General features: G+C 42.8%; 3 protein-coding genes across 3 annotated transcripts; 1 reads left to right on the top strand and 2 right to left on the bottom strand.

The window, feature by feature from the left end:
- Positions 1-19,597: 19,597 nt before the first annotated feature.
- On the bottom strand, positions 19,598-22,198 carry LOC136361004 (cadherin EGF LAG seven-pass G-type receptor 1-like). Its single transcript, XM_066318607.1, has one exon. It carries the CDS (start codon positions 22,078-22,080, stop codon positions 19,840-19,842), a length of 2,241 nt encoding a protein of 746 aa, XP_066174704.1. The 5' UTR covers positions 22,081-22,198; the 3' UTR covers positions 19,598-19,839.
- A 25,273-nt stretch (positions 22,199-47,471) lies between these two features.
- LOC136361002 (histone H2B 5-like) lies at positions 47,472-52,216 on the bottom strand. Its single transcript, XM_066318606.1, has one exon. It carries the CDS (start codon positions 52,055-52,057, stop codon positions 51,677-51,679), a length of 381 nt encoding a protein of 126 aa, XP_066174703.1. The 5' UTR covers positions 52,058-52,216; the 3' UTR covers positions 47,472-51,676.
- Positions 52,217-67,410: 15,194 nt separating this feature from the next.
- Positions 67,411-139,281, top strand: GRAMD4 (GRAM domain containing 4). The gene is made up of 19 exons (XM_066318604.1): positions 67,411-67,526; positions 91,236-91,446; positions 99,673-99,793; positions 112,678-112,798; positions 120,249-120,310; positions 122,226-122,358; positions 122,844-122,869; positions 124,657-124,748; positions 126,282-126,373; positions 127,267-127,315; positions 128,153-128,224; positions 129,496-129,539; positions 129,637-129,746; positions 130,963-131,117; positions 134,813-134,960; positions 135,452-135,545; positions 136,600-136,684; positions 138,408-138,476; positions 139,036-139,281. The coding sequence occupies exons 1-19, from the start codon at positions 67,498-67,500 to the stop codon at positions 139,135-139,137; spliced, it is 1,815 nt and encodes a 604-aa protein (XP_066174701.1). The 5' UTR covers positions 67,411-67,497; the 3' UTR covers positions 139,138-139,281.
- Positions 139,282-143,846: the final 4,565 nt, after the last annotated feature.

Raw genomic sequence — 143,846 nt, 5'->3', positions numbered from 1 at the left:
ACCAAGTTTTGGGATTCAGGTAAAAACAGAGGTAGTCCTGTTGTCTGTCCAAGACAACAGTAAGTTGTCCAAGTTGACCAAGAGCTTTGCAGTAAGTTTCCATTAAAGCTGGTAAGACCCAAGTCACAGCACTGCCAGGTTCCCTCCTAGAGGCTTCTGGAGACACAGGTAACAATTTTAATATCCAAAATGCCAATGTATGGGAAGGTAGCTAGGCTGCAACTCTGGAGCACAGAAATAGCCCTGCTTGGTTTAAACAAAATAGGCTTCCTTTGTGAGCCCTGCCTGAGGTGGTCAGCCTCTAACAAAAGACCACTGACAGTCCTCTGGCACGATCTCAAGCAATTTGAACTTTCTGCAGCTTTTGCAGTAACACAGTTCACTTAAAGCTGTCACAGGCAGGAACTTTTCAGTAATCCTCATGTTAGCTCTTATGCTGGGTTAATAATTCCCTGCTCAATCATCTGTGACCAAGACACAACCAACACAATTCCGCTTAAGTCTAAAAGTGGAATCAAAAGCTTATATGGTAAATTTAAAAAAAACTAAATAATGCAAATGCTATATCATACTTGTGTGCAAGGCAAAGCAGAGTTGCTTGCATTTTTCATTTTATTATAGTGATTTATAATCCAAAGTGGAACGAAGATCAAGCCCCTATGACCCAACAGCAAACACTTTGCTTTTCATGTCCTTTGAACAATGATGCTTAGATTTTCTGCTTGTTATTTTGGTCCCTTTTTTTTAATCAGTAAACAGAGACAAATTTAAATCTAACAACTAAAAATAACATTCAATGTTGTTGCCAAGTGCAGAGGTCCCATTTTGGGTGAGGTTGCTCTCCAAAACACTGGTGACAGGGGCCCTGTGAAGACACTCTCCAACAGCACCATGAAGCTCCCAAAGCCCTGTACTCCATATGCCAAGGAGATAACATTCTCACTGCTTTAGTCTTCTACAGAAGCTTACAGAAATCTTCTTTCTTGAGCTGATTTTGACTGATAAAAAAACCCTCTGTGTGTTCTCATTTTAGCAGAAAGAGTTTTTGTTAAAAAAATGATAATCTGTCCACATGCACTCACCTTGGTCTTTCTGTCACAGAAGGCTAAGCAAGGGGGTCTAAGAAAGCAGACAGCCAACAACCTGCCCCACCTCAAAGCAAAATCCTGACCAGGTAGACAACGCCGTTAAAGGAAAAAAGAGGGATTTTCCCTCAGCGACTCAAAGGCAATTCACACAGCAATTAAAGTATCAAGTTCAGATGTGCTCACAGTTCATGTGGTTAGAAAAGCAAAAGTATCCAGATGCATAAATAAACAAATAAATAAACCGTGAGCGGGGTAAGATGTTTAGCTGGAGTCAAGCCCTTCCCCAGGGATGAGGGAGCCACAGTGGTCCCTGCTCCCATGGAGCTGCCAGCAGGGATCAGGGGTGAAGTGCACACCCTGGCTGAAGGTGTGCAGACACCCCCACATCATCGGGTATCTCCCACCCTCTCCAGAATCCCCTGGAGAAGGGCCCAAACATAAGCAAGAATTCAAATGGGGATGAACATCTTATTTCTGACCAGGTGCCCAGCCCAGGTCACAGCCACCCTGTGTCAGCTGCAGCACAAGGAGGAGAGCACACACTGCTCAGCACAGCTCTCCTGCCTGCTCTTCTGTTGACAATTTGCAGGCTAAAATGCTGCCAACAAACACAAATAGAAATGTAAAAATACATTCGCTGCACCTGGTTCTTTATTATTCTCTGAAATGCATGACTAAGCTTTGCTCTGACATGAGTGGGAAGGCAATATAGCCACTGTTTGTGTATTGAAATAGGCATTAAAAAAGCCCAGTATCCACAACCATCCAGCTAGAGTAACAAAAAGCTGTATGGGATGCCCTGCAGCTCTTCAAACAGCAGCCTCCACAAGCAGCTATCTGGGGACAACAATGTTTCTATATCAAAGTTTTGCAAAGAAGGTTTAAAAAATGATGTAAACACAGTAAAATTTTTGCAGAAAAATCACAAAGCTCAAAGCATCTGAGAATATTTCAGACAGTTATCAATTCTGCAATTTGCCTTTTCCCTGGAAATAGTTTGGCCATAAATGCACCCGTATGCATTGGGATCCTTTCATTTACATCCCTCTGGGCAAGTCAGGCTCATCTGGAGAAATCATCTTCACAGAATATTACAAGACTAGGAGCACTCATAGGATGGAAAGACAGATGGGTAAGATGAAGCAGGACAAGCCAATATAAAATCACAACAAGAAGGGAAACAAAAAATAAATAATCCCTGTCCCTCACAATTTAAAACCCAAAGATCTCCCGGAGAGATGATCAGGCAACATGTTTTAACAGGAAACAATTTCTGCAAGTGTGTGCATCTGAATGGTGGAGACTGTGATCAGGCACTGGGGAAAGCAGAAACTTCAGAGGGATTAGAGAAATTGAGAGATGGGGGGGCCATGGATTGTGGCACTGACTTGTCCCACAGTGAGTCAACACCACAACTGGGGGAAACCTGCAGCCCCAAAAGCCCTTAAACATCTGCCTGCTGCGAGCTGGAACAGTGCAAGGAGGGAAGGATCAGTCTGGACTTGTCCTGTTTCTCAAACACTTTCCTTAGTCTATGTTGCAAGGCAGAGCAGGAGTGGGGATATTAGCGTGGACATCCCTTTGGCCTCTTAGCATTTAGCAGGTCTGAGAGGTGATGCTTATGGCACAGAATAAAAGAGGGCACCACAGACATACATTCATACATGCACACCCAGTGCTGCCACACAACGCAGCACTGTTAGCCCTGGACCTGGTGCAATTTTTGTCAGGTGCAGCAGCACCTTGCTGAGCTGCCTCACTTGCAGGGACAGATCTGGCCAAATGGATGGACAAAGCAAAAAGAACCATTCCAGCCCAGCCAGCCTCTGCCACTTAACCTGCAGGACAGGGAAGCATACCTGTCTTGTTTAATGAGCCTCTGCAAACATTCACAGGGCAGATCTCTAAATTACTTAAACATGCAAAGCAGTGGTTAAAATCATCCAGACTCTCTTCTGCTGTCTGTATGGCAGTTGGGCTCACTGATCTCACACATCAATAAAAGGGCCACTGGGGTTGATTAGAGAATATATCTTAATTACCTATATGCCTGGAACTGACCAGTCAACCCAGCCAAGTCCCCATTCCAGTGGCCTCCTGGCTCTAAAATGAGCCATGCCAGGAGATCCCCTTACAGTGTTTACCTGCCTCTCCTCCAGCCTCGCTTCCCCTGAAACAAAAGGAAGCCAGTGTACTTTTTGACTAACAAACTCACTCAAAGAGGGTGTGCTGCATCTCACAGAAATTGTAACTCACAGAGCAGGATACACCCCAAAAAAATGTCTCCAGCAAGCAGCAGCTTTTCCCAGAGGCTTGTTTTGTGCATATTACATTCAAGAGCACGCTTTGATGAGAGTGCTGCTGTCTGCAGAGATCAATGTGAGGGAGCCCCGGGGCTCCTCCCGCCCACGGCTGCTCCCACGGCTGCTCCTGGCCACCACCCTGGCTCTGCACCCACGGGAGCTCTCATCTGCAGATCAAACAAGCTTCTCCTCCCAAAGCTTCACAGCTGGGTCTACCTTCCCCTTTTCAGGAGGGTTTTTTTCTCATGCAGGAGAAAAGCATCCTTGGCTGGATTTCTCCTGATCAACCCCAGGGCGAGGGACAGAGTGATCCTGGTGTCTATCTGGCCACCTTCTCCTGCCTCTACCTGGGTCCTCCAGCCCATGAAGACCAAGATTTTACACTACAAGAGAGGTGGAGATTCCAGCATGTGGTAAACATCTTTAACACACAAATGCCCAAGAGAAGAGTAAGAAGGAGAATGGTGTCAAATGGAAACACAGTTCAGGAGACAGCAAAGCAGTGCCTTTCCTCGTTGCAGTGCACAAACCTGGCTTCAGAGTAGTAGTTACCACACTTAAAACTAAAACACTGAATAATTGCAGGCTGCTTAGCCCAGCACTGCCTGTTGTGCAAAGACCTCTGTACAGGTTTCCACACAAATGAGTGATTTGAGCAATTTTGGTCAATTTTAATGACAGGGACAGCAAAAAGGGAACCCCAGGTGCAAGCACACAAGTTTGGTCCCAGCAGTTGTCCTGCAGTAATGTGGCTGTCCTTGTCCAGAGCCCCTGGGCAGTCAGGTGTCAGTCACACACAGACTTTTTCCTCTGACTGTGGCTGACAGGGACTTCATGGGCTTCTTCCAATGGCTCCAAAGAGCTGCAAACCAAAGGGAGATAATGATTTAACCACCAGGACAGCCCATTTCCCAACTCTGAGCATTTTTATACAAACCATTGCAGGAACCTGACTCTCATGAGTCACGCTGTTTAGTTTGACTCCTCTCCTCTGCTCCTCAAGGAACACAAGCCAGCACAGGCCAAATCCTACCCAGTTGATACTGGCTCATGGAATCAATGACAGGAAGCTGCTTCTCAGATTGCAGGGCCCCTGTGTGCAGCCAACAAACCTGTGAAGGAGCACATGCAGGTACATCCTGCATACACCACTTGTCTCCATCCATTGTTTTCCTGCTCACTCATAAATTTTCTAAACTCACTGATTTCCAGACCCATAGTTTGGAGGAAACAAAAGAGGGAGGAAAAAAAGAACCAGAGTGGACAAAACTCAAGGTAGCCTGAAATGCCAGCAGCCTCCCCAGAACCACCTCTCTCTAACTGGTGGGGCTGCATCATCCATCTTTTCAAAGATAGAGGCCTTTTTTTTTTTTTTTTGGAAGTAACCAGAGTTACCAGAACAATCCTCTGAAGCCAGCAAAGTTTCCTAAAGTGTGAGAGAGGCCAGAGACCAGCCCTTTTCTCTTCCCCCTCTTTGTTTGGACCAGGAATTTGCAATCCAAATCCCAGGCACAACAGAGCAGGCAATGAGCCTAGCTGCTGTAAAAAGCATCTTCGAGAGTTCAGGAGGCTGTGTGCCAAGGAGCTGCTGCAAGACAAGGTGAAATGAGTTAGAAAAAAACCTGTATGTATATTATACCATTAAGATAGCAAATAAAAAACCTGTCCTGCAGTGCAAAGGAATGTGATAGTTACTGAGTGCTCCCCTATAGCTGCAAAGAGTCCTTGAAATATTAACAGGGTTATCAGCATTCACTTATCAGTTACAGTAGTGCCTAGATAATTCAAAGGACTGAGCCAGAGCTCAGAAATATGTACACTTTCTCAATATAAAACTCTTATTATCAGAGAATTTGTTAACTTTTTAACTGAAATTTGTTAATCTTTTAAATTGACAAACTTAGAAAGGCAGCAATCTACAGGAAAAATATATTCAGTTGTTTATTTTTGCATCCATTTATTACTATTTTTTCACGTGCTCTGTGTGTTTTCAAGACAGGTGTTTTTAAAAAGTGTTTATTGAGGTTTTGATGTTAGTACAATGCAGCTGCATTTTGTATCACAGAATGTGTGGTATGTTCAAGCTGTAGAATTTGTAGGTGGCAGAAATCCACACAAATGAAAGCTGGGAGCTCTGTACCCACAGAAGAAAGTGGTGAGTGCTGACACTCTTGCCTACATGGATTAGGTGCTGAGTATTGCACTCAGAGCACTGGAACAAATCCTTCACTTGATAGGAGTCCATATGGTCACACAGGCCTGAGGGAGGCACAGTACGACATTTTCACAACTTAAAAGGATTTTCTAGAAACTTTCAACCTTCAAGAGGGACATAATGCAAGCATGAGCAAAATTATATAATATCTCCTTCAAGAAAAAGCAGCAGAGAAACCCCCAAGCCAAGGGCAGAGCCTAAACCCACCTATTACTACCTCCTCATCAACACCATCCCTATGTCTGTCCAGCCACGTGCTGAACTGCTCCAGCATAAGGCAACAGAAATCCTACTAAAAGAAATAAAAACAACAAGAAAAATTAGCATTGCTACGATTACAAATGCAAAGCCGCCCTAAGCTAAATGAAGGACTGACTACCACAGCTCCTCTCCACCTCTGCACTGGAACGGATCTCATGCTGCACTGAACTGTTTCTTCACACCAAGTAAGAACTTTTTTTTTTCTGGTGGTTTTTTTTTTTTTTTTTTTTTTTTTTTTTTTTTTTTTTTTTTATTGCTAGTTTGGCTTTTTGTCAACTCCCATCCTCCCCTGCATTATTTTCTACTCATTCAATGAATTCAGCTGCTCCTTCATGCTAAGTCAGAAGCTTGTTTTGTTGGGGTTTTTTATTGGCAGATTGGCTTTTTAGAAACTTGGTGCATGGAAACAGCCCAGCACAAGGTCATACAGGTGATGGGAAGCAAGGGGCTGTAACAGCCACAAGCAAGATTGGTTCATCTTTGCTGCAACTTTCATCCTGAGACATTTGTGAGTAACTTCCAGCCCCATTCATGAAGCTGTTGAACCACATTACCTTGTGGATTCTTTACCTTCTTTTGATACCAAGTTTAGGAGAAGATAGCAATGCTGCTACCAACACACAGCAAATTACAGGCAGTTCAAAGGGCTAATTGCTCTCAGAATTTATTAATATATATGTTTCATTTTTGCAGTAAAAAGAGAACAGGAAATAATTTTTCCACCAGCAAGTTCAATTTTCTATTTAAGGGAGGTTCTCAAGGAAACATGTTGTATATACATAATATTACTTTAAACTATGAAGCTTATCAATTTATCAAGCTTTATCTTAAACCCAGCTACAATTCATCAGACCTCTTCACAGAGAGGTTATCCCAGAAATTTGCTTCCCTGAAGGTTTTAAACTGCCTTCTAACATCCCACCTATATTTATTACTCTCACTTACACATTTTTTTCTTTAAACTGCCCTGCTCCTGTATTTCAGGGAGGTAGGTAGCAGTCACAGCCTTCTCTGGTTTTTATTTTGCAATAAGGAGGATGCAATCTTCTACCATACCTCCAGTAAAACAAATTCTCTGTTCCCCAATTTGTTCTCTTTACAATACACATTTTCTTGGCTAGGAACAATCAGAATTGGAGAGAGATGAGATATTTGCAGTGCCTTGTACAACAGCATGTAACACTTCACTTTATATAATAAACCCATCTCAGTTATTAAGCCCCTGTGGTGGAAGCCCCATGCACCACTGCCTTTTCTCCACTGGTCTGATGCTTCCATGTATCCAAACCAACTCAAATATACAGACAGTGGGCAGGCAAGAAAATTAAGTCACCTAAATAGTGTAATTTCAGAAAATGGAATGATTTTCCATCCCAGCATTCAGCAAGCACTTTAAATTGATGGAGGACCCATCTCCAAAGAGAGAGCAGTGTGACTCTGGCATATCACACCCAGGCACCAATATACTGATTTCTTCAGAGAAGCAGCAGCATTTCCTCCAAACAAGCAGCAACACATGATCCAACCAAAGGAAACACAAGAGGTGCTGAAATGCCATCACATGGAAGCTCAGCTGTTCCAAGAGATTTTGTGACTCATAAATTATCACAGAGAAAATTAAATGCTACGGAATACCTAAGAACATACAGAGAAGATAAATTAATCAAGATGTCTAATAAGGGACAGAAACAGTGTTGCTTTCTAAATGGTGGATTATTAACTATGGTGCTTTCCAAAAAGGATTATATTACCTTGAAGCTCTAATGGATCAGCTTCTCATTTGTTAGAGGACCAGCTCTCAGCTGCAAGTTCAATACCCCACCCCATGACCTGACCATCTCTGCAAGGTGCCTACACCCGTGGGCCCTGCCCACTGCATCATGAGGATGGAGCTGGGGCTCAACAGGGAAAATCCACCCCCAGGGCAGACCACCAGCTGACTGCCTGCTGACTGCCACAAGTGGGATGCAGGAAGGGATGACACAGCTCACAAAACTAGTCAGAGCCTTGGTTTTGATAATCAAGGCAGGACAAAAGGGGAAAGTATGGCAAAAAGAAAAAAAAAGCACTGGAAATGCAAATAGATGGCTGTGAAATCATCAGACTGAGCTCTCTGTTGAGCGCATGGACAGATTCAGTGACCCTCAGGGAATCTTACCTGCTGAATGAGCCAAGAATACGCCTTGCTGGGTATTAGGCAATGTCATGTAATATGACTACAGCAGTAAACACAAAGGCTCTACAGTGTGCAAAGAACAACACTGGGAATTTCACAACTGCTGAAATCTCAGCCTGATTTCTCTAAAATTCAGTTTCATCACAGGAACAAAATTTAATTAGGGTTTTCTTATCCTTAGTCACTTATATAAGCTCATCGAAATACCTGAAAGTGCACAATATCCAAATTTTATGCAGCACTAAGCCATCCTACATGACCAGCATGGCATTTGTAGAGCTTGAGTAAAGTTGTTTGCCCCATGGGATGCTTTCAGTCTGAGAAAGCTTTCAAACTGGCCATCAAAGCCGTCACTTTACTTTCCCTTTAGGCCTTGAAAAGAGCAATGGAATCTTTTAACAGCTACAGACTTATCAAAGAGACTCAGAGCAAAAACCCAGGGAGTCACTGACACTACCTCAGAGCGGGAGAAACCCTCCTGGAAGACTTGCCCCAGGGAAAAAAAAGGGATGGATACTTAACTGCCAGAAGTGGTGTGAAGAATTTTATCTGAGCATCTCAGCATCCCAGCTTCAGCCCAGTCCCATGCAGGGCTGGCTGAGACAAAGGAGTGAATCAGTCATCTCAGCTTAAGAAATCCCCACCACTTGGCAAAGGACATATTTTAAAAGCAGATCGTACAAAAGTTCGTAAAACTCAGTCATACAGAACAAGCATGTTCACTGCACAGAACAGAAAAGAAATCTTTGTCTCTCAGTTCTCACCTGAGTTTATTGCCATTAATCAGTCATGTCCATCAATGCTGTTAGTAGTAAATAGGAATTTCTTAGTTTAAAGCCTCTTAAAGTTGAATAAAGTCCCAGACACTGTTATTATCTTAGCCATAGAGTAGCTGAGGCACAAAGGCACAAGTCAATAAAGGCAACTGCACCTTTTCACAAGGGATAGGGAAAAAAAATGCAGTCAGCATCAACACCCAGACTGGGCCACACAGGTGCTGTTCCCACAGACTGCAAAGACAACAAGCACTGACACTCAGTGTGCAGCATGCCCTGCAGTCTGGAGCTGGACATGTCCCATGACTGCTGTGGAACTGTCACCACCTTATGCTGTGGCTCCCTGGGCTCTGCACAAGGAGGGGGGGCAAAGGATTGTGTCTGCAACACCTCTGGAAGCTGCTACCAGCAGCCATCACTGCTGAAGTCTCAACCCCAGAACTGCCAGTGGAAGTGCAAGGGCTGAACGGGCAATGCACTGATTCACCAGGAACATCTCAAGGGGCATCCCAGGAAGGATTGACTCTGCCCCTCTCCCTGCACCAACATACCCTCCTAAGTGACAGCACAGTGGTCAGAAGAGGGTGCAGAGTGGATGAGAAATCTGCCCTGTCTCCCCAAATGCAAGAGGGAAGGAAGTGACAAAGGGAGCTGGGCCCAGGACATCCCCAGCACTGCCATCTGTTATCCCACACGGCACTCACTCAGTGCATGCCTGCTGGTTATCCTCATTATTTACAGCAGGTGTTACAAAAGCAGCCCAACAAGGTCTCTGCTGTGCGTGGCACAGTTTGCAGCAAGCAAACTCCAGAGATGCTGCACAACGGAATAGGGCAAACAGATCCAGTGAGTGCAAAGGGAGAAAGGAGGAAAAAACCATGGAAGAAGGAAAGAGGAACACCAGCATGTATTGTGTAACAAGCTTTCAGCATCTACCAGGTCCCAGAATACACCCAGGATTCCCACTCTGCATAACCAGTGCAAACAACCAGTGCCTGCTGCCAGCAGCTTGGTCTAAGGACCCAGGTGTCAGACTGCCAAACTCAATGCAGAATAATGTCAGGTACCTTGGTAAGTAGGACTTAAAAGTTAATCTCTTTTACATTTTTAATCTGTCTTTAAAATCAAAAAAACCTCAGAGAAATTTACCCACATCACCCTAACTTGTACCAAATCCCTTTGCAAACACCCTGCAAAACCAACCAGAAGGCACCAGCAGGTTCATGAGCTTGAGAAACTGAAGCTAAGATGGGATTTAAACTAGCAGGCAATTACCTGCCAGATGGAGAGCTCATCATGCAGAGCACACATCACTAAATTACACAGGGTCAGTAAGAGGAGACCAGCATCAGAAATACACCCCGTGAGAAGGGAAACTGAGTCAGCCAAGGGGATAGTTCAGCCCAGTGGTTGCTGCCAAGGGACCTTTACCACATGTGTGGGGCAGCACTGGCTGTCTACAGCACCAGTGAGCACACTGCAGGAAAAGCCACCACAGCCAAGCTACAAGCAGCAACATGTTGATAATTACTAGCAGGTCTATCATCATGGCAAACTGCAGTGAGAAAGAGGATTAAACAGTAGGTGAAGATGGGTTGGACTCGGAATATTTAGAGCGTAATTTAAGTCTGAGCCCATGAATTCTTCTATAATCGACCCTTTAGCCAATGTAGGGGCTGCTCCACATAAAATCAGACTTCATTTACAAATAGTTAAAGCCTGCAGGCAACCAAATCATCTCTGATCAACAAGAAAGATCCAACTGTGGAAATTCCCAGGGTTCTTTTTATTTTATCTTTAATTTCCCAGGTAAGAAGAATTCAGCTCCCGGTTACAACCAGAAGTGACCTAGTGCTGACATGGCCTGAATGGCTCATGATCCCACTTTTGTAATAGCTTAAACAGTATCCAGCAGCTGAGAGTAAAAGCCAGACTGCCCACACTGCTGCTGCAGCAGAGATATCCATGCATATGAGCCAGAAAGCCTCTTCTGCAGTGAGTGAGTCTGATCCTATGGCTTATGGCACTTACCAAAGAGATGGGAAATGTGAGTCCCACAACAGCTTCTGAACCTTCTTCACCTCCTCTTTAACATACAGCACAGTGAGAGCTCTTAGATCAAGGGCTGGAGCCCAGCCCATCTCTGCCCTGCTGAGTGTCCTGATCGCTCTGCTGAGTGAAGTGCCCAAGCTGTAGTGGGAAGGTATTTCAAGTATTCCCACTTTATAGGACACTTAGCTGCCTAAAACAGAATAGGGCTGCAGGGAACAGGCACCTACAAGTGAAACGTTGTAGCATTTGCTGGTTAGATCCAAGTCCTCTTGCTAGACCTAAGGTGTGAAATGTGCCAAATGCCTCTCCCCAGTCATGCTGAGTGGTGCCCAAAGTGTCTGGAGGCTGCTAAAACAAGAAATGCAGTGGTGTGGGACAGCTATTACATGATTTAAACCACATGCACACAGCCAAATCAATTTTAAGACTAAAAATCACAGCTTGGATGTTCAATAATCCAGCACAAACACCACTGCAAGCACACAAATGAGAGGCTGAACCAGTTCCTGGAAAGTCCAAAAGTGCTATGACAGGAATTCAATGCAATAAGCTCAGTGACTTGCTAACACCAGTTTTGAATAGGATCGAGGAGTCTGATGTGTGGCTAGTGAAAGGAAAGGGCAAACCCAACCAATCCAGCAGACCTTTGTGCCCATGATGTGTGCTCTGGTGGCATGGCAGCTACAGAGATCCACCCTGAGTACATTAATTTCCAAACCTAACAGCCCCTTGGCATTTAACAGCAAAGACAGACTGCTAGGTGCTGGCCATCTCATCCTGGAAACTCAAATCTAATAACATAGTCCTTGCTTTGCCCATTTTGGTGGGCTCCAGAACCTTTTGCTTCTTCCTGAAACTGGGACAGACTCCGTGGCAGGCAGGAGATGCCATGTTGACAGCAGTTGTTAACAAGGGATTTTTCTTTTGCCTCCTTCAAAAAGCACTGAAATATTTTGACCACATGTGTCATTTTCAAAAGTGCTGGAGACCTGATGGAATGTAGCATCTATCACACGTCAGGCAATGGTGTTGAAAACAGATTACTTTCCTTTGTATGTGATAAACATAACATGTCTATGTTTATCATGTGGTCCCCTGAGGATTTATTACAGGTTTGCTTTTCCATTTATTTGCTTTTTTTTTGTGCTTGGCAAGGGTAAACACTGGAATAAATATGAAGGTGGTTCCAGCTTAGCAGCATTAACGACTTGTTGAAACAAAGTCCAACAGTTTTCCTTTCTCTCCAACAAATCCTACTTTTCTGTTCAAGGGCTCTTTTTCAAGTGCAAAGATCATCTTTCTGAAGTATTTTAAAATTTTCTTTCTTTGTTCAATGCCAAATCCCCGTAAAAGCATACTTTCCCCCTTCATTCACTCAAACCCTTGACAATATTTAAAGCATATCCTGACATTATTAAAGGCAAAACATTTTCCTCTTTGCAAATTACAGCCTCTCCCACCTTTTCTATCTAGTCTGCTAAGCCTGTTACTACAGGTAGTTTGCTGTAACAGAAATAAGTACAATCATTACTCTAAAAGAAAACAAACCCTTCCGTTTTGGCTCACACATTCAGGGTGGGTTCATCCCACTGAACTTTAGCCACCTAATAACAAGGCAATCAGCTCAAGTCAGTCATTTTGATGGTCCCTCTTTAATAACTGGGGCAAGATGGACATTTCCAGTCAAGAGCCCTCCTGCTTATCAACCAGTCATGGCTGCAACCTACATTTGAAGCATTTGAAGAGATATAGAGGAAGATCATGGTACCAGATAGAGATCTGATCATAGAAGCCAAGCTGTACCTTTGATAATGCTGTTTTCAATCCAACAAGATCGAAACAGCACATTGCAAGTCATTCTCAAGCAAAGTCTTAAGAATTAAAAGAAAGAAAAGAGGCATTAGGCAAATCTCAACAGATTTCAAAATTTTTGATAAAGATTACACCCGCCCCTTTTGTAAAATTGTATTACTTCTATATATAGCTCAGTGTTTTTCAACACTGGAAAAAGAGCTCCATTGGGGAGGAATAATAATACTGTCACTTGTCACAGAAATACTAAGTGGCAAAACTGAATTTAATTAAGTCTCAGATGTTCTTTGTTTCAAGTGGACAACCACTGTGAACAAATCTTTGAAGAACTGAACTCCTCATCAACTTGTTCTGTACTTTGATTTACGCAATCTTTCGTCCAACTAGTCTTAAAAAAAGAGCAGACAACAAAAAAGCTTATCATTCAGAAAACACAGTACCACCATGCTTGTTCCTTGAATGGCAAAGTAAATGTCCGAGTAGTTAGGAGTGCTATATTACCTAAAAACATCATAATTCCCACAGAAACCAGGACAGAAAAACTGTAACATGGAAGATTGCCAAACACTGTCATTAGATCTGATCTGAGCATCTTCAGCTCTTCTAACCCTCCTACATTTCCTAAATACTTTCCATAGATATTTTGGAAATGCAAGACAGTAGGCCAAAGGAAGCCAAAAGAGATAGTTGCCCAAACCCTGTAACTTAGGCAATACTGAGGTAAGCAGGTAAGTTGTGTTGTTATCTCAAGTACTCAAACATAGAGAGCTTGTCCTCATCAACTGACTCTCAAACCCCTGAGGGCTTACAAAAGAGAGGCTGAAGGAATGGAGAGCACAGATCTTGTGTCTTGACATTTGATCCTTTCCTTACTCATCCTCCATGCATGAGCATTACTGCTAGAGTTGCCTACACTGCTAAATATTGAAAAGGTACTTGCACACAGGTTTGAAGAGGTTTCTGCTTCACATTTAGTTGTTTCCTGCTCCAGCTTTCAGAGCAGTCACATTCCAAGGGTCTTCATATCAATCTCACCTGACCTGAAACTGCAAGTCAAACCTGTGCCCAACAACTGCTGTTCCCAACACAACCCGATGGATGTGAGCTCAGCTATGCCAACCCATGCAGCAGCTACACATCTGGCTGAACCAGAACCACCATCACAGGTGTGACATGCTCTCACATGCCCCTAGACCCATGAACACCCAGCCAGCCCAAAGACTGGAGACAACTTGTCAGCCACAGGAGCATCTGACAGACCTGCTGCACACTGAGGAGGAGGCAGATCACAAACCAGTCACTCCAAACCCTCCGTGAAGATGCTGGGAGATACCAGGATGCCAAGATGCTCTGATTGAGATGCTCTGACCAGACTGTTTGAAACGTGAGGATGTCTGGGTTCCTATCCAAGTGTTTGCTAAAGGTCTCTCAATCACTCTACAGAAGAGCAGTGAGCAGCTACTTACTGCACCTAATGTTCTACTTTAAAACCTCACATTATGTTCCTCAGTCATGGGATGTCTGAGAAAATTTATTTAGTTCCAAGACAGGAGTCCGCAATGGATGGGAGTTAGTTCCAAGGTATTAAGTGTATACACTGAAGGAAAATGGACCATTCAATGAGCAGGTGTAAAATGATAGGCTTTATCAGCAGCCAGACACTTCCTCAGGTAACGCTTGGGATGCTGGAGATAATGAAGTATAAAATCCCACCGCTTCACGTCACCTACTTTCCCCACCACTACCTCTACTGCAGCTTTACTATCATGCTAACATCGAAACTTAGGAAACTGTTCCTGTATTCTAAACAAAGAGTTCTTTTGCCGTTACTCAGACAACAATTCAATGTTTATTCTGTGTTGGGCAGTTTGCAGCAGGTTCCACAATCCCAGCCTATAACAATTCTGAAATGCCTGACCAGAAAAACAGAACAAGAGAGGATTCTTCTGAACTCATGAGTGCAGGGCAGAAGGAAGAATACTTCAGTGATGTCTGAGATGGAAGCAAATCACAAGAGTATACACCAAGGAAAGCAATTCTTTAATATACCCTGAGGCTTAAAAATTAATCAAAAAACATAAAACAATTACTAATCCAATTTTTAAAAATGCTTATCTCTATCTCTTCATTTGCAAATAATGTGAAAATTAGAGGGAAAAATTTATCAAGGTTATCCCACCACCATACTTCTCTACATTTAATTTCTTTCTCATTAGACTTATTATCAAGTGAAGCCTATTAAATCTCTCTCACTGTCATATCTCCATTCTCATTCTTCTTATACTTTCTCCTTGTTACCTTGGCTTCTCTCTTTCCCAGAAATTGCTGAGAAAAGTATTAACATTTTATTTATTGATGGAGAGAAGATACCTTTTATCTCAGTAAACAGTTCCTTTGTCAGTCAGACTTCCACTAAATATTTTCCCCTCATTGCCATAGATGTTTTCCTGTCTTTTGAAACAAAAATACACCACTCCTATAAAATCCAGGCATGAAGTGGAAGGAAGCCTGTAGTGAAGCAACAAGGCAACCACAGCTTTTTATCAGCTGGAACTCATCATACAGCTGAAAACAGTCACATTCCTGCAGGCTGGAAGGACACACATCAGTGCACCTTGCTGTAGCAGAAATTAGAACATGGAACATACATGGATGCAATAAAGGATACAGGTAACCACAGCAGATCCAGGAACTACCCTAATTTTAATTGATGGTCACTGTTCTTGATTTGCTATTTTAGGAAAATAAATGTAAAAGTTCAAAGTCAACACTATTAGCTATTATCAACCACCCTTCACTTCAATCCCGCCAAACACACCACCAAACAACTGGGGATACAATCCTGCAGCTTGTGGTGTCATGCCATCCTTCTAAATGGGTCCCTCATCACTGCCTCCTCCCCTCACTCCACAGTGGGATGCAGGAGGGAGGTGCAAGAGCCCAAGGTCCCTGGGACACCAGCATGCAAAACACCTGCAGCCACACAACAGCTCCAACACCTCTCCTGCTCCAAGGGAGAACTCTCCACCCTTCCATTTCCATCCTCCTAATTGTATAACTCACAGGATCCCTGTACCAGCTGCCTGTAGGATTGTTTCCCTGGAAGGGGGATCATGGAGAGCAGCTTGGGTGCTAAGTGGCCCTTGCTGTCCCTGGAAGCTTGTCCTTGTGGCAGCCAGAAGCAGCCATCCGGCCCCCAAAGCTCACAAGGTCCCACCTGCCCCGCTGCCCAAAGGTGGGGACACGAGGCTGGGCTGGGCCAGGTGTCCAGGACACATCCCGAGAGGTCACACCACGCTCACCCTCCTGCCCAGAGGCCTCCCTGTTCATACAAGGATACCTTCTAGCTAGAATTTCCTTTTTCCCTTTAATCTCAAATCTTGCCACCCACGAGTCATGCCCCAATACTTTGTATCTCGGGCACAGCTGTGGCCTCACCTTTCTCACAAGGGCTGCACCAAAGTATTGCACCATCAGCGTTTGTATGGAGAAGGCACAGACTTGGAGATTCAGGATCATTAGCAATAAAGACTTTTAAATGACAATAATAATGAAGCTGTGAGTAAAAATTCCCGAAGTTGATTGTAACACAACAAGCTGTATGTTAACCTCCATTTGCTGACAGTCAATAACCTCACTGAATGCCACTGCATATTTAAGGCTAAAGAAATGTAAAAGACAATACTTGAGCTTGCACAGTCCTCAAAAATGCTTGGGTGTCTATCCCTCACTGCCTGAGGTGCAACACCTTCCCAGAATTGTACACTGTATATTGCATAATATTTTACATTTATCCGGACCACTCAAAAGCCGTAGCATCCAGCCAGTTTGGGTTTTGTCTGCACTGCTGATTTAGGCTGGGTTCCCAGAGGAGTTTGCACACACAGCTATTGTATCCCACCGAGCTGTCGTTGATGATAAGTGGGACTACTTGTGGCAACACAGCCAAGCAGGTGCCAGCATTGTTTGCAATGTGATACCCAGGCAAACTTGTGTAACGTTTGTGCAAAGCTGATGCTCATAGCAGCCTTCCCCAAGAACTGCAATATAATGTTTAACAAGGAAATGCAATGTGACTTCAGCAATGTTTAACCCATTTTTTGACCAAATAAATCCCAATTTAACATTATCACAAATGTCATGTGGACAAAAAGTAATCGTACTTAACCATCGTGTCAATTTGAGCCGTGTATTTATTAGTGACACTAAGAAATCACAGATTGATCGACTCTTGACCACCTGTTGTAGAAGGTCAGAGTTCCTGCCCCTCCTGGAAAGTAGGGGCAAGGTTTCAGCAAAGTCCAGTTGTTAAAACAACACAATGTGCAGACATAGGAATATAAAGCCAAAGCCCTGCCTTTCTGTAGGAAAATCTTGAAGGTATACTAGAAAAAGGAGAACGTGCCTTTTTAAGGGACCCCTGGAGCACTTCTGGAACAGCTGCATGCAAAAGGGGGCTGGTTTGTTCACTCAGACGGCTCTGTGCAACAGGCACAGGGGCACCCAGAGAGATTCACATCAAAAGAGACAGACTTCAAAAGCTTCTTCCCAATCCAAAGCAAGATGCTAATACCCACACCACCCACACTCTTCCCTCCTCTGCCTGTGTTGGCTCCTGACTGGCTGTGGGGGCACAGCCCAGGGGTACCCCAGTGCCCAGGCAAGGGCAGAGCCAAGCACACCCTGAGCTTTTCCCAGCTGCTCACCACCCCACAGAGCTTCTGACACTGCTGACATGAAACTTCTGACAGCCTCGTGAAGCCTGTTAGCTCCATTCGCTTGGTCTTCACGATTCTTAAATGTTGTTTATTAGCAGGAGGCAAAAATTACCATGCTTATTTGAATAATCCCCAAGTCAAATGAAAGAGTGCTGCGTTTAGCCACGTATCATGTCTCAGAGTAACTCAGTGGAGCAGCAGGGCTCCTCACTAGCACACACTCACACATCTCTGCAGCACAACACATCGCTGGATAGAAATAAGATTTTTACAGCACCGCTGTTATTTCCGACTCATAGAGAGATCAAACTCCCCAAGTTCATACAGAGCTGCAGTCCTTCCCTGACCTAAGAGCAGCTGTGAGTAGCGGAGGACTTTGTGTCTGTCTGGGTTGAGAGGTTAATGGCTACTCCACAGACACGTTTTTTTCACTTAACTGGCAGGTCATCTTAGCAGATGATTTGCAGGTGTTACGCAACACTTAGAGATAACCCCGTGGAGTACTTCTGTCTGAGCTTCTTCTCTGTCTCTTTTCTTTTTTGAACTACATCAGATAAATCAGAGAAACCAGGCAGGTGAGACTTGCCTGGACTAATCACACGACGACAAACTGCCCTTCCAATTTCCACACAGTGAACTACTCCAAATAAATGTCAAATGTAGTTCAGTGCTTGTTAAAATTATCTTAAAATCCTAGCCATTAAACACTTGAACATTTCTAGTATCTCAAGACATGCAGCAGACAGCCCATTTTGATGAACATCACAGCACAGTTTCAAAGTTCACAGCTTCACGAAACACGAAAATGATGCTGCAATAATCAATCTCCTGCATAAGAAAACAGGTCTTGACTCCTACCTGAGACTTCACCTACTTAAACCGTGTAAATCATTACACCAAGAGAGGAATCGTTCGTGTCAACTATTTTTCAGCACTGAACACACTCTTCACCTAGTCTAACAACTTTTCCAAGCTTTGTGCTCCCAGATGAGTGCTTATCTTTTGCTACCAGATAAAGAGCCACTGGTTCAAACAGACAGTGACGATGCAATCATCTGCACCCTTAATCCAAATGTTTTTCTTTAGCCTACTGTCTGTTTTTCCTGCTAGTCCTCAAAGGACACAGAAACAACATTTGCCTTACCACCTAAGCTGCACCCCAGCACTCTGGAAGAACCAGGAGCAGCTTTTCAGGAGATACACTGCAGCAAAATCAGTCAGCTCAGTTAATGTCACTTTCATTTTTCTGAAGCAAAAAGAACCTCAAGCCTGCAAACACAAGGGAGAGTGTGGCTCACTTTTCCAACGCCTTGCTGCACACTGTGGCAACTTTTACAGCAAAACAATTGCTGCTGGGATTATGCCACAGTTTGATTATTATTTTTCTAATGATCTCCCCAAGTATGATTTTACATATCCAGTACTTTAAGCTTTTTTCTTTTTTACAAAAATAACACAGATCTTAGTTTAGTTTGCAGAGAGAGGCAGCAAGGAAAGTATCTGGCTAAACCTTTGAAAGTCAACAGAAATATGGGATCAGGTCCACAGTAAACTTTATAGAGTGGCACCTGCAGAGGAAATTACTCATTGCATGATTGATATCACAATTAGAGGCATAAAAAGTAATTCCATGATAAACAAGCAACTGACCAGAAAAAGAATAATATCCTAAGAGCATGTTTGTGCTCAAATAAAAGTACATATTGGACAACATTAAACAGTATTCACACACACACAGACAAAAGTTCTCCAATGAAGTTAACAGCACATTATCCCTCCCTCTCTCTCTTTCTCTCCCTCCCCATATTCAGGGGCTGCATCTGGCCAGTATCTGCCCTTAGTGCCACTAAAGCAACCCCAGTGCCATTAGCCACGTTCCACAGCCATCACACAGCCATAAGTGATTGCTTTCTGAGCTGCCATTTCCCACAGGAGCGCAGCTCAGCAGTGCAAACACCAGCAGAACATCCACCCGGGCCATGCCAGCTCTGGGCTGAGGTCGAAGGAGCTACCAGCCAAATCTCTGGGTACACAGAAGGGAGTAAACGTGCTTTGTTGCTGAAAAAGCAGAGATATCAAATCTCAACTTTTTTTTAGAGAAAAATAAAGACGGAGGGGAGACGGCATTACAGATACACGTGCATTCCCTACATCTTTGCAAGTTACATCATTTACTACCTTTATGGAACCACATCAGAAAAGCTCCAGCCAAGGTACCACCTCAGCTGAGGGAGTGTGCTCCCTTCCATGCACACTGATATTTATTTATCCTTGTGATCCACGTTTACTAAATAACTTCAAAGCACCACTTCAACCCACAGCACATAGGCTTGATACATTTTTGTGGTTCCTCTCCAAAAATTTCACAGATAAATTGCTGCTTCAGGAAACCAAGAGCTACACTCTAACCTGCAAGTGTGTTATTTCTGCCCATGACCTCATACTAATCTGACAAACAAAATCATGCACTCCAATGCTTGCTTACCTGAGACTGACACTCTCATAAAGGCTTCCAGGGGTCTGTTGTTGTCCAGATCACGACTCAGTTTGAGTTCCCCAGTGGCAGAGTCCAAAAGGAGCAAGTTTAACTCATTGCCTTGGACAAAAGTGTAGGCTAGGCTATCAGACACATCGGGATCATGAGCTGGGATCTTGCCAATCACGCCAGAGGGAAAGCTGTTGGACTTGTTGGTCACGTAGTTATTGAAGAGGATCTGGAAGTCCTGCAGCACGGGTGGATTGTCGTTCTGGTCCAGGAGGCGGATGTGCACAGTTGCTCGGCTCACAAGAGGGGCTGAAGTGGCCTGCACCACAATAACATACTCTGTCCGGCTCTCATAATCCAGGTCCATTAGGGCTGTGAGGTCTCCATTGAGCAAGTCTAGTTGGAAGACCTCAGGGATGTTCCCCTCTACGATCTGGTACATGATCTGTGCATTGGTCCCCTCGTCGGGATCAGCGGCACTGATCCGTGCCACAATAGAGCCCACGGGGCTGTTCTCCTCCACAAAGATATCAAATTCATCCTTCTCAAAGACAGGAGGGTTGTCATTAATGTCCAGCACAGTCACCTGGATGTCCACAGAGGCTTTCAGTGGTGGGCTGCCCCTGTCCACAGCAAAGGCCCGCAGGCTGTAGACAGCCACGTTCTCGCGGTCCAGCTTGCGCAGAGTGCGAATCACTCCAGAAGTGGGCTCGATGTAGAAGTCTCCATCTCCATCGTCACCACCTTGGAACGTGTAGAGGAGACGGCCATTGAGGCCCGAGTCACGGTCAGTGGCAGACAGCTGCAGGACACTGGTGGAGAGTGGCACGTCCTCAAACACCGAGCCCTGGTAGCGGTCGCGCAGGAAGCGGGGTGCATTGTCATTGGCGTCCAGGATGAGGATCTCAACGTACGTGGTGTCCGATTTCTGGGGGATACCATTGTCATGGGCCGTAATGGCCAATGTGTAGGAGGCCTGGTCCTCATAGTCCAGCTCCATCAGGGTGGTGATGGTGCCCGTATCAGGGTCAATGCGGAACTGGGGGATATTATCATCCAAAATATAAGTGATTCTTGCGTTCTCCCCCGTGTCTTCATCAGTGGCACTGATGGTGACAATAGAGGTGCCAATGGGCTTGTCCTCACTGACGCTCACAGTGTAATGGGAGCTCTGGAAGACCGGGCGGTGTGTGTTGGCATCTGTGACATTGATGAAGACCTGGACGGTGTCAAAGCGAGTGCCATCAGAGGCAGTGACCGTGAGCACATACTGCCTTTCTTGTTTGTAATCCAGGGGCAAGGCCAGTGTGATCAGCCCTCCTCCACTCTGACTGGTGATGGCAAAACGGTTCCTGGTGTTGCCACTGGTAATCTGGTAAGTCACAACACTGTTAACGTCCCTGTCCACTGCTGTCAGGGTCAGGACACTGCTGCCCACAGCTGCATCCTCGTTCAGTCTGAGGTGATACACCTTCTCTGTGAAGGTGGGGTTGTTGTCATTGACATCCAGAACAGTGATGGACACGCTGGCTGAGGAGGTCATGACCGGCACACCGTGGTCTCTGGCCTCCACCCCAAAGTGATAGTTTTCCACGGTCTCTCGGTCCAGCTCTGCAGCTACAGTGATCCACCCTGTGCTGTTGTTGATTTGAAAAGGGAACCCAGAGTCACCCGTTACAGGGGCACCTCCAGTGGACGGTGCCATCTCTATGAGTTTGTACTCCAGGCGGGCATTCTCTCCAGAGTCAGCATCCACCGCCTGGATGTGCAGCACCGAGTAGCCCAGAGGAACATTCTCCAGCACCGAGGCCTGGAAGGGAGTGCTCACAAAGATGGGGGCGTTGTCATTCACGTCTACAACCTGCACCGACACCATCCCACTGGAGTTGATCAAAGGAGGTCTGCCCCCATCCTGGGCTTTGATCCGGAGCGTGTACTCCCGGATAGTCTCGTAATCCAGAGGGTTGATGAGGTCGATGGCGCCAGAGAAAGAGTGAATGTAGAACTGGCCTTTCAGGTTGCCACTCACAATGCTGTAGTGCACCTGGGCGTTGCTGCCCCGGTCCCGATCTGTGGCCTGTACCTGCAATATCTGGCTGTTCACCGGGGCATCCTCTGGCACCTGGACCAAGTAGCGCTTCTCACTGAACTGAGGGTAGTTGTCATTCTCATCCTCTACAGTGATGTGCACCATAGCTGTGGCACTGCGTGGTCCTGGATCCTTGCCCTGGTCATTGGCTTCCACCACCAGGTGGTACTCAGAGACCTCCTCACGGTCCACCGAGGCTCGGGTCCTCACAACCCCGGAACGAGGGTCATCTCAAGACTCCATCGCCAGCTCCTGGCTCCAGCAGGCGGTAAAGCATGTTGGCATTGGCTGGGGCATCACCATCGGTGGCTCGGATCGTCAGCACCTCGTAGCCCACCTCCAGGTTCTCCCGGATGCTCTCCCGGTACTCGGGCTGCTCAAACACCGGCTCGTGGTCGTTGGTGTCACTCACAGTCACCGTCAGATAGGTGGTGGCCGAGCGGCGGCGCGGGGAACCGTGGTCGGAGGCGGTAACCTTCAGCACGTGGGTGTCCTTCGTCTCCCGGTCCAGGCTGCGGGCAGTGACCACGCTGCCCGTCTCGGCGTCGATGGCGAAGTAGTCGTTGGAGCGCTCGTCAAAGAGCGCCTCCATGGAGTACGCCAGCCGGCCGGCTTCACCTTCGTCAGGGTCCTGGGCCCGCAGCACGATGACCGCCGTGCCGGCCGGCTCGTTCTCGGGGATGGACACCTGGTAGCTGGGCAGCTGGAACTGCGGGGGGTTGTTGAGGCTCCGCGCCCGCCGCGCTCCTCGCCGCCCTCCTCCCTCCGTGCCCGGCGGCGGGGCGCAGCCGGCGGCGGCTCCGCGGGGCTCGGCTCGGTGCCGGGCGCGCCGGGGGCAGGGGCCGCCGCCGCGGGGCTCGGCGGGCGGAGCGCGGCGCGGCGCGGTCCCCGCAGCCCTCAGGCGCCCGGCGGGCGGCAGCGGCGGCGGCTCGGCGGCGGCGGCGGGGCGCCCCGCGGGCAGGTGGAGCGGCGGGGCGGCGCGGGGCGGCCGCGGGTCCCCGCCGCCTGCCGACGCCAGAGCGCAGAGCAGCGCGGCCCAGGACACGCAGGCGGCGGCGGACAGCAGCCGCGGCATCTCCGGAGCTCAGCGGGCAGCGGGGCCGGGCAGCGGGCTGCTGCACAATCCATCCACCCGCCGGGCCGCCCGCCCGCCCGCATCCATCAGCCGGCGGCCCGCCGCCCCCACCGCCCTCGCCTCCCGGGCACCGCCGGCCCCGAGCCCCGCGCCGCGTCCCGGTCCGCGGGCAGCGGGCTGGAGAGCTCCAACTTTTCCACCTTCAACTTTGAAGTGAGTTCAAAATGGCTCCTCTCCTCCTCCTCCTCCCGCCGCCGCTCCCCAGAGGACGATTAGCATAAACCTGCTGCTCCTCTCCTTCGCCAAAAAGAAGAAAAGAAAATCAAAAAACCGGGGTCTCCCCGCGGCGGCGGGGCCGGCCCACGGGCGGCGCGGTCCCGCGTGGCTGCGCGACACGGCGGAGCCGCCGCGCCTCGTCCGTCCCGTCCTGTCCCGTCCCGTCCCGCTGCAGCCTCCCGGCCGGGCTGGGCTGGGCTCGGCCGGGCTCCGCTGAGCTGCGCCGAGCGCGGCGGGCGCTGCCCGGGGCGGGGTTTCCTGCGGGCCCCGCCCGGCCCCTCCCGGGCGGCGGCGGCGGGGCCGGGCCCATCCAGCCCCCGGGGCTCCCGCTCCGCCGCCCTGCGCCCCTCGGCGGCCGGGGAGCTGCCGGGGCGCTGCCGGGGCGCTGCCGGGGCCGTGCGGGCTCGGGGCGGGTCCCGCTGCCCCACGCCGATGGAGCTCCGCGGGCCGCGGCTCTCGGCCGCTTCCCCACGCAGCAGCCACCTGTCGTCCCAGAGCCGCCGTCCGGAACCGAGTTAAACAGAAATTCATTTAAATCCATTTTATTAATTTCTCGTTGTGGAGTAGGGGGAAATGAAGTGGAAACTACTTTCCAGGGCAAAATGAGCATCGTGTGGGGGCCCGAGGGTGGTGCCGCCGATATCCCGGCGCAAGATCTGCTGCCGTGCTCACGCCTTGCTCTGAAACACGCGCAGCAGCCGGCAGGATCTGGAGCCTGGAGTTAAAGATTTCTTTGGGGCAGTGGCAAATTATGATAGACAGGACGCAAACTTCTGTGGGCAGAAGCAAAGCCCAGCCCCGCATGGAAGCGTTGCACTAGTGATCATAATGTCAACTCTACGAATTTATGCCTGTATATACTTTCTTGTCGCGCTACTTCTCCCTTCCCTTTGCAGACTCCGGAGCGGCGCGGCCGGGGCTCGGCCGCATCCCCGCGGCTGCAGTGGCCCCTGGTGGGGGCGGCGGGGCTCGCTCCGCCCGCCGCAAGGAGCGATGCTAACCCGCCGACAGCCCGCGTACAAGAGCTGTACGATGTACGATGTACGTGGTGAGGTGAACAACGAGCAGCCCGAGGTTGCCGAGTGGGATTTGGCAAAATTTGGTTATTTGTAGGAGCTGGGAGGCGACTTTCAGAGCGATCTGTCGCTGTCGGTTCAGGGTCTTCAGCAGCTATAGGGCGAGTACAAGCAAAACGGATTGTTTCAGTGGCTTTCATCTCCTGAAATGGATTATCGCAAGGGAAAGGAAGAAAGGAAGAAAGAGAGAAAGAAAGAAAGAAAGAAAGAAAGAAAGAAAGAAAGAAAGAAAGAAAGAAAGAAAGAAAGAAAGAAAGAAAGAAAGAAAGAAAGAAGAAAGAAAGAAAGAAAGAAAGAGAGAAAGAGAGAAAGAGAGAAAGAGAGAAAGAGAGAAAGAGAGAAAGAAAGAGAGAAAGAAAGAAAGAAAGAAAGAAAGAAAGAAAGAAAGAAAGAAAGAAAGAAAGAAAGAAAGAAAGAAAGAAAGAAAGAAAGAAAGAAAGAAAGAAAGAAAGAAAGAAAGAAAATTTAAAAAACCAACCAACTGGATAATTTTCAGTATGTGTGTCAGGAGGAAAAAGAGCTTCATAAGTTGAGGTTTTGGAAGATGTTTTGCTGATTCAGCTTTACTCAGAGATTTTTAAAAAATGGAATTTAGAAGCTTACTTGGTTTTGCATATCCTCTGATTAAAACGGATTACTTATGAAAAGAAAGTTAGAAAAATTAAACATAATCTTCCATTTGTTTATTGAGCTCGAGTGGATGTAGTGATCTGCTTTATACTCCAGAAACAAATCAACTCTCTTGGTAACTGGGTTAATCGATATTAACCTGGGATTTGCATAAGGAAGCTAGTCTAAGTCCATACTTTTCTTGCTTCACTCTACATTTTCTTGCTGCTATTCTTAATACCTACAGTTTGAAAAATAACCTCTTGTAATAAAATAATTTCTTTTTTTTTGACTCTTCAAAAATGACAACCAAGTACATGTTTCAAGATAAAATAGATTTCTAAGAAGAGACAGTTTAAGCTTTTTTCTTTTCTTTTTGTTGTAATAAGAGGAAACTGCGAGTTGAGAAGATACCATAATATCTTCTGTATAAACCAATTTTCTGTCTGATTACACAAAATCCTCCATCATTTCCCTATTTGTATGACCTGCCTTCTATTTCCAGTTAAATTCGTCTTGTTTCACTGTTTTCTAATTAAATGTATTATCCTTATTGTTCCTTGCATGCATTACACCATTTACCATATTCTTTTACCATTAAAATAGATCTCAATTCTTTTACCATTAAAATAGATTTCAAATCCAAAATGGTAAATACAGTTTTTACAACTGACTCATTGCTCCAGCAAAAAGAATAGGTTTGTTTAACACTCGGGCAACTCAAATGACTTTTCAGTGGTGAAATGACTCGTGTTCCCAGACCACTCTGTGTGGAAACAGGGGTCGCTGTTAGATCAGAGGTCAGGGCTGAGGGGATCTGTTTCTGCTGCTGCCTCTGTGGGTCCAGAAGAGCCAGAGAGGGCAACAGTGAAACAGAACTTTTGGTAAAGGTGACTCAAGGTGGGGAACAAAACCAGGATTACGTGTCTCACTTGTTTTAGCTGGCAAGTTTTAATGAAGACTAATCCTTCAAATAAAACCACATACTTTGTGCCTGATTTTGCAGATTTTCTCATATAAGCTGCTCTTTTCCTATAGAAGAAATCACCCTGACATCACTATGATGAGCGACGTCCATAAAAAATGCGAGCGGGTGGGGTTTTCCTTGACCCTTTGTTTCCTTAGTAGCAATTGATGACATATTCGTTTCACAGCTTAAAAAAAAATTTCTCTGTTTCAACTTGTCTAGGAGTGAAATATTTCAAGTTTCTTTCCAAGGTGAATGTAAAAGAAAACTGAGGATTAAAAAAAAACAGATTGAATTGTTAGCCAGCTTCATTCAGAACTTAGCTTGAACAAAAAAAAAAAGTAGTTAAACTGTAAGGGATTTTCCTAAAACATGAAGTTTACAGGGGAGACATCAAGAATCATTTCTTAATTGGGACTGTAGGCCAGAGCAAGGCTCGTGCAGGGTTGGAGTTGCCTGCATCTAGATACAATAGTATTTTTGAGGTTGGGAATAAAATGATTCAGTGTGAATCCATCCCTGTGGAAGAGGTGGTTTTATAGAAGGAGATGGAGCTTTTCTTATCTCAGGTCACCAGTACTTTGAGGAAAGACTTAAAAATTCACATTCAGTAATGCTGTGTTAAAATAGTTCACTTTTTTCTTTTTTTTAAAGAACAAGAGTAGTGAAAAGTTTTTTGTCATTGGATTTGTGAAGTATATTGCAAAGAAGCGATATGCAGTGTGTACCCCACCCCTCCAAACCAGGGGGTTTATCTTCTAAACTCTTGCTTGGGGGAAGAAGAAAATTTTTCCTCAAATTTAGGTATCCATGCAACACAACCTATATCTTGTACAAGATCTCTATATACATAGTGTTAACATAAATTGATATATGTATTACATTTTCATAGCTGCATTTATTTACTTCACAAATGCACCAACAGTCTATTTCTGCTAAAGTAGCACATTGAGAAAATAATCTAAGAAACCACAACAGGTAGTAATAAAACAGCCTTTAACCACAATTTATTCCACAACCTTACAATTTTCCAGCTGGAAAAGAAACTGGAAAGAAACTGGTGTTTTGTGTCATACATTAGAACTGCATAATATTAGATTTTGAAGGGGAATGTTATTTATTACCCATTATTTCAAATAAACTAACAGCATATTAGACTTGAAAAAAAACCCCACAAAACAAACCAAAACCAGATAACAAATAACTTGCTAGTTTTCAGACTACCTGTGATGGTTGCTGTTACATGCTACCCTCACGGTGGGGTGTCTTCATTGTCTGGGACTGCACATCAACAGAGAGCAATCTTCTGTGATCCCAGACAAAGCCTAATAAGAAATGGAAGGAGAAAACTAAGAGGAACTCCTCAGTTTTGAAGGTTTGTCCTGCCTGTGGCAGGAGGCAAGTGGGATCTCTGGTCTGTCACTGGCCCTGGGACAGCACACCTCTCTTACCTGCTCAAAGCTCCTCCAGGAGACTTCATCCTGCTACAGTGTGCAAACTAGTCTGAGCACAGGAGCTGACAGGATCATTGTAGTGAATTTAAGTTGCATAAACCCACGATTTTAGACTATTTCTCCAATCACTACCTAAAGAAAGAATGAGAAATTTCTGTGTGAACAGGCGTTTGGACTTCCAGTCCCCATCCTGTTGCATGTCCAGCCCAAGAACGGGCAAATGAGCAAAAGTAATTTATGTTCCCACATTGCATCTGAGTTTATATTCAGAATAAAAGAACTAGTTCAAGCTCCATATGGTGAAATTTGATCCTCCACCTATTGCAGGAACCCCACAGGTTTGGAAGAGTTCCAGAAAATACTTTTATTGCTAACATTCATTCTTCTTAAGCCAAGAATGGATTTCAAAATGTTGGGATCCTTATTGCAGGAATTATGTTCAAGGCTTCCTGGCTTTGCTTTTCAGAAAGAGTAGAAACAGTTTGGAGCTCTCTTGGCATTTGTGGTAGAGAATCATACTGTTGCCTCTTTTTAAATCCTCTGTGGATACAGCAGCAATTCGGTGTTGGAACTTGTTTATTTCTTTAGACTTCATACCATCCATTTATAATTTACCCTAAGGAGCTCAGCTCCACCCTACTCAAACACTGCCTGTGAGTTTCCTCACTCTAAATTGGTTTGAGTATTTTTTTCCCTCCTCACTCTAGCTAAAGGCTCCACTAGTTACAACATGCAAAACGACAAATAAACCAATGGAAAAGCAAATTTCGTGTTCAAAAATTGCACGGTGGCCAAGAACAAATGCAAGCTGAGTAAGGCTTGACTGTTATTTATGAAGGAAGTGATAAAGAGATTAATGCATCAGAAACATAGTTCTACATAATAACAAGTCTGTAACACAGACTGTAACAAACTAGTAAATAAAATGTGGGATTAATCAGCCTGTTGAAGTAAGCAGAGGAGAAAGCCCAAGTCTGCAAATTGATGTGTTTTTCTGTACTTTGCATATCTCTCCTATACATTAACCGAGGTACTGACTGCAAAACTGAGTGAAAAACTTGGAAATTACATTTTACTGTTTGTTCTGCAGGATTTGCCCTTTCTTTCTCACAGTGTCTCACCTTATAATGTACAAACAGATTAAAAAGTCAGCTCTTGTGACTTTGCCCAAGAGTTTGCTGAACGTTTGCTGTCAGCTCATCAAAATAAAGGTGCAGCAGGACAGATCTCCTTGCTTTGCCAGCTCCTGTTTTTTAATCAGGGGATTAGGGGGCTAATTAACAAGAGCAGAGTACAAAAGGGAAGTACGGTCTTGGTAGACATTCTAGCTTGACTGAGTGATGTGTTTGGAACTGAAGTCTACCAACACGTTACAAACACCCTGATGTGGTCACCAGGGAGCAGTTACTTGTGCTACAGGAACCATGAGGAGCAAGGAGATGACACAGGAGATGAGCAGAATAAGTAGTAGAGTTCAAGTGCTGGTAGAGATGCTCCTGGCTGTGGAGAAGTCTGCAGGACTGCACTGCCCATGGGGTGGGCATGCTCTGTGTCTACATGGGAATATGGGGACACTGTTCCTGTACCTCCATCAGTAGCTACACGTGGATATTTGTAATATGATGGTAGAACCCAGACTGCTCCAATTTCTCCCCTAGTATTTCTTTCTCTCTACTATTTACACACCCATTTCATATTGAAATACTGTTTTCTAGGGATTTTATTGCCTCTGAAATATTGTTTTCCTGGAGTGAACTAACATCTTCTTTACTTTTTATGGCTTGCATGGAGACAGGATTCAGCTTTTTCCTCCAATCTCTATTATTTTGTCTTTATCAGCACCAAGCATCATCTGCCATTATATTGCCTACTTGCTCAGCACCAAGATTCTTCTCCAGAAGCTGGTTTGATGTCATTAGATTAAACAGTACTGTTATTTTTTGTAACATCTACACAGCCAGCCACCTTTCTTGCTCTGCTCCTTCCTGGCAGTAGGACCTTGTAGCCTGTTTTTCATGAGCTTTGCCATGGGCTCATTGGACACAGCAACATTTGCAGAACAAAAGCATGGAGGAAAATTCTTTCAGCTACTTATCAAAGAGTATTCAAAGAGCTCCTGGTGGATGGGCAGGAAGGTGGAGTGAAAGCAAGGACATTGTGACTTTGGTCTAACCTGTTTATTTTCCAGAAGTTCAGTTACATGCAAAGACAAGGGATTTTGGCCTCTTAGGGGAGGAAACACACAGCTCTAATGAAACACTTCCCGGAAGGGAATTAGTTGGAAAAATAAAAATATTAACTGAAATGCTTAATGTGGGAATATGAGCACAACCGGTGGCTCAAATAACAGTGGGAGTTATGGCTTTGTGGCTATTCCAGCGAGAGAAGGTGAAGCTGGCATTTAACACCTCCCCTAATCACTGTAAAATTTGCATGTGAGATATTATGACTATTGTTGTGTCTCCCCTTTCTTAGTTTCATTTCATACCCAGAACTCAATGGAAAGACAGAGACTTGGTTTCTAGTACTGCACTGGAAGCATACTCTGCACCACCTCATTTCATCTTTTCCCAAGAGACTTAGGAATAGCAATTTTTTTCTCATAGATGCATTTCGTAACATTTTTTCTGAGTGTTTGTCAACATACCCGAGGCTTGGCAACTCCAAATGTTGAAAAGCAGGAAGTGTTGGGAAAAAACACTTTAAAAAGCCTCACTAATACTGTGATGTGTCTCAGTTTAGGCTCTCTCTGGCTCTGGGAAGGTGCACAGAGACATCATGTCCATCTGCAGGCATCCAGGGGCATCAGGCCCAGGTTGTGTGCATTGCACCGCTGCTGAGCTCCCAGACTGAGCTTTGCCTGTGCCAGCTCTCCTCCTTGGCCAGCCCATACCAGGCTGGGCTTTGCACAGCCCTTGGGACTGTGCACTGTGAGAAATTTGGAAGGGGACATTCCCCTGTGTGTGTTGGGAAAGGTAAAAGGGCTGTTCTCTAGGAGCAAGCCATGCCATACCAGTTGGCCTCAGTGATGAAAAATGGAAAAATGGCCCCTGCCCTGATTTATTTACCTTTTATTTATTTTTATTTACCTTTTATTTATTTATTTACCTTTTATTATTGTCTGAAAGACAGATTTCACGCCAAATGTATAAAACACTTTGTATTTCAAAATCTAGTATCTCAGCTGTTCTATTTTCTTCTGCTCTGCTAGCTGCTGAGCACCACAGTCCATTGTCCTGCCTCTCCAGCAGCTTTCACCAGGCTCACCACTTATTAACAGACTGTGTCTCTGGTTGCTGGGTTTCTCTGGAGATCACTCAGTGTTGTTTCATAAAGGAGAGGAAGAGCATTGCACTCTTAATGAATTTAGTTGTCATCACTTGTCAGCTTTGTGCTCTGAGGTCTCTCTTAGGTAGCGTAATTATCATTATTTTTATATATAGGTAATTATAATCTGGGAAGCAGTCCAAATTCTGCTTTTTAAGTAAAATTGGTGAAGCTTATTTGCAGTGACTGGAGCCCCTCAGCACACAGCAGCCTCACTGGCAGCACCACAGTGGCTGTGGGAGTATGTACCACGTGGAGACCCTCTTTCCTGCTCAGTTACAGCCAGGGGTCATTTCCTGTTCTATCTGGCATGCCCCAAAGCAGCCTTATCTTCAGATATTCTAGCCTGGACACTGTAGTCAGGAAAAAAGGTCAAAAGTCATCCCTGGTTACACAGGCTGGGGGAATGGGAAGCTCATTAGGCTGTCAGCCTTGTGCTCCAACTCCACCTCTGCTGCCAGGCTGATTTTCCCTGTACAGACAGACATGACTGTCACAGCCCTCAAAGAAACTAGAATCCCACAGGATGGTTTCCACAGAGCAGCTTTGGATTCAAACCCCACCATCAGTCGTGCCACAGCAATGGTTTCACAGGGCTCTGCAGAGCCAACACAGCACTGCTCCCACTCTGCCTGCTTCTCCTTAACAATTTAGGAGTTTAGGGGTTACAGTGGCAGTAGTGGGCTGATGGTTGGACTTGATGATCTAAAAGGTCTCTTCCAACCTTGATGATTCTATAATTCCTGACCTGACCTTCAGCTATAAATGCAATTTTGATGATTTTCATTGTTCTCAGGGGCACAAAACACATTTTCAGGTGAAAAAAATCCTCTGGGAATATCTCTAACCCTTCCTACTGGAGTGTGCAGCATCACCCTTAGCTGCTGCCTCGACAATTGGTTGTACCTTCTGCCATGTCATGTTCGAGAAATGCAGAGTGCCCTTGGGTTTTGCAGACTGGGTAAAACACTGGGACTCTTTGCTACTCATGCAGAGAGCATTGCTCTAACATTAGAAAGTGCTGATCTCCATTTCCACCCACAGTGGAGAGAATGAAATATTTTCTGAACTATGAGGAGGCTGAGAGACTTGGAAGTAAAAGTATTCCCACAGCTGCCACTGTCACTGATGAAAAGGGTTGTCAAAATTGGCTTATACTGAAAATTTTAACCAACAGAGCATGCTGTCAGCACAGACTGGGACAGAGGAGAGTACTGGGGTAGTCATGAGGCATGGGGCTGGAGTGCTGGGATGTTCTCATGGGTGGATATTGCTGGGTGCTAATGGGTTGCTTCTCGGGAAAGGGGATGAAGGGAAGCCTTTGGTCTTGTTTGGAAGAGGATATCCTCATATTATTTCCTTGCTTTCTCACCCAACTGCATGCTGTATAAAACCTGCAGATGCCAGAGAGGTGTGAATATTTGGGTTGCTGAAGGCATAATGCCCTGTATCTATGTTTTACTGTTCTACAGCCAAGATCGCCTCCTGTCCTAATCCATTATCTCCACCGATTTTATGGATTGAGGCAAGGCTCTCTTGGAAAGGCCTTGCCTTTCTCATGTACTGTAACTTTTGATCACATGGTTTGTTCAGCCTCAAGGCTGCATTTTTCTAAAATAGAGAAGCATTTAGCCTTCATAATCCATTGATAGGAACGTGGTGGCTATTAGAGTTCTTTCAATGAAACATCTCAGCTCAGGTGAGCTCTGCAGAGTTGTTCCCCTGGTTTGTGCAGTGGAGTGCAAAGCGAGCTGTGGGTGTCCTCCCAGGCTGCACTGGGCTAAGCATTCCCAGCAGGAGGATGTCAGGAGGATCCTGCCCCTCTGTCCAGGTGTGGTCTGCCCAGTGCTGAGCATACTGGAGACAGCCCAGGGCAGGGCCATGGAAACCATGAAAGTGCTGAAGCACTGCTCCTATGAGGAAAGGCTGAGTGAGCTGGGATGGTTCAGCCTGGAGGAGAGAAGGCTCAGGGGGATCTCATCAGGGTGTACAGATACCTGGAGGGTGCAGAGATGACAGAGCCAGCCTCTTCTCAGCAGTGCCCACTGACAGAGTCAGAGGCAATGGGCACAAAGTGGAACACAGGAGGTTCCCTCTGAACATCGAGGAAACACCTTCTTACTGCAAGGGTGACTGAGCACAGGCACAGGCTGCCCAGGGGTCTCCATCTCGTGGAGTCTCTGTCCTTGAAGATACACAGAGGCCATCTGACTATGGGCCTGGCCAACCAGCTGTAGATGACTTTTTTGACCAGAGGCTTGGACCAGGTACTTCCGGAGGTCCTTTCCAAATTCAGTCATTCTGTGGTTCAAAACAGGACAGCAAACAGTGGAAAAAAAAGCAGGTTAAAACAGGGCAAGAAAGATAGAGTGAGGTAAATTACTGAGGCAGAATGGAAGAGAGGAATGAAACTGCCAGGAGGGAGTATCAGTCAGTGTTCCCTTTCTTCTGGCCTCATCTGAAATCAGTGTCTTAGGACTTACTAAGATACAATGCTGCAGTAGAAATTGGTTGCAAAGTGGAAAATCACAATAATCTCACAGTTTGGCAGGCTTCCTACCTGGTACTGAAGTCCTCAAGATGGTTGTCATGGGTTGTAGTCAACCATCCCATCCTGTAACACCAGACTAGTGAAACCTGGGAATGCTGGAAGAGCTGCCCAGTATCAGCACTGTCGCTGCACTTCATCACCCAGGAACAGAGGCTGCTTTTGGATGTGCAGAGGCAATGGCAGGATGGTCCAAGAGACGTGGCTGCTCCTAATCAAGCATTTTTCTGTGTCTTTCCCTCTCCCTTGGAGTCTGAACCCTAGAAACTGCAACTGCCTGGTGCTCAGGCTTGCAGTAGTACAGTGGTCAATCAGAAGCAGACGGCACATCAAACACATGAAGTGCTGGGTGGACCTTCCTGGCAGCCCTTACTGGTGGTGTTCATCTACATTGTCCAATTATCCACTGACAATTTTGCTGATTGAGATATGCTGGGATGTGACAGTAACACTTTGGCATGATGTCTGCTGGAAGGTCTGAGCCCATTTACTTTGCTTGGGTTGTATCCCTCTGCATTACTGGAACTGGCAGTGTCATTGCAAGGGTTTATCTGGCGCTGCTGGCTTATCTCAAAGCCATACAGGCTGTTCTCTTCCTCTTGGTGCTGCCTGAGACTGGCTGTGCAGTGAAGACCATGCCCACAGGTGGGGTGGCCATGGCAGGGGGTACTCAGCACCTCTTGTGTGCATATCTGACCTGTCATCTGGCCTGTTATCTCTTTCTGGTGCAGCTAACAAGCAATTTGCAAGTTCCCATATGAAGCTATTTTGAGAATGTTGTGTTCCTTTAACACAACAGTCTATTCTGAGGGTGAAAGATGAATGCACCTGTAATAACAAAGGATTTGTCCCATGAGAATTGGTAAAGAAAATACGTAAACAATCCAAAAATACAGAGATTTGATGGACAAGTGGAATACCTTTCATTAACCAATAGAATAATTAACAAAAAAGCTACCAAAAAGTTGCTCACGGAGTTTGTAAAAACTGTATAAAAGACAGCATGCTGCCATAACAATGAGAGCCTTCTGATTTTACTGAAGTAAAATCTTCAGTGTGTAGTGGTTTGAAAGCAAAACGAGTGAGAGGCTCCAGGTCAGAAATACAATTTAATGAGAAGAAAAGGGAAAAAGATAAAACAAAATATATGCAATAATACAAAAGACTACTGACAGAGTCAGAATACAGCCTGATCAGGGTGATGGAAGCAGTCCAGGTGAGGTGGTTTTCCTGAAGCAGTGATCCCATAGAAAGGTCTGGTAGCTCTGGTCCTCTGGGAATCCAGTGGGTGAGGGCTACTTGTACTGTCCCAAATCCCAGCTTATATCCAGGTGAGAATGCTTGGCTCCTCCCCCTGGGCAGAGCATCTCACATCTAACAACCAAAAAAAATCAAGAATAAGCAGACCAAAGAGCTTCCTGGTTTGTTACCCTGTCTCTGGCAGTGAGGTCCTGCAGGCAGAGTAAAAGGAGATGACAAGAAAGTGCTGCTGTTTCACAGAAGAGTTTGCAGACTGCAACTATTTGTGGTCCAAAGACCTTCTGACCAGAAATAGCACCTTCATTTTTAATAGCAGCAAATGGATTTCTCTTCCAGGAATTTGGCTGATTCCTCTCTGAACTGTGCAAACCTCGGCAGCCTCCCACAAACTGCTGTGAAACTTCAGTGTTCATTGTGTGAGAAACCCTCCCCTTCCTTCCCTGTAGCATCTGCCACCTGCTTGGGGTTGCAAACACCCTCAGACAATGTTCTCTGCTCCCTTTCTTCAGCCTGCTCAAGACTTCATGCACACAGTTCCCACCCCCAGTTATTTATTTTCAGGGCTGATGGCTGCAGTTTTTTCTGTAACATATTATCACATTTATATTTGCCTTGAAATGGGGGCCCAGAACTGTGCATCTTGTTTTGATTTGCAATAACAGGTTCAGGTGTTATCTCTGCACATTGGAAGCTACAACGGGGTTTGCTACTGGGTTTGCCATAAACTACTGTGTCGTTTATCTGCAATTTCACCTGCCATTTTATTGTCCAGTTTCTGTGTATTCTGAAACCCTTCTCCAACTGCTGAAGTAACTTTTGTCCTTATTATTATTTTGGACGGCTGCATATAGTTGACTGACTTTACTCCATATCCCAGAAGGTCTATTATTCACCTTCATTTGCAGATTTTGTAGAAACTGGTTGCTCAGAGTAGCTGCAGCATATGTCAGTGTAGGACTCCAGCTGGGACTCCACTCCCTGTGAATAATGCTGGTGTATTCCTGGGTTTTGCCAATTGCTTGCTCACTCTCTCTTAATCCATGGCAGCTATTTCACACACTGCTGCTGAAGGATTTCCCCAGTGCCTTTGGAAAATCGAACTGACTTTATCTTTTGGGTTTTGCTTGTCTGTTAACAATAGTTTGTTGATGGTTTCAGAGGAATCTTACAGATATGTGAATCATGACTGATGCTAACTGTGACGTATGTACCTCATTTATTTACACATCCATACGACCAATCCTTGCCAGTATTTACTTGACCCAGCTGTGGAGTGGGGAAAAAAGATGAGTCCTCAGACAGTAAAAGCTTAGAGAGCTTTTCATGTTTATATATATTCTTACCCAAAAATACTGCCCACCTGCAACCAAAAGAATCATGCAATTCATCTTCCAGCCACCAGGTAGAGGCAAAAGCCATTGCAAAACAGCCACCCTGGTGAGAAAACGCCTACTTCCAAAATAGCAGCCTGACTGGCATCAAAAGAGAGCTTCTGACCAATCTGTCTTCGTGGTTCTTAAAATAGGTCCGGCCAAATTCATATATAAAAATTAATTTTGAATCTCATTAGCTCTGCAGTCACCTACTTAATTAGAAAGCCATTGCAGTCAATCGGTGTGAAGCACGCTCTAATTATCCCTTTCTACTCAATACATGAAAAATTCATCATGCTGGAGTTGCTATACCTTTTAATACAATGATAACAACATTTGAATACCTGTTTGGTCTCTCAAAGGATATCCAATGAAGCTCTTCAGAAGAAGGGGTTTTTTGGGAGTGTGGGGTTTTTGTTTGGTTGGTTGTTTTTTAGTAGGAAAATTTAATAATTTACCTATAAAATGTTTTCTAAATCACAGATTTTTAAGTCTGGCCTTATAAAAAGAATCATTAAAAAGGGGGCCAAATCTTGGCACCAATATTCAAAGGTTTTAAACCTTAGATGTCCACAACAGTGTATATATTATATTTATGATCTTTTCATGAGGTTTTATCGGTTTTACTTACATGGAGCAGAAACATTAGCAAATGCAAGTCAATGGAAAACTGAGGGTAAAGTTTACATAGATCATTTCTTCTCTGTACAGGAGCAGCATCAAAGGCATGAATGTACAGTACTGAACTTTCAAAGGCATGAATCTTTTTTGAACCTTATATACCACCTGTACTTATTATCATTCATATTGCAGCACCTCACTGAAGACCCTCATGTGGATCAGGACCCCATTATACCACAGACCACGCACATATAAGCTTGAATAAGAGCACTGATAATGAATGTCTGTCTTGGCAGAGCAAGTCTGTAGATATCCAACTGTCCCCCATAATTACAGCACAAAGAGCTGCTCATTCACCAGGAAAAAAAAAAAAAAAAGGCAAAGCAAACCAAAAACTCAAACCGCACACCTTGGAACCCAAAGGGTGTAAATGATGGGCTTGGTCCCACATCTGAAGGGTGCTGTGGATACCCTGGGATGAGGATGTGAGATGTGACAGTGCCAGGCAGGTGCTGCTGCAGGGGGTCCCAGCATGGCCACACAGGACCATCTCTGCCATCCCAGTGCACTGGGCAGCACAATGGAGGCACTCAGCAGGGTGACACTGCTGCTGAAAAGCAGCCTCTGGGTTTCTCTTCGTGCTATTTCCCTGCCACTGTAGATCCCTGAGAGCCTGGGATCTGGTCACCTCTCTGGACCACAGTGTTTCAGTCCCCAGCCCCAGGGCTTCAAGTGCATCTTGTTCCATCAGCTGGTGATCGTTCTGACCGTGCCTTGCAGGGTGACACCAGCCAGCCAGCCAGTCTGTCCTCTGTGAGGTGTTTGCACCAGTGATGCACCGAGTTGAAACTTTTCTGTACTCCAAAAGCTACACAACAAAACCAGAAAAGTTTTTTGTCTCATTCCTTAGTGGGAACAGATCAGAGAAGGGCAGGATGATCCAGCACTTACAAGCTTTAGCAAAAGAAGATACAGGCTGTATCTGTCTTTACAGATGAAGGAGAGGGGTGAACACATGATGATGAGGAGGAGGACAAGGAGGAGAAGAGCTGCTGGGGAGTAGGAGCCAATTTTGGGACAGCCTGGGAGGCAGAGGAGAGTGCTCAAGGTCCTTGACAGCTGAGGAGTGAGGTGAAGCAGTGGGAATCTGTGAGGCTGGTCCTGGCTTCCAGGGAATTTGAGCAATGACACTTGTGAGGGGTGAGGTCCTGGAGGAAAGATGGTAGAATAATAGCAGTGTACAGGAAAGGCAGCCTGGAGGGAAGACCTACATTTTTTAATTTTTTTTTTTTTCCTAGATTTTCTGAAACTTTGAAATCTAAGGTAAGAGATTAAAAGGATTGATAGTACATGCAAAATCCTTTACAGCCTTTACATAGAAATCATGGACCAATTTTAGAACTAAGTCTGGACCCAGCCATCTCTAAACTCCCCTCAAAGTAGGAGTTAGAAACAAGAGGATCCTTTCTGAACCTCAGGACTCAATAGGAGAGTCTCCCTGACAGTTTTGTCTTACTCTCTCCTCTAAGCAGCAAATAACCAAGTGTACCTTGCCATCGAATTTGTTAAATCACTGTTGCATTCACTTTCAAATGTTTTTAAATTTATGTTTTATATCAGTAAGAATATTGATGCTTCTTTGTTTCAAGTGAAGTGCCTCACTCCATCTGCAACAAGGTGTGCCCAAGTTCTTCACTGTACTTAAAAATAAAGGGCATGTTCTCACATTACAAGCCTGTGTTGCCTGCCCGTCCAAAAATCAGCATGGATTTTATTTCTGTGCCCACTTTGCTCTAAGAGCAGGTGGTGTTGAAGCTGTCAGAGGGATGGAGGAGGAAAGCTGTAAGGAGTTGGGCTCTCCTCCCTTGGTACACATATTAAAGAGAACAAATATTTGTCATTAACTTGTGACTCTTCCAGCCTGAGTATGAGGAAGATTTATACTACTCAAAGAACTGTGTCATTAACTGCTACTAATCCCCCAAACTTCCACTGTAGTAGGATCATGTTAGTTTTAGGGAGAGATGCAGCATGTCAGATTCTGTTCTCACAGGTACCTCATGGAGTAAGTTGCAAAGCATTTGATTTGATGTGATTTGACTTGCAAGAAGAATCGAAGGAACCCAGATCTCTGGGATCTAAACACAGCCTGCTCTGCTGCAGGAGCAAAGCACTGTGCTCTACTAGCTAGATCCTGGCTCCTTCAGCATCAGGAGAATGGACACAGGCTTCAAAAATCTGTCCCTAATCCCCCTGCTGCCTCTGTGTGGGTGTATAGATTTGTCTGCCTCAGGGCATCTCCAAATCAGGGTAGAGGAGGGAACCTGCAGTCCCACCTTCAAAATTATGGCAGTGGATGAAGCTAACACCCACTTCATGGAATCAAAATTCTGATGCAGAATATGCCCATGGGAGATATGAGCACCATGGGTTTGACCAGTGCTGTTAGGCAGAAGAAACACTGTGGGGGGGAGCAGGGATGGCTGAATACAATGCTTGGTCTCTCTGTGACAATGTTTAATCATTCTCCATAAACTTCAAGAACCTGTGCTCTCCTTTGCTTATGGGAGGCAGGGTAAGAGGAAGGATAATTTTCCTGTTTGGTTTCTAACTAGAAGATGAAAGGATCTGTGTAGGCCATGTAATGACCACTGGCAGTAGATATGAAGTTAGTCCCCGAGAAGCTGTTGGATGAATTTGCCCAGCTTTGTGCTGCTTGTGCAGCTCAGTGCAGGAAACACCCAGCCAGGTGGCTCAGTGACTTCCTTATGGTGACAGCCCTGTGCAGTAGGCAGGTAAAGCTGAAGCTCCTGAAGTCCAAGACTGTTCCCAAGCTCCTGCCTGCACCCACAATCTCCAAACAGCAGAGACACAACTTCTTCCAGGATAGACATGGGGATGGCAAAAAACTTCTGCAGCAGCTGCAGGCAGGATAGAAATGTGCAACCGATGTCAGGTGCCTGCAAAAGCTGTCTGCAAAACTCACACATTGTATTTCTTGGGTTTTTTCCCTGAAGATGGATTTATCTTGTGCTCTGTGGGATTCAGAAAGCAGCACAGAGTTTTCTCTTTCAGTGGAAAGGCTTCCTGTGGGGAAGGCAAGACAGCTGTGCCAGCTGAGCAAGTGAGTGAGAACAGATCTACAGGATAATCTTCTCAAGGGGCTCTCCACTTTCCCAAGAGGGCATGACCCCAGTCCCTGACATCCTGCTTTCAGATAAACCCTGCTGAGAGGTGTCTCAGGCAGAGTTTCTGCCCTACAATACACAAAGATGGTAAATGGAAGCCTGAAAGGGATACAGCTCTGGAAGGGCTTTTGGCTGTCCCTGTGAGTGTCAGGTCTGTGGAGAGGACAGCCTGAGCTGAATGAGCTTCATAGTGAGCTGAATCAGATGTTGTTCAGCATCTCTCAGCCCAGCAGCTTACCGTGGCAAACAGTTAATAGCTTACACACAACTGCTGGTGGGAAGGTCAGGAATGTCACATCCTGGAGGATACACAGCCATGACACTGCTGGGTGGACTCTTCATGGCTCTGTGTTCCCCCTCAGCCATGTCTCACTACTATAGCCTTGCCTAATTTCAGATATTTTTCTTCAAGGAAGGTTTTTAGGTTCCTTCCATTGTAAAATAAGAGAAGCGTGCACTCCTGGGGCACAGGTCACTTCCTCCTAGCGCATGTCAGTTGGCTCATGGAGTGGAAATTTCTCTTGACTCCTGTGATGAGAGATACCAGCACACCAGATACCTGTCATCCAGGCAGAGAGGAGTAAAGCAAAATGATGTTCCTTTATCCATGCTGGCTTTTGCAGCTGACAGCGTGTGTGGGGACTACAACTCCTCCCTCCACAGTACTGTAAAAACTTACCTCCTCCATGCATGATGAGCAATCCTTTGGGACCTTTTCAGCTGTAGATTGTGGTTGGGGGCCTTTGAAATGGAGATCCCCTTCATTTCTTCAAGTTCAAGCTACTTCTTGAGACAGGAGCTCAGAGGGAGAGGAGCTGGTACCGCTTTGCCTGTTAGGGAAGAGCTGGCCAAAGCCATGTGCAGTGAGGAGCAGCAGAAAAAGAGAGGAAAGATTGAGCACAGGGCTGGTGAGGGATGGACAGCAGAGCCAGGAGCAGGCCCCTGCCTGCAGTGCCCCTGGCAGCATCCCTTGGCCCTCCTCCTCCCTGTGCCCTGCCAGCCTTGTCCTGTGCCTGGGAGGAGTCTCTGCAAGAGAAGCTCTTTTCTTTGCTGTTGAGACTTGCTCTCCTTTTAATTATTTTAGCATTGCTAAAATAAAAATAAAATATTTGCAAAGAAACCTTTCAGGTTTATTTCAGCCCTGACACATGTTGGCTGAGTTTCAGTTAACTGATTTATACCAAATACTGCTCTGCCATACCCACAGCTTACATTTATCTGTGAGAATGAAAATAACTGTCAGCAGCAGGTTTAAGGCAGCTTATACAGGACCTGCTGTGTGTGTTGTGTGTGTGTGTTGCCTTTCAGGCTCAAGGCTTTGGACTGGACTGCTGGAGAGTGTGTTTGCTGTGGCCAAGGCCTCTTCCCCTCTGGCTGTCTCAGTGACTCAGCTCGTCAGTATGTCACAGGTGCCTTTCAGTTCAGGGCTCAAAACCCAGATGATATCACACTCATTCCTGCAAGAACAAGGTGGTGCCATCTTCAGCTGTGTGACTCAGCACCCTGGTGGAAGTGTCCTGGCTGGCTGACTCGAAGGAGAGAACTAAATCTTAGATGATGAAAAAGGACTTTTTCCTCCTCGCTAAAATTAATTTAAATTCTTAATGAAATCTCACTTGATTATAGCCTGAGAATCTAACTAGGATCTTTCACTGGAGCTTACTGAGCACAGGAACTGGGCCTCTAGCAAGACACACAGGATACAAAATGATTTGTTTTAGACTGTGCATGTCCACAGCTGAAATCTTGATGGTGAGGGCTCACTGACAAAGCCAGGGAGATATCAGCACAGGAGAAGAGCAGCCCTGCACAGTGAAATGCAACCTGACGTGCTGTGCCATGAAATCCCACAAGTGACCAGAGATGTCAGCTTAACCACATGTCTTCCAATAAATTTTTTATAGCACCCAGTCCAGTCTTATCCCTGGCTGACTCCAGGGGACAGAGAAGACTGTCTGATATGGCTGCTACCTCTTCTAGGTCATCATCTGACAAGTGCAGGAATGTGACATAACCACGAAATGGAGAGGACAACATTTTCAGTGCTGGGAACAGTTTCACTGTCAAGCTGCCTTCAAGAACAGGCAAAAGACCTTTTATAAAGGTTGGTAACAGCAACAACAGATGCTAATACTCCCACTAGTACTTGGATCATCAGACCCAGCTAATGCACCTGTTTTGAAACTAGAATGAGAAGCAGAGGTTGGATTTTCATCCATTGCAGATGTGTGAGAGATTGAAATAATAGTAATACTGTGTCTAATTTCTTCTAAGGAGTTCTCATCCTTGGCTGCCTCCTAAACTGATCTCTTGTCCAACGATACTAGAAAGCAAAAGTGCACTTAACAGGGAGCCTGGAAGAGATGGCACTCATTAGGGAATGGATTTCTGCTCCAAGTCACACACACTACCTCACTAATCATTCACATTAGAGAAACAGTTTCTAGGGCACTGATCTGTTTTCCTTTGGTTCAGAAATGCTTGCTTCTTCCTATGTGCATTTTACTTGATTTCTTTTTCCCAAAAAGCTGCCCTGCCCTCGGCAGTGGGGGTAGAAAGGTGTGCCCCAGGTTAGGAACAGGAGTAATTCACGTGTTGGGAAGCAGTTGGAAAAAGCAGCAGGGAAAAAAAAAAAACAAAAAAAAAACCCATGAATAATTTTATCAAAATTGTCAATTATAACTAAAACAAACAAACAAAAACAAAAGAAACAGAAAACCGAAACCGAAACAAAAAATAAAGGGGGAAAATTTGCAAAATCGGTCTGAAGTGACCATCCATTCACATGAGTAGGGCAGCCACGGCCCTGAGGCAACCCGGCCATCCTTTATCGCTGCATCCAGCTGCTTGGAGAGATACACAACTGCCCTTCTGTACGGGCCCAGCTCCTGTGCCAGTGTTCCCAGGGCAATTCCCTGTTTCTCAGAGAGAAAAGGAAGAATGGTTTACTCACAGGACTCTCTGTTCCACCTTTTCCTAGGGAAGCTCCTTGCCTGGAGCAGCAGGCACGGGCTGTTCCTGAGGATGTCGCAGGCCCTACAGCAGCCTCTCCCTGCGGTCCCTTTCTATCCACTGTAACCTCCCCATAAAGCACAGAGCTGCTTTTGCTTGCAAACTTGCATCTATTTAATCTTTTGTTATGAAAATCCTTCTTCCCATCTAGGCACTTCTACTCCCTGTTTACCCCCGGCGGAGGTTTTGGTGGCTGGGCTCGCCCCTCAGCTCCGAGCTCTGCGCCGCGGCGCCGGGGCTGGTCAGTGTCCTGCCCTGCGGCCACCAGGGACCACAGCAGGTGACACAGGTGACACCGGCCTCGGGGTGAGATATTCATTTCGAAGAATTAAGGACTTTATTTAAACTAGATATTGCTGACGTAGATTTCCCTTTGTTAACTAGACATTGTTGAGGTAAACTTCCCTTTTTTAAACATAAGCCGGATTTAAGGAACTGATAAATCAGGAGACCTGTCAACTTAATCAATAGACTCCAAGAACACAATGTGATCACAAATCAGATAGTCTTGAGAAAACAGGATTTTCAGGTGTCACCAACACTGAAAGGTTAAAAAGTCAAAGCGAGGAAGACCCATCTTACTTCATCATTTTGAGACCCCACCCCATAAGAAGGACCACCGACCCATTTCAAACAACAAACTACACACGCTTAATTGCTTTTGGCTAATTACCATACGAAGCAGGGAATGGGATGGACCAGAGTTGGGAATATGCATTTGTGCTTTGGGTATTGAGTACTCCTGTACATAAAAAGACCCTGTGATCAGCTGTGAATTGTGGTGTGTATTTGGGAGCTATCCCACACACTGCCCAGTGTCGTAATAAACACACACTTTCTAACTTCAGACTGTTAGAGAGTCTTTGTCCATCATAGTTGGATATCGGTATTAGATCAATATCCGTATTTTTTAACAAATCAGGGGAAGACGCTGCCTCTCAAAGAGAGGCGGTACATGCAACCCCGAGCTCTGTTTTTCCCCATTTAAGGACGCTTTAAATGCCGAAAAGAGCTGTTCAGGCGTTCTGTTCGGGGAATGGACACAATCAGGGGGTTGTAAGAACTTTTGTCCGCTTGTGTTTAAAAGCCGGGAAGAGGCGTGATGCGGAGAGGCGCTGGATGCCTGCTGCTGGGCTGTGAAGGCTTTGTGCTCCATGACCAGGGCTAAAAGGAGCCCGGGCTCTCTCCTGCGAAGCGGCCAGTGACTGCCGGCGGACCCCGCTGAGCTTTGTCAGCCGAGGCCGGCTGCAGCGTGAGGCGTCTCGGTCCTTTCACTACAAAACAAGCTGCGAAAGGCACTGGGGGATGAGTTCTGATTTTCGTCTTTTGCTCCGCTGTGGAGTTTTGCACTTACAGCTGCAGTTGTTTGTCTCTAACCCAGGGCAGCAGTGCCAGTATGGGTGACTTAGAGTGAGTCCATGTGGATGTAGCATTTGCAGGGTGTTTGTGGGAGGATCCTGCATCTCTGAAGTTAATACTCAGACGTGACTTTTTATTACCTCGATGGCAGGAGAAACTAGCTGTGAGATATACATTCATCCCCAAAATGTTACCTCTCAACAAAGCAACCAATTTCCTCTCGACACGCTCAGACAGCCCTTACTGCCATAAGCTTCCCACTTTGCTGTAACTGAGTCCTGCCTCGGAAAGCTCTGTGCCGGGGACACCGGCTGCTTGTGCCTGCTCTCCTGTCCCAAGTGAGTGTTTCAGAGGCACCCATGGTATTCATCAGAGTGTGTTGAGCCCATGGGGCAGATTAGGTCAGAAATATCTCCCGGTTTGTTTGAAAAGCTGTGCTGGACATTTTTCTGAGTCTTGGCAAATACGGATGTACTTTGTATGAAGAATGCTCTCCACACCTGAGCAGGAGGAGGTTTAATGGCCCATGAAGGGGAGCAGTGCCCAGAAGATGAGATGCTTTCCTGCCCTAAGGACTGATGTGCAGCCACAGTGTAACAAACTGAAGACAAATCCCTGTAGGAGGGTGACTTTGTCTCCTCACCGGCAGATGAAGTTATTTTAAAGCAGCACCCCCTGAGATGGCTGTATCCGAGCTGTCTGACCAGCAGGCAGGATATGTGTGTTCAACTCTGCCATTACTTTGAGCACGAGGGATGACACCCTCATGTCTGCATCACATTTCTTTTGCTGCTCTTGAACTGGTGACATGTGCTGGCTCTGGATGAGCCTTTTGTACCTTTTCTGGTAGCAACTACACTGTCCATCCCGCTCCACCCTTTGGAGTAACCAGGATTCACTCCCTGCCCTTCATTCCCCATCTCCCAAACAGCAGAACAGTGTGTGCTGGCACCTTGGGGAGCCCCTCAGCGAGTTCATCAGCATCTGTCACTCCTGCATCATTCACTTACAGCCTCCTGCCCTTGGTCCCTTCTTGTGCCTCCCACCCAGCCATTGCCATTCCTTTGTCATTCCTACCCATCTTCCTATTTCTATTACTATTGGAATATTCTTCTTTTATTAGAAGACAGTTAAATCTGTAAGAATTTTTTTCTGAATGAATTTCTGGAAGAGTTTTTGGTTGGGTGTTTTTTTTTTTTTTTTTTTTTTTTTTTTTTCCCAGGGGATGGAATTAGCATTATGGACATTAAAAGGCAGGAAATGGTGTATTTTTTACAGTGCTTCAAGGGAGAAAATGAGAAATGTTTTTGAGAACAGCTTTCCACTATAGGAGAAAGCAGAAGCTCCATTCCTCATTCTCACACCATCTGTGTTCATTAACCCTGACTATTTTAGAAACAAAACATCTCTTACATCTTTCATGTTAGCCAGGGTAACAGAATCCACATAACCATCAAAGCAAGTCCAGGATGTGGGAAATAAAGGCACGGAAAATTCTCAGAACCTCGCGCATGCAGAGAACACAGCCCCAAATACAGCAGAGAACAGGCTTGGAGCTGAGACCTTGGAAAAGGCCTCCAAATTTCGAGACCATAAGTAAGAACATGAGTTTGTAGTTTAACCAGAGAGAGACATATTAAGCTAAGTAGTGGAAAGTTTTAAAGTTTAAGATATAGAAGGAGTTATAAAGGTAATAAGAAGCTTTAAGGTGTAGGAAGTTGTTTGTGTGTCACTATATGATTGGAATGAAAAAGTCCACATTGCGGCAGGACGTGCAATAAAATTTTAATTAGCCATTGGTGTGGAAGTTAAAACAGTATGTGTGGCAGTACATTATTGGCTAAATAAACCTTTAAAAAATCCCTATAACCTGTGGTCTTGTGACCACTGACAATCACTGACCATGAACTCCTGGCTTATGTGGTAAACACGTTCTCACTCCTTGAGGCTGAGGCAATAAATCATGTTTTAAAGATGTCTTCCAGTGGTCCCATCTTTCTTAAAATCCCAACAGCAGGAGCCACATAGAAAAGTGAGGTAAAAAACCCTATCTTTTATACTTAGTTCTAAGCTCCTTAGGCCTAAGAAAATTGTCTGAAACTCTATAGTTCATGCGTGCATGGAGACAACCTGGACCAGCCCTTTGGTGCATCCAACTCAAAATTCTGTTTCCAGCAGAAATAGGCAAGAAATAGGCAAGAAATACTGTAGGAATAGGACAGACACATACAATTGCTTCATTTCTGTATTCTCTCAGCCTATAATATTTTTTAGCATAGTTTATAAGTGTTTATCAAGGCTTACAGAATTCTTCTCCCAGTAGTTTGTCCTTGAGACAATTCGAGCATCTTCAACAGACACTGGCAAAGGCTCTACAGGTGGACTACTCATTGCACGAAGGGCTGCTGCTTTCAATTCAAACATCCTCCTTTCATAATTTCTTTTGATGCTCCTGAGTTCTTCTACTTGGTTCTGCCAACAGCTATATTCATCTGGCACCTTAATACAGTTAATGGTCTTTGAATAACCAGTCAGCAATTATTAGATAATAACTGGATAATGAAAAAGTTATCTCCCAACATCCTGGAGAATCATGACCACAGGGTTATGCTCTACCTTTAATAACCTGGTTATTACCTTGCTGTCAGCTCTGTTCTGAAAGTGCACTGTAGGTGTGTCTCTGGAAAGGAGTATCAAAATGGAAATCAGTGTAAGATGCAAAAACTATTTCCTTAAAAATAAATACTTCAGATCAGCTAGTTATAAGTTGGAATTTTTTTTTCTCTAAATACTGATTTTCCCAATTATATTAAGCTTGTATTTCTTTAGAGACATTAGAAATATTTTTAGCTCTGATTTCTGTTATATGCCGTATCTGAAGTCTTGTTTCTCCAGCAGGCAGTGTCCAGCATGGCACATGCATTTCCCTCTCCAGTGAATGAATTATGATGCTGATGTCCAGCAGGTGTTTTACTGGAGTGTAAAACCAATCATTCTTTAAAGGGAAGATTGTTTTCTTTCTGGAGTTTTCAGATGCTACATCTCATTCCATGTTTGTTGCCTATAAACTTCTCAGAGTCCAAGAAAAGATGGTTGTATGGTGGAGCTTCTTCAGCACTTGTCACTTGCTCTAGTTCCTCTTCAATGTTTAGTCTCATTTTTTCCCTTTTTTTCTTTTTCTTTTTCTTCAGTATATATTAATAAAATCTATCTGTTTTTACTTTTAAGTTGTGCCTGGTTTGCCTTTTTCTCCCAAAGTCCTATCTTCCAGTGGATAAATAAAATTTGACAAATGTGAAACCATGACATAAATGGTGCATTAACCAAAAAAACCAGATTGAAACCACAACATTACCATTGACTTCCAACAGGCTGGAAGTCACAGTTTATTTAAACATTTAACAGAAAGCAGGTCATTAGCACTAAGGTCATAACCCAGCAGTAATACAATATGAATCATACTTGATGTAACACTTATTGTCAGAAAAACTCTTTGTACATAAGCCCACAAGATACCATGCATGGAGTAAGCATGAAAGATTGCTCCCCAGGTGGTGGTCCCAGGAAACTCTCCCAATTCTGTCAGTATGTGGTTTTTATCAGTTCCCATTCTTCCTTCCCCTGTAAACAATTTGATCTGGATGTAAACCGTCAGGAAATGCTACGATGGAACAAAAGCTCAGGGCTGTGCAGAGGCCATGCCAAACTACTCCAGGGGTGGCAGGACTTGGGGCTACCCATAGGGCTGCCTGTCACCAGAGTGAACAGGCCACACAACTCCACTGGGCAGGACTCTTTAGTGTCCCTTTGTGGGACACACAGTTGTGTCCAGGACAGGCACTTGTCCTCCACATTTGTTTTGGCTCATTTTCCCCATGTGGACTAAAAACCTGTCTGTCCTGAGCAAGCCTCCACTCAGTTCCTTTACAGGTTGAACTCTGCTGTGAAAGGCAGATGGACTTTAGGCCCTTCTAGGGAAGCAGGGTGGTAAATCAGAAGATCTACAGCTTGTTTTCTCTTTTAAATTGTATATGAAAACAAATAACTCAGTGCAGTGATATCCTTGGGGTTAATAAGAGGTTAATATCAAGGCTGTATTACCTTTTAAATCTTCTTTTCCAATCCTTCCTTTCAATCTTTAGTGGAATTCTTTTTTTTAAATTTGCCTGGCAAAACACAGGCATGGACCAGAGATGCTTCTGGGATTGCAGCAGGAATCAGGTAGGGACAGTGGGGCTTGGTGTATTATCTTCACTTTAAAAACATTTTCTCAATTCCAGAGCCAGAAATAAGGATGCTTTAAAAGCACAGATCCTGTAGTGCAGAATCCATCTTCTGCAGCAAACCTCCTTACCAGGAAACTGCGAAGTATGTCACACCTCAGATTACTTAGTGGACAATCAATCCTTGAACTTTTAGACCACCTTCTACTGCCTCCAATATTAAGCCCAAGCTCATCACATTCAAATTAATTCCCATTTAACTGCTGTGGATGGTGTCCTGTACATTAACTCCCCCAATGTTTTCTGTGTCAGTCCTAGCTAATACCAGCCTTGCCTTTCCTGAATCATCCCTTCCCTTTGCTGGCACAACTGGCTGTACAACAGTGACAGAACAGAGCAGCCACCAGAATAGGATTAAAACAAAGCCTGAAAGAAAGGAAAAAACTTAAAAAGGTTTGTTTAATATGGATCAGTTCCTCAATCCTATGCTTCAGATTGTCAGGAGTGAAGAAAAAATACAAATGGACAGTGAAGAGCAAATGATGCATAAAAGAACAACCTAAACTATAAATGCATAGACATGATCTCAGTCACTTGGCTTTAGACAATAAAAATATCTTCTTTAAGCCTTAAAGTATATTTGTAGCTTTAAATCACTGGTTCTCCTCTCTCTGAAACAATCTCCAAAAATGGAGAATGACAACAGTGGCAGAAGAAAATGGGATCAGTACTCTGAGTATGAGTATGGAATGAGCAGCTCTCATCTGAGTGCCCAGCCTCATTCCTGGCTCCCTGAGCTCCCCAGGAGACCCTGAAAGGCCAATATCTATTTTTTTTTCCTGATTTCTTGCAGCCAGTGGAGACCAAAGTGGGAATCTGCTCTGCTCAAAAGAGCAAGAGTCTAGAGGCTGTGCCAGGTAATCCTGGGAGATGTGTGTCCTGGCTCAAACACGCTGCTTGGACTGGAGTGAGTTCATTCCACTCTGAATTCCTGCCTGCAAGAGGACTCCCCAAGGGGATGAAGCTGCAGCTCACAGAGACAGAAGAACAAAGCTCCAGCAATGTCATCCAGCCCTTCACTCCCAAGAGTCCCCCGATGCATCATCCACTGCTTTGATTTCTTGTGGCAGAGGCATCAAGGATGGTGGCTCTGGGCCCTCTGCAGGTACATGTTAATCTTTGGTATCTGATTTTGACTATTTGATTGGAAACAAAAGGAAGTACTAAGCTGTCATGTGCAAAGTGTCCTGGCCAAGAGGCCCAGGTTACCAATGCTACTGATACTGAACACAGGTGCTGCTGCTGGGAGCTGCTCCTTGTGGGTGCAGACATCCTGGGAGCTGGGTTTTGTTCTTTCTGAGAGCGCTCAGCATGGATTCCTGCTGGCATTAGGCTATGTATGAAACCCAGCTGTGTGGTATTGCTGAGTAGAGCATGGGAGGAAAGCCCTTTTTCAAGTGTGGGGTGCTCACACCCAAAGCAGGGGTGTGGGAGCAGCCCATTATCAAACTGACCTTCACTCTTGCACAGAGACCACACGAGACCCCAGGCTGCTCTCAGGTTTCTGAGCAGGGCTATGCAGTCCTTCCCTCAGACCAACTGGAAAAACGACTGCAATGCGAATCTTCTGGAGCTGCAGAGTCCTGCAGCTCCAAATGCAACATAAATTTGTCAAAGGTTCCAATCAATCTCAAAGTGTAAAAAAACAGGACAGAGAATAATGCAGGGGAAAGATAGAAATGTACTGCATGGCTGCTATTTTGGGATATGAGTTTACCTTTTAATTAAAAATAAGATCTTGAAGCTTAGGAAGAATCTGCACTTAGTTCTGGATCCTATTTCTTTGCAGCTCCTTTTATTTACAGAATAAGTTGCAGAAAGCTGTTGTTATTTTAGACATGAATATTTTTTATTTGAGTGTTACTGCCTACCAGAGACTTTGATTTTTTTTTAATGTTGGCTAATTTTGTGTTTTGAGTAGGAAGCTTCAACTTCACACCAGTTCTACACAGGCCCTTCTGCTATCCACCAGTCTGGGCAAGATAAACCTGTAACCATGACATTCCTCCCCTTAACCTCTATGGCTTTATCACGATTTTATTATTGCTCACCTTACTGTGGACTTTGAAAAGATATGGGGAGTATCTGAAGTAGTTTAAAACTATTTAATCTTTTAAATATCTGGAATGCAGGCAAGTATCCCTCTATACCCACCCAGCTCCAATTTTGCTTTTGCTTTCTAACTGCTGAATGAATTAGGGAGAGCAGGGCCAGGCGAGCTGCCTGCACTGATCTCTGTGGAGAGCCAACTTCCTCCCACCCCTCAAAATGCACTAACCACCTCCACTCCCACACCAGATACCTTCCCAAATCCTCAGTCCCTGCCCAAAACATCTGTGCTGTTTGTTCTGCACCACCCCATTGCTCACAAGAGAGGGGACCTCCATGGGCACCACCCCAGCTTGCCCACACTTACGGTGGAAGGGAGCACCCAGGCAGCATCAAGGCAGGAAAAGTCTTTGAAAAGCAGCAGAATTAGCAATGTCTTGCATGCCAAAGCAAGTCCTAAGGCAGGCAAAGCAGCAGCCAGGAAAGATAAGAGACCCATTCCAAACATCCCACCTTGTCCATCCCTCCACCTCAGCACAAGGTGGGAGGCAGTGGGCAGCTCCAGTGCCAGCACCTCATCCTGCTCCATGGCTCATCCATCAGGAGCAAGGAGGAGGATTAGTGCTTGGCATCAACGTGGGCAACTGCCTGCCTGCCAGGCTTGCTCTTTAAAACAGGCTGTCAAGCACAGATAGCTGTTGAATCAATGTGTGCCTGGTAGTTGTTGATGCCACTTCTGCCAGCACAGGGTGGGCTGAGCCACTGCACACCAGGAGGGATTCAGGCTTTGAGAGAGAGGATGCAGCGCTGACTCTTCATACCCATATCAGATGACTGTGAGAAAGCAAACAGGAAGACTTCAGTGATGGTGTCTCTGTGCTGCCGCTGCCAGTCCGCCCTCCCGGTGCCAAACACGAATGTTTGCCAAGCACAGAGGAGACTGGATATACTATGGTTGGTCAGTTCTTTGAATGAGATGTGAAAGCAGGGGCCTCCACCACCAGCCTTGACAAATCCTTTCCACATCCTGAACAGACTGTGAAAATCAGCTGACATCCAGATCGCTGTCTCCTCTTCCTTTGGGCAGCTTCTCATGCCCCTCCCCAGGCTGCAAACTGCTGTGGATAATAGCTGTGACCATTCATCCAGACCATGGCTGCCTACCTGTGCTTGCGTGGAGGGCCCGGGGCTCGACGGTCCCGCTGCAGAGGGGACAATGTCCGGCTATTTGGAGCTGGTGTACTTGGTGACAGCCTTGGTGCCCTCGGACACGGCGTGCTTGGCCAGCTCTCCCGGGAGCAGCAGGCGCACGGCCGTCTGGATCTCCCGGGACGTGATGGTGGAACGCTTGTTGTAATGGGCCAGGCGGGAGGCTTCCCCAGCAATGCGCTCAAAGATGTCATTGACGAAGGAGTTCATGATGCCCATGGCCTTGGAGGAGATGCCAGTGTCAGGATGGACCTGCTTCAGCACCTTGTAGACATAGATGGAGTAGCTCTCTTTCCTGCTTTTGTGACGCTTTTTGTCACCCTTCTTCTGGGTTTTTGTCACGGCTTTCTTGGAGCCCTTCTTGGGGGCTGAGGTTGACTTCGCTGGCTCTGGCATCCTCAGAGCTCTTTTGCTGCGTCTCAGAGCTGCTTGGAGAGAACATAAAAAAAAAATATAATTATTTTTTGACCTTCTACAGAATAATTGTACTGCAAGATGAGTCTGAATTTCTCTCGTTTGTGTATTGCTTTTTCTGTTTAAATACCTGCAACATCAGCCTTGTCAACACCTCTGAACACAAACCTAATTGGTGTCTATTTAGTAAATATGAGATGGAGCCTGAACACCTTTCTGAGAAAAACACTGCAGTTCCAAAGAAAACACTAACTCCATCAGATCTTGCTGGAATGGGCCCAAGACTGCTGCAAGGTATCACTGCAGCCACCTCTACATGAGACTCGTCAAAATTATTTTATGTGGTTTACAATCTCCAATAAACCCTTTTTTATTTGCATGTAGAAAGAAGTTTATTTTGAGGGTGCTTGTACTTCTGTGGCTATTGTCTGACACCATGTTTTCCAGTGAAATACAAAGAATAACATAGTTTTAAGCTAGCTAGTTGAACTACAGGAATGTATCAGTATTCACATTTGCTATAAAAAAAAAACCAGACAGTAGAAAAGCTTTGAGGAGGTGGCAGGAATCACCTGGCTGGGAAACAGAAATGTGGATAGGAGTGAAAAAGCAAAATGCTTTTGGGCTACATGTTGATGGAAAAAAATGTTTCCTGCTATTTGATGCTTTTTGCTTTCGAAAGCAAGCCTTTGCTGGACAGTTTACGCCAAAGACGCCTGATCTTCCCTCTGAGTTTTTCTTCATTAGGTCAAAACATGCAGAGCCATGACCTGCAGCTGACTGCTTGTTGGGGGTTAGATTTATTTCTTTCTTACTTACAGAATTTTTTTCCCATAAGTCGCCAGGAAACTAACTACTGGGTACTTATTGGTGCAAAAGGGAAAGGTACTTAAGGAAAAAATGAAAGTGGCCAGAGGAGAGGAGTGTAGCACCTGGCTACATTTCTTTTTTCCTTGGGTGTTTCTCTCCGAGAAGGAAGATACCCTGAGTTTTGGGGGCAGGTAAAGGATGGGGCTGGGGGCAGCTGCGCTCTGTCCCTCTCAGCATTGAAGGAGCATGGTCAAGCTGCTGCTCACTGCAGGGAGAATTCACTATCATCCCTGGAGCCCAGTCCTAGGGATTGACTACCACCTGCTCATGCATTCAGGAATTCTGAGCTGGCTTTTTCCTGCCCTGCAGGAGCTGCTGTCCCACCCTGCCGCTTTGGCACTGTTCTGGGTCTTTTTGGTACACTGTAGCCCCAGCACCTCCTGCCCTGCTGGGACATCCCGTTCCAGCTACCACCACGGAGCTTCTGGTACATCTCATCCACCAGCCTGGCATTCCTGCTCCTTCCAGCTTGGTGCTCCTCAGAGTCCTGCGGGGGCACTGGGATTGGACTGTCCCAGGGTTTTCTGAAGCCAAGCCTCTCCTCCATCCCTTCCCATCTCAGCCAAGAAGGCTGTCACGAGGTTCCTGGTTTTTTGTTGTTAATGCTGTAGTTGTTTTATTTGCCTTGTTATACATACTAGTAAAGAACTGCTATTCCTATCCCCATACCTTTGCCTGAGAGCTCCTTAATTTCACAATTATAATAACTTGGAGGGAGAGAGTTTACATTTGCCATTCCAAGGGAGGCTCCAACTTTCCCTGGCAGACACTTGTCTTTCAAAATAAGACACCGCTCTCATCCATTAGTGCAGTAACAAAAAACCAGTATGTAAACCCATAAAAAAACTGTGTGCCTCCCCTACACTACACATTTGCATGTGTTTTACTTCATGGGCCAAGGGGAATAACTGTGTTGCAACCTGGTATATGGTTTTGTGTTTCAGAGAACACTTTGAATGCTCCCTTGAAAGACAAGGAGCTCCTCCAGGTTTTGCTGGAGGATAAGCTTAGAGCATCACCCCAGGGCTTGGGTTATGCTGCTCTGCATCTCCTTTGAAGATGACCTGGGAATTACAGTCTGCTGGCCAAGAGAGACTAGTAGAGAAAAAAGTGCTTCAGGGCTGACGACACATGGGAAAATGGATAGAAGTAAACAGAAGAGAGAAAGCTGGGATGTAACATATGGTCTGCACACTCTGAGTATCAGAGAAGGACCTAAACAGTGCCTGTGCCAAGGCAGTGGCTGCATGCTCAGCCCTGCCTCTCCTCCTTGGGAAATAGCGAGTGAGATGTCTGAGCTTTCCATCTGCAATCAGAGGCAGATGCAGCAGCACTGCTGCAATCAAGCAATACAAAGTTCCCGGTCGCTCCCTGTGGGAGGAGACATCTTTGATCCTGAGGCTGGATTTATGTACCCTCCTACACCAGCTCCTGCTTCCAAATCCTGTGGGAAACCTCCATGGCTCCAGATCAGGATACGTGATGCTGCGTCCTGCCTGGAGAGAGGACCAGGCCACTCTGTCTGCTCTGCCTGACCAGGCACCAGGGCTGGGCTCTGGGACCCACACAGCCTGGCAGCCCCTGGGCAAGGGGCAACACTGGGCACTGCAACCAGCTGCAAGGGCAGGTTGGCAGTGCTCGGGATGCTGTGGAGTGGGGAGGAAAGGTCACTGCAACACCCTCCTCCAAAACACCCTCCTGTCTAGAAGACGAAGAAGTCAGCACCAGTGTCCTTAGAGCTGGGTTCCTGCTACAGAAAAGCAGTTTCTTCTCCAAAGATATGATTTTTATGTGCTATGTTTTTGACTCTGCCTCCTCATGTCCTTTCTTAACTCCTTCTGGCATTCTTCCCAGTGGAGGCATTTGGAAGGGCAAGTGCTGGACTGCCTCAAAAGTTCTGGGCACCTTTCAAAACTGACACCTGCCTCCTTAAACACCACATTTTCTTTCTCTGATGAAATCACAAATTTTCTTCATTTTTTTCTCTATTTGGGAAGCATTATTGGGAAAAGAAATCCTCTACTGCTGTTTGTAGACATGAAAACATGTCTTTTCAATGGAAAATTATTTTTCTATTATGAAGAAATAACTGTGCACTTGCTCCCTGTTCTTTTGATCTCATTTCCTGCCTGAAAAACACCATAACTGAAAAACACAAATGAGTATTTCTTGAGGTTTCTGAAAAGTATTTGTCTCTAAAATATGTATTAATTCTTAAGTGCACTTCTACTGCAGCTTTTAAAAAATGAATAGAGAGCCCAACAGGCACCAGAGTGATTTCACAGGGCTCCAGAACAGGTCACATCTACAGGACATCTCTGTCCATTTGATCAGCTAATACCCTTGGGTAGCACAGCCTGTATCTCCCTCCTCCTCCATGTACAAAGGGGGAAACAGTGATGTTGAAGTTCAGAAATTGGCAAAAAAGCTTGTGCTTCTCTCCACCCATTTCTTTGCAGCTGACTGTTTAACAGGTAAATAACACCTTCTTTCAAAGCAGGTTCTGTTCTTTGTGGTTTATTCTGGCAGTGCCTAGCACACAGAGCCTGAATGCATTTACCAGGTGCTAAACAAATAATGTTAATAACGGTCAAAAGTATCACCAATCCTTCTGTCAACAGTGCAACACAACCCACAGCAGGTGCTGCTCTGGTATAAAGACAGAAATAGTGGGATTATTCCCAAAGTGTCCATGTGGAGAGCTTGGTGAGGAAAACAAAAAAATGACCTTTAAAAGAATGAGTTTTTTAGTAAAAATAATTGCATACCTTTGTTTCCTTTAAAAAAAAAAAAAAAAAAAAAAAAAAAAAAAAAAAAAAAAAAAGAGAGAGAGAGAGAGAAAGAGAATTGGAGAGAGAACCTGAAGAGGTTAACGATTATTGGCTTTTATTTTGGAAGTGTTGCCAGCATGATTGACTTTTCTGCTGTGAGGTAGACCACTGGGTACAGGTTGCTCAGAGAGGTTGCAGGATCTCCATTCTTGGAGATACTCAAAATCTAACTTGACATGAGAAACCCACAGTAGCTGACCCTGCTCTGAGCATGGATGGACTAGATGTTTGCCAGAGGCACCTCCAACCTCATCCATCCTGTGACTTTTGGAAACTGAAACTGGGTAGAACACACTTTATGAGCTGTTCCCTTGATTGACATTTTTCCATGGGATGCTGCAGCCCAAGATTCCCACATGGACCCCTAAGAAGAGACGGAGTTCATCTCCAGGTCCAAGCCGCTGAGGTCCCTGGGACACAGGGTATGACCATGCAAGAGAGGGGACTTTCAAGCAGCACATTTGGAAAGCCTCAGGTTTTAGAGGAAAATCTCTGGGAACTTTTTTTTCTTTGTGGCTTTGTATGCTCTGAGATAAATCAGTTATCAGTGCTTGCAGTTTTTTCCTTCCTCAGAAAACCAACAACAAAACCAACCACAGTAATTCTTCCAGCCAGTTCCAAGCAGCAGCCTGACTGCTGCCAGAAATGAGAGCAGTGTGGAGTGACAGATACATCTTCCTTTGTGTTGACACTCCTTTCTTCAGCATCATTAAAAGGAAAGTGAACGGAAAAACATATTCAAAGATACAAATCACCACAGCCTCTCAGATCTGAAATGGGAGAGGAGCCCTGCTGAGAAATCCCACACGGAACCTGATGCTGTCTCTTTTCCCCAGGCTTGATATATCAGTGGAGAGAAACAGGCAGGGAAGCTCCAGCAAGATTTTTGTTCATTTTTGGCCTTGCTGCTGAGTCTCTAGGACCAGTGCCAAACTACTGCTATCAGTGTGCATGGGTGCCCATGGGTGGACAATGAGCTGGCCTTTTGGACCTCTCCTCATGCAGGGCTCGAAACAGCACTTGGATTTTTTTTACTTTCTTTTTTCTTTTGAAAGCTGTCCTTGCTATGATGAGCTCTGAGGCATCCCCATGCCCTTTCTGTAATTTCCTAGTCAACCATAAAAGTTACATTTCTAGAATCAGCATTTTGTTCTTAAGAAGTTTTGGTGACAAATTAAACATCTCTAGGAAAAAAACTAAAGCTCTCATCTTTTGGACAGCTGAAATTCTGATATTTGTTAATCTTCTGATGTTCTACTTTAATCCTTGCTAGAGCAAATGAGAAACAATGGGGCACCTGCTGATAGTTCTGTCCCTTAAATAAGCACATCCTGTCTGTTCTGTCCAATTATTGCCCCTTTCCTCATTTTCCCCTACTATATAAAAGAAAGAGTATTAGGCTTTATTACTGCATGCCAAGAAATACTAAATGAAATTTGCTGCTGCTTTTTTATTTTCTTTGAAACACAAAGCACAACAAATTAGGGAATGTTTCCACCAAAAGGAAAAGGCTTTCTAATGGATTCACCTGCTCTGAAGTGCTTGTAAGATCTGATAAATATAGTTTACAAATTACCAGGTGTCAACAAATGACTGTTACTGGAAAAGAGAATTTCTGCAAACTGCAAAACCTCTTCCTTTTATTATGTACGGCCATCTATTATTATACAAGAATCTGTTCATCTGCCAGGTGTCATTATACAGTAATAGTTGAATAAACAGACAATATTTGTGATTATTTGGTAGCAAGCTCTGCCTCAGGTATAAAGCAGATCAGAAGCATGATGAGTCATTGTGAGACATTGGTGATGTTGCCTCGTGCAAAAACTGATAGTCATATTTTGGTCTGGAAAGAATTTTCCCCTTGGTATGTTGTCTAGCATGTGATGATGAGGTAATATTTGCTTTGAAGCAAGGAGGAGGAGAATTTCCTAGAATAAGGTAAACTAATCTGAAGTGCCTGATTTCTTCTAATTGTAGAGGGTGCAGAAAACCATTTTGAAATCCTAGATTTCCTCCCAAGTAATCCAGTATCAGTACCATCCTCAGTTCCACATGCACTTTATATCTCTCCTCTTGTTACGTTTTCATTTAAATGGCTACCTTTCAAAGTTGGATAGACACATGCAGTTTTCTGTATGTGACTATAGGTTAAAACTGAAGATGACCCCTACTCACTGACAATCATCCCTAATCACCGCCAAAGAAAGAAATGCTACAAACTCAGTCCCTGACACAGACACGTGATGCTCACACAGATCTTCAGATTTCTTTAGAACAAACACAAGCAGAACAGAGCACTGTGACCAAGCTCTTTGACTGATACTTATCTTGCTTGTGTTAACCCATTGCTTGGGAGTACAGACTACTACAAGAATCTTTTCTGTTTATTTTCTTTAATTTCAGTTTATGATTTTTAGAAAGCACATTTTTAATCACTGGTAACAGCTGTAATTTCTTGTGCTACTTCTGCCCAAGTTGCAAGTATTTCTCAGGGCTGTAGGGATATCAATCAGAGATTATGTATTATTACCTACAAAGTAAGGAGCAGGATTCTACATGAGAGCTCTCTGCAGAGAAGATACATCGTAATTTTAAAGAAAATAAAATCTTACCCATGAGTCAAGTAGAGCAACAGAGAGACAACATTGCAAGAATGACTGTCAGGAGACTAAATACTGCAGTCCTTATTCTGATTAGGTGTCTGAAGTCACTAGGGATTTAACACAGGTCTGAAAGCACAGGTACAATGTTTAGAGATGCTCAGCACCAACAGCTGACATTGCTTTCCAATGGAACCCAAAAGGCTCAGTACTTTACAAAAATCAGACTTCATATTTTATCAAGGTTTTGTTACTGTTAATAAACAAGTACTTAAAAAAAGCTTTATTACCTGCTCTTTGTAAGGGTACTTATTGAATACTTGCTTTGGGATAGATCCCATCTACATGCTTGAGCAAGGATCCAATAAATACAAAAAGGAGAATGATGTTTTCTATGGATCAATACCCGTCAAATGTATGTGGGGTACACCCAGTACCAGCATCTGCTATAACAACATTCCAGTCAGCTTTCCCACAGAGTGTCAGGGTTTCAGAGAAGCCTGAAGGAGTTAGGTTTGATGACCCTTGTGGGTCCCTTCCAAGTTGGAATATTCCATGGTTCTGCATTATCACAACCATCCTCAGGAAGCCCAACGGAGTCCAACAGAGAACACAAGCAGGTCCACTTCCTTCCTGAGGTTTTAGCAATAACTCAAAACCTCACAAATAAAATGCAGCATGAGCTTCCTCTCCAAGTTTTAAAATCATCACAATTTTCTGCTTCTGCCACGATTCCTTTCCTCAAGCAACAGCCTTCTTTTGCCTTCATATCCCACCCACTTCAACTCAGCTGGACCCACTGGGAGACGACCTGTCAGTAGGAACCCCGTGTCCAATTGCAGGGTTTAGCTCCCACTCTTAGACTAACTCAGCAGAATTGCTCTGGAGGGAGGGAGAGGTCAGAGCCTGCTAACCATTAAGGGCAGCTGATGTCCAGCTGACCTGGGACAATCCTGCTGGGTAGAAAGAGCAAGACATCACAGCACTCCACTTCTCAGAAGCATCTGCTCACAAGCTCTACATATCTTTTTGGTGGTTTGCAAAGGACAGACTATTGGAGATAGGTGTGAGAACCAAAATCATAGATGATTTTGGGGCCTGTAATATCAGTGGAAGAAAGGTGTTTTACTTATTCCATGACACCCTATGCCGTTGAAAATAAAAAGTGCACATTTGAAATACATTTCTCTGTGCTGCATCAAAAATAAAAATTGCTTGCTTTTTATCCACATAATTTCAATTTCTCTGAAAAAGGAGAAGAGCAAAAACTAATGCTGCTCTATCTAAATAACTCCTACAGTGGAGTAATGGCCTCTAAGCTAGTAATGACAATAAGCCTGAAGAACTGCTATCACTTTTAAGCAAACTACTTTTATGCATTTTATGGAGCAATGGAGAATTATCAAAATTCTAGACTATTTTCATAAGTGCTGAAAAAGGCATCCATTAAAAATGGGCTGATTCAGCCCTTCAGCCAAAAATAGGAGAAAGCTACAGCCCAACACCTGCAGACCGTAGGGAGAGAGTGGGTGGGAGAGGGAGAAGAAGCCTCCCCAAGAGATGAGAGCTGCTCTGAGTTAAGGTAGGAGTTATGTGGGAACCAATGCAGACACATGCAGCACCTCTTCCTCCTACAGACCCCACACCCAGGTTTCAGCAGGTTCCTGGAACCCTTTTCCAGCATCACAGATAATTTATGTAGCAAAAGGAAACGAAAGCTGAGATTGTACCTCAAAATGTGTACTTTGGCCAAACCACACTGACTGGGAATAATTTGGACATAAACCCATGCTGAAATGGAAAGCTATGTGCCCATATTAGGCTGAAGACCAGACCAAGGTCATTAAGGCTGTTATGAGTGATGTGATAGGTACATGACCAATGTAGGTGTTACCACAGATTCTCAATGCCATGGATAAAATAAACACAGCAAAATCTTTTAACAACCTTCAAGGTATGTATATATGTCTAAGGCATTTATGCTCAACAGACCTGGACCACCATCAACTCTCCCCTACATGGGGAGAAAGTGTCAGGCAAGGGCATGATGCGTGCAGCTACAATATAATCAATCACGACCGACATTCCTTCTAAATGAGAGTCTCTCACTTCGATTATCACTTCCCAGTGACATTACTCACATTTCACCAAGTCCTGAAAATGGTTTCAGAAAAAATAGTAGAAAGCATGCAATCAAAAAAAGTCAGGGATACGTGAAAGCTGCTTTATCATGGTGGTAAAGCCTGGGTGCCTGGGAACACAGAGTGCAAACATGGGAGGTGAGGGTGCCAAACAGGTATATTCAAAAGGGCTGCATGCCATGCCACAAGCTAAAGGACAGCAAGTGGCACAGCATCTGATTTCATTGCTACAGGATACTGAAAATACTGTAATGTGTGTATTAATAATTAATTTGGAATGATAAAAGCAATTTTGCTGTAAAACAGGGATGTGTGACTATTACTGGTGCCTGCAGGGAAACAAAGATAAATGTCCTTCCCCAGATCTCGCATCATTCAATAACCGGATTGGGAACACGATCCGAGACTGCTGACATTTTTTTCTGCTGCTGCCACCAGATCACATTACCATAGGCAGAGAGTCCTCTGAGCATTAGAGGTCATTTTCTGTAGGAAACAGGAAAATGGAGAGTCTGTTAGATGGAAGGAGAGGAGAGAAGCAGGGCTGGGACAGCCAGCTCTGGCAAAGCTTCCCTGAAGAGGCAAGCTGGCTTTTCTCCAGAAAGAGAGAGGGATGGGCAATAAAGACACAAGAGTTATAGAAGGTAAAAGTGAACTCTGAAACAAGAACTAACAATAAACCGTTTTAAAAACGTTCACGAATAAATTTACACTGAAGATGAGAGGGAACCTCACTTACATCCTTACTTGGAAGTGGGAAGATAAAGGAAAGGGAGGAGGGGAGAAAGACAAAGAAATCCATTCCTTCCGTATTTTTAAGACAAAACTTGGTATTATAAAAATTCTAGGAAATAACTCCGGCATAGCAAGTTACTGCTCTATATTAACCAGGCAATTTTTCTATGTTGCTGTGCTACTGAAGAATTGTTATCAAAATGCACAGATGTCCTTCACTTTGTACTTCTCCTTCCTTTATTCTTTTATTTATTGTTCCTTCCTTCTTTTTCTCACATCCATTACAAGTGCCAGGAGGTTCAAAGCCCCAGCAGGTTTGCTGCCACTTGGTCCTGTCTCACACGTGGTACTGGTATAGAGACTAACACAGTACTTTGAACAGCCACAGTGCTAAAAAACTGGCAGCTCTCCAGAAACTTTAAAAGAAATGGCTGTCAAGTTAGCCCATGCCCAAATTCCACATTGTACAAATTGCTTGTGAATAGTGTTTCATTTTACCTCTGATTTGTGATAGCATCATTATCACATGGATTTAGTGTGCTCGTCACTGTGCTGATGCAAGCTATAAAACACCATCTCCCTCCCAGAGAAATCAAGGCAGAATTTGGGATACACTGATATTTAAATCAGGCAAGGGTACAAAGAGCAATATGCTGAAGACTTGGTTGCAACCACTAGACCAGCAGTGAAGAAAATGGGAGTTTACTGGACAAAATGACAATGGTCCTGGATGGTCAGTAGCAATTAGAACAATTAAATGTAAAGCTCACTTTTCAAAACTCAGAAGGGTTTTCAAAGGCAGCAGGTTTAAAATGCCAGTGGAGTGTCATATTAGCTGTACAATACTGTTATTTTTAACCATCCTTGGCTCCATCCTCCCACATTCACTTTCCTCCTGAGCTTTCCACGCCCTTAGTTTCCCCAGTGGTTTATCCTGATAGTCTCCCAAGCTGTTTCTTCCTCAGACGAAGTGCTCACCCTTTGCTCTTCTCCCAGCACACTCCCTCCACAGAGCTCATTAGTGCCTCTGCTTCCAGAAGCATATCTTTGCAGGTGACTGCAAAGTCCTTGTCTTGAGTTGTGTCCCAGTTATCAGGCAGCTGCAGTCGATAAGGAGGATATCTGAAGCTGGGCTAAGGACACACAGTGCAGGAGAGGAGATAACATGGGGTTAATTCTGGCACGGGAGAAAGAGATGGGTGGTGCAGGACAGTCAAGACAGCTGCAGCCACCATATCTTCAGGACAGAGCTGCTGCAACTGCAGTGCATTCTAAGACAAACACATCAAGAATGAAAACAGCCTATATGGGTATTAGGTATGGCCAGACAGCTACTCCTGACAGGATGTTGTGTCTCCCATCTTGTAGCACCCCACTTGTTTCTCAGTCAATTTCCAGGTCCCCCAAAGGACCCAAAGAGGACTTCTGCCTTTCTGTCAGCATGCAAGCAGCTTTCCTTCCCTGATATTTACTAATGGTTCGCTTCAGTCCTTTCAATTTTCCCCTTTCCTTCCTGTTGCTTGATTCTACCTGCCTTTGTGACAGAGAAATGAGGAGACTTTCACCAAATGCTTTCCCTGGCCTCCCTTCACACTAGGTTTTATTTTTAAGTGCTGAGCTCCAGAATATTTTCCTTCTGCCCTTCCCCTATGTCATTTCAAGAATTTCTTCAGAAAAAATGTCACATGCTTTTCTGCTTCAGCTCTCTAGAGTAACTCATGTCCTCTCTGTAACTCCCCAAAACCTGGGATGGTTCTGCTCTCCTACCCTTTCTTCCATTGCCTCCTGTACACACTACCTATTGCATTGCCACCTCTATGTTTTGTTTTCATTTCTACCTTGCAGTCTTCTTTCATGCAGTATTTTCTGCTTGACAAATGTCCTTCAGATGATCTGTCTCCCCACAAGAGACAGTCATACAGGTTATAAGGAACAGGTTATAAGGAGATATCTGATATGCTCAAGAGCATGTACATCTTTGCTGACCCTGTTTAGTACAGACACTGCCTCTGACAAACTTTGCCCACTTACATCCTTGATCATTGTGGCTAAAAGCCCACAGTTTCCCTCTCAGTACGCACCACCTGCAGGGATTACCTGGGGGATGGTCCTCTACCTTCAGCTGATGGATTTCCACTCTTCAGGTGACACATAGTGTGTCAGAGATGTGTTCTCTGCAAACAGAAACTCTCCCTTCCATGGTCCTCAGGTAAATGCTGTTTTTTAAAAAAGTAACACAGAAAACCTTGCTGCATTGGACCACCTATGTACTTTCACCAAATTCAGGAAAAAAAAAAAAAAACAACAACACCCTACATCCTATTTTATAAGAAGTTTTCAGGCTGGTTTGAAAGGTAAAGAATTCCTACTCCAAGAGGGTCGATGAAATAATATGACAAGGGTGGTGATTAAGTCTCACCACAAAGGAAAATGTTGAGTTGATGTAGGTGGCATATAAAACCCCCCACTCTCTTTATGAGTCAGGTAAGCTGCCAGAAAGTGGAGGTGGAATCCGTGGGATGGAGCTGTTTTCATTCCAGCCAGTTAGTAGTAAGCCCTTTGAACAACAAAAAAGATAGTTTAAATAATAAAATATATTTTTTTAAAACTAAGACTCTTATCTAAATAGCAAAATCTAACACTTGCCCTTGATCCCCAATGATGGTGTTTGTAGTCAGTGACAGCCAAAGGAAAAAAATATTAAACAACTCTTCCCCCCACCCTCTGAGGTTAATGTAGCATTTTTGGATTATGCATCTATTCTTCCATCTCCCACCCAATGCATATGATCCTGCAGTCACAGCTCTCTCCTCTCCCTCTGGCTCCAGAAAAAAGGGAAGCTGACAAGCTGAAATCCCAGTCTCACCCCCCACAGAACCTCTTCCAGAGGAAGAGCTTAGCTATGCTGAGGAGAAAGCATTTCTCTTCCAATAGCTGCACAAAAGTGGCTTAACAAATGCATAAAACAAAACAATTGGGGAGGAAAAAGAAAAATATTTTGTGAGATCAGTCCAGCATCCAAGGGATATTCCAAAGATATGGCAGTGTCCCTAATTTAAAATTAAAGTCTTTTCATTTACATAAAAAACTGAACTTGAGAAATGTATAAAGAATGTCATTAGGTCCTTGAGTTCAAGGGGCTTCAATTCCTCCTCTGGTACTGTCAGTGGGAACACAACATCTGCTCTGTTCACAGTGCAGCCTGAGCAAGATGCTTGCTTAAGTACACATCTGAATTTAGGAACATTTCCCACATACTTAATTCTTCAGTCTACCCAACACCTATGTTTGAGGATGGGCAGGAGCAGTGTATTTCACGTGCTAAGAAAGGGATGAAATAGGATCAGACTATCAGCATGAGTAATTTCTTGTATTCAGCTGGAGAGTGAAAGATGTGGAGATATATGTATACAAACATATATTAATATTTAAATAAAATGTGTAAATGTAAGAGAGGAAAAGGACAGTCACCAAAGGAACAGCTTGGAGAAGAAATGTCAAGAGGAAGGTAGAGTTAGGCAGAAGTGGACAGAAGTGAGATGTCAAAAAGAAGAGAGCAGGAGAGGGTCATAAAAAATGACACAGAGGGGAAAAAAAGAGATGTTAGAAGAAGATATATGAAAGGGAAAAAATGAGAGAAAATACATGAGTAGACAAAAAACAGAGAGAGGAGGAAGGTAAAGTAATGAGGACAATGTTTGGTAAGGCAGAAACACTGAAGAATAAATATGACACAGGAAAGAGAGACCCATAAGAAGGGTCACAAGAAGAAAAAAAGACCTTGCACAGCAGAGAAGATGTGAAATAAGCAGTGGGAAAAAAAAATCACCTGCTAGTACAGCACTTCTCAGAGTCACGGGTGAGAGATGCTGCTGTCCCAACAAGGGACAGAGGCAAACCCCAGGAAGTGACAAGCTAAACCCAAGGAGAACAAAGGACAACACTGGGAGAAGACAAGGATACCTTTGTACTAGGTTGCTGCCTTTTGTCTGGAACAGAAATCACAGAGGTAATTGAAACTGCCGCTTAAATCTTACATCTGATACTTGAAAAAAAAAAAAAAAAACAAAACCTCTTCCCCAATACAATCATTCTTCCTTCTCTCTCAATGCTGGATTAAATTAATTACTGTACACTCAACAGTTGTATCTTCCTGCTGGGGAAGAAAACCCCAGACACCATTCTGCTCAAAGTAGACCTTTGTCTCTGGCTCCCTTTGCCTATAGAGGATTCTGTAGAAATCTTTCAGTAGACAAAGGTAAAATTCCTGCAGCTCCAAAATCATTGTGATGGATTTGGCTATCATTAGTAAAATGAGGCAAGAAACAGGAAGGAAAGAGGGGTAAGCACTCAGGAAAAAAAAGCCTTTTTTGTTACTGTAATTAGGAAATATAACCAGTACAGAGGGAAAAAAAATTGCTGTCGGTAAATAAACTGTCACTCCTTTGCACATCAAATAATAGGAACAAGAGGGAGTGTGTGGGAAGTACATTCATATTATCAAATTCTTTCTGATATTAACGTGTTCAATATAATGAAAACATAATCAGGAAAATAACATATTGTAACATAAATACTATGGAGGCTATAGAGAAAAAACCCCAGGAAGATCAGTGTTCCCAGGGTAGTACCAATCCGAGAAACCAGAGCTTTATTAGTAGTAACAGGAGCAACATATGGAGATGAATGAAACCATGTTTGTAAATGTGATATGCAATTGCACGCTCTCACTTGGCTTTCCTTTTTCACGATCTGACTCAGCCTCCACACTCCCCCACCTTTTGATTCATAAATTCTTGATATCAAAAAATAAAAGAGTTACAAAGCCAGCCTGCAAAGGGCACGAGACGACGTGAAATACAAGGACGCTGGTGAGCACAGAACGAGCCATCAATGACCACCCTACAAATGGACAAATCTGGAGATAAGCAGTGGAGACAGGGCCACCCTCTCCAGGGGCTCGCTGGAGGACGCCGAGCAGCAAACCTCAGCTCATCTCCATTGCGGTACAGGCGCATGCTGAGGTAGACAAATCTATTACAAAATTGTATAATATTTTCTTATGCTGCACAGCAGCCGCTCGGTCAGGCAGCCCCTGCATCAGCAAACCCGTGAGAGCGGAGGTGAGAGGAATGAGAAATAAGAGGGTTTCTTATGGCATATACTCCCTTTTTTTAAGCTACGGAGAAAAGATCAGGGTTAACCACAAGCAACGAAAAACACAACAGTGCACGAGCATGGCTTACAGCCCTATACAGGTACTAAATAATTAACAGCCTCACGGAGTGTTGTCACAGTGGGGGTCTGCACACAGGATGACAATCCCTTCTCTCCCTGGGGGCTCCTCAGCGGTGTGCGCTCAGCCTGCAGAGCCCGGCCCGTGGGCACCGCCGGCCCGCCGCGGCCCGGCCTTCGCCCCCAGCCCCGCTGAACCGGAGCTCACCGAGCTCCGGCCATGCCATTCCTACGACCGCAGCAAAGCACCGGCAAGGCCGACAGCGTTTGGGTGCATTCGCCAAGCCCGGAGAACGACCGTGCGGGGCTCGGGGTGCGGCACAAGGCAGGGCAGGGCGGCCCGCACACGGCACCGCGGTGCGGCAGCCCGCACGCTCGGGCAGCGCGGCCCCGCTGCGGACACTGCGGCGTGCGGTGCCCACCGCTGCCGCACCGCAGGCGGCCGGCGCAGGGGAGGGTCTTGCCTGCTGGGCGTCCGGACTCCTCCGCAGGCGAGCTCCGGGCGCCGGGGCGGCGCGGGGCAGGTGCGCACGGCGGGGCTCAGGGGCCGCTCGCTGCCGCTCCGCGCGGATCCGCCGGGCGCCGCGCCGGGTGGGCCGCGGGACCGGCACCCGCCTCCGCTCCCGACCGGGCTGCGACCGGCGGGGCGCCTCGCTGCGCGCCGCCGCCGCTGCGGCCCGGGCCGCGCCGCGCCGCCCATGGCCCGCCCGCCGGCTCCGCCCGCCCCCGCCTCTGCGGGCTCCCGCCGCGGGGCCGCCGGGGGCGGGGCGGGCGCGCAGCGCGGCCCCGGAGAGCGGCTCGGGCGCTGCGGCGGCGGCGGCTGCGCGGGGCGCTCGGCACGGCCCGGCCGCGGACGGGCACCTGCTGCCGCCTCGCCCGCAGCGGCGCCGCGCTTTGTCCGGGCTGAGCGGGCGCGCCCGGCCCGGCCCGGCCCGGCTCGGCACAGCGGCCGGCGGCTCTCGGGGCGTCGCCTGGCTCCGGCGGCCTGGGCACGGCGGGGAGCGTGAATGAGAGTTTGCTCCGATTTCCGAGCAGGGTGAGTGCGGCGCCGGCCGTCTCGGGGAAATAATAATAATAACAACAATCATATTATTTTTTTGGTGTCTGCACCTTTACGTACTAGCCCGGCGCCACCTCCCTGGGGCAGGGTGGCGTGCGGGGCGCGGTGTCTCTCGCCGCCCTCGGACGGGGACCCTCGGGAGGGGGTTGCCGTGTTTTGGTGCCTTCGCTCCCTTTTGTTCGGCTCTCCCGGGGCCGGGGCAGGGGCGGACGGAGGGTGCGGGCCGGTGGCCGGCTGTCCGGGCGGTTGCGGCGGGCGGGCCGCTGTCCCGGTGCTCGCGGGGGCTGTCCGCCTGTCCCCTCCCCGGCTGTCCCCTCCCCGCCCTGGGCCGAGCGCTGGCCCTCTTCTCCTCCCGGCACGGAGGAGCCGCCCTGGGCTGCGGGGACCGGCGCTGGCATCGCCAGGAGGCAGCGGCCGTAGTAAACACAGCGCGTGGGGCGGCGGGGCAGCCGAGAAAGGTCACATCCCTGTGTGCACACGCAGCCCGACCTGTCCGGGCTCCGCAGCTCCGTGGGGACGGCGCGGTGGCCGCCCGTGCCCGCCGCCGGCGGAGCCGCGCTCCCGGCGTTGGCTGTGCTCGGCGGTGTTCCCCGGCTGCGGGCAGGGATCTCCCTTGGCGAGGGAGAGCGGCGGGAGCTGCGTCACACCCTCCTTCACCTCCCCCCGCCCCCGGCCGGGGTGGCAGCTGGGTGGCATCCGATTTAGCAATAGGAGCTGGGAATGCAGGTTCTGCTGTGAGGTTTGGTTCCTGAGCGCTAGCTGTGCCCAGCCGAGTTCAGGGCCGGCCGCGCGTTCGTGTTAAAGAGCAGGCAGCGATGTGCTGATTCCTCGGAGCATGCAGTGTCTGGATGCACCTTGGTGTGGAGCGGGGAGGCACGGGAGTGCTGGAGCGGCAGAGGCAGAGGAATGCTGCTGGAGAGCTTACTCGCAAGGAGACGGAGAGGATGGCATGGTAAATGGCTGTTTTGCAATTCAGGCTGGGAGCCTGGACTCCTCCAGACAGGTCAATAGGTACGCGTGCATTTTGTGGCTTTCCGCGTTCTGCTGTGGGTCATCGCTGAGCTCGTGGGCGCAAATGGGAAATGACAGCTTTTTGTCGTGTTTTTGTGTCTTGCCTTGATGCGGTCCAGGTGTTTTAGATGAGTAAATGTGGTGCTGTTAAGCTTGCGTGATTATGGAATGAATGATGGACAAGTTCTTGGTATGACATTTCCAGTGGTAGTTGAGATGTGTGTGAGGAGAGGAAATATTTAATAAAGTAGGGCTCTCAGGTCCCTGTGCTTTGCATTATCTGGCAGTATTCTGCCTTTGCTTTTAACATGTGATACAGTTTCATTCCACAAAATTAGAAGCGTTTGCTTAACTACTTTTTTTAATGCTGTATTTAGTTATCAAATGCCACATCTAGTTGTTCAGAAAGGGAGTGGTTTTTTTTTTAGTTCTAGTCTGTCTTCTTCCTAAGCTGACAGTTAAGCTACCAGCGCTGAAACTGATGAAATACAGAATTGGTGTTGTTATGGCACTGAATTGTGCAAAATTCCATGACAGCCTGAGTTATGTTTCACTATTTTTCGTATGGTGGCCACAAGAATGTTTGGCTCATCCCTGTGCCCTAATGAAGGTGGTTTTGGGCTGAGATGCCAGACTGAGCTGCAATGAGCCATGTCATGCATCCTGCTCTGCAGGTAAGCTCTTAGAGCTGGTTTCGGACCGTGGTAGGGGGGACTAACCTGAGTTCACGTATCAGACTGATGGAGTTTGGTTTGGTTTTGGTTGTTTTCCTCATTTAACTGTGGCACTACTGTGATATGATTTGCTCAGCATGTCCTTGGCCAGGGGGTGGCTCTCCAGCAGCCTGGGGTTGGCTGCTGCTGTTTGGATGTCTGTGTGCCCCTCCTTGGCATGGTGCAGCTCCTGCTCTGGGTGAAGGCATCACCCAAGCCTTGACCTCCTGCCTGACGCCTTGCCAGCATCGCTGTGTCCTGGTGACCTGGCACTGGGACCTGTGGGGACGGGGAGGAATTCAGGGCAGCAGCTAGGAAAAGCCTGCCCTGGCTCTGCTCTTTCATGGGACCCAGTTTCAAAGAGACTGGGAGAAGGGAGATCCCAAATGAGGCAAAATCGGGCAGGCCTGTTGTCTTTCCAGCTGGAAACTCCCAGTGATTTACAGCAGAAACTGTTCTCTGCCCCTACCTCTTCTCTCCCTGTGAGTGATACTGAAAGGTTATGGGAATAGAAGTTCATTATAAGAATGAATGGCTGGAGCAGTGTTATGTGCCAAAGAGATTCAGTGTTGTTTGAGACCTTGGGGGGAAAAAATCCCAGCTGGAATACTTTATTTTGGCAAGGGAACCCTTGCAGTGTCTGAGAAGTGGTTGGTGCTGCTGTTAGAGGTCAGGTATAGGTCCTGGGTATGAAACATTGTCTGTGGATCCATAGGAAGTACATACATGTGATACTACATATATGTAGTGTGTCTTCAGCATCATTCTGCTACTTGAGTATTCAATCCTTAATACAGAAACGTCAAAGCTAGGGAGAGGCATTAACTGTTTAAGCCCCAAAATGATGACAGATCTGTTGGGAGAATAACAAAGATCTCATTTCTCCTTATTTTGTCTGCTGAAAATTCACAATTTATTTTTTGACTGCATCACCACCAAATCTGTAGGGACTCTTGAACACCAGTCTTTGTTTTGCATAACATATGGTCCCATTAACAATTTTACAGTAAATAATTTTTTATTTAAGGAGTAATAGATCACATTTCCTGATGTTTTGTTTTTTATAAGCCTAGGTAATAAATACTGTTCAGGAAGGCTTGAGTCAAGGGCAACATATACCTCACTGATTTTTTTTTGGGTTAAAGTTATGTAGCTATTTAATGGTTTGTTGTGGTCTCTTCCTTCCTCTCATTACCCTCAGTATTTATCAGGCTTAACAGCAATGCTCTCTAACTTCAAAATCCTGAAAGCCCTGGCTATAACAAAAATACTTCAGAATTATGTTCAGAGAATTCTGTTTTCTAGAATTGGAGGCTCTCTTGTCCAAACCTATGTCAGGCCCAAATAAAGTATGCGATTTTCTAGCTTTATCCTGTAACACTCGTTCTGTTTCTTTTCCTACATAGATTTTTGCAGCTAAAGAATATCTGCGTGGCAGCATCCATGCTAGGAGGAGAGATCACTTTCTCTCATGTGTTATTTTTATGACACAGAGTTTGATCAGAGGGAAAGCTTTGGACAGCAAGTGCTTATTCAGGGTTTTTCAAAACAGATTTTCTCTCTGCCCACTGCCCTTAACCTGGCAGGTTAATCCATGAGGTAATCTGTCCACAGAAATACAGGCAAGAAATGTAGTGCTTCATAATACAGACAAAAAATGTAGCGTAGTCATAATGTTGGATGCTTTGAGGGTTTTGTGTGTTTTGGTCTTTGAAGTTTCTGAACATGCAAGTTTCCTCTTTGCTCCCTATGTTCATCACCGTTGCTATAGGACACACACTCACAGACCAAAGAAACTGGACCTTTTCCTAGAGGTCAGAATTTACTAAAAGACTTATGGTTCAGTTGTGCACGCCCCTTAAAATTTAATGACTTAGTGCTGCTTTTTGTTATGACATAAGAAAATGAAGTAAGGAGTCTTTGAAGCTACTTCGAAGCTACTTCAGACTTCATAAATATTAACAGGCTCTGCAGTCTTCAGAGAGAGTAGGTTCTGGATGTTTTTCTTCACCTTAATAGTATGGTTTCATTTGCACAGTAAATCTTCTTGTCTTGACTAAACTGAAAGAGCAGTTATCAGGTGCAAATCAGAAATACTGTATTTGTGGGTGGGAGCACTCTTGCTTTGTTTCCCCTTCTCCCTTGAACACCCAAACCTTTCTCCTGGTGCCTTCTCTGGGAGCAGTAAATTTAATTCTATGGCTTACAAGACCAGATCTTCAGCAGTCTTAAATATGCTGGTTTTTTTTTTTTTTTTTTTTTTGCTTCTGAGCATACTGGAAGGTAAAGATTTCAACTTGTTCACTTGCATTGAAAAATCCTTTCTATTTGCATCTTGGGTCACTAGATATTTTTAATATTTGCCTGTGTTAATGAGGAAAAGATCCCCACAAGAAGTATTCTCTAAACATGCCTTGAAAATACTTAAAATGGTCTCTAAGGTTAAAAAATAATTTGCATTTTAATAAAAACTGAAATTTTGCTTACTTGCAGCTTCCTATCAATCCGAGGTTAATGCAGAAAGTATTCTGTGGTGGCCCATAAAGAACACTTCACCTGTAGATACAGGTTAGATGAAGGTTGATATATTTTTTTAAAACTTGTTCCAGGTGTTTCATCAGTAATGAAGAGAACTCATCTTTTTGTTTCACAGAATCATGGAATGACTGGGGTTAGAAGGGACCTCTGGAGATACTTGATCCAACCCTTGGCTGAAGCAGAGCCAGCTAAAGCAGGTTGCTCAGGGACAAGTCCAGATGGCTTTTGAGTATCTCCAAGGATGGAGACTCTAGAGCCTTCCTGGGCAGCCTGTGCAGATTCTCAGTCACCCCCACAGTAAAAAAAGTGTTTCCTGATGTTCAGAGAGAACTTCTGGTGTTTCACTTTGTGCCCATTACCTCTGCTTCTGTCACTGGACACCACTGAGCAGAGCCCAGCTCTGTCCTCTCTACACCCTCCCTTCAGTTTTTTATATACATTTATAAAATCCTCCCCTTGAGCCTTCTCTTGTCCAGGCTGAGCAGTCCCAGCTCTCCCAGCCTCTCCTTACAGCAGAGATGCTCCAGAGATGCTGGACTATCTCCAGTATGTCCATGTATCTCTTGTGCTGGGGCCCTCAGAACTGGGCACAATACTGCAGTTGTGGTCTCGTGTTTCCCGGTATCCTTTAAAAATAAGAAACTTCTGAAGTAAATTGTGCATGTTTTCTTTTTTGGACGCAGGTCCAAGAGATCACTTTGGTGCTGTAAATCACTGATGCAGCTTCTGAGTACTTTTGCTCTTCCATAGTAGCTAATGTTCCTTGTTTAAAACATTTCAGCATTTTCCTGATCCCATCAGTGCAGGCTTTGACAACTCTTTTGACCTGTGATTAAGGGATTTCTGACTGGGTTTACTGGCTACACATGCCTAATAAGCGTAGCATCGGATGCTGAGTCACAGGGGGACGTGTTTTTGGGGTGCGTTGATACAGACTGCTGTCTGAAACAGAGCTTGCTGCAGCTTAGAATGAATGTGTGCTTACATTTGTGAGGGCACATTCCTGCTGGGGGCTGGTTGGGTTCTCCAGCAGCCTCCCTTGTCCTCTGTTGGGGCTGACCTGCCTGGCCCCTGGGCACCTTCTGCGTACCTGCATTTCCCCAGAGATGAGCCAGGAGGTGAGCAGCTGTCTGCAGACCAAACTGAGAGAAGTTTGGATGCTGTGTGCGTATACGGGTAATTCTGTAGTTGATGTTAAATACAGAATTTGTAAACAGGGGCTTTATTTTTAGGTCAACGGGGTTTCTATTTTTAGGTGAACACTTCAAGGTGGAGAATAAAGATGTTGGTGTAATGCTGCTAGCACTGGTCATGGACAGGAGGGAGAGAGAAGAGCAAGAAAAAGGCATAAAGCACAAAATATCACTTTATCCTTGGGTTTTACATCAGACTCCTTGAGAGGGGATGCTCATTTCTTTACCGTTAAGTGTCCCCTTCTGTTAATGTAGATATGTACGGTTGATTAAGGTAGGATTTTTGAAGATTCTTAAAGAATGTAAAAAAATCATGTCAAAAAAGCAGTTGGCAGTTGCTTGCCTTCTCTATGTCCAAATATAGTGGTTAATAGGCACCTTTCAAAATTTCTTAGTATTCCACCAAAAGTAACTTCACAACACGAGAGGTCTGTAGTTACCTTAATTGGAAAGAACAAAACCATACTCTTCAAGCTGGACTGATGCATGCAATTAATGACTGAGTACAATTAGTTTCCAGCTGCTACAACTCTCTTACCGGATTACTTGACAGGAGTATCAGCAGTTTGTATTGGTATCTAGCATTACTAATGCTTGGGATTTTGCCATGTTTAAAAGCCACTTGTTCCGTCAGTATTCATGTCAGGTATCAGAGTTACTGCCATACAGAACACATCAAATTCACTGGTTTGGAAACCCACCAATTTTCAGAAGTCTAAAATTAGTACTAGATTTTTCAGGGAAGGGTACACAAGCATCTTTAGATGGCTCTCAAGGCAGGGTTTAATTCATAAACTAAAATGTATCATTAGCTTAAATTTTGAAAACTGGCTTCTTAAGTTAGAAATGTTCATGAAAAATCTGACTTCTTAAGAGAATTTTAGCTTTAGCGGTACCTTCAGAAAAAAGTTGTCCTGCCTTTCACTATGTATTTTACTGCCTGAGGTTCCACATTCCTTCTGCGTTTGGAAAATGGTTTGCATGTTTTTCTTTCTTTCTGGATCTCTCCTCTGCATTCCCAGGTGTGCACCGTAACTGCTTTAAAATACCTTCCTGCACTTCTCAAGGTTAAAAGCGTGTTGTAATTCCTGGGGAAGTGTCACAGGGCTACAGAGAGGTGTGCAGATTTCTAGCTGTCAGCAGTTTTTCAGGAATGTCAGAGCCATAGGGGTGGGGAAGCATTAAGGTATGTGGAGAAGGATCTCTTAAAATGCAGGCATTTTTTGGACTTCACCTTGAGTAGTCCCTGCTGCTGTGTTGATGAGGATATATTTTTATTCTATGTTGTTTTTTAGAGCCCAGTGGTGTCTGTAGCTGTAAAGCTTCAGGGGCCCACCTAGTTGTGTTAGGGCTGGTGAAGGTGTCTAAACCCTGTAATTTACTGTAATTTGCGCCAGATCAGAATCCAGGCAACTGTATGTTTGTGTGCTTTAGGTAAAACTGCATCCCATGACACTTCTGTAGTAGCGGTACCACTATCAGTGTCAGATTTTGTTCCAGGGATATCCCGGAAAATGGGTGAGTTTATGCTTTCTGCACTGTCTGGAGAGGATGGGGTGTCCAGTTTGAGCCTTACAGATCTTAACAGCAGAGACCAGTCTGAAAATACCTATAACCCCATTCTGGTAGTGCAGGGAACAATAGCCTGGGCTCCTGAGCATTTTGTGAAATGCTCAACTATTGCAATGAGATACCAAGTTAGAACAGGAAAAAAACCAAAAAAACATTTTAAGCACCCGAAGATGAAATGCTGTGTACCTTCAATGTGAGATTCCTTGCAGTTGCATGGCCCCTGTTGCATGATGAACACAACCTTTACCTGATTCACATCAAGTGCAGGAAGGACTGTGCATTACAGACCAATCTCTGAACTCATTTTTGTGTTAGGGTCTTTCTTCATCTTCTCTCTCCCTTGCCTTTTCCCTTATGAGACAGGGAGTGGTGCTGAAGGAGTTGCCTGCTCATACCTTGCTGTCTGTAGCTGAGATGTTTGAATCCCAGCAGCTGCCATCCTGTTTGTGTGGAGCAAAGGTAGCTATGAAGTGTGGAACTTGGGACCAGTGAAACATCCAAAGCATCCTGATGAGACTTACACTTGGGTGTCTTTGGACTGGTGGGTTCGTCAGATAACAGTAAAAAACATCTCTGTTGAGTGCTAGGTCTTGCATCACCCTGCAAGGATGATGTCATTGGAAGAAGCAGGAAAAAGGGGCAATCTGTCTGAATATATTCTTTATGTAGTCTTACTTTTCAAAGCATTAAACCACTGCAGGTGTTATTACAAATTAGAGTAAGTTTATAATTCTTTGCACTTCTGCAGTGCTTTTATCCTATATCTCACACTCCTTTAAAAGTTAATTTTACAAAATAACCCAGAAGATATCTCCAAGTGTCCAAGATCACTTTTTGTACAGAAATGTAGTATGAATGCAGTGTGGCTTGGTTTTGTGTAAAAGCCTGTATGGTCCCAGCAGCCATGTGGGATCACCTGTGGTTGTGCAGAGGGGAATGTGAACAGTGTGGTTGGGCACATTATCCTTGAAGAGAGCTGCCAGCTGCTGCAAGGTGCTGTGCTTGCAAGATTTTCTTCAGATGTAAGAGCTTCCTGGAAACTTGCAGTAAATGAAACTAATGTCAAGAGTTTTCTGCAGAAATGCGAACTCTCTTCTTTTCTCTTCCAGATTATCTGAAGCAAGCCCTTTTCTATTTGAAAGAAATTTTGTGAATACAAAAGCTTTGGATACTTAAGAAGGATCTCGGCCTATTTAGAAAAACTTTGTCTTCCCTCCCTGGCAGAGTTGTTTGTGGGACTGATGATTGTACATACATTCAACAACTCTTTTTACTTTCAGTCATGGAATAACCAGCCAAAGTGGGATACTTCTGACTTTCCCAGAAAACTGTATTAGGCAATATTTTTACAGCAAATACACTCTTTGTATAGCTATTTCTGCTTCTTTCCTGTTTTTTCCAGTAGCAGTCTTTCCCCAGTTTGAGGGTTCTGCCAACAAAGGTTCTATCTAATGCTGGATCACTTATGCCTCTTGAAAATAAATGAAGCGCAAATACCATTTCTTGGAATATTTTGCAAGAGGAATGTGGAACTTTGTTTAGCAGTTTGAATTTGCTTGGTGAAGCTCTCTGGCCCTTGCAGTCCTCTGTTAAAGGAGAGCAGGGACAGTATATGCTTTTTGAGAGCGAAACAATGGCTGACATTTTCAGTCCAGTATTCCTGGTGCAGTGCAAACCTGGCCGTGTCCAGTGTCCACTTTGGATGTCACTTGGATGCATTCAGCTAACCTGGTTTGAGACAGTACAAGGATCTGTTCAAAACTCATTTTGTGTTTTGTTGTTAATACTTTGAAATTGCATAAATATTTTTTTTTCTTTAGCAATGAACTCTAAGTATTAAGCTGTTGTCTGTGACTCATTAGTCTGTTGTTGGTGACAATTAATTCATGGAAAATCCTTCCATGCAGTTTATATTCCTTATTGTCTGAAGCAAACGACAGCTGTTTGTTTTACCCTGAAGGAGGCTTTCTTCTCATCTGGCTTAAAGTTCATAATAACATCTGAGAGCGAATATGAAAGTACAGCAGACCTCATTCACTGAACAAAATATTTTGTGTGTGTATATTTAACTGTTGAACAATTGTGTTAGATGGGTTTTGAAAACACTACACATAGACTGACACAAAACTGAGCATCCGTTTCCTTGCTTTTTTTACTTCCTCTTCTCATTTCAAAAGCTCCAGCAGAACTAAGTGTTGGTAGTTACACAGGGTGATGTTTTCTAGAACTTTATAAATCAATGGTTATGTTGCTACGTGAATACTGCATTCTTGTAAAAGGCAGGAGAAAATTCAGTTAAAGACACATATACTTACTGGAAACACTGTGAAGGGGTTTGACCTTGAAGATGACTGAACGACCACAGATTGCTCATTATCTGACGTGGGACATGGGAAAGTGTGTTTAGGAAGCAGATGCATTGCTGATGTTTCTGAACCACAGAGGAAGCACCAGACACGAACCCTTGAGGTGGATTAGCTACAAGCATGCAGGTTTTCTTTTCTTACAAGTTGATAACTGAAATAGCTTATTTTTATGTTTAAATAAGGACTTAGTAGTAGATTAATATTTTAAAGTAAAAGTTGTTTTGAAAACTGCAGTCATAACTAGCAGTGTGATTACAGTCCAGTGTGCACCCTTGTTAAGAATGCCAGTATGAAGTGGTCTGACCTCTTCTGTAGACATGTTAACTATATACCAAATCCAAAGACTTTTTTTTCTGTCCATGTGTGAACTCTTGGTCAAAGTTCTTGGTGCTAGTTATATAGAAATCAGATGCAGCTTTGTGATCTCAGTGTCAGTTGTGATTCCTGGGCATTCAGAAACCTTTGCACTGAAAACAGTCTTCTAATTTGGAAAAACTTGCTTTCATGTCTCTGGATTGTGTGCCTGCCTTTTCTAAGGAATGGGTTTAGTCAGGAGAGTTTTTTATTTTGCTTGTTGCAGTTTGTCTTTTGAAAAGCCTGATGCCTCTGGTAAGCTGTGGGGCATCAAAGTTGAGAGCAGCAACAAAAAACTAGAACAGTCCCTGATTAAAACTGCTGTTTAGTTTCTGAAGCTTTTGTACTGTTCAATAAATGGAATGGTTTGGCAGGGATATCCATGGGAGGATGAATTATCCCTTCATTGTGTATTTACAGCTTTTTGTTTCACCCTGAAGACAGCAGGTCCATGTTACTTGTCAATTCTTCTTCCAAGACTAAGGTGTTGTTTAGAGCAGACTCCCATTTCCAGCCACAAGTCCTGTTCAAGTTTAGTCCACCTGCCTAGATCCTGCAGCTGGATGGAGGCTCCAGATGTCTGCAACAAAAAAAATCCAAAGATACCATCTTTCTTTTCCTTCTTCTCTCCCTTCACCAAATTTGATATTTTGTAATTTGCTTCTAGGCACATTTTGCTCTGGAGATCCCTAAAATATTCAAGAATAATGTGGTGTAACTTTTTCTTTTTTTTTTTTTTTTTTTTTTTTTTTTTTTTTTTTTTTTTTTTTTTTTTTTTTTTTTTTTTTTTTAATATGCTAATCATGTAAGCAAATCATAGGTTTGTGGGAGTTCAGTGCTAGTTGGTGGTTCCATCATATTCTGCAATCTTGAGTATACTTCTGACTTTAATGCAAAAAGTCTCAGAAATCCAAGTTTCCATGACTTTGAGAGACTGTATCTGCTAAAATATTTGTGTTGTATAAACAAAAGGCTTGCTATCCCTATACTGGAATTTGAGCCTGACTTGTAATTCAACTTTTGGGATCCTTCTTGAAAAGTGAAATCTGGTTTAGGTTTTAAAATTCCAAGATTTTTTTTTTAATATGTAAATATTATTTAAGTAATTGGGAATTTGTTAGAGCTGGAAGAAATCCCAGTTAAGAAGCTGACAGAAGTGCCAAAAATGTCACTCTCTGCCTTCATTTGGACTCCATTCCCACATTCCTTAGGGAGTTTTCAGGAGGTCTTTGGAGGTCTGTGGGTGGTCCAGCTGGTGAGGTGGCCTCTCAGTTTTAACATGAGGGACCACTGCCTTCTCTCTGGCTTTGACTTAGAAAAACACATCATTTTGTAGGAGTGGCTGCATAAAGAACGGTGGGATCTCTCCAGAAGTCTCATTTGTGGACTGAGGAAGCTTTGGAATGGACCCAGCTGGAGTGGTTTTATGGTGGCAGGTGGTGGATGGTGTGAGGACCGTGGCTCCCCCTGCTCCTTGCTTCTTACCCCAGACAAGATTGCTTGGAAAGATGCCCTGTGTGTACATGGCTCTGCCTCAGAGCACTTTGGCCTTTGCACCTTTATCACTGCCAGCTGAAGTGTCAGCGTGGCATAAATAAGTCAGATCAAGGAGTGTAATTCTGGCCCTCATCCCAGCCTTAGAGGCAGACGTAAATGCCATCCTCTAGCTGGCTTTTAACTTGTTTGGTCTGATTGAAATGATGAGTGATATAATCTTATTTCTTCTCCCTTAGTTTCTTCGCTTTGTTACTAAACTCCCTCCTGCTATCTTTGCATTAATTTGGGTCTATTTTGAGTCTGAAGGCTCAACATGTGCCAGGTTGCTATTTGCTGTCATTGGGTTTGGATTATCTTAGCAGCCTGACAGGCTTTGCGTTGTATCTGTGACATTTTGAGACAAGAAAGTACTGGGTGGGTTTTTTTTTTTTTTTTTTTTTGTAATAGAGCATAGAAGAAGTATGGTAATTTAGAGTGCTTTTACAGGCTTGGTTAATGAACCAAAAAGCTGATCCATCAAGTATAGACACCATTGGATTCAGGTGTTACCCCATGTTTGGGATTGAATGGACCAATCTGGCAAAGATTTTTTTTTCCATGTGTTCAGTTCATGTTGAAACCTAGTGGAAAACTTGCTAGTACAGCTGTTTCAAGAGAGGAGCTGTCTTCTCTTGGAAGAAATGCCACTTAGCAAATGTGTGTGCTTTGGTGGTGATGCCAACAGCAGGTTCCCCCTTTGCAGAGAAGTACAGCTGGATTTGTTGGTATGCCCTGCTTTATTTAAAGACTTGCTCTAAGATAATCTTGTTCCAGTTGTTTCAAGCAGCTTCAGATATGTAGTTGTTAACTTGTGTGCATAACTTTTTATCATCAGCAGTTATGAGGCAATAGAATATAAAAGACACCATTAAAACGTTAATTTTTTACGAATATGACCAAATTAGTACGAGCTGGGTAAGCTTATGGCAATAAGCTCAGCTGTTTGGTTTGTTAGGAAGAGGCTTTGTATCTTCCTTGCAGACTTACGTAAAGCACAATTTCCGTGTTTCCTTGAAATTATGGATTTTTCTTTAGTTTTCCTTGACTCTATTCATGCTTTAAGGAAGCCTCAGAATTGCTGATAGAAAGTGGCTGCTCATCTCCATCTTTTGTCCCTGTTCCTATGCAGCCATGTGTGTGCACCAGGCTGCAGAAGGTGGGGAGCTGAGCTGCTCTGTGTGTGTGTGAAGGTGAGTGGGTTATGATGCTGGCTGGAGCTCATTTCCAGCTGTGTGGAGTCTCTTGAGCGATGAGTTATTTTGGTTTTGTGTGCAAAATGAAAGAGGTTTTGTCAACTTTGGATTTGGGAGAAAATACAAGAATGCATGGGAAACTTGAATAGGTGTGGGTTTTTATTTTTTCCCCTCTCTCCCTTCTCCATCATTCTTTCCGAGGTTATTCCACTTCCTCATAGGCTGTGGTCCCCATCTGTAACTGTTGGTGGGGTGAGGGGATGGACTTTGCTCAGCCTCACCTTCATGTTTCTCCATCAGTTGCCTGTTGAACTCTCACTACTGCTAAGCATTTATGGCAGCCTTTTCCTGGGCTGGGCTGATGTCCATCTTCAATCCTTTCCTTGGAGCAGTGAGTGGTACCATCCAAAGTGGCTTTTTAGACAGCAGTTGATAGCTGCAGGCACAGGTTTTGGGGAAAGAGCGTGGAGGAGATACCCAGACAACAGCTGCTTATTGGAAGAATCAGATTTAATCGCAAAGATTTCTACTGAGTTTTGCTGTCCAAAGCATGTTAAAATCAGCATGTGAACTGAAGGATGTGCAGTTATGGCAGAAGACCCAAGCAGTTTACTGAACAGAGTTAACTTGCAGAATTGTGTTTCTATTCCTTAAGTATCTAGTTTCTCCCAGGACTGTACTTTCTGCTCCCTGGTGTGGCTATACTAGCTGGGAGTTTGGTTTGGGTTCTGTTTTTTTTTTTTTAAATTTAAGACTTCTATTGTAAGCACGAGGACAAAGAGAAGATATTCTGGCTACTGTGGAAATGATACAGAATGATGTGAGAGAATAAAGGTTTGCTCCTGCAAGGAAAATTACCTTGAGCAGCAGGGCCTTTCAGTCTGGAGCTTGCCGTTTTCCTAGGTTAATTATTTAAACAAGTAATTGCAGTTCAGATATCAAAACTGTCTCGGGTACAGTGATTTCTTTCTTTTTACAGCAAATGTTACAGCAGTGCAGTTGGACTTAGATAAAGGGTTGCGGTCTGAAGCCATGCAGGAGGGGTATGTGATAACTGGAGACCAAGTTCAGTGCTTTCCTGTGTCACACAACTTCCTCTGCTATTTCCTAACTCTTCTACGTGGAGTAAAATACCTCTCTCATCTTTTGACAAGCTGTGTGGGTGGAATGAAGGAGGCTCTTTTCCAGAGTGCTGCTTTCCAACAGAGCTGCTGTCAGTCTGGTGGGAACTTGACCTTGACTTTTTGACTTTGTGGTAAGATTTCAAAGAATAGTTTATGTTACTTTTACAATTGGCTGTGTAGTACAGACACTGCCAGAAATTAAGCTGGTGCCTGAAGCCAGACTTACTGTAAAAGACTTGATCTTTCAGTATTACCCCTTCATTTAACTTAGTCTGATAAATCCCATCTTTGTGTGTTGTGCCTGTCCTTTTACATTATTTGTGCAATCTTTTATATGATATGTTTAGAATTTAGAGGTTGACATGATGAGTAATTATAACACTGCATTCTTGTGTAATCCATGGTGTGTTTTAACTGTTTGTAGCACCAACTTCAGAAGCATTTTCAGGTTTTTATTGGGACAGAGGAACAAGGAATAGAATTAGCAGCAGCTCTGCTTCTTGCAAGGAAATGTCTGTGATTTGGGGATTATAAGCATTCTTTGTGAGCTCAGGGCCAGTATTCAGGAAGGAAATAAAAGATTCTGAATTATAGTAGTGATTGTAGTTGGCATGTGCTATGTCTTTGTAGTTCTTCATGGGTCAGCAATATTGTGTTTAACCACAAGGAGAGAAATTAAAAATCTTTAATGCATTAACATTATTTTTATAACTACATGGCAGTTGGAGAGCTATTGGTGTTTGGTAAAACGCTGAGTTCTTTTCCTCAGCCATGTCTGTCTTGATTTTTGTAGTCAGCATAGCTGAAACACTTGATTTTTTTTTTCAACATTGACATTTCAGAAGGTAAATGAATTCACAGACAGCAGGTTAAAACTTGGAGGAACAAGTTACGAAGTGTTATACACAAAATTACTGCATCTTGGGAATCTTTCACCGATCGCTTGCATCTGAATGGTTTCATGTTAACTGGATACTCACAAAGTTCTGGTGTTGGCTTCTACTGAATTGTCTCGGTAAATTGAGGGAAAACCCTCAAAATAGACCACCTTGCTGTCCTCTGGCCCATAGTCTTGTTCTCAGTGAAGTGCCCTGATAAGTATGTGATTTTGGAAGTGTGAGCCTGGCCCTGTGCTTTCTTGGTGTCAGAGGGTAGAGGGGGTTTGTTTTATGACGGCACGTTTAACACAGCAGCTGGAGCTCTAGTCTTGTGCCTGTTACCTTGAGCAATCCCTTGTGTGTGGCCTTGCCGTAAGTGAAACCGTGATGCACAGGAGGCTTGGCACTGTGGCTCAGATGTGTGAGGTGCAGAGGTGGGTGAGGGCTGGGACAGGCACTTTGAGCCCTGGGTTGTGCTCTCAGCTGTGCTCCTGGTGTCCGTGCTCAGTAGAGATCGGTCAGGCTGCGGTCCTTAGCCGTGAGCTGTGTCCTGCTTCACATGGCTACAGCTTTGTTTATAGATGCAGCAAAGGAATGCATAGACTTTTTTTCAAAACTAGACGATGCTATGTACCTTTGCTCTGTTTTCATGGACTGCTGAGTGAACTATGATCAGACATGCTGAGCTGATGAGGTATTTGCTTCTAAGAGTCCTCTCAGAGAAACACCTGCTAGGACCAAGCCAGTCTGTGTAGACCTTGGAAGGCTGTTCTTGAAGAATCTTTTTTTTAAGCTTGGATTGCAGCTCATTTCTAGTGTCTTTTTTTCTTAGCAGTGCCTTCATTCTCTGATTTATCTGTAGTTATTCCTCCGAAGATGACGAACATGTAGTTGAGGTGATGAAAAACTTGGCATCAAAAAGGTCTCAATAACTTGCCCTTTTTTAACTTGAAAGGATAGAACCAAAATTCTTCAGGACTGGCAGGGCTCTTGCTTTTTCTAAACAGTCAGTGATTACCTTCTTAATAAACTTAATAGTCTGCATAAGATGCTTCTGCTAGTATATATACTTCTGACTTTAAATATTTATTTTCAAGTAGATTGTGAAAGACCAGCATTATTCTGAGTGTTGTATGAAGTTAGAGTTCTCACAGTTTCCATTTGAGCAATGGAAGAGGAGATAAATGCAGTGACAGCCTTATCTTACCCTGTGTTAGTTGTATCCTGTCCTTCTCCCCCATTTGTCACCCCCAGGTCTCTGTTTTATGGGCAGAAGTTGTGCTTGATGAGAGCAGCACTTGTTGTAGCCCCAGCTTCTTACCTGTTGGAAGTCCACCCAGTTCTGAGCCGCCTGAACCTTCTGGTACACAGAGGCTCTTGCTAAGCTGGTGATGCTCATCTTCCTGTCTTCACCCTCAGCTCTGCCCTGACTAATAGACAGAATTCAGAGCAAGGAAGCAGAAAAAAGCCTTTTGTCAATGCCAAGCTGTGACACACTCTTCCCTGTCCTTCAGAGCAAGGACTGAACCTCTGACGTCCGATTTCTGAAATGTGCCTTGTGGCAGCTTCGTAAACACTGTCCTTAGGGTGAAGCTTTGCAGTTGTTTAACCTCATTTAAGTGCAGGTGGCTGCTGTAAAAGGATGCTTTCTCTCTCTGCCCACCACCACAAACATTTTCTGTGCTGGAGTAGCAAAATCTCCAACAATCTGTGCTTCCCTGACTGAGCCTGCATCCCTCTCTGCTCTGATTAGACTGACCTTGCCAGAAAACAAACACAAAAATTAGTTGCTCAGCAATGAGCTGATAAACTGCATGAGTGATGAAATGATGTAAAGGCTGTGGCAGAAATGAACGGGGTTGCTCCCTTTGGTGTCAGCCTGAGATCTAGTGGGCTTCAGATTTGGCTGGGCTCCTCTGGGATTGGGCAGGGAACAGAGCAGAGGAGAAAGGAGGACTCAGTGGGTCACCAGGAGTGGAGAAGTTTGTCAGCAGTAGCCTTTATCACATCATGCTAACACTTTCACAGGATATCTGCCGTGGCTTGAACTGGTGGCTCTCAGTCCATGCATGCTGCTGGGGACCTCTCTGCAGGCAAAGTCTTCATGCAAGGTTTTTTGTGCAGCTCTGTTGGTGGCATAATCAGTGTCTCGCTTTTATTTTCTCCCATACAGGTGTCCTGAGGAAAAACGAATTTTATCTTCCTGTTCAGGAGTTAAAACTCTCCATTTACAGACAAACTAATTTAACAAAGCTTGCTAATTTTCGGTTTCACAATGAGAGGCAGAGGTTTCGGGATGACAGACAGAACTGTATGTGATGGCTCTGTGTTAGTGGAAGAGGTGTTAGGGTAAGTGAGGAGTTAAGGGCAAAGTAAAACTCCCACAGATACTCAGTGGAAACAATTGCTGCCTTTTGTTCCTTGACACAATGGGTGTGACCTGGATAGGTACCTGTGTGTGGTTTGGCTTTTTTTTTTTTCGTGAACCAGTCCACCCACAGTTTTCCAGTGGTGGTCGAGTCAAGGCCCCCAGTTTCAGCTGTCTTGGACACTGAGCAGCAGCTCCCCTTGCTCCATCCTTCTGCCTCTGGCTGACTGAAGGGCTGCTCCCCAGGCGCTTGAGGGATTAAAGTCTGCAACTCTGCACGAACTCATTTTGGGAATGTCTGCTTTAACATTTTTGCCAAATAAGTGTGAAGTACTGTTTGAGGAGGGTACAGAAGAGTGCCCTCCAGCCCCAAGGCACCATGTTCTGTGTTTCCTCTCTTCTCCCAACCCTTTTGTTTGCAGCAGCCAAGCTGAAGGGTTTGAAGGCGAGTCACTTTTACTCTGCAGTCCTGATTTGTCTCCCAGGGAGCTTAATGCGAGCTGAATGACACGTTACTCTCTTTTGGGGGGGAAAAAAGATAGATTTTAGCGTAATGCATATTCATGAAGCTGTATTATGGTTGCTGTGACAACTTCACCAGTGGCAGTCGAGGTCTGTATGTTGAACTTCAGTCTCCAGTACCCATATTGAACCATAAAATATGTTACACAGCTTTCCACTTTTTTCTTCCTCTCCTCCTCTTCCCAGTCAGTAGATAATTGGAGTTATTTGATGCTTAATTAATAGATGGATCTGGTTAAGTCTGCAACACCAAAGCACAGCTTCCTGTTGATTTCCAAACTGTGTTAACTGAGTGTTCTGCTGGGAGTCTGTAACGCAGAGGAAGTGATTCTGATGGGATTTTTTTGTTCATCTCCCTTTAAACTTAAATGCAAAACAATCCTGAGTTACTAAGCATGATGTTGGTTCAAAGGCAGCCTGATAACTTGATCTATCATAAAAAAAAACAAAACACCAGAGTCCATCCCCCTAGTCTATCCCTGTTTAATCTATCCATTCCTAGAGTTTTAAGGACTCCTGACCCTGAAAGGAGCTTTTAGTAGATGTTACTCAAAACCAGAAAGAAAATCTGTTCTGGGTATGTTATGACCCTGAAGCCAAGGGTGATGTAATTGGAAGAAGACTTGACCAGACTGTGACACTGAGGCAGTGAATATTATTTCAGGATGAACCTGTTGTGCTGAGTGTGTAGAGAGCTCAGTTTGAAGATTTGTTGGTGTGTTTATTGATGTCAGAAATTGAAGGCACTTGCCCAGCGCTTATAATTTTCACAGAGCATTTGTAAGGTGCTCTTGGCCAGTCCTACTGAATGTTTGGCCTCAGGTATTGCAGTCTTGGTTTCCAGTGACAAGTGATGACATCTTTCTGTACTGAGGCTCTAAACTGGTGTATTGTCCTGGATGAGCTCAATCCCATGTTGGGGCTGCACTGACTGTGAGCTGTGCCCCTTTTCTGTGCTAAATGTCTTTGTAAGGGCGAGCTTAATGTAAAGTTTTCTTGAAAGGTGCCAACTTCGCCTTTACAAAACCACTCTCAGTTGATCAAGAAGAGGTGCTGTGGATAAAGTTTGGCTTTCTTCGCAGATGGGAGACTTCTGGAGAGTAGTTTGGGAGAAGTCTGTGCACAGGGGGAAGAAAAGTATCCTTTTATTTTATCCTGTGCTCTAGGGTGACCCTGCTTGAGTGGGGAGGTTGGACCAGATGACCCACTGTGGTCCTTTCCAGCCTGACCCGTTCTGTGATTCTGTGAAAAGCTGAGCAGACTAGGAGCTCTCTAGTTAATCTTTGTCTGGTTAGTTTCTTAAATATTAATAAGTACAGAATGTTCAGAAAGTGACTTGAAATGACATTCCATTCATTAAAATGAGAAACTGGGGGGAAAAATTATGTAGCAAGAGGGAACTTTTTGCACAGAACATTATACAGAGGACTCTGAATCTGTATTAGGCTTAGATATACCCACTGTTACTTCCAGTTTTAGGTAGACATGTCTAGAAAAGAATACACCAAGCTTTTAATTTTCAGTGTATGTGGCTGGATTGTGTTTGTCTTGTGTTACTGTCTCCTGTCAACTCGCAGGATATTATTCAGGAGCATTTCAGTGTAGAAGTAATGAATACCAAACACAGTGCTGATACAGTCCAGTCCCTCAGTTTGCACATCTGTTCCTCAGTGTAAGACCAAAATACCAACACCAGGAAAACTGGTGCTGACAACAATGTACTTGCTCATCCACACACAGCCTGGCTCTTCTTGAATACCAGGGTTCTTACATTGGACTTCTGCAGAAAAGTGTTTTGAGAATGAAAGGACAGTATGGAATGTAAAGATGAGAACTAGGGGTGTGCTAGATTTGCAGGTCATCTTCAGCTTTCTGAAAAGCTGTTTTTATAGCAAAAGAAACATGGGTGCTTTGCAGGTTACTGTACTGTGTCATAGTCTTGCAGGGCCTTTTTGACCTGGGATGAAATTCATCCGTGATGTTTTAAGTGGTTTCTTTGTTTGTTTTCCCTCAGGCTTCAGACTAACACTTGCTGAGGCAATGCAGTTTGACTTTGTGTAGCTGGTTTGTGTTTTGTTAGCAGCTGAGGAAAACGGACTGAGCCCTCTGTTGTGAAGCAGAGCCCTTTCTCTGAAATGTGCGCATGAAGATTTAGCTATTCAATCCCTGCCAGGTCTGCCAGGCCACAGAGTGTACTCGTGTAAAAACTAAATGCAACAGCAGAAAACCGAAGCTATAAACTATTTGTAGGAGACTCGGTGAATTAAGGTGTGACATCAGCAATGCTTTGGGTACTGTGCTGCCCTGAGTTCCCTCTGCATCCCAAACTCTTCCACCTTCATGCAGGAGTAGAAATAGGGTACCAATGGCACAAAGGGCTGGGAGGCTTGTCCATGGGAACACATCTCATAAACAAGTCCCTCCAGATGGCAGGGTGGCTGTCAATATTTCCTGGAAGCTTACTGAAACCTCTCTGTAAATGTAGGCTGAAAAATGTCTTGTAGGTCTCCTTATGTTTTTTATGTGAAAGTTTGGGAAAACTTGATTTTCTTGTTCTTAGTATAGAATTTGGAATGTGAGTATTGGGTCTTAATATATTAATTTAAAATAAAGGTCTGTCAGCTGTTTGAGGGGTTTACATATTACCCCATATTACATATTACATATTATTACATATTACATCTCTTCCCTGGCCCTCTGTAAAAGGAATAAAACTTCAGGCTTGAACGATTTGCATTAGCTGGTAGATATTAATGGCAATTAAAAAGAAAATCTTTAAAGATTATTTTCGCTAGGAGGTTTTTTAAGCATGGGCAAAACAGACCTTTTTCACTTGATTATTGTCACATGTATGACAGTATTGAGAAATGGCAGTGTTTAAAATGCATGGAGTTAAAATACTTGTATTTTTATTAGAGTGTTACATTATTTGTTAATGGTTAGTTTGAAAGCGGAGTGAGATGTGGGTCTGCCTTTGCACTCTGAGCTCCTCCTGTGCAGAGCTGCATGGTGGTTTTGATGGAGTGGGTATGGGGAGTTACAAGAAACAACCTCAAAGTCACAGCTGAACCAGCTGAGCTCAGAATGGGTATTTGGGCAGGGATAGGACCAGGGTCTGTAGACCTTTCACCAGGGAGAAGGTGAGGGATGAATAGCTCTCATTGTGATGCAAGTGTTTTGATATTTAGTTATTTAGTTACTGCATTTTGCAAAAAATCTACATCAGATTCTGGTCTTTCATTTGGAAAAGCTTCCTCAAGTTTATCTAAATTTGACTCAAGTCAGTTGGAATACAGAATCTCCAAGAATCTTTTTTCCTAGTGAAACTGCTGAAATGTCACCATAAAAAAAGTTGCTGGTTGCAGGAACAGGCTGCTGACATAAAAAGCCTGTCTTAGATCCAGCATTTGGCTAGAGGCCAGATAATGAGTTTTCATAGGAGCTTGTTGGCAAGCTTACATTTCTGCTTAGGCTAATGTAATGTAACTGTAAGTAATTTGGGAACCTGATACATGCAAAACAATTTTTAGACAAAATGATCTTATTATTTTTTAATTTTAACTGAGAAGATATTTTTATAAACCAGCTTCTTGTACCTCAAGCATTTTAGAAATGCCTTGGAGTGTGGTTCTTTACTATGTCCTCTTTTAATGGTTAACCTAATGAATAATCCTTTAAAAATATTAACCCTCATGACAAATCTGTCAAATCAGAATGTGTGCTGACTTCATTCAGTGGGGTGATTTAAAGAAAGGTTTGCATTTTTAAAAGGCTAGGTAATAACATACATAAGGGTAAGTCATCAGTTTTGTGAGTAAAAAAGTACTGTAAATATGTTCGTGGGTAGTCTGTTGGCCAGGTTATTCTGTGACCTAAGGCTGAAATGCATGAACCATCCTAGGATGAGAATGGAGCTCAGTTTCCCAAAATGATGCCCATCTCTGGCAGTTATGCCAGTGGGCCTTCTCACTGTCCTTGTGGCTTTTTCAGTCTTCATTCAAAGCTTCATGGTAAGGGTTGGAGATTGCTTTGTCTCAAGATGGTTTTGATGCATCTCATTTCTCACGTGTGATAAGTGAATGTGAATTTATGCTAAGGGGAAAGAAAGCTGAATTCTTATCTTGAACCATCTGTGGAAGTGCTGGATATACCAGGCTATAAAAGATGTCCAGATTTAGCCCTGGCCTTTGAGGAGCAATGGATAAATGTGATTTTAGCAGGAAAAGGCTAAGGACTCCTGTTTCTGTCCAGGACAGCAGTGCTCATCTGTGAGCAATACAGTAACTGCTCCATCTCTAAGAGGGATAGAGAAGGCATGGGCTGCAGGCTTGTCCTCCATCCTTATGGGCTGATGGCTGCCAGCCACTCCCGAAAAGGAATAACACTCTACCATGCTTTATTATTGCCATGCATTGCTGTGTCATTAGCAGTGGCAGTGGGGATGAGGAACAGACAGGATTTGGTTTACAGCTGCTTTGCTGGAGGTGTCTTCCACGGTGTGGAAATCTGGTTGAACATAGATGGAGATCATTGTGATGGAGTCGAGAGCGATAGAGTTGTGCTGGTGCTTATCAGAGGTTTAAACTTCCCTCATACCATTTGTTCCCTAGTAGCTATTAATAGTAGGGCCTAGAGATATTTCTGGATGTGATAGCTGACAAGTTTCTCCATCAAATAGTCAATGAACGAGCAAGAAGTGTTTCTATTTTAAGCATAGCTCTGACAAGTAAAAGAACTTCAAAGAAGAGCTGTTCTTAGAAAATAACCTTGGTGTGAGTTACCACAAGTGTTTCTCTTTAAGTGATAGATTAAATACAGGGTTGCAACTTTAGGCATCTCTGATAAAGGAAGAATTTTGTGGCTTTTTTCTTACCAGCTGTACTCTTAAGGGGTTTGTATTAGTCTAAAACTTCTGTGTTTAATTGAAAGGTGCTAATAAAACCTTAGAAGAGGTGCAAATTAAGTTGTATTTGAAGGGAACGATCCGGTTTGAATTTGGTGTGAATAGTCACTGCCAAAGTGTTAGGGTAGGTTGGGAATCCACAGGGAAAGGTGAAGAGCTCTGTTGAAAAGAGGTTTGCCCTAGGAGGTGAGAATTGCTTAGGTGCAAAGGCTGTGGTAGCAAAAGATTGTCCTGTTTTACTCTTCCTTTTTACTCCAGTAGTGACATGTGTCTGAAATTCCCTTTGCCCTTTGATCTCACGCCAGTGGCTGGGATGATGTGCCATGAAGCTCAGCCTGGAGAGGATGGTAGTGCTGACCAGAGGACAAAACGATTGCTCCAGTAACAAGTGCCTCAAAATAAATTCTTTTAAAATCCATTTGCTAGAGCATGACATCATCCTCCAGATAAATTTCTGTGTGCTGATAGGATTGTGGCTGTTTTGTTATAAACTGACAGAGCAGGAGTTTGCTGGAGTGACAAGGAACTAACTGTTGTAGTGATGGAGGAACTAACTGTTGGGTTTGGCTTTTTTTATTTTTTTTAAGATGGAGCTTAGGACCTTTGGTGCAGTGTGATTCATTGAATGGGACCAGTTTGGCAAGTCTGGTTTAAATGAGAAATATACACTGCAGTATCCTCAAAAGCTGTCATTACAATGAGTTTACGCACATAAATTAAGCTTTCTTCTGTTGTCTTTTAAAAAGCAAAATGCTCCTCCTGGTATAATTTCAGGGGTATACAAGATTGTCAGTTATGGTAATTTGAAGGATTTTGGCAGTGTGTTTGAATATGATTTATGGTCTCTTTCAACTGTCTAATTTTTTCATGAAACCTTCTGCATGGATCTGTCTTTGGCTTTTTTCAGTAAACCCTTGGTACTTTCTGTTTTGTTAGCCTGAGATCATAGTGAGTTGTGATAGCATCTTTACTCTTTTGCTCTAGTTTGTCTGGGAATTTAAAAGTTGGTTATGAAGCTTGGTGAATTTTCCTTGTGTCTTTGATTAGAAGCATCACAGACTGAAGAATGTTGACTTATCAGCTAAACTTTGTTTCAAGTAACCTGTTAGGAGCTGACTTCTAATCTTTCTTGGGAGTACAGGTTGTTACTTTCTGCCTATTCTGACTTGCTTAAAAAAACTGCCAGGAGAGAGGGGCACTGATAGTCTGGGAAGAAGGTAAATGATCAACTACTGCCAACAAAACCATGCATCTGTTACAGTGTGGAAAAAATGCCTGTTAAAAAGCTAAGCGTGCTTTTCCTCCAGTGGCAGGAAGGAACTTGAAAGATGGTTGGGAGTAGTTATGGTAAGAATGTGTGTACTTAGATTTATTGCAAGCTTTCTAAAACACTCTTGATTTCTTGATCTTGCAGAGACTCTAACCGTCATGTTAAGGTAAAGCAGAAAAGTGCAGTGCTGAACATGCTAAAGAAGTTGGACAAAATAAGGTTCAGAGGTCACAAGAGAGATGAGTTCCTTGATTTAGCAGAGTCTCCAAATGCTTCAGACACTGAATGTGGAGATGAAATCCCGGTGAAGATACCTCGAACATCAGCTCGAGACAATGAAGAGTTGAGAGACCCTGTAAGTACTCAATTTAGCTATCATTCATTATATTATGTTTTATAGTTTTCAGACAGAAAAATAACAAATCATAAATCTTTATCCTTGTATTATGGTTGTAACACTTGTGGGCTAGGAAGTAACTTTCCAGTAATAGGCCTATATTTTGTGGAAAATCAATTAATTTCTCAATATTAGGGTTCTGATTTTTGATACTGTGGGTTGACACGTTTGTTAACTTTGGATGTGCTTCTGAATACTCTTTTTGCTTGTTTAGTTGTATAACTAATGGACATGTGAAAAAGAAAAGGCAACTTTTCTGTCTGAGGATGTCAGATCTGCTCAAGTGACACTGTTCAGGACTTTAGGGATATGACTTCTGATTGCTTCATTAGTGTTAGAAAGTCACAGCATCTCTTTCTGCACTGCAGTGTTGTAATCAGTAGTGCTTCCATGCAATTAGAGCTGGTTTAAACCTGTGAAGGCAGTGCTAAAACATTTTGGTGCTTGTAAGCAGAAGCACCGAAACAGACCTACCTTTTTCCGAGACACTGCTTCAGGAAAGTTAAATATTGGTTAAAAAAATAAAATAAAATCCTTCTTTAACTGTTAAAAAATGGCTGTGGATCCATGAGCTTGGAGTGGTACACTATTAATTTAGATTTGTCTGTGTTGTAGAAGTGACTTGGAATTCAGAATTTATATCACCCTATGAAAACTTACTGTGCAGTTTTATCCCCAAAATGTGATCAGACTGTTGTCTGAAGGCTCATGTCTAGGAGCATGGGGCTTGCTCACAGCAAGGTGTAAATGAAAAGATCTTAAACTGTGTATGCTTATGCATCTCCTTTGGGGTTGGCAGCTTGTATCCAGTTCTGTAGCTATTAGCTTTTTTAAATTTAAGTGGGTTTTCATGGTGCTACATACAGTCCTGCTTATAGAGAGCTTCTTTGCCAGAATGTTTTTCCTGTGTTCATGGAACAAACAGCTGGTAATGACAGAGCATGTTTTGGTCACAAAAAGTCTGCTATATGTAAATCCTCAAACTTCTCAGACAAGGAAGTCTGTTAAAAGCTATTCCTTTGCTCTTATTCTACTGAAGACATCTGTCATTTGTTAAGATGTAAGTATTGTGTATACTGGGGCTGTTTTCTGCTGTTGCCCTTCCAGCATGTTATTTTGTGAGGTTTTTGTGTAGGTAAATACTGACTTAGTTTCATTGAACTTAAGGCTTTATGTTTTATGTGGGCATATATTCGATGCCTTTTGTATGTTATGGCAGAGCTAGAGGCTACAGAAAGATCTGCCTTAAACTGCAGGTACTATTTTCTGTATTCAGGGCAATAGTAGCCCCTGGGTGATATGGAGGGTAGCTGAGGGCACAGCAAAGTAAACTTGTAGTTTTGAATAGTTATAAAGCTTTAACAGCTACACATCTGCAGCAGTGGTCTCTGTTTTCTGAAAATATTGAGTTGTCTGTGCTGAGAAGGGAACTTGGAGAAACATTTTACTTTCTGGCTGTTTACATGCTGCACTAGGCTGTCGTGGTCTTAAGTCCTTGGGAGACAGTTGAGTGCAGTTCTTTAAAATCAGGGAGAAGGAGAGAGGAAAGGAGAAAGGGCATCAAACTTTTCTTGCCCCACTCTTGATGTTTGGGAGCTCCAAACCCAGTGTGATGCTGGAACAGCTTAAGAGCAGTAGCTGTGTTACAGATCTGAGCAAAATAAGCAAATTGGTATGAGGAAAAAGGTCTGACATGTGAGGGATAAATTTTAGATGGGAATTTTGAGGGATTAACAGTTGGCACTCACAGGCATCTGCTCACTAAGCACTGCTGCCCATCAGTAAAATGAAGGGAGAAGAAATAATCCTATGGGCTGCAGATGTGCTAGGAGTAAAGAAAGTAATGCTTACATATTTAAATCAGTAGTAAAGTAGTGGTATCTGAGGTTGTGTGAACAGTGCAATTCTGAATTATTTGTCTTTCTTACTGAGATTTTATAGTTGAGTTGGGCCTGAATTGGTTTTAATTCACTGTCTAAAACTCATAACTTAAATTACTTGTACTGAGTGTTTTTCTTTTGTAGGCTCTGTTAGCAACTTAGTATTACACTTGTATTACACTAATCATGGGAATACCAAGTCTTATTGGTTTCTTCCTGTTTAAAACCTTTGGGAAACTGTTGAAAGCACACAAAAACCAATGCAAGTCTTCTGTGTAAATGGAAGTTAGGCTTCATGTCTTTTCAGATAGATGTGAGCTGTACTGTGCTTCCACTTCTGTTCCTTCATTGTTTCTGTTGAAATCTGGTTACAAAACTCATGGTCTTGAGAGAGCAAGATTGGTGGCTTGGAACTGAACATAGGCACCCAAAATTAAGAGTCCTAGTCCCCTTACTGCATCTTCACTGTCAGCCATTCCCTTGACAAGGACTTCATCTCTACCCCTCTCTGCTTCCCTGCACTTGTCTGGTGTGTTAATCATTATGAGGCATTAAGGAAAGATCTCTGTCGATTAGGACAGCACAGTGCAGTCCTATGAATGAATAAAGGATCCTTCTGTGCTTCATGGGTTTACAGTGCACTTAAAAATGTGCCTCTTCTTTAGGTATGTATCTGAACTTGACAAGCGTGTGCAAAAACCTGATACAAATGGAAGTTGCAGAGTAAAAAGCCTTGTCATAAAAGCTTGTGATTGCAGAGCCCTGACCATCTGCCAGGAAGAGCATCATCCTCAGTTGCACTTCCAGCAAATGAAGGGAATGCTCAGTCCCAGGCCACAGATTGTGCAGTGGCACTTGGTCCCAACGCTTCACATGCCTTACTGAAGTCATACATGTAAACAGGCAGAAAGGATGGACAGATGAGGTCATTCAGGATTTATCTTTAAACTGAGTTTTACCTATATAGTTCAATAATAAACATCCTAACTTGTGTTCAGGTAAAGCACACAGCTAGCTCCTGGTCGGATGACTCTGGAGGTGGAAGGATTTATATTTTCCTTTGAATTCTGAGTGGTTTCTGAGGGTTTTTGGTCAAAAGGTGTCTTAATTTGAAGTAATCTGGATTCAGCTTGCAGGCTGGCTGCTTGCTTGTGTGGGTTTCCCCCTCTCATTTAAGTGCCCCAGCTCCCAGATATGCCCTGAATAGGAGATGCTTTCTTAGGTCCCTGTCGGTGTTTGGGCACTGTGATCAGATCATTGCCAAGACAGCAGTGCTAGTTAACAAATTTAACTCTCTGCTGAATATCTCTTTCAATTTCTGAATGGCTTCCTATAGTTCTTCCTTCTTTCTCCCTTTACCATAGCTGGTTGTTTGTTTTTTTTTTTTTTTTTTTTAAGCAAGGACATTAGACTCTGCATGAAGCACTGCTATTTCTGCATTGTTTTTTAAAAACACCACAATTGCAAAATAGTAGAGGGAGTAACCTGGCCCATTCCAAATCAATTAGCATTTGATTTGTTGTGACATTAGAAATTGAGGTAATGTTGCTTGCTTAGTAATTAAAGTCCCCTTTATTCAATGCTATTCCTGTCTGTACAGAAGAGGAGACAAGTTCTACATGCAGTTAGATGAATGAACATGATGCAGAGAGATCACATCCCCTTCAGAGTGGAGAAAGAACAAACTGTATTTAAACTGCAGAGGCTGGCACTAACCTGGCAGTGAGAATTGCTAGTGAAACTGTTGTATCTGGCATATTGTACTGAAAACAGCCTAATCTACTTATTCAAGTTGCCTGCCAGTGTGCTAGGATTAAATCTTAGTTCCTTGTGGTACAGAAAACATTACTTTAATTGCTTTTGCAGTACAGCTTGCTTCTTCCTGACACATGTCAATTAAAACCTTAAATGCTGTTCTCTTGGTCGTCTCATTTACAGTTGGTTGGAAGGTATAAAGCATGATGCAAACATTACAGTGAAGAAGTTAAAGTCTCTAAACCTGGCTAGCACTAGATGTTTAAAAATTTATGTAGAATATAGCTGTGTTTTAGGAGCATGCCAGTATGGGTATGCCTCCAAGAATAGCTACTAAGGATTAACTATTCATGCAGATGCTTTCATTCTTAAGCAATGTTGCTGAGTTTTTCCTTTTCTTACAGCAGATAGTTGCAGCATTCATGGGGAGCCCTTTAATAATTTGAAGTATAACAATGCACATGAAGTGTCAGATGAAAAACTCAGGAGGCTAGAACTTTGCGAGACAAGCTGTGTAGTTTGTTGTATTGCTCAAGACTTCCCCCCTCCTCTTCTTTCCTCAAATGAATGCAAGTTAAATTTTTGTATTTTAAACTACCTTTTCCCTGTGTTGTGTCCCAGCCACTTTATGGGCTCTGAGGAGTGACTTGAGTGGATGGTTTTGCCTTTGGCAACCCCCCTGAGGCTGGCATGATGTGTCCTCACTGCTCCCATCCTTCGTGTTTGAGAACTGCTCCTTTCCAGCTTAATGATAAACTTGGAAATCAGACCACCATTTTGTTAGATATTCCTAGAGAAAAATCATCCGCACACATACGATGCTGTGGAAGAAAATGAGAAGCATGGAGTTGGGCAGTTGTGTTTCTGTGTGACACTGAAGGTGTGCTGTCCTGCAGATGGAGAGCGCTGATCCACATCTGTCAGTTGGGAAGTGACTTGGAGCCTTTCTGTGGCTGTACAGTGGCAGCACACAGGACCAAATCCCAGGGCTGGCAGGATGGAGGGGTTTTGGAGAGGGAAGGCAGAGAAGCCTCGGGCTGGGATGTGCTCTTATGAAAAGCCTGAGCTGTAGATGAAAAATGCTTTTGTGGGGAGATGTGTGTTTTAGATCTGGAGCTGGATGTGGCTTGGACAAGCAACTCTGAACTCTGCTAATGGGTTACAGGCAGTCAGTCTGTCATCCTCAGAAATGTTCCTTTAACCCCTCTGTCCCTGTGTTCACCTCAGGCATTTCTCTGTCTTCCTGGGCACTGCCAGGCCTTGCTCATGGCCTTGGCTAAATAATAACGATTGCCAACATTTTAAGAGGGCTCCTGTGTCAAATACTGTCAGAGCTAGGGAGGCAGAAGGAAAAGCAGAAATCTGTGGAAGCCTTCAAGGCTTTTACTGTGAGTCAGAAGCTAGAAAGGACATCTGTACAGTGCAGTGTAGTTAATCCAGCCTGAGTCCCAGTGCTGTTCTACAGAGAGAGGAGGAACCTTTACCCAGATAAAACTGGAGTTAATACAAGGATTTTGTTACCTTGTGATTTGAGCCAGATTCGGACAGAGGGACGTTTTTGAATTCAGAGACAGGTAGTTGACCTTCAGCAAATGCAGAGACCTTATTTCTTGTTTTCTTACTTGTTTTATGTGGGAAAAAAACTTCTGTGTCAGAGACATCTGCTTAAATGTTTCCTCTGTCACTGTCCTGGACGTCCTCAGTTTTTCTGAATGTTTCTAAATGGTAGTCATAAAATGTTGTGGTGATGTTAATTTTGGAAATTGGATGCACCACCAAACTTCTGTCACTGTGTATCTTAATAAACTGTTTTATTGTTACATGTTAATTACCTGATCTTGCTCCTAGTATTCTACTGAGCAGCCTTATGTTTAAACTCATGGGATTTTTTTTCTCTTTTTTCTTCTCTCTAAGTCAGAGGTTTATTGCAACCATTTGTAGCTCGTTTAAAGATGTGTACCTTCTGATCTTTAACTCTACTGATTTTTAACCTCAGTAGATGTCAGATTGCTTGGATCCAGTGCTTTGGCAGATAAACATATCTGGAAACTCTAAGAATGGGTCATGTTAACTGGTATAGCACCTCTTGCTCTTTCCCTCTTCCTTAGAGGCACAGTTAAGCCCTGGGCTTTAATTATTGACTCAGCATCTCTGAGAAGCAAAAGCAGAGCTGGTTCTCTAGATGGATTTCTGAAATGTAGTGAAGCTTAAGGCATCAGTAGCACATCTTTGGGTGTAATATCTTGATTATCTTCAATGAAGATGAAAACTAGAATATGCTTAGGTACTTGCTAGCTCCTTTATTTTTCCTGTCCTCCCTCACCTGGGGTGGGAAGCAGCTGCTGTCTGAGCATGGGGCTGATGCCCAGAGTCCAGGCACATTCCTTTTGACTACAGCACCTCGCTCTTTGTCCTGTCTGTGGTTTTATTTATCAATAAAATATTTAAGCAGTGGCACTGTTTCTTCAGACTGCTCCCTGTGAACCTCCTGCATGCTGGGAGCAGAGGTTGTCCCTGTGTGCTAGATATGGGTATACAATACAGAATACTGTGCATTAACACCTGGGCAGTGCTCTGTGTTTTAATAACACTTCCCTTGTGCTTGCCCGTGGAGTGTGTTGTGAGGGTGCTGCTTTTTGGCTTCAGCCACACCATCCTCCTTGGATGTCTGGCAAGTGATAGTACTGAATCTGGCAGTGTAAATAAATACAACCCAGCTCTGTAGATAAGAGATCAGCACGGAGGTTAAGTCACATCCTGTGCTCATCTGAGATCAGTCTCTGATAATCTTCTGCAGTGGCTGGAGCAGTTGCAAATGGCATCTCTCCCTGCACCTCCCTGGCTAAAGGAGGGAGTGATGGGGAGATGTGGGGCATGCTGAGGAGGATGCTGTGCTGCAGCTCCCCGTGTGAGGACTGCCCTGGGCTCTGTCCCTCTCTGCTCTGGCGTGATTCGTGCCGGCTCCAAAATGGGAAGTAGCCCAAGGCTGCTGCTGAGCTAACAGCTTCTGCTGCTCATCAGGGCCAGCAGCACTGACAGAGTGCTGTGTGGGTGGGTGCTGCTTAGGGGACTGGAAATAGCATCTCTGCTTGGCACTGTATTGAGCAAGCCCAGGTGGGGAGTTGGTGCTAGGTAAATGCTGGGCACTAACTGCCTACAGAGTGCTGATATGCCTGTATAGTGAAATTCTGAGGTTTAAACTCAACATCTGTTCAGTTCAAACAACAAAACAGATGTTTAATAGGTATTTTCCACACTGTTTTATCTTGCAAGTGCAAGTCAGTACCAACTGTGAAAGTACTTTGCTATTAGTAAGCTTTCTGCACATCTTACCTAAAACATAGAAAATGTCTTAGTTTAATGTCTCCTGTAGATCACTTGAATTTATATATGTGTGTAATTTAAGCTGTCATGGTTAAATGTATGCAAGCTGGTGTATGAAAGGAATACAGTTCCTGTATGTTTTTGGAATTCAAACAAGGAGTGGGGAATAGTCAGAATAGGTAAATAAATTGATTTTGTCTCGAGATAATTTCTGAGATGTAGGCTTCTGTAATCTATCACTTTGGTTTGAGTATATGCTGCTAGAGAAGCTCCTGTAATTCTCACTGACAGATTTTTTGTATCTGGTGGGAACTGTACACGAGTGCTGAGCAAACATTACTCAGGAGATGCCCTCACCCACCCTTTTCCCTGCTGTCTGAAAATGCCCACTTCGTGACAGAAAGAAGGAAGCACCTGCCTTCTGCTGTGTGGGCTTGGGGTTTTTCTGCACTTACTTCATGGAGGTGGTGGTTGTCAGTGGTCTCACTAACTAATCAAAGTGCTTTTTAGTTCCTGCTTTCTACAGTATTTTCAGTATTCTGCTGGTTTCATTCAGGGGGTGCTGGTAAATCTGTTGAGGCATTCAGTCTTCTGATTTCCCACTCTCCTGGTCTGCCAGGATGAGCTTCTGGGCACCAACAACATCCTTCTGCAGTAACTGGGTTGTGAGGGAGTGGGGAACCCCTTCCTTGCTGGGAGTAATTATCTAGAAAAATTGTACTTTTGCTGGCTTCACAATTTTATGTTTAAAGTGTGTAGAATTGACTATTCATTCTATGGGAAGAGGAGAAAGGTAGTATAAATACGGATTTTCAGTCAGCAGGAGAAGGGCTTAAATGATAATGATGATGCAGTAGAACTGGTAAAAGTGGTGGTGGGAAATACTTTTTTTCTGTAGTTTCCCAAGGTTTGTGGAAGTGTGTTCTGTAAACTCACATTTGATTAGCTTTACTTATAGTGGTAATTTGATGCTGAAAGTGGCATGTAGAGTTGTTGATACTTGCACCTTGCATGTTTCTCACATGCTTGTTTCTTTACTGCTCCAGAAATCTGTTGATGTATTTAAAAGACACAAAACCCCAAAAAGAAACAAAACAAAACAACAACAACAACAAAACCAAAACAAAAACAAAAAAACAAACAAACAAAAAAACCCCAAACAAAAAAAAAACCAAAACAAAACAAGGTCCTTCTGAACTTTCAGTATGTTCTGACTTTCTTACAGGCTGGTCCAGGGACCATCATCATGGCTTCAGGAGTCCAGGATTTTAACAGAACAGAGTCTGACAGACTGAATGAGATCAAAGGTCACCTGGAAATAGCCTTACTGGAAAAGCACTTCTTACGTAAGTACAAAATGCTCTGTAGAGAGGAGTGGTTTAGGCCTTCTGAAATAATGCTGCTCTAACTGTAGAAGTTGGCATCAGTATTTTGAGGTGTGCTGACATGCAGATAGTATGTGGGTTTATGCTTCCCTAAGAAGAACTTAAAAGCATTCCTAGGGTTTCTGGGTCACTTGGGTATTTTTTTTTCCTCATTGCATTCCTCACAACAAACTCACTATGTGACAAAAGCTGCGTAGTTGAAGTTTTGATGTTGACATCTGCAGGTTGTCCTAGAACTAAGTCAACCTTAAAGTGTCTGTAATATGTGTTTTTCTTTCTAGTAGTAATTGCTAAGGAGGGATCTATAAAGGGGAGACCAGTTCATTTTTGTGGCAGCTCTTTCAACAAATAATACATCTTAAAACACATGTCTCTTGACGTTACATGTATTATTGGTGAGCAGTGTAAGAAATATGGAGAAGAGTGTAGATTTTGAGTGTTAGTTGGTTGGGTTTATGCTTATTATATGTATACATATATGTGTGTATAATGAGGAAAAAGTTGTCATTCATGGCTAGAGGCAGCTGCAAGATTTTGGGGATTTTATCTCAGCAGGCGTGAAGTGTTGATTTTTAAGACAGGATAGTTAAAAACACAAAAATGGGAAAAAAATAACTTGATAGAAGTAGAGCTCTCTGTAATAAACCAATTAGAATTTTTGCTCAGTTGCTTCCCAAAATGGCCATTTTAATATTTTAATTTTGAACTTCAGAGTATGAGGGTTGTTTTTGTGTGTTCAAAGCTTGTCAGATATTTTCTAAGGGGTAGAAATAACAAGACTATAGATTCTGTTCAATTTCTAGACTATAATCCAATGACAAGACTTAGGTTTTTATCTTCCACATGTTCTCAAGTATTTGTCATTAATTTTCTGTGACTTGTTTTTTACTTGGCAATATTTCTTTGATATGTCTTCCCCCCTTGATGTGTATAAGAGGGAGGATAAAGGAGACTGGGCAGGAATTTATAACAAGCTGCTGTCAACTTCCACTGATACCTGGAAGAGGTATCATGGTTGGAATGTCAAGCAAAAACTGGAAGATCTGTTTGACTTGCCTTATTAGTTCAGTTATTTACTTGATTTTTATTCAGCTATTCAGTACAGAGTTACCATGCACTCTTTCCATTCCCAAAGATACATTGCTTAAGCTCTGTTATACAATTGTTTTTTAAACTAGATGGGACACGTGATTTCTCAATGCAATCTAATGTGCAACAGAAACAACAGGATTTAGCAGAACTGATTTCTGACTGGAAGTAGGATGTGCTTTTTGATGTAAAAATGTAATAGGGCTCCCAGGCACTTCCATGGCTGGTGAATTCATTCTCCTTCTTAGCATGTTCTAAATGGGGCACACAGGTTTGTGAATATGGGTAGTCTTCAGGTTCCTGCTGTAATTTGAAAACCTTCTGATCAATTGTTACTGAACTGAACCATTTTTCCTTTGCGCAGAGCTTTGTAGGAAACTCTAAGGTGAAGGATAAAGGAGTTTACCCTTTTGTATGAACTTTGAGCAGATGTCTGGGGGTTCAGGCCAGTGGAGTGGTTCAGCTGGGTGCCTTGAGTCAGCCAGGGGTGTCTCCAGCACTCACTTCTTCACAAAAGCCTGACGTTTGCTGTAGCTGAAATTACAGAGTTGTCCTGACAAATTGGTTGTAACTCTATACCTAAAAAGAAGAGTAAGAGTCATAAACTGGTTGAGAAATAAGTAAGATAAAGCTTATCCCTTATTTGGCCACTTTCCATTCAAAGTTTTGGGATGAAGTAGATCACCATGTTTGTCAGTTGTAGTGAATTAGGAGTTCAGCTTTTGCATATGGCTCCTGAGTTCTTACCTTTCCTTTTTCCTTCTCTTTTGAGTTATTTTGGAATTTTTTGATACTAGAAATGCTTCATTATTGTTTTCTTCCCAAAAGTGAACTAACAGTGCACAGAAAAACATTCTTGAAAAGTGCAGTTTGTTCACTTCAGTTTGCCCTTGGAAGAAGGGCTGGTCATTAGTTTTTTTAAAACCCTATCATTGCAGTAGGTGTTTTTCAGGAAGGCTAGTTGCTCTGCATATTTCCATACTATTTTTAACTATGTAATTCTTTAAGGACACCTTGCTATGATTGTGGTTTTGCATAATCTGTTTGCCATGTCCACATACTCCATTTCCTCCAGCTGGGCATGCAAAAATCAAAGCATTGCTAGTTAGTGAGGGAAATATCTAAAGTTTCATGCATTTGCTTTTTAATGTGCTGTGGTTCTACTCGTTACCAGCTTGATTCTGACTCTTTTTTTGGCCTCTTCTATACTTCTGTTTGTATTGGTGTCATCAGCCAAGATGTTTAAGGAGGAGAGATTTCCTCTCACCTGTACATCATGTGCAATGTACACATACATTACACAGCTGCAAGTCAATGTGGGTCTGTAATTTGAGGTGCCTGGCTGAAGTTTTTCTCTAAACTCCAACTGTTAGTAGGCATAAGCAATGGATGAAGTTTGGCTGAGTAGTGCATTCAGTGAAACACATCCCAAACTAACTGTAGCCTCTATAAGCTGCAGGGGAAATCCAGAGCAAGTAGATATGGAGACAAGCTGTTGTCTCTAAGGAGGAAATATCTTCATCTGAGATGCCTGTCTTCTTTAGCAAAGAGATAATCTAACCCAGAGATGTGAAGATGGAGAGGAATTGCTTGTGCAGCATGTGCAGAGCTGTAAATGCAAATACAACTTGTTTGGAAATGCAAGGGATTTAAGCTGCAGACTGATGGGAGGATGAGGCACGCAGAGAAAGGGATCTTGGATAATGTCTTAAGCAAGGGGGAGGGATCATCTGATTCTCCCAGCCAAAGGGGCTAAAGTTGCTTTTCCTGTCTGTGTGGGAATGGTCTTAATCTCTTTGATCTAATGGCTCATTCTGAGCCTTATTATAGGAATGCTGAAAATAGGCGTGTTGGGTTTGTGGGATTGGTGTGGGCTCCTTCACAAAAAGTTTTGGAACACCCGCTGAATGAAAAGTGCAGAGGGCTTGGCCTGCTGGAGTTTCCAGTGCATGTGGTTGGAAAAAACTTTGTCTTGGAGCTGGGACAATCAGAATAATTTATTTTGAAAGGATTTTATGTTATTATAACCTAGTTTTTAATACAAGTGAACACTGCCTTGGGCTAGTTGAAGGCTCGGTTTGGGAGGACTGCTGACCCAGGGCAGTTAGATTGATAAGCTAAGCTGAGTAGTGGTTTTAGTGTTTCCATTTCAAAACCTAGTTGTGTCTTAACAAAAAATTAAATTTTGCTTGCTGCTCTTGCATTTGAAAGACAGAACAACCAACAAAATAAACTTTTTGCTTTTGCACCTTTTTTGTTTGAGTTAAACACCTTGTTTCCTGTTTCTTCCTGTGTTTATGGGGGCAGTTTTGGAGGTGTCAGTGCTCTTGTCCTGGTGCCACAAGGTGCTCTGTAAGCACGCATGCATCCTGTGGTTTACATGAAATATTAGCTGTTTCTAATTCAAGGGCGTTCAAGCCTTTTGCAATGTGGGATTCAGCAGCTCAGGAGGAAAGAGGAGTTGGCAGCACCAGCTGAGAGTGAATAAACCAGGTGACTGTTAGAGAAGAGGGTTAGTCATGAACTGGTAAATCAAAGGAACCTCACATGAGGATGAGGAGTAGTAGAAGGAAGTATAATCCTCTCCCACAAGGGTTTTTGCATTCCACTCCATGCAGCAGTCTGTGGCAAGAGTCTTTAAGCTGTTACCAAATCAGTGGTTTCAGTCATGACGTTTATAGCATATGACAAAAGAAGTTGGGATTATGCTGCTTTCTCATTGAAATTTCTGCTCTGGCGCACTGTTCATCCTCGTGCCTTTTTGAACCATTTATGTGACTAACTCCATGGTATTCTCTGGCTCCCACTTTCTGATATAAATGACCTGGTGATTCTTTTTAAGAACTGCCTAGCAGAATACTGACCTTAGGAAAGTAGAGCTCTAGAAAACCATACATGGTTCTGAGGCAGAACTGGCATGTTAGAAAGTGTTAAACCTCAGAGGCCAAGTGTGTGCTGCCCAGCAAAAGACCTATGCTGAGAAGTCCAGTTCTGTACAGAAATGCTAATACCTCCTCAAACATAAGAGGAGTTCATACCTCCCTGTAATTATATGCAACAAATTGACAGTGAAGCTGCTCCAGAGTCTGATCACCAACTGTGTTGGGATACTTTTGGTTTAATTTCTCCTGATACGGGGGTCACACCAGCTGCAGTAGCAGAGCTAGAGAAGAGCAGAAGAATAGATTCACTGCATTGGTTTTGCTGTTTTCTTACTGACCTAGCAGCCTGTAATCTGAAATCTTAGGTTCAGAAATTTTGAAGCAGAACCTAGAGCTGATTTGAGCTGATTTCCATAGCAGATGAAGACCTTGACAAGAGCACAAGCAGCTGCTGTGTTTATCCGAGATAGCCAAATATCAGCTGTGGGCCATAATAGCCATTCCTTGCTGCATGGTCAACCCTTGGCCAAGGAATCTCCATGCTGCATCATAGGCTCTGAAATAAAGTGTGCTGGTGCTGGTGAGTGCTTGGGGGTGCTGTGGCACTGGAGCTTACCCTGGGTTTCTCACATCCTTTATTCCTTCCTCTAAACTTCCTTTCTTCCAGTTTAAAATTCTGGACTCCCTACCACGAAAAATGTGTCCCTGGGAGGTTTGCATGTCTCTTTTGAGATTTTAGAGTTCCTCTGATGAAGACTGGTTTGCCTATGGTGGGAAATCTTGCATGTTTATCCTGGGCACCCAGAGATGATGCAGTAAAAATATGTGAGTCCAGGCTTTGCTGTAGAGCTATCTCTTCACCAGAGCTGCTCTCATTGGCATAGTAACAAGTGTTAAATTTTTTCTAGGTCTGACTTCTGACTGGGAAGCTTCTCAAAAACTACAGGAGGTTTCTTAAGATATGTAGGAAAGATTTTGCTTATACCCAAAGACACTTGCATGATATACTCTCTGTGTTGAGTTCATTTATAGCTTTTGTGGGCAAAAAAAGAAACCCTCCAAAACTCTGGCTTCATTGTCTTGGAAACACTGTTGGAAGGGGCAGTCGTGAGCAGTGTGGAACATTTGTTTGGGGGTCAAGAGGCCTCAATACAGACTCCTGAGCATTCAGATTTCCATTTCTTATCTTCAAGAACTCTGCTCTGGCTGATGGAGGAGATAGGTTGGGCTTTTGCTCACTCTCAACTTGGCTTCCAAAAGCATGAGGTTCCTGGGACCAGAGGGAGGGAAAGGATGTGACTCCATCCCAGCACAGTAGCAGGCTGTAGTCCTGGGCTGATCATTGGTCTGAGCCTGGCTTGTGCAATCTGCCCTTGTCACTGGACAAAGCACGTACTTGATGATGTAGGTGATGATGGTGTCCGTGAAGATGCCCAAATGCTGGAGGATCTTGTATTGTCACACTGCCTTTTCGTGAGACTGATGAACCAAAATGCAGCACAGTGCTCAGAGAGATGTATTGTTTGAGCTCCTCCAGAGCCTTGAACAGATACCACCTACACACTGTGTTATGTACGTGGGTTGTGCTTGTTTCTGCCCTTTTTTTGTGTGCCCAGCTTGGCTTTATAAATTGCAGAGAGGATGTGAAAACCCAGGCAGGGCAGTGGTCAGCACTGTTGTGCCTCTCCCTTTTGTGTAACTGGAACAGAGATTTTGGGAGCCACATGTGGAACCTGCATTTCCCTGCTCAGCTTAGTAATACAAAAGCCTTGGAAGAGCCTGCTGCTATTCCTAAGCCAGACGTTGTTTCAACATTTATAGACTGTTTCACTTCTGCCAAAACCAGAGTGAAAACCGTTCCTGCTATAATGACAACATTTTTGCAGCTCTGGTTTTTTTTTTTTAGGTGGCTTTTGCAACACTTCTGGCATTTTTATTCTCTGAAATTTCTGAAAATTCATAGAGCAGCAGTATTTTTCATTACTTTTAGCTGACCTTTTAAGTGTATCTACCTATACAAAACTTTCCACTCAATGTTTTGAGAAGGGGGTCTGTCTCAGTAAGCTATATTTTCAGGAAGTGTAATCTAAAATCCTTCCCTAGTGAAGGGGAAATGATCCAGGTCTGTGTCTATTACATGATAAAGCTCCACTGGAAGCACTAAATGTAAATGTAGTTACTAATTGATAGTTAGAATAACTATTTTGTACAAACCTTAGCAATGTCATCTTAGCTCTTTGTAACCTCACCCACTCCAAGTAGGACATAACAGGAATGGTGAGAGAGAGGCTGGAACAGTTTGCACAGAGGAGGAAGACTTTGTCAAATATGATGTGTTTTGTAAATTAGTCTTCCTCACCGTATGAAAGAGAGCACTTTATGTGAAACTCCTGCTGTTGAGGTGAAGAGAGGAGTACCAGTGAATATTAACTGACAGAGAGGATGATGGCTCAGACTCAGCCTTTCCTCCACTCTCTCTGGATCATATTTCCTATCAGAGCTGGAGCCTACGCTGCTCCCCACCCTGTAGGCGTATGCAAAGAGGCTCAGAAATGGTCCTCTGAAGCTCTGCTTTAGTGTAAGTGCTGGGGCAGGAGCTCTGTCTTTGGAAGAGCAAAGAGAAGCACAAAGGAATGATGGAAACAAACCAAAGCAAAAAGGGATTGTTTAACTGCCAAACCTGTGTTAAAGTTTTTAAAGGGAAATTGGCGTGACTGGTTCTGAATATAACAGGTCACTTCTTTGTTTTGATGTGTGCAACCTTAGCTGGAGAAAGGTGATATTGAAAATGTGGAGTTTATATTTATCTGTTTCACTTCTCCACTCTACCATAACGCCTATATAAAACAGGGCAGAGAGGAGGAAAGGATATGCACTCAGTAAAGATACTTACTCTTTAATCATTCTGTCTGCCTTTTGACTTTTTATGACACCAATATTCCTATTAGAAAATCTTTTGTGTTATGTTTTCTGTATGAAAGATTTGTGCAAACAAGCAAGAGGCCTGACCACAAGGGAAAGGCATTAAATGGACAGGTTGTTCACAAGCACCAAAAAAAAAAAAATAAAATTCCAGACCAGTTGTTGTCCAGCTCTAGAAGAGCTATGGAGAACCAGAATGCTGGTACCCATTTTGACAGAGGACATTTTCAGGTTCTTCCTTCATAAAATCTAAAGAGTAATCCTTCTAAGCAGTGAGCTTTGGGATTCTGAAGTGAAGTGTGGAAATCCAAGCATGAAAGATGACGTGACCTTAAAAGGTGACTTAAAGAGGAAAGTACAGTTAATAAAGTGGAGCTGCTAGAGTGATGGCTTAAATAAACACTTTGGCAAGCATCTGGTATGCAAAGAAGTAGAATATCTCACAATGTCTGGGATCAAAAGTTAATGTTTTATCTGAAATCTTTTGGGTAGATTTATGATAAGTTCTTTGGCAATCTCCGTGGTTCTCACATCACTGATGGAGAAAACGTATGCCCTGGAGAGGGAGAATCATGGATTAGAAGAAGAGCAGGTAACAAATAATGCACAATTAAGCTGTATCTAGTTATAGCTGTGAATTGTGAACATGTCTTCAGAGGAGTATGTAAATTGCAGAGTGACTGTAAGCAGGAAAAAAACAGTTAAGGGAATTCAATTGAGGGTTCTTTCTCCATCACTGCTTGTTGGTCAGACAATGTTCTTGGTCTTTGCTTTATCATAAGTGATGGAGCAGTTCCATGTCTTTCACAGTACGGCCATTTGCTGCTGGGTTTTAGGGTGAAGACTAAAAGCTCTTCAGTGTGATGATAAAAATAGATCTGTTTTCAGACTCCTGGCATTTTGTTAGTAGTGCCATATAGTTGGTTTATTTGGGACAAAGTTAACATACAAGCTTTCTGTAGGAATTGGAAGTCTGGTAAGGGCAGAAACCACCTGCCCTGGAGACAACTCCCAGTGTCTGGCTCCATCTGCACGACTGGTGAGATCCAGATTGAAAGTGTGTGGTTGGCATTTAGTGTGTTTAGTAACAATTAAATAACATACTTAAACTCCAGTTGTGTTCAAAGGGTTGTAAGGAGATTTACCATGATTAAAATAGATGTTGAAAGGTTATTTTTGTCCTGTTAAGTACTGGTGTTTCCCCGTGTAAATATGACGGGGTTGCACACGTGCTTTTTGCCATTTCTGGTTTTTAACTCAGCTTCCTTGGATTTAACTAAACTGAATTCAGGTAGCTAGAAACAGTGGTCTCTAGGACTGTTTTGAAACAAATTTTTGGTCACTTTGTCCCAGAGGGGGATTTTGCAACATACCTGTAGGTCCAGGGAGAGATGGTATTATATAAACAGCTACGAGGAGGTTCCCTAATCTACCTCCAATCCTGGGATTAAGGGAAACATCCGCTTTACTGCACAAGCAGTTTGGCATTAGAGATCCAACATTCTGCCACGCCTTTCTAACCTGGTGTATCATCCTTCTTTTCTAAACACTGCTCACATCCTGTTTAGTCTTACCAGAACTAAATACTTGGGTGTTTAAGTGCTTTTTATCAGAACACTTCTTACAAGTGAGGAGTAAACTGAAAGTTTTCATTTGCTGTAGTGGGTGATGCTGTAAGATGATGCAACTAAACACTGCTGCTGTCTTTTAGCAGTTATATGGTATCAGATAAGCTTTTTGAATTAAGTCTTTCAGTTTTCAAATCCTTAGAGTTCAGGGGCAACACTTCCATTACCCACTTCATAGAGGGTAAAAGGCTGTAGAAAAACTGAAATGGGTAAGTTTTTTGGTAACATCAGAGATACATCACTGATGATGGTCTTTCTGTAGGGTCAGTGCTCCTAGGGTTTACAGTGCAATAATAAGTGTAATAATTACTGTCATTGAAACACCAATGTTGCCTTGTGTTACAGACTTCTATAGCTCATTTTAAAAGAGCAATAGCATCCTGATATTGTCCTGCTTTTTTTTTTTTTTTTTTTTCCCACAAGCCAACTTTGCTAGAGAGCTTCTAAAGCAATTTTTCAGGGTCACGCCTGCTGTCACAACCTAAAGGGTTACCCGGTGTGTAGGTATTTAGAGGTTGTGACTGAGTCCTGTAGGCTTCTGTAAGACTGAAGGGCATGGAGGTTTTTTACTCTAAATTCTCTGCTTTATTACAGATTGTGACAAAAATCATGCCTAGCAACTATGCCTATGAAATCTAATTCAAATATATATATGTGTATATATATATAAAAATATATATTGAGCTGTTACAAATTCATGGGAGCAATCAGTGGTATGGCAGCAACCAAGTAGCTGTATACTGTTACAGGGTATTTCAGACTTTTCACTAATGAAGCAAACTTTCCAGTAAAACCATAATTACAGAATTAATTAACTAAAATTCCATAATTACAGAAAATGTAATTATGATGGATTATTTGTATGCACATATACAAATGTTTACATTAATACCAGTATCAGGCTTATTGGACAGATGTTAGAATGGGCCAAACCATCCCAGATGTAGGAGGACAAACCAAACTGTCCTGGGTGAGAGTCCAAGATCTCTTAGAAAGTTTGGGTGAAGAGTCCATCCTGTTTAGGAAAGGAAAAATATGTGCAGCATGCAAAGTTCTTGGAGTGAGAAGTTTTGTTTTGGATAAAAATTAAGTAATATGAGAAAGAAATAAGGAAGTGTAGGACACTACACTGTTCTTTTTCTTGCAGATGTAACAGCCAATGGCAGTTACCAAGTCTTACTTTCTCAGGATGTTTTCCCTGTTTTGAGACTATTTCTCACTTTTCAGATGATAAGTAGCTGTTGTGGTTCCTTGTTTTTGTGCTTATCAATGGTGTCTCAGGGTGTCTCAGGTTTCTACGTAGCAGGCTGTGCATTTCAGAGAGGCCAGCTGCACTTCTCCACAATGGTTCTGGTTCCCAGGCTTGCCAGCATTTTCTCTGTCAGTATTTCAGCAGATACTTACTTCTTTTAGTAATTTCCTCCCTCTAACCAGGTCACCTTTATGGCTGCTCACTTCACCTGAATGTCCATCTAAGGCATGCACTGAGCCTCCAGCAATAATTTAATGTTTCTTAGGAAAGAAGATAGTGAGCCATGATGGATATGCCTGGGAAGGAAATTATGGAAACTGATCAATTTGGAAGCTTGAAGCTTGACCTTTTACGTTTTACTCTTTTTAGTGTGTGCAGAGCGGGGAGGATGTTTGAATTTTGACTGACTGAAGATGAAATCCAAGGAGCCCTCCATTCTAATCATCAAGGAGGGGACTCATCTGTAAAGCTCAGTAGATAGATACCATGGTGAAATGTTCATATGGATTCTTCTCAGAGGTCTGTGACCTCTGCTCTTTGTAGCCAGCTTCACTTATTCTGCAGGAAATTTGCTTTACAAGTGTAGTTCAACTTGGCCAAATGGTAGATTATTTCAGGGGAGAGAGCAAGGAAGAACTTCCCCCCCTTCCCCTCTCTGTGGCTTCGGTTGCTTAGCAGACTTAAGAGTATTTAACTAACCAAACACGAAGGTTTTACAGTGCCAGACCACGCTGCTGCCAAAGTAGCAACAAATGCTGCTTTAAGGGCTGGATGGGGTGGATTGGAATTGCAGTCATGTATGGGAAAGTGAAATGTGAAGCTATGACAGTCCTTAAGGATTCAGTGTTGTCTTTATTTTTTTCGGCTTGTTCTTGTTTTATAGGAGTTCTGTCTCTTTCACTCTGTACCCTTTAACTCTGTCTCTTTCCGTAAAGAATATTTGGCACTGGTTGTCCTCTTTGGAGGACAAGAGATAAAATTTCTGGAGGTCTTGTTTTGGTTTTAGTAGTACAAGATGTAGCGCAGTCAGAACAACTGGAATTAAGGAAGCTGGAAGATCTGACTTTCAAGGACATTGAGGTTAATTTACAATGTGTGTGGTTTTCTTATGTACACAAAATGCATAGTCACTTCCTCTTTAATAAAACAAAAAATGCGTAATGAAGAATTTTTTCCCTTTAATGGTCTTGAGAAGATAGCATCTCTATCAAGCTTTGGAACTTTCTGTGATATCTTCATGATATTGCACAAGCTCCAGTGCATTTGAAGTGCAACAGATGTTTCCCCTCAGCTGTGTGCAGGCTCTTGTTCTGAAACAAGGCAAGCCCTTGAAAGTAGGGTAAACTAATTATAAACGTAGTTTTCTTGTTGGATTTAAAATTCCTTGTGGATACACAATTAGGAACAGCTTCATGTAGAAGTTCTGCCCTTATATCCATATCTTTGCATTTATTTACAGGTGAGACAATCAATACCTGCTGCAACAGTGGCATTTTCCTGTCCTGCCCTTGTGGATTCTCAGTTTTAGTTGCTGGAGGGTAATGTGGTTTCTGTGCTCCAGCTTCCCAGGGTCACTGTCTCTCAGTGGGGGAAGGATAACAGCCCTCTGTTCTCTTGGTGGAGTTCAGTCTGTAACTTCACAGTGGAAGCCATCGTGTTGTCCCCTTGATTCATGTATCTTCTTCCCCTCTCTCCTAATTCTGTGCTCTAAAGCTCTTACTGCTGCAGGAGTAGAGACAGTCCTCTCCCACCAGCAGATGAAGTGATGGGACACACTGCACCAGGGCTTCCTGCAGGGCAGGGACATGCATCAGTTCCTCTGGACATCTGCACTACAACTTCACACCTTCTCAAGAAGTGTAGTGATTGGAGTCAGAGAAGCTCAGATATCAAAATTCTCTCATTATCAAAGGTTTAGCAGTCGGGATGTGAAAAGAGATTGTGTAACAACCCTCTGGAGTGTATAACATAGTACACCAGCCTTGTAAAACAGGGTAAAAAGCCTGAACCCCCTGTGTTTGTCATGATAGTGGAAGGAGCAAGTAGTTTGTTTTGGTTTGTTGTGAACTTGAAATACATCTGATGTTCTACTATTGATTGTTGTGATTGAGCTTAAAAACCATCCCAGAGAACAAAATGTAGAGTAAATTTTGGTTAAAAAAAAAAAAAAAAAAAAAAGAGAGAGAAAGAGATTCCCAATCTTATTTTTCCCATGTCTCATGTATGCCTGTCTGGGAAAAGTTGTCAGTACTAGTGACCCAATTTTAGCTCTAGGGTAAAATAAGGTCATGAGCAAGGACACTGCCAGTGACAAAAAGCAAAGTTAATTAGCCACAAAGAAGCCATGTGAATTCTTGATACTAGCTTCTTGTGAAAAACATTGGAAGAGTGTGTATGTGTTTGTATAAATATATATAAATAAATATGTGAGTATATTTATATATTTAATTATTGCATGGAAGTTATTAGGGCACACAATAACCATGGAAAAGTGTAAAAAATTTAACTTAGTTTCTTGTTTCACAGCCCTTTCTTAAAATTGTGAGGTGCTGAGGGCTCATACAGAGACCACCTGACTTGGTGCCAGAAATTGATGGACATGGGTTTATATGGCATCATATAACTTCTTTTGAGTTCATGGGTTTGTGTTTTCCTACCCACAGACACGAGGGAAGAAAACATATACTGTTGTTGTTGTTGTTATGACCACTGGATTTAGCAATTCAGCAGTCTTTCCTACTGATTATTTCTTTGAGGAATGAAGAGTATGTTGTGTTCAAGTAAAGGTGCTTGTACCAAGGGCTTATTTTGCATCTTGAAAAGAAAGCTTTAGAGTTGTTTTCTTCCTTGCTTAACAATTGTAATGAAACATTTTGTACTTTATACAGCTGTGTGCTTTTTATGAAGTCTGTCTAGCCCTTGAATACTTGTTTTGTTTTTTTTCTGGTGAACATATTTGGTAGAGCACAGCTAAAAATATCCCCCACACCTAATCTGTCGTAATTAGACTTTAAATTTCTTACAGAAATATTTCAGGGTAACTAAATCTTTATCTTCTTCTTTAATTAACAGAGGAGGAGCTCAGGAAGCTGAGAGAAGAAACAAACGCTGAAACGTTAAGGCAGGAGCTAGAAAAGGAACGGCAGAGGAGATTAGAACTAGAACAAAGAGTCAATGAAGTACTTAAAGCAAGGTAAGAGAAACATCTTCACTGTAAAGCTGAAAGCCACTTGAGATCTCTGACTGTCTCTGGGAAGTGCTGCTAAAAGCATAAGTTTCCAGCCTAGGTGCTCTTAAAATAAATTAGTAGTTCACAGAGAGAGCAGCTGTCTATATTGTCCTGTAAAATTACCAAATTAACATCCATGGATGTATAAGTTACTTGGCCATTACATACTACTGTAGCTACAGAAGTGCCATGACACTTTTCCGGTTGAAATATTCTTCATTTCACCTCTTCTGGTGCTCTCCCTCTGGGATCTTTCCTGCCTGGAGCTACTGAATGCCAGAGCCTTTGCCATGCCATTGCATATGCTTATCCTTCTTGTGTCTTCTCCAGACTGCTCAATCCTTGTTACTCCTATTCTAGTAACAGCAAGGATGTCCCAGTGCCACAGCAAAGCCCTAAATACATGTGATAACTGGAATTTGAGCCTTCCTTGCTGCTGCAATGACAGATGGAAACACCTCCCCATGTCCCTAGGTCCTTTCAGCATCGAGGACATCCATCCTGATGATGCAAAGATTTGATGTTGTCTCTCCTTACTCTGCTTAGCTACGTAGATCCTAACACCACAGCAGTTGCTTGGGGGCCTGGTTGTTCTAGACCACTTTTGTATGTAGCTGCCTGTTTAATCTTCCCCAGCAGCAGCTGAGATTACTCGGCTGAGCAGCAGCATCTGTGGCTCACCACCAAGTGCTGTCATCAGGAGACAGTGCAGGCTGAGTTGGTGATCACATGCTGAGCACTGCCACTTACTTAGAGGTGACAAGCAAGAGCAAACAGGCAAAACATTTTGCTTGGATATGCTGTTTCCCAATGCCACGTGAGCTCTTCCCAGCCTCCTGCTTCATTCTGTACTCATTCTGTAAAAATATCTTCCTGCTCAGGCCAGTCCACATTCACTGGTGGCAATGGAAGCAGGAGCTATTTATAGGAAACATGTGGGCCTAGTTGCTTTGGGTGGGTTTGTCTACCTCCTGCTCCTATGGAATCATTGAATTATTTATGGAAATAAAGTTTGGAAAAGACCTTCAAGATCATCAAGTCCAACTGTTAACCCAGCACTGCCAAGGCCACCACTAAACCGTTCAGTCCAGAGCCACATCTACATGTCACTTAAATACCTCCAGGGATGGTGACTCAACTACTTCCCTTGGTAGCCTGTTCCAGTGCTTGAGAGCCCTTTTGGTGAAGGAATTTTTCCTTATACCAAATACAAAACACCTCAGTGCAAGTTGAGATTGTTTCTTCTTGTCCAATAGCTTGTTACTTGGGAGAAGAGGCTGACCCCCAGCTGGCTACAACCTCCTTTCAGGCAGCTGTAGACAACAATGTGATCTCCCCTGAGCCTCCTTTTCTCCAGCCTAAACAACCCCTGTTCCCTCAAGCACTTGTTACAAGCGTCCACAAATACTTTATTTGCTGATGTCAGAAGGTACATTGCTGTCTGTCACTTCAGTCTGTTTGCAGACCTGTTATCCATCAATTTATTTAATGATATGAAGTGCTGGAGCTGTCTTCCACTGGAAACTATGGAGACAATACATTACAGAAGTCCACTCAACTCTAAAGAAGCATTTTATTTGCTTTCCTTTTTAACAGATTTTATAGTGGTTTGAAGAAGTGCCCGGTAGTTACAGAATTGTAAGATTTGGTTGAACAACTGTTTGACATTTGGTTTTTTTGCCATCCTTTATGAGTCCTTTCTTCTCTTACATTCTCTCCGGACTAAAGAGTTCCAGCTTTTCTGCTGTCTCTTTAAAAGTACTCCATCCCTCTCATCAATTCAGCTGCCATTCAACTGCTTTAGGAGTTTGAACAGTATTCAGAGTGTTGGTGCACCAAGGCTTTAGATAGAAGATAGACCAGGCCTTCCCCCTTACTCTCAGTACCCACTATGGTGGGATTTTTTTAGGTGGTATGTCACTGTGGTGGTTTTCCAAAGTCACTGGTTCTGTGCAAGGTTGGTCTGTGTCTAGTCTTGACCTGTGCTGCCAAGTCAGCTTAGAAGGGGCTCTCAAAGGTCCTTGTGGAAGAGTCTGGTTCCCAAGCCAGCACCACAGCTGTGCAGTGGGAAGGTGGCCCAGACTGCTCTGCTCTGGACGTCTTTTGTGGGACATTTTAAAGTTGCTCTTACAGCTGGGATGTGAGAATGCCTTTTTATTGCCTGTGCTGTTGATCTGGCTGTGTATCTGGACTGGTATTGCCTGTTAGGAGTGGACAGCTGAAGAGGAGAAACTTGGGCTTGTTGCATGCTGGGAGAATCTGTTAACACTATCAGCTGTACAAAGCAGTGATGCTGGTTCCTGCTGCTGGTAGATGATGCTTAAGGGAAGAATACTTTCTTTTGAAGAAGTTGCTTGAGATGCAAATTCCCCATGCTTGTTTTCAGTGCTGCCACAGGCCTTTGGCTTTGAGGGCAGCTGTGCCTGGGCTCCAGGCCATGCACAGAGAAGGGGGAATGAGCTCTCCTCATTGCTGCCAGTGCTGGAGGAGGATGAGGAGCTGTCTTCTTCTGCAGGAGGGTACTCATCGTCCTGCTGTGTTTCACAATAATAGGGCTGACTCAGAGTCTCATCTGGCCCACTGCAGCTGATGAGTGCAGGTTTTACAGTGAAAATAGATGGAAGGTCTTTGTTTATCAATATTTGTGTCACATCTGTGCCTTGTTGGACTGTGGGCGACAGCAAAACTTTAGCAGGAGTGACATTACTAAATGGAAGTAGGATGACATGGCTCCCTGAGTGCCATATAGATAACCTAAGGATTACATTAGTCCTGTCAGTTTGGGTATTGCACTTGGGGATTACATTCAGCCAATTATCCTCTCTACCCAAGTGTTTCACTAACTGGTCTTACTACTATTTCAACCTTTTTATGACAGGCAGGATACATAAGGTGACAACAAAATAAGGCTTGGAAAATTTTTTAGTTTCTACCCAGGAGGAGAAAAATTTTTTGTCCATGATTTTTCCTTAACTTGTGCTTCATTGTGTGAAATTCTTCACTGCTTACTATATTTTGCACTTCATTGTGGACATTTAAAAATACTTTGATTAGGACTATAGGTGAAACATTGGCTTACAGAGTCAAATATGTAATATGCCTGATGGAAATTTAATTTTACTAAGCAGAGCAACTGCAGGAAGTTTTATCTGCTTATGTCAGATTCACCCTGCTTCTAAAGTAATTGCAATTTTAAGATAGGCATTCATATGTCCCCTGGTTGCAACGGGAGTAGCTTCATGGTACTTAGTTGAAGGCTAGGGTTCTTTTTGCTTGCAGAAGTAAACTGCTAATGAAAACCAAACTATGCTGTGATATAAGAGAGAAATTACTTTAAAAGTTGCAGTATTCAAAAGTATTTGTGAGGCAGATCAGTATGTATAACAACATAAAACATATTGAAAAATGTTTGGCAAGGAGAGAACAAGGTCACAATCTAAATTTTTTTTTTCTAGTGAAGAACATGGTCTTCCTTTGTTGAGGTCACAGTTTTGCACATGGAAGAGGGTGGAGTGGAAGAAAAGGATTTTTGGTGCTTTTGTTTGTCATGGTGTTTATTGTTTTTATATCTGAGAATTCAGAACTGTAGTGGCTTCAGCTGAAGTTTTCCACAGGTACAGTTCAGAACATCTCAGCGTTTGGAATGGCAACTGAAGCTTATGACATTTTGTGAGCAGAATAATGCATAAATAATCTGGAATTTGTGCGAGCTGTTAGTGCCATATTTTGCAAATTGTGAGCACAATGATGCAGAAAAGAAAAATAACAAAAAGTTTTGCAACAACGCTTACCAGCAGCCTGTGATTTATGCAGCACACCTTGTTATTAGTATCATTGTGAACTATTTTTACAAGGACCAAATAGACAATGCTTCTGCATAAGTCACTGTCCCTTCCTTGTGGATGAGAATAGCAAGGGTTTCTGAAATGTTTGGTGTATTTTAATGGGAAGGAGATGGAAAACATGAAAATTATTCAACTTGGTTTTTTAACAGCTCTTCAGGGAAAGAAGCCATGTGTACCTGAAAGATATGTTTTTAAACTAGGCTAGGAAAATACCTGCTTATTTTTGCATATATGAGGTTGGAATGTGCTTTTGATGGAAGTACACATATATTCAGGTTTCTTTGAGCAGTAGGAAAGGTGTTAACAGCCTTGAATATCTTCTGCAACAGCAGTTGAAAAAGTAGTAGTGGGTTGCTCGTGAACTTGGAGTTGGACTGTGGGAAAATTGCTTTGAGTATGTCTGAGAACATCATGGCAGTGACTGCACCTGTTGTATCCAGCAACTCTGGTCTGCATCCAGCTTTTTGGCGGAGTCTGTTAATTCATACACACCTCAGCTTGAAGCTGTATTCAGGGCCTAATGCACACTAATGAAAAAAAACAATTTAAGGGAAATGGCCTTCAGTGTCAAGGTTCCCTTAACTTTTGTGTTATACTTGAAACTAAATAAATAACGCTTGGATATTATTCCATGGAGCAGCACTGAATGGACACTGCATCAGTGTGCTAGTTGCTTTTGAGTGGTATATGTGTCCTGGTCATGAACTGCTCTAATATTCCTTAATATTGATGTTTCTCTGACCTCAGTATATTGAAAAACAAGAGAGAAACAAAAAAAAGGCAGTTTGTGTTTGCCTCCTCCATTGTCTGAGGTTGCTCTTATCTGTTTCAAGCAGCCTGTGCTGTAAATGGCTGCGATCTCTAGTTGCATAAAGATGACCTAGCTTCATGTTTGGGGATGTGTTGGTGTTACCAGTTATACCCTTTTTGTGGAAAGTGTGGTGCAAGAGGAATTAATGAAGCTTGTTTTCTTAGGTTCAGGCTGTGGTTAGGAAGTCCATATAGAAACACACTGCTGTTCTGGGGACTGTTTGTGTTTTTCAGCCTTTTAAATCATCTCTGGCATGAAGAGTGGTTCTGAAACTTGGAAAGATAATTTCTTCCCTCCGTCAGTGGTCTTGATGAACTGGATGGTTCAACATGACCTGGTTTTGGAATCGAAGTTCCCCGTAGGTGTGCAAAGCCCAAACAATGAATTCTGAGCTTCCTGTCCTGGATCTGTCTGAAGTGGCTAATTATAACCTGATTCACAGGTGCAGTAATGAGTTGTCATTAACCTGATGATTCGTAAAGGTCAGGTTCTTCATGGGGAAGAAGTAACAGGCAGATGGCAAGTGAGACATTGCCAAAAAAAATGAAACAAAAGCACCAAGAAGGGCCAAAGCCAACTGTCATGTGCTCCTGATGGAGCCCAGTAAGGCTGCTGTACAGAATTTCTTGATGAGATTTTCTTGGTTTTTTGCCTAAGAAACAAGGGGAGTGATGACGCTGTGCTGCTTCTGAAAATACATCCCAGCATGTCAAAGGAAGACCCAGCCTGCAGACTCTGACAGCTGACAGTGGTGGGATCTTGGCTTGGCTTTGTCACAGGAGTTGTTCTGGTTTGACATCACCCCAGTCAGTGCCCCCACACAGCTGGAATGGGTTCAGTAACTGGCTTATGCCTGCTGATGGATGACCACCCCCTTTCCACCTAAATATGTCTTCAGCTTCAATGAAACACAGTTCCAGTGACAGATTTCAGATGAAAATGCTCAGCTGTATGGTGTAACCATCTGATGTGTGGCTGATAAAAGAAGACATGATACCACTGTATAATAGTTGGTGCAAATTTGATCGTGTTTATTGCTGTCTGTCTTTTGAGAGCTGGAAATGGAGGAGAAGCAAGAGTGTGGGAGAGGCAGCAAAGATAGGAGGAGTTTTTAGGTGAGGAGCCCATGGCTTATGTAGAAACTGGAAGAAAATGCCATAGGAACCAAAGTTAAAGTTTAGCTAAAGAAAATAAACTGAAGACATTTCAGGTGGCTTTTGAAAGGAAGAGTTGGTGCAAATACAGAAGCCATGGGGAAAAGTCCTGATGAGTTATGAAAGCACGAAAGTATCTTTCACAGCAAAAAACCATTGAATTCAGCTCATCAACACCAATAAATGTTGAGCTTTAATTCATGAATCTGTAAATTACTTCTAGATGTTCTTTTTAGAAATGAACAAGGATGTGGAAAGCTTGTTAAGGATGGGGAATACTTAAGAAGGAAGGGAGGTAACAAGTTCTGTAGTTTCTCCATCACGGTCAGTGATGCATGGTAATGTTGAGACAGCACACATTAGTAATGACCTTTTCCATGTGCAGATAGTACAGTGACATCTTTTCCTAACATCCTTTCTAGAGGAACAGCAGGAGAGAAGACTCTATGCCCATCTGTACTGCTGCAATCTGCCCAGTGCAGTGGGATCCCTCTTCTTGCTCTTCATTTGCTGACCATGTTTCACTTGATTCCCTTCCTGAGGAGCAAAAGATGAAAGGAACACTTGAAACTACTTACATTGCCTGATAAATGAGTGATCATGAAATTGCACAACTGACACTTTTTTGTTTCAAGAAGTAATCTTTTCAATCATTCAACTCCCTGTCAAGTAAAGCTTGCTGTGGCTGGTGTTAAGTTGTCAAAGCTTCTGCTTCATTAGAAAAATCTTTCTGAATGATATCTGCATGGATGACTGAAGACTTTGGGACTGAAGCCTGAAGTATTTTCGAGACAGGTTGGCAGTTGGAGGCTGTGTACAAATGTAATTTGAAGCCTTGCACATGTACAGAATGCCAAAAACATTGGTGTTTTAAAAAATCTGTTCTCTTTGAATGGATGATGGTATTCTTGACTCACTTTGAAAGGTGAGACCAATGATGCCTGCTACTTATTTATATACTTACTATATATTTTATTAACACTAACTATATGTTTAGAACATTTTTTATTGCAATTTTTCAGGCTATTTCAGATTTTCGAGGTATTTTTCAAATTGTTGTGACCTGTGTGTTTAGAGAGCATACAACATAACATTTTAAATCATTTGTAACAACTGTTCCTCTTGTGAAGTTGAGTGGTGTTTGACCCTGGTAGTGATGGCAGAATTCAAGATTGGTGTGTTAAATTGTGGTTTTGCTCTACTGTGATGATGATCAACTATGGAATCCCTTTTAGTTTATTGCTATGGGAAAAGTCACAGCTCTGAAGAGTTTTCCTGGCAGGCATTGCAACAAATATACCACAGGAAGGCATAAATAATGCAGGGAATTTGATACTACATTGTTGAGCAGTTGTAAGATGAAATTGAGCTGTTGGTGACAGGGATGGCTAAACCCCACCTCTCCTTGCAGTGGATGGTGTTTCCCAGGATCCTCAGTGCAATGAAAGTTTTGAGCCTTGTGAAAGGGCATAAGCTGGGTTTTCTCTTGTCGTGATCGTATAATCTCAGCTGTGGAAACCATGGAGGTTCTGGTGCTTCCTTTACCTAAAAGGGAATAAATTCTTCCTCTGTAACATTTCACATTGTTTCTGTTTTCTTCGTAGGGCAGAAGAGGCGCCTGCAGCTCAGCAACCTGCAAAGCCACAGGCACAATCCAATGGAACAGGTGAGCTTGGTCAGATCTCTAACAGCACTTCAGTTCTTCAGTTCAGCTGGTTTTTTTATCTTTTTTTTTTTTTTTTTGATCCTTAGAAGATCAGATCTTGCTTCTGAAGAAGCTGAATATGAATAACAATTTAAGTAACTTCTCTCTCTACATGATTCTGCATTTACTTTTTGTAGTTGACTTTGCATACCTGAGCAAGGAATTTATTGTGTATTGTAAGGCCTTTAGGTATGTAAGGAAACCTTGGCTCACTTCATCATTCTTGCATGCCTTGCTGATCCTTGACTTACCAGAAAATAGGTGTAATACATAGAAAACATGTTCTATTTTGTTCTCAGTTGCAGAAGTTCTGTTATGCCACTAACCATATTACTGCTTCCTTCCTCTAAAAGGAGAGACATTCTGGAGAAGGAGTAAGCTTCAGAGCTGTTAATTTTTTGGACACCTACACTGTCATCTACATTTCTCAAGCTGATGCTTGTTGTGAATTCAATAATGTATTGATGTCTGAAAGAATTAAGGCAGAATCAAACTCTTAGTCTTTCAGTACACTTTTACTTTCATTCCTACAGCTTGTGATTGAGACTTAGGCTTTTAAATCTGTGGACTGAATCTGAAATTTCCCCTCCTGTCCTTCCATAGTGTCAATGCTTTCTGTTATGTGAACTACAACCTGACATTTTTTTCTCTTGTCAAAACTTCTTTCTCAGTGCTTTCTGAAGTATTAGCCTGTGGGAAGCTGCTTCATATTTTTATTCTCAAATGGAAGTGTTGTTTCAGCTGTAAACAGTTAATAGACTCCTTGTTTTTCTAGATTTCAGTGTAATTCATTAATAAATAGTTTGATTCTATTTTCTGAGCACCAGTGGCTTTTCCTCATGAGCTTAAATGCATCATTTTGGCTGCTGTAATTGGCTGATTAATCTTCCATGCCTCTGTTTCATTATATATTAATTTCATGGAGTTCTGTACTAAATGTGGTCCTGGAGTAATTATGACCAGTATCCTCTTTGTGACATTGCTGTTTGGAGCTACATTTCCAGATACTCTGTCTGTTCCTTCTGGACCACAGTTCTGTGAGTTACAGGTGATTGGTTTGTTTTCACTTGCCATACCTTAAGCCTTTCACCCTGATGCTATTTCCATATCCCCCTATATTATGTTCTATTTTTCCACTGAAGCTGACGTTCAGAAAATGTGCATCACTTTGTTATTTTGCTGCATAAGACTTCCCAGGTAGTATGACTCTAATTCCATATATAGCAAATGGCTTATGCAGCATAATTTCTGAAGGCTGACTTAAGGAAAAAAATAAACTGCCTTTTTTTTTTTTTTTTTTTTTTTTAATAGCTCTGTAAAGAGACACACACACAGTCTTTATAACCTATCAGTGGCTGGAAAGTGGAAGTAAAAATGCCTCTAGCGGAATTTTTAGTTATGTTTCCACCTCCCTTTCCTGTCGAGTCTCTGTGGCTGCAAGGTGGTTTTCCAGCGTTCTGCTCAGTAGTGTTTTGGTTTGCACTTGCTTTTCTCAAGGTGACCCTTCAGCACAGCAGGGGGAGCACTGAGATTTATGTCAGTCTTTTGTTTACAGAAGTCTCTTAACCAGAAAAAGTTTTTGCTCTGTTTGCTAAAAGTTATTGTTTGCTAGGATGTTTTACTCTTTGGGTGATAAGACGCTTCCATGTGCTTTCCTAAGAGCAGTGCAGGAGCTACCTTTAGTCTTACTTTACCAATTTAATGCAGTTGGGATCCTGCGCAGGCAGAAGTAAATTGCAGGTTTCCACAAAGAGTGTTGGTGAAGGACAGGGAAGCTGTACAAAGTCTCCTTCCCAGTGTGTGTGGGAACAGGGGCTGGCATTGGATAAAGATGTCATCTAGCGTTATCCTGATACTTAGTGCTTCTCTTTTATAGAGAAGAGTAGTCACACAGTCTCTTCAAGACTCCAAAAGTGGTTTTTTGACAAATTTGGGGAGTATGTTGAGGACTTCAGATTTCAGCCAGAAGAGAATACAGTGGAAGCAGAAGAGCCACTTAGTGCTAGAAGGTAAGTCCCTAATATCATTGTGAGAAATTGTTGGTGCCTTTACATGTTGCTTTTTTTCCTCACTTTTTTTTTTTCCTTTTTAACCAACATTTTGTATGGTTTGAGCAAGTGTTTCAATAGCAAATAAAAACACCAAAAGTACAGAACTATCTCAAAAGTTTTGTGACTGCTTTGGACAAAACATGAGATTTTAAGTTTATCTGCTGTCTGAAATAAAATAAGATTTTTTGTATTGTTTACCAAGTTTTGTCATATGCCTCCCAGAAACTGTGAACAAAGTCTTAGTTAGGCTGGAGAGCTTTTAAACTTCAGTTTTCAGTCTCATGCAAGGTATACTGTATTAGTTACTAGAAACACATTTTGAAACAGCAAGAATGAAGCTTTACACACATACAGGTAATAACTGAAGAGTTTCAGGGATCAAATGTACACAAATGTGCATTAGTTATCTATTTAACAAGTTGCTTTTATCCATTATTTTTCAGGTTGACTGAAAATATGAGAAGATTAAGTAAGTACTAAGCGGTATTTTATTTGTTCTATTTGTTCTGGTTTCATTTGGGAGTATGCTTGTGACTTCTTGTCAGTGGTGTACATGCATTGCCTTCAGAATACCTTTTAAGACCAATATTAAACTTAAGCTATGGGCTGTTCTTAACTTCCACTAGGTTAGCCACAAAATCTAGATCCCTGTTGTCTGAGGAGCCTGACTCAGAGCTCTCCAGAACGTTGCTGCCACCAGTGATTTCCAAGTCTTAATCTTCTTTATGGGCTTGGTGTAGGCTGCTGAAACAGAGCAGATGGAAGCAGCACTTGAGTCCCTGAGCTCTTCCAGTGCCTTGGGTGTGACCATCCTCTTCTTCATCTGCTGCTTTGGTTGTTCTGATGCTTGAGGAAATCTAGTGCTGGTTGCTTAATTGCTTCACTTAGGAATTGTGTTTAGGACAGTTGAGTCCCAAGCCAAACAAACTAGGACAGCAAGTCAGAGGCTCTCCTGAAGAAAGACTTGAAAAGTTGAGTTATACTGCAAAAGAGAGTGATAGCTTCTCTGACTGTGCAGGAAGTACCGTCATTCTTCTTGTCAGGAAGGGCAAAACTGGTGTGGTCCAACAGAGAAAGCCAAGGTGGCCTTGCAGCAGCCCTCTCCTGTTCCCTTGTGTTCCCTAGCTAGTCTGCCCAGATAGTGGGACAGCATAGAGGAAGAGGGATAAGAGAGTTTTGGGGAGCTGAGGAGGAGCTCCTCTTGCTAGGTGTGTGTGTGCCTCTCCCAGCACAGGCCAGAGGTCTGCAGAGGTGGGACACAGACTTCTTCAGGGAGTCATCTGCTGGGTTGCTTGGCTTAGGAAGAGCAAGCAGCAAAGTGTGGGTAGAGTCTTGCAGGGATACAGCCAAGAGATCCAGCCTGACTTTAATCTAGCTGGTGAAGCAGCAGCAAGGGAGGGAAGGGGTCTGGATTTTATCTACCTAGGCTGCAGCAAAGCCTTTGATGCTGTTTCCCACAGCATTCTCCTGAAGAAAGTGGCTTGGACAGTTGTATGCTTTGCTGGATAGAAAACTGGCTGATGGCCAGGCCCTGAGAGTGGTGGGGGATGGAGCTACATCCACCTGGTCAGAAGTGGTGTTCCCCAGGGCTCAGGATTGGGGTCTGTCCTGTGTGATACCTTTAACAATGATCTGGACAGCAGGATGGAGTGCTCCCTGTCAGTTTGCAGATGACACCAAGTTGGATTGGAGTGTTGATGTGATGGTGTGTAGGAAGTCTCTGCAGAGAAAATCATTGAGGGACATGGTTTAGTGGTGGATTCAGCAATGCTGGATTGGTTGAATGCAGTGATGATCTTAAAGGTCTTTTCCAAACTTAATGATTCTGTGATTCTAAGTTGTTCCTTGGTGGCTTGTAATTCAGTCAGGTTAATGTAGATTGTTTTACAGTGAGACAAACTGACCCATACAGTGGTCTTTGGGGTAATATGAACATGGCTGAGAACAAGCTGCTTTTAACATCCAGGGTACCCTTATAAAGGATGTTGATTTTTGTTCCTTTGTCTATACTTAAAGAGCTCAGACATAATCTTTGTCTTGGGTAACACTTTACTTTTTGGAAATGTATTCTTATTTAATCTTTAACTGTTCAGTTACATTGGTGGGTTTAATTTTCTAAAGAATTTGGATAAACCTTTTTATCATTACATGTTGTGAATATTCCTATAGTTTTCTAACTCGATATTTTGTAATTTACAAGTGATTTAACCACTGCCAGCTAATTCTAACATTGTGTTTTTCTCAACTTCCATTTAGAGAGAGGTGCCAGACCTGTTACAAATTTTGTGAAGAATCTTTCTGCCTTATTAGACTGGTATTCTATCTACACTTCTGCTATTGCCTTTATTGTAAGTTATTCTACTCCTCCAGGAGTAGTAAGAACTTGAAAAAATACACTATTTGGTGAAATTTGTTGAAACTGCCATATCTTAGGAGGGGCTGCGCTAGTGTGTTCAAGTGAAATGAAATAATGTAATTTCATTTGACATAAAGTACCAGTAGTGGTCACTTGCATTCTGTGTAAAAGCAGTTAAATTGTGTTTCTTGGGTCTCTTGTAACATAGTTTTGTAATTGTTAATATTACTTAGAACTGTCTGGATATTGTTCACTCCTTTCTTGTTTCTCATCTCCCAGTCCTCAGAATTCAGTGGTTACTTTAGCCTCTGAGAATTTTCTTTCATTTCAGGGGCTGAAATACTGATAGTGGTTACATTTGATGAGAAACTATTGTCCCCATCAGGGCTCTTTGCCCTTAGGATCATATTCATGAGAGGCAAAATGCCTTCATTTCAGTAAGGTTCATTGTGCAAACAGCAGGTCTGTGAGCTAAGTTCAAGCATTTCTATGCCATTTTAATGAGGTTTGGATGCTGCAAAGAGACCTAAGTATCTAGTGGAGTTTTGATTTGTTTTCCTTTCTCTTATTGTTAATTAAATTATTTAAATTCTTTTTGGTCATGGAGTATATGAAATTAATTTCTGTCAAAGGAATTACCAATAGCTGTGTGGTGAAAATGTCACACACCTTTTTGTTAAATAATACCTCCCTGTAAGTTACAGACCTTATGCTATTTTGCATGGCACGGTTGAAGGAATATTGAGGAGGAGACTTCCCTTCCAGTGCCCTCTGTCTGTCCCTTCTCCATATCTGCTGATTTTTCTCTTGCCTTACCCGGTAAGCCCGCTTTGCAGATAAAAGCTGAAATAAGAAACTTGAGCTGGTTTTTTTTTTTTTTTTTTTTTTTCTGAAAGCTCTGGGACCTGGAAGCCAGAACAATGCTTCACTTTGGGGTTATCAGTGAAAACCCTAGTGTCTCTCACAGAGAGACTGTAGTCTCTTTTTCAGAAGCTGGGAACAGAATACCTTTTGAAGCTCTTTGTGTTTGTACTTTTTACATAAAGTAAAACCTATTTTCCTGCAATCTTTTTCATCTTGGTAAAGACTTGTTATTTAGTTGACCTGAAATAATAGAGTAAGAGTTTATCCTGTTGCCCAGTATGGGCTAATTGCTAGAACTCTTCTATGCCATTGCTGACCATATCATGGTCACCTAGCAGATTCACAGACTTGACAGTTTGCCTCTTTTTTTCCCTCCTACTCCTTCAAGTAGGTGTAGTGTTGAAAATACTCAATACTCTCTCTGAGGCAGCTGAGAACTAGTTAAGTGTCATCTCTGGAGGTTTGGTTCATTCCTAGTTTTGGTTTTGTGTTCTGGAGTGCAGGGCCATTGTCAGTCATGGAGTGGCTAAAATTTAATAAATTTTTTTAATATGAATTGCACGATTCTGAGCCCAACAGCAGAGTGGGAAGTGGTATGTCATTTAACTCACTGTACCCCAGTTTGTAATCCACATCTCTGTTTTTTCTTCTTAATCTACAGATTTACATCAATGCTGTATGGCATGGCTGGGCCATTCCTATGTTCTTATTTTTAGCAATTTTGAGGTTATCCCTAAATTACCTCATAGCCAGGTATTTGCATAAATACTAGATTACTCTCTTAAGTAATGCTTTGTTTGAAAGATGTTTTGTTGTTCTTGCACTGGGTTGTAAACTGCTGCCTTTTCTAATATTGTGAGTTACATTTAACACAGTGAAATTCAAACTCAAATATTCTTAGTATCATTGCACAGTTTCTGTAATCTTTTACGATTATTGGGAATTATCTTTGTATCCTGTGGTTTGGGTTATCATAAACGATGTTGTTCCTCAGTATACTAAAATTCTAATATTTCTAATTCTGCAATATTTAGAATACTTGAAGAACATCACCTTCAATATTGAAGCTTGCTGATTTCCCAGCAGAGAATGTTCACCTAGGCCTAAAATGGCAGTTTTGCCTTTTTGCATAGCTCTTAACGTACTCTGTTTTTAAATTCAGTCTCTTCTAAAAATTAAGTCTGGGTTGGTTTTTTTTAATGCACCTTAAAATGGTGTACAACACCTTAATATGCATATTGTAAAATAAGTTTCTGACTTCTTAATTGATACTTTCTGTTTGACGTATTCCTTCAAATTGCTGGTAGCAAATAGGCTTCTGAATATGTTGATGTAATTTTCTTCACATGAAAAGATAAGAGAAAAATATTCCTAATCCTTTACTACATGCACACCATTAACTTTTTTTGTAAAACCCACAAGCAGTGATTCTGCTTAGAATCTACTTAACTAGTATTTTTAGCACTGGCTGTTATTGGCCACTTATGCTTCTGTTATGTTGTGAGTTCTTTGTTAATTTGGGGATTATATTACTTACTTTTAAGCCATTAATGCTTATTGCAGAAAACTGCTTTTTAGCGTTTTACAAATGATCCATGCTGATGGATGGAGTTCTTGCTCTCTGTAACTATGTCCATCTTTTCTAGGGGTTGGAGAATACAGTGGAGCATTGTGCCTGAAGTTTCTGAACAGATGGTAGGTCTTTCATCACCTTCACCTGTATCCTTGCAAAAAAAATTGCACCTTTAAACCTTCCTCTGTGTTTGTGTGGGTAATTGGAATGGAGGTAAGAGCAAGCTGCAAGTGAAGACACTACATTTTTTTTTCTTTCTCTTGTAATTTAAAAGTATTTACTAACAGCACTTTTAGGTTCAGATGCTTCACCCTGAAATATTCCAAACTTAAAACACATTTCTGAAATGAATTTTAATGTATTAGCTTGGGACAAATTAGGTCCTGTGGGATCTTCAAGAGGTCTTGCATCCTGTTTTCTTTAAGAACATCAAGTCTATCTGTTAGTTTAGCATTGCCAGCCCTATCACTGGGTCTGGGTATATGTCCCTAAGTGACAGATCTGTCATTTTAATACTTCCAAGTGGATAGTGACTCCACTTCCCTCGGTAGCCTGTTTCAAGGCTTGACAGCCCTTTTAATGAACAAATTTTTCTGAATAGCAAATCTGCATCTCCCCTGGCGAAGTTTGAGGCCATTTCCTTTTGATCTGTCACTTGTTACTTGGGAGAGAAGACTAACTCCCACCTCATTACAACTTCCTTTCAGATAGTTGTAGAGAATGATAAAGTCTCCCTTGGCCCCCCCAAAGCACTGAAAACTGAAAATAACCAGCAATGAAAGACATAAAATGTAGATCTGAAAGAAGGGAGGAAAATGGTAAATTAGAGACTATTAAAAGTGAGATGAGTATTGCCAAGAATGTTGAGGGTGCTATGAATGTCACCATGTTCTGACAAGTTTTGTAAAGTACATTTTGTCTGAGCTGCACATCAATGGATTGTCTCTTTCTTTCCTAAGGAGAACCCAAAGGAGGATCTGACCGTGTCTGAGAAGTTTCAGCTTGTTCTAGACGTGGCTCAGAAGGCGCAGGTACTGTGCTGCTCTCGGCTGCCTCCTGAGAGATCAGGGGCTTCACGGTCCAAGTGGTGAAAGGAGGCTGTTACTGCAGCATGTGAAAACATATGCTTAAAGAGGAAATACTTTTCTTGCAAGCAGTGAGCAGTGGAGATCTCAGTAAGATTCCTGAAAATGGCATTATGCTTCGGAGAACAGGCTGAGGTTCTCTGACTGCAGCTCTGAGCAAGCTCCAGAGGGGAACAGAAGCAATTTCTCAGTTTTCTCCCTTATATATGCATATAAGTTTCTGATAATGTAGATGGTGTGGTGAATCTTAAAAATGTGCTGGAGTGTGGATCCATATCCCAAATCTGCTAGTCATAAAACTGATGTAGGAGATTCTGTTCCCTTAAGATTTAGGTGAAGGCTCTGGTCTGTTTAGCTGTGTTAATTCTACAGTTTGTGCTGTATCTCTAAAAAAGCATGTTTTAAAAAACTCCACCCACTCCAAGCCTTGAAATCTGGTGTTGGAGAGACTGAAGGAAGGTTTTCTCCCAGCTCCATGAGTTGGGTGAGGTAGCAGCTGAGTGACTGCAGTATCCAGTTGAACTGCAGCCTTGTGCTGTGCCTGATGATGTGCTGCTGTCAAAATGGGTTTAACCTTCCCTTGCTAACTGTGAATGCTCAGCTCCTTCATTCTGTTGGGGATGGTGCATATATTGATGTGAACACCTCTGGAAATTTATTGGGAAGGTGAAATTTTAAGGTGCTCTGAGAGAAGGATTGGTCAGAGAATATGGCCTGAGTCCTGAGCAGGGGTCAGTTGCATCACCATTTGTTGGAATTACTTGAAATCTGCTATCTCCAATGGTTTGTTATAAGACCTGATAATGGTCTGTTTCCAAGAAGCTAATAGTCCTTTTGATGAGCTCAGTTACCACTTCTTGAAATTTCAGCACTCAAAATATGTGCTAACAGAAGCTCCTTACTCTTAGATTGACAGCTTAATTTAAAATATTTGTAGTAATGTAAATGCTTTCCAGTCATGACAGTGGGATCAAATAATTTCTTTATCAATCACAAGTTACAGAGCAAGGTTAAATGAGATGGAAGTCATCAGGTATTGCTATTCTGTTCTGTATTTACTCAGTTGTTTAGTATATTAATGGCCAAAATTAATTTTAAAAGACCACTTCTGGGAATTGCTTGCCAACAAAGTCAGAAAGCTATTTGTTTTCATTATGTGGACAAAAAAACCCAAAACAATGCAGGACTTGGTTTTAATTCTCTTGCTTTTTATGTAGAATCTGTTTGGCAAGATGGCAGACATACTGGAAAAATTCAAAAAGTAAGTTATATGACATGAGATTTTCTTCCTTTTAAAACAAGAGCTGACCAATATCTGTAACATCGGTAATAAAATTTTGTTTCTTTTTTGTTTTCAGCTTATTCATGTGGGTCCAGCCAGAAATAACACAGAAGCTCTACATTGCTCTATGGGCAGCTTTTATTGCATCCTGCTTTTTGCCCTACAGGATTCTTGGGCTTGCATTGGGTAAACACAATAAATAATTCATCTGTTACGGTCTAGACTTGATGGTTAAAACTTACATGGTCTTTAGAGGGAGAATTTTAGAGTTTAGGAGAGAAAACCTCCATTAATTAATCATGCAGTGTTTTAAAGTATTTTCATTGTGCTTGGCATCATTTGTCATGACCATTTTGAAAACCATCTCAGTGTATAATAGAAAAAGACTGGATAATGCTTTTGCTTCTTGAAGAGGAGAAGTCTGTGATGAGCTGTTAGCAGAACTTCTCAGACTGTCAGCTATAAGGCTTCCAGAAAATCCTACATATTGAGGGGTTTTAGCTCATGCATCCTTGTAAAGGAAGTATGTGGCATGACACAGGAGGCATGAAAATGACAATGTAGGAAAAATAAAAGAATCAGTGGGATTCCTGGTAGAACTTGGAGGATGGGCTGGACAAAAAGAACAGACTACTGTGGGTCTGTTACAGATACTCAGTCTCAACTGGGAATTGAGAAAAGGGTTCTCACTATATCATGAGAGTCTTTTTCCTAAGGTATGAAGCCTTCTACTGTGAACCAAGAACTCTTTTTTTTTCAATAAAGTAATGACATAATCAAATGAATATTACTTTTAGTGGCACTGAACTTCACATTTTGTTAGGTTGAACATAAATGTGGGTTTGCTTGACACAGCAATTGAATTTAGATGTGTGAGGAGTAACTGTTTTGCTCTGACTCTTAGGAGGTCTGAACTGCACTCAGTAAAGTTTTGAGAGAGTATTTTAGGCCCATTTTAAATGGCAGAATTCAAGGAAATAACTTCTATAAGATAAGAGTTGAGACTGGAAGATAGAGCTTTATGTAGTACATGAGAGCCCTCTGTTGCCATTAAAATTCTTGCAGGAGCTGCATAGTTGAATGCTCTGGTGCATTTTTTGTTTTGCAAATTCATGTTTTCAGAATGCTTCCGGTAATAAGGAACATATGTTTGAATTATTCAGATGTTCTTCTGCATAATGGTGACTATGTAAATGCTTAAAAGAACTGGGGATGGGAAGGAAGGAAAAAATATTTTCTGGTATTGGAAGAAGAATCAAAATAGTAAACCCAGGAGAATGGTTTTAACACTGTGACTAAATATACACAATTTGGTTTTGTTTGTGAACTTTTGAAAATATGATCAAAATGGTGATGTTCTTGATGCCTCTTCAGCATTGAAACTAAGTGACCTTTTTTTCAGGACTCTATGCTGGAGTGAAGTTTTTCCTTATTGATTTTATCTTCAAACGATGCCCCAGACTAAGAGCTAAGTATGATACTCCTTATATCATCTGGATAAATCTCCTGACAGATCCTCAGCTCAAAGAAAGATCTAATGCTACAGTGTCGAGACGGGTAAGGGTAATGAATCTTTTTGTCCCTGTGTTCTCAGCCTCTGAAAATCAGATCCCTTTCCTTTTCCTTTTCTCCAGTGACTAGAGCACATTAAAGAGAAGTTTAATTAAATCCTTACAATCAATGTTAGTTGATTATAATGTCCATTTTTTTTATTATTTTCAAGATTCACAGTTCTTCTATTGATTCCATTTATTGTGTGAAAGGAATCAGTTGTCAAAAATGCGTATGTATGTATAGATATACTGTGAATCATGAAGCTAAACATACAAATAAAACACCATCCATATTCATACCAATTTCTTTAACATACATTATGTGTAATTCTGTTGTCAAATACAGTCTTTTTGTATACACTTTCTCTGTTGTTCTCCAGACGTTCTTTTTCAGTGGAAATTCACATACTTAGGTAAATTGAAGTACAGTTAGTTAAAAAAATAGATAAAGGCTTAAGTATAATATGCAGCTTACTAATGGGATAATCATCAACAAAGGTAGTAAGGTAGTTTACATATTTAGACATTATGTCTCATGGTATTAGGTGACCTTTTAGCATAGTGGTGATAAATGACTTCACCATATTCATACTCTAACAGTACACTTCCTTTTTGTTCAGATGCCATAGTTAAATCACTACGTATTGTGTTTTGTGCATCTTGGTAAATTGTTTTGGGGCCTGACATGGTAACTGAGTCAGGGTTTCCCATATCCCTGAATTTGTCAATGTTTATTAGTTTAAAAATTAAAATAGTTGTAGTAAATCTTGTGTCTTTTTCCCATTTTAGCATTTGCTTAATGCCTTTTAGCACAATATCTAATTGCATTCATGGAGTTTCTGAGTACTGTCTGAAGTGCACAGTACTGAACAGTAATTCAGCCTGGGTATACAACTGGAGAGCAGAAGGGATAATAAGCACATGAACCCTCATTGTTAAGAAGGAAACAGGGGCTTGGGGAGTGGTGGAGCAGAGGGTGGTGAAATAACTGCAGCACAATTGACTATTTCAGAAGGAAGTGGACAAGGACAGTCTATTACAGAAAGTGAGTCTTCTGTTCCTGTTTTCCAAGGAATGAGATGAGTAAATAAGCATTTGGATGAAGCCATCCATGGCCTGTATTTCTCATGCTTGCAGAAAATGATCTTAAAAGCTTCTATGGTTCTCACACTTACAGGTTATCTTTCACATACTGTGATAGTTGTGACATCATCTTGCCGGGTCTCTCTAATCTGCCTTAGAGGTGGAAAGATTCTGAATTGCTGAACTTGAGTCCATAAACTTCGAGAGTAATTGTTGCTTTTGGCTTTTCTTCATGGCTTTAGTTTTGCAAGTAGAGAACAGGGTTTTTGTACTGCCAGGTCTGGCTTGGTGGCCCTGGCTTGTCTTCTTGGAAAGGACTGCATTACCTGCTTCCAAATGTCTTTAAAAACGTAATTTAACTTGATCTCAGTAATTTTAGAGAAACTTTCTTACCCCTTGAGAGATTTCTGCAAACTTCATTGTATGAAAAACAGATTTTTGTACTAAAAGGTAAAAACCAAAGAGGGTTTTTCATTTTTTTCCATAGGAAAGGCAGAGCCCAAAGGCATGTAGTGCCAGCATGTGTGCATTTGCTTCAGCTTCTTATCATTAAACAGCATACAAGACAGGGTAGGCTTAGACACAATGCAATATTAATTGCCTGTAGCACCACTCTGACCTTGTGTCCTTAGAGAACAGCCCTGACAATGGCATCTGATGGGTAAAGGTTCTATGTCAAAAGCTGATGACAGATCAAGTGAAAAGGCGTACCTCCAGGTTGTTGGTGATGCTTTTAGACAATCAGGACTCTTCCAGCATTTCAAATCAAATCACTTCTAGTTAGATTTAAGGCTTATCAGAATGCTTTTCTCTTAGTAATTGACCATTGGTTGTTTCAAGCCTGAGTGGTAAGAGGAAACATTTGCATGTGTTAGGCAGGACTAGAAGTAAGGGCAGAACTACTCATATTTTCAGCCACCAGAGGGGTAATGGTACTAAAGTTTAAACTTCATTTATTTTTTAAATCTCTTTATATAACAGGTAGATAGGAAGTAGTGTAGCAGAGAGCAGAAATAGTCCTCATTCTAGCACAAAAAGCATTAGACCTCTGGCTCTGCTCATTTTTATGTTTTGGGCCATGAGGCTTCACCTGGTTGTGTTCATGTCCAGCCAAATAGCTCGTCTAAGGCCTTCAGAAAATTCTTTTCATCCTTAGTTGCACACAGATTGTTGAATAAGCTTTTGCTTTCCATATTAACTATTTTTTTCCCCTGAGGTGTCGTTGTCTTTACAGGTACCCTAAAAAGGCAGATGGCAAATGCCCTCTGCTGTGCCTGTTTTGTAAGTCTGGTCTCTAGTTAGCAGTTGCAATTCACATGTTTTCATTTGCTTTGGATTTCTTTTCTTAGTGTGTAAATCCTGTGAAGTGTTGAGTGCTGCCAATTTAGTACAAAGTAACAAAAAAAGCAGCTGAAGGCTGGTTGGCTTCAGCAGCATTTGGCCTTTACAGAAGAAGAGCTTAGTCCTGAGCTTCCATGTTGTCAGTTTGCCACTTGTTTAACTGCATGTGCATGGTAGGGCTGAGAGCAGAGCTGCTAGTGCCAGCTTTTGGAATCATGTGGTGCCCCACCAAGATGAAATAAAAGTGCAGGCGAGCTTTCCAAAAGAAACTGCCTGCTGTCCTTCCAGAAGCAAGGCTTGTTGCCAGGGCAGTCTCCAGGAGACTGGTTAAGGAGCTCTGTTTAAAAGTAGATTTTACTCAATTACTTTCATTTCAGCAACTCCATACTACCTTTTTCCTTCCTAAGGATGCTGACAACCATTCAGATTTTGTTTTATGTGTCAACATTCTCAAAATTCAGTGCAACTTCAAAGCACAGGAAAGATCAGTGGTTCTAATGCAACCTGAATAAATTGAACTGATGTGCTCTAACCACTCATAACTCTTTTTTAATTGCATTCATTGTGTGTAGTCTCTTGGTTTGTGAGCGAGATCTTGCAGTGCCACTTGGTTCATGTTTTATTCTGTGTATTATACTGTTGAATAGATTTCACTTTTTTTCTTTTGTCACTGTCACATTTGTGTTGTTTGTTTCTTTTCCTGCTAGCTGTCAGGGCATGAAAAGGTATGGATCAGTGATGGAAAACTTCCTTTTATTTTCAGCATTTGTATTCATAATGAGCTTATGCAGTTCTGTGTGGCTTTTTTCCTCCCTCTTTTTTCTTTCTAAACTTCTTTTGTGCAGTAATACTTTGTTTATCTCTTGAAGACAAACCAAGTACTGATACTATATTGTCTGTTGGTGGTCCCACTAGTCAGAGTCATTGGAGCTGTTTGTAGTGACTTAGCTGTATCTAATGAGACATAGCCTTTACTGTAGAAAAATGGTATTTTAAAGATAAGTGCCTTCACCCCAGCAAAGTGTGTCCATCAAAGGGCAGCACTTTGGAAGGATATGTTCAGGTACCATATTAGAGGCTTGTGCTCTAGCAGAGGCATAGTGCGGTAGTCCAAAGTTAATTTATGGAACTAGTTAAGGAAAATCGTTGCATTATAGATTTTTTTTTTTTTTTTTTTTTTTTTTTTTTTAGAAAGAGTAGTTAGCTAAATTATTTTTGAGAGTGCAGCTTAAATGTTGGCGCTCAGATTTTGGAATAGTGTTTCTTTTTCTGCAGCTTCAAACAGCAGCCTCCAGGAGTTATGTGGGCTCGAGTGCCCCAACTGGAATAAGCAAAGATGAAGACACAAGTCGTTTTCATACCACCAAGAGAGGAAATTTCCATGAAATTTTTAACCTGTCAGAGAATGAACGTCCTTTGCCAGGTATGATGCCACAGGAAGGCTACGTTAGTAGAATATTTTCTAAAATGCCAAGGATAGTTTAAAGTTGAATTCCTTTTCTGTGCATTGTATAGTTGTAAGCTTTTGATTTAAAAGTTATGCTTTAAATTAGGATGAATTGTGATGGTCTCTTTCATTCCATATTGTTGCAGCTCTTTGAAAGAGTGCACAACCTGGTGTGCCTTTTATGATTATGCAAATCCAGTAGTCAGATTAAAGGCAATAATTGTGTGGGTGATTTTTATTTTGTTGTTTTGGTGTTTGTTTTTTTTTTTTTCCAAAATGAGTGTTAAAACAGATGATGTCTAGAACATCTGATTTAGGCTTTTCTTTCTAAGCACTTCCCATTTTAGGTATCTAAAGTTTAATATTCAGTTTTTTCTATTGGATAAGGAGACTGCTGGGGAGATAGTGCCCTCTTTCTTAGAGATAGTCTCTCTTTCTTGAAGTAAGATTCCTTGTTGCCTTTTCAGTGTGTGAAAATGGCTGGCGCTGCTGCTTGATTAACAGAGATCGGAAGATGCCAACAGACTACATCAGGAATGGAGTCCTCTATGTCACAGAAAAGTGAGCATTTCTTAGGAGGGAAATTCAAGACATTCAAGCATTTGAATGTAAAAAGGATCCTTGAATAGCGTTTTGAAACAAAAATGCCGTTTCAAGGTGCTTTGCAACCTCAAGGAGGCGTCATAGGAGAGGGAGAGCTGAACCTGGTGTGTGGTTACACTTAACAGTTGAGATTTGCCTTGGAAAGGCTTGCATAGGACTGCAAAGTAGCTCTCTATAGACAGGTGTTAGTAGCTGCAGTTCTTGATGTGGATAACATACTAACTGTATAGATACTACAAAAGAAACCTAAAACCTAAGTGTACTTCGAAAAATGTGATCAGCAGCTATTTGACACATATTCTCAGTTTGGGGTTTTTTTTAAAGCAAGCTGAATGTGTAGCTTCCTTGAAATGACAGCAGCAAAAAAGAAAACTGAAAATTAAGCCTTGGTTTCAAATTTTAATGGATGAGTGGTTGTGATTTTAAATACCCTTACTTACCTCCCAGCCTCCCAGGACTGAGTAACTATGGCCATTACTGTTTGGGTCGTGCACTGAAATTCCTTTGGAGTGTAATGAAAGGAAGTAAAGCTCATCTGTATGCAATGTCACCTAGTGATGGAGGCCACTCTCCAGTGTTTAGAAATCTGAGCTTTTGTCTGCAGCACAATAACATGAAACTAACACAGTGTTTTTCATTAATCCTCTTTTAGGATGGTGAAAGATGTATAAGCCTTTTGAGATTTGGTATTTCAACTGTTTAAGGATATATGTCCCTTGTGTGTCTTTAAAATGCTTGTCAAGTTTAACCATTCAGTGCAGTAGTATAAATACAAGAATTTTTGTGTGTGTATGCCTACTGTATGTTCTGGGCTTTCAGACACCAGCCAGTTGCTAGAATTTATAAATATTTATGCTAAATTAGAAGCCATAACTGAACTGAATGTCTTTCTTTTATTTTGAAAGTTATTTTAACCTGTGAGATTTCAAACTTTAGAAGAGACAAGAGGATATTTGAGAAATTTATTTTAAAGCACTATATCAAAATGAGCATTTTCTTTTCTTGTTTTCAGTTACTTGTGCTTTGAAAGCTCAAAATCCGGCTCATCAAAAAGAAATAAAGTTATAAAGCTGTCGGACATAACAGATATCCAGAAGGTATGTCTGGTTGGTGTTGTAAATAGGGGACAAAACTGTTTTTCTGTTCAGCTAGTCATGTTTTGCATTTATGCTTTTGTTATTCTGAAAAAGCATGCCACTGATAATTTGCATAAGTGAAATGTAATTCTTTCAGTACAAATATTTCCCAGAAATGCTTTTTTGGATAAGCAAACTTGCTATGAGTGTGAAGACAAACTAGTTCACTAAACCCTTATACTCCTGCCTTTTTTTTCAAATTAAAGTTACGTTGTTTTCTATCTCCAGTATTGGCCAGAACTATGTAGGCCTTAAGAAGATCTACTGGTAGCAGAAATTGTGTGTTACTAACTTCAGTTTGGGTGTGGATATTGATAGATGCACCATCTTAGATGCAGAGGGATGCAGGATTGTTGTCAGTGGAGAAAGGTAGATCATTAGAATAGCCAGACTGGAATGGGCTTGAGTTTCATCTAGTTGAGACCCTTCAGTAACAGAGGCAGTGGAAGGTTGGAAGCACAGAAAGGACAATGTTGTCCTTCCTCTGGTTGAGGTTTATCAGGCTGGGGTTAATGATGGCTTTACTGGTGCCTTGCATCACACTCTGTGGCCTTTAACATCACTTTTTGTTACCCTTTCTGAACTTGTCCTCATCTTGAACACAGACACCCCTGCTTTCTGCTGTGTCTTGTATCACAGATTAAATCATGTTGAGCAAAGGAACACCTCAGCCTGGTGTCTACTACTGCCTAAGTACCTCCAGACTTTCAAATTAATTCCTTCTATTTCTGTGACATGTCTGTAAAGCAGACAGCTTATGCTCAAATTGAACATTCATACTGGAATTAATAATTCATATTAATGGATTTCAAACATCTTGCTTCAAGTAATGCTGGTTTGTTGTTCAGTAGGCCTTTACTGCCATAAAGTTTCTTTTGCATCTGTGTAGTGTTTTTAATGAAGATGAGACAGGGATCATGCAGTCAAGCATAAAAATGTACTGTGCCTGGTTTTGTTTGGAGATGGGAAATCCAGGTCTGACTTGAATGTCTTTCTCCCTGTGAATACTCCCAAGTTCAGCCAACTGTATTCCTTCTAATCTTTATGGACTTCCTTTCTGAAAAACAAGCAAGCAATCCATGCATGGCACTAGGTGCTGTGGTTTAGTTGATGTTGTGGTGTTTAGTCAAAGGGGGGAGCTCTTTTTCAACCTTAATGATGCTACAGCTCGGTGATACCCTGTTTTCTATCTAATTTTGTAAAATAAGCTTTTTCATATCTGCTTGCTGTTCCTCTGAAGAGTGGCTGGAAGTCACCTGTAGGGGAAGCTGTGGGGGATGCACAGAGGCCCATCTCACATGAGCACAGAGCTGGGCTGTGCCCTGCCCACCCCATCCAGCTGCCTGAGGTCCCCCTCACTGCTCCTGCCTCAGCTCCCATGGGCTGGAGCAGGACTGATGCTCACTTTGGGACTGGGGCTGGTTCCAGCAGGTTGGGCATTGCTGCAGCTCATGGGAGGAAGTGTAGAGAAAGGTCCTGGCTGTCTGGGTAGGCTGTACCCAGCGAGTCCAGGAGAATGAGACTCCAGAGAGTGGCAGCTGGCTTCATCCTGGTTTTAGTAGAGGTCTCTTAGTTGTGGCTGGGAGGACATGCCAGTGATGAATTGTGTAACCTCTGCAGTATCTTTTGCAGTTGCTCAGTACAGAAAGTATCTTATGTCTTTGTGTGTGTGGTCTTTTTTCAGTATAAAGTGCTCTCTGTTCTCCCGGGATCAGGGATGGGTATTGCTGTATCAACACCATCTACACAGAAAGTAAGTAGCTGCCTGTATCTGGATTGCAGTGTTTGATTTCTTACCCTTCGTTTCCTCCTCTGGTTAGCACCAGCATAAAAGCTTTTTTTATCCCCTTATGCCAGTGACTGGCTTTTTCTCTTTTTTAAAAAAATTCACTTGTCTATTATTCAGTGTGTTTGTCTTCAGAATTTTATTAATGAATTAAATAATCAGCTTGTTCTACTGCATCAGGTGTGTTTTACTCTTAACACTTCAGAAAGATTTTGCCCAGCATCCTACATTATGAGCCTGCAGTCAGCTATGCTGTCTGACCCAAAAAGCTGTTGGCTAGAGAGTATCCATGGGGAGGAGGCTTTGAGGTTAGAGGGCCTGACCCTCAGATAAAGTTTTTAAGGAAGTGAAAAGTATTAGAAAATATGCCACAAAGTCAAGGATTTAATAGAGAAAAGGATTAATTTGTCTTTATTAATACATTTCTAGTACAATTAATCTGTTCCTAGTGAGTTAACAAAAATATACCTAGAGGAAGTTATTTTTCATTGTGGATTGACATGATGTTGTTTTTTCTGTCTTTTAGCCTTTGGTGTTTGGTGCCATGGTACACAGAGATGAAGCTTTTGAGACAATTTTCAGCCAATACGTGAAAATAACATCTGCATCATCCAGCAGTGAAAGCTAGTGTCTTATCTTGGAAGAGCTAAAGGAAACTTTCTTATTGTATGACTTGGTAGTGAAAAAAAATGAACATCCTCATCTATTTTGCAATAATTTTTCTTGTCTGGTGGTTTATATTCTATCTGTTACATAAACCAAGTGTATTTTATATATGCCTTCATGTTTGTTTTTAAGGTTTTTGTAAAAAAGAAAGACAAAAAAAAAAACCAAATGAAAATAGTGAAAGTGCTATCATCACTATTAGCCTTGCACATTAAGCACTTTTAATGTTTATTTACTGACATTAAAAGCTGGGAAGATGCTCGGAGACCTGACTATATAAGAGATTGATCCCTTTATCTCCACTGATGTCACTAGGCATACATTTGTCCCTTTATCTTAGTTGTTTTTCCCTGAGATGTGAGAATGATGACTGCAGCAGCCTGAAGTCTCCTTCTTCAGCTTGGAGTTTTAAATTGGGTCCTTTGTTAAAACCGATGGCAACACCTAGGAAGTATTAGCTTCTTAGTATTTCCATTTATACAGCTGCATTTAAAATAACTCCTCCTTGCTAATTTTTGCATTGCAGAAGAATGTTTTACTGGTTTGGTTAACTTCAGTTTTTTCCTGCATAGAGATGTTTAAATTACTTGTACAGTGAATTGGAGGAGAGAGTTTGTAACTATATCTTCCTTTACTCATTAACCAAAGTAAGAGGAAGGAAGGCAGGCAGATACTTTTTATAAAAGAGGGCACCAAAATGTTGTTCCTAAAATGTTAGGCATCTTGTAATTATATTTCTATAGGTACTTGTCCTAGAAGGGCTCAGCTGCTGTACATGTTGCATGTACAAGGCATTTGTATGTTAATGCATTAAAGACTTGAAGGCTTTTTGTGTTGAGGAGGTGGGAATAATTAAACTAAACTCAGATGTGACCTTTTTTAATTTGGCTCTTCTCTTGAGTTACCTTGTGATAAAAAAATACGCTATAATGTAGCAACTGAAAGCACTAGTTCCTCTCAAAGCATAATTTGAGGAGCGTTGGTGTTCTGTCTTCCCTCTTGCAGAATTAAATTTTAGTAACAATTAAACCCAACTGCCAGGTAAAACAGGAAGGCTGCACTCCTCTAAACTCTCTCAGGCCTGTCTAGCAGCAAAGCACATATTGACCTTTGTCTTTAATATTAGAAAGCTTTTATACTCTGTATAATAGGACCCATCTGAGAGGTTTAGAATTTTATTTGCATTTTCATGAAAGCACAACAGGAGTTATGCCAAGCCTTCCAGAGTGTCTTTTCCTTTGCTGTGTCTTTCGAGTTGGGTAGTATGGATGTCTCCAGACATTATATGAACAGCCGTAAAAAAAAAAGCAATGGAAATGCCAATTCTTATGTAAAAATGGGACTTAATTTCATGGAGTTTTTTTCTCTAGTTTTTTAAACAGGAATTTCCTTTCTTTGTGAAGAAAGGGGTAAAATGAAGGAAGGGAGAGGGGTAGCAAACACCAAAGGGTGTTTAACTCTTAGCACAGTTTTAAATTGAAGTGTGTCAATAAATGCAGGAGTAATGAAGAAGGTGGAGGTCAAGCTGTACAAACCTTATTTTAGTGTGTCCATGAAGAGGTAGGATATGAGAACCGAATACAAATTTTATATGAAGTACTGTTGAATACCATAATTTGTTTGAGTATTGTAAAGTGAAACACTGATGGGCTGTGCCCTGGGTGGAAACGTGAGCAAGAACGGGGTAGAAACCACTGTAATGGCTAAAATGCAATTTTCAAGTTCTCACTTCAGAGTAACACTTGAACATGTCTCTACATGACCTGAAAAATGGGTGCATTTCTAACACCACCGTTGGTATGCTGTAACTCAGGGCCTGGAAACTTCAAATATAAGTGAAGCTGGTGGGAAATCCATTTTGCCAACATTTAACGTGGATGTAGCATGACACTTTATGGTTTCATAATTTTACACATTCAGGTTATATGTTTAAGTAAAAAATCTCAATCTTAAATCTTTCTCATCAAAACTACTTTAAAATCAGTTAATATCTTTTTTGTAATTGCTACATATTATAATTTGGCTTTTCTTTCTAGAATCTTCCTTGAATGGCAAGTGTGGCTAAGAAATAGGCATTAAAATGGCTTAATGTTATATAAATCTTAATCAGATTCATTCATTTTGTCTTAAGAAAAAAAATCCCTTGGGTGTGTTTTAAGGTTATCCTTTTCTTTTTTTTTTTTTTTTTTTTTTTTTTTTAAGAAACAGAAAACTATATTTTTTACAGAGAGCATGCTCTTTTTCTTATTTTTGTATCATTTTTCAAGTGTAATTTATACCTTCACTCCGATCATAACAGCAGTTTCAGTAGGAAATCAGTTGACTTGCACTTATTACCTCCTCCCCTCCCACCCTTCAGTGGTTGACCCTCATGTACAGGGTTGTCCTAGATTCTGGTTCCTGGAGGAGCTATAGGATCTATACTGATGGTGCCAGGACAATTAACTGTACCTAGGCTTTGGTGAGGGAGAAAAGATATCATTATCCTTTTCCCAGACTGAAATGCCTCATGTGTACAATATACTCTTAAAATTTATTTTCTGAACGAAGAAATTAGAAATGTCTTATAAAGTCTCATGTGCTGACGTTTGAAATGAATCCACACTTTAACAGTGTGAATTTAAAAGTTAGCGATCCTTAAAGCAGCAACCCTAGTGCAAACTGCAATGCAACATTGGTTCTAATATAGAGAAAACAGACTGGATTTCTTTCTTCCTTCCTTTTTTTAATAGAGTTGTAATATAATGGACAGACATCTGTGTACATATTTTGCAAATTTCACTTTACATTGGGTTATCCGGTTTCCTGCTGCGCAGCTGCTCCCGTGGGATCCGTGACTTCAGAGGCTGAAGTTCACCTTGGTGTGTTTACTCAGCTCTTCTCCTGCTGCACCCTCCGGTCTGGAGGGCAGGAGGGGTGGGCAGCGAGTGAATGTATACTTGACTTGTGTAATTACACTGAAGCTCTCACCTTAAATTCCAATCCTCCTACTTAGTTTTGCAGTACAGCCTGGTGCACTTGAGAAACAGGCTGGGTCGGAACACTTAATGTAAAGTGCTTCTAAATAGCCGAGTGTGATGTTCTTGTCATTCTGTCTGTCTGATTGCTGTTTATATTTGCAATTCTGTTCATGTCTGTGGATGTCTGGACCATTCACGTGTAATTGGATTTAACTTCTTTAGAAGTTTGTTGGTTAGTTTGAGTCCCTTTTAAAGACAGTAAAAAAGGGAGATGAAAACTGACTAATTCTTTATCACTGACCATTTAAATTCAAAAGCAAAACAAGCTGAGATATGAAATCATGCCTTTCTGTGCACTGTAGCTTTTGTGAGGCAAGATTGAATGAAACAAGCTATTTATTAGTAGCAACATCACACAGGATGCCAGCAGCAAAACTCTACCCTCGTTCTGCAAACAAAGAGAAAAAGGAATTTTACCCGACTGTGAAGAGATGAAAGGATGTACCTGTTTTTTGGCTACTTAAACTTGTTTGAAAACATTGGTAGTTTTTATTGAACTCTGTACATTTTGGCAGATGTTTAATTTCTACTAATCATTGAAATATAATGGATGTTAAAATTTTTATGTCTGAAGTTTGAGTCTATATTTTGAAATTGTAAATAATTCATTATCAGTGTAACTTTTGTTTGACAGAAGACTTATACTGTATGAATAATTGAAATAATGAAATTATTTGCCCTGTACGTTTTTTAAGAAAATCTTGTTTGTTTAAAAAGTCTTGTATAAATTATAATTTTTATTTAAATAAACCTAAAAATGCTTTGTGCTAATGTTTTTTGCAAATTTCAATTATCTGTCTATCAAAAACTACACCCGATTTGTTGGAACGAAGTGAGTTACTGCTTTTTGCCAGATTCACAGCCACAGGTCCATCTCTGGTGGGAGATGAGTGGATGATACTGCTTTTCAAGCCCAGGGAACTTGAATTTTATTTGAAATAATTCCATTACTTTATTAGAGAGTGTATGTATGCTTTTGGTGAGCTCTTTTCTGTGAGTACATGAGTCACTTTGTGCTTACATGGTTAATTTAATGAAGGAAAAAGCAAGCAGTGGTTTCTAAGATGCCACTGCAGGATGACATGGATGACAGAAGACTGTTGGGAGGAGTACAAACTCCTGTCAGCCAGAGAACTCCGTGCTGCAGGTTGGCACTGGGGGTAGGGATAAACCCTTTTCCATCCCGAGGGTGTGCAGGAGGTGTGCTCAGCAGCAGCATTCCCTGATCTGGGACAGCTGTTGTGCAGCCTCTGTGCCAGCTCAGCTCTCTGCTCACACCATCCCACCCTGCAGTGCTGTGTACCCTGCTGCAGGGAATGGCCAGGTGCCCTCATCCCTGCTGTGTCCCAGGGAAGCTGTCCCGCTGTCCCACTGCCCTGTGCTCCCTTCCACAGCATTCTGTAATCCTGGGACTGAGCTGCCTGGTCATCTAATCCAGACCTGTTTGTCCCTGCAGTGCTCTTTTCTGTGCTTGGCTCGGCTGAAATAGATCAGTCTGGGACAGGTCCTCCACATGTGAATATGTGCTGCTCCCCTTAGCTCAATATTTAGTTTTCTTTTGGTGGCAGCAGTGCAGCTGGTGATTTAATGGTGTTTTACGCTGGTATTTTAAGTGTTCTGACAATACTTGTTCAGAGAATACTTCCCTCTT

The sequence above is a fragment of the Sylvia atricapilla genome, chromosome 5, assembly GCF_009819655.1.
Source record: "Sylvia atricapilla isolate bSylAtr1 chromosome 5, bSylAtr1.pri, whole genome shotgun sequence".
NCBI lineage: Eukaryota > Metazoa > Chordata > Aves > Passeriformes > Sylviidae > Sylvia > Sylvia atricapilla.
The sequence above is the reverse complement of the archived record's forward strand: the minus strand, read 5'-3'. Positions and strand labels throughout refer to the sequence as shown.

Bases quoted from the DNA above. Each gene is read 5' to 3' on its own strand.
- LOC136361004 (XM_066318607.1), bottom strand. From the start codon at position 22,080: ATGGTGCACATCACTGTAGAGGATGAGAATGACAACTACCCTCAGTTC.
- LOC136361002 (XM_066318606.1), bottom strand. From the start codon at position 52,057: ATGCCAGAGCCAGCGAAGTCAACCTCAGCCCCCAAGAAGGGCTCCAAG.
- GRAMD4 (XM_066318604.1), top strand. From the start codon at position 67,498: ATGAGAGTTTGCTCCGATTTCCGAGCAGG. The intron at 136,685-138,407 runs GTATGTCTGGTT...GTCTTTTTTCAG, and splicing joins ACATAACAGATATCCAGAAG to TATAAAGTGCTCTCTGTTCT. The intron at 138,477-139,035 runs GTAAGTAGCTGC...TCTGTCTTTTAG, and splicing joins CAACACCATCTACACAGAAA to CCTTTGGTGTTTGGTGCCAT.